This window comes from Malania oleifera, chromosome 6, assembly GCF_029873635.1.
Source record: "Malania oleifera isolate guangnan ecotype guangnan chromosome 6, ASM2987363v1, whole genome shotgun sequence".
NCBI lineage: Eukaryota > Viridiplantae > Streptophyta > Magnoliopsida > Santalales > Ximeniaceae > Malania > Malania oleifera.
In genome coordinates, this window is record NC_080422.1 from 42000813 (window position 1) to 42144991 (window position 144179).

The window sequence follows — 144179 nt, forward strand, 5'->3', positions numbered from 1 at the left end:
GAACCTCATTAAAAATTTGGTGTTTGCTCTCTCTCTCTCTCTCTCTCTCTCTCTCTCTCTACATTTCCGCACTTATATTTATATTTGATTTGTTGTACATTTTTTAAATATATTTGCACTATATCTGTGAAGTTTGTAATTGCATAGAAAGGTCCTAGGTTGTATTATACTGATTGTGGATTTTGAAGATAGGACATACATGACCTAGGAAGAATTTTTTTAAATACCCAATTCTGTAGAGACCCAAAGAATTATAGTAGAAATGAGAGAAAAGTAATTTTAAAAAGGGATTTCAATAGGGTCTCGTTGATGAGTGTGTAGAAGTGCTTGTCGACAAGTGTAGAGCATAGAAGTGCTCATCGACGAGTAAGGCTCTTGGACTCGTCGACGGGGACGTGTGTCTCGTCAACGAGAAGTTACTAAAAGGGTCATTTTCAGGGCTTGAATCTTGTCGACGAGAAGTAGGCATTCGTTGACGAGACTATTGCTTGGACTTGTCGACGAGGAGACGTGGCTCGTCGACGAGGCCACGTGGATAACACTTTATATATAGCCCAAAATAGATTTCAGCAGAGGAATTTCATTTTTATCAATTTCTCTCTCTCTCTCTCTCTACATGGTTCCTCTCACTTCTCTCTAGGTTTTTGACTCCATATCTCCCCGGTTCGATGATCAGAAGCTACCACGGTGATATTGTAAAAATTCTCTACAACATTGCTGGAGTAAAATGTTGATTTGAGAAGTTTGGGAACCATCCCAAAACCAGGGTAAGTAGATTATTTGGGTATTGTTAGTATTACCAAGTTTATTTGACATTAGATTTTGTATTATATAAGAACATTTTGGTGTTTTGTGGAATAAAATTAGGGTGTAATGTTTTTAGGGTTAGGGTGTTTTTGGGACCCCGCAAGCATGGGGTGAGGACCCTAGAGAATATTTCTAGGATACCATGATTTCATAACCATAACATCCAGATACTCATATATTCAGACAGATATTTAGATATACAGATATTAAATATTCAGTCAGTTATTCAGATTATTCACATCAGTTTTACAGTGTTATGGTTATTTCAAAATCATGGTAAAACACTAATATAGAAATATCAATTACATATATATAGTATTAGGCCCTGATGGACCAGATCAGTTTCAGAACATGATATCGTAGCTGTTTTTAGTTTAGAGTGCAACCACATAACTTAGATAGTATGTGGATTTTCAGCAATTGATCGTGCCTATGTTGTGGACAGGCTCCCCATCAGTTAGGGTTGAGGAGGACGATCTAACTTTTGGAGTTTAGTTGAATTATCTTGATCGGCCAGCCAGTGATAGGTCCTGCCTACGAGCCGCACAACCCTGTCATAAGGGATTAAATCATGACTTTCAGTTATCCATCCAAGAAATTTTCTCAGTTATTATATATATATATATATATATATATATATATCCAAATTTACATAAACCGTAGACATACCTATGAATATTAGAAGTATTATGAATAGAATATTCAGAAAAATAGTTATGTTAAGCGACCTAGGTATGAGCTATACTGTGTATTATTTATACATATTTCATCAGACTCAGTTATTTGCAGTACTTTTAAACCAAATTTTACAATTATGTAAACTCATCTGCCACCCACTAGCAATAGCATATTTCGTTTTACTAATCACTGTTTCATCCCAGTGATTTAACATTTTTTAGGTGATCCAGTTAGGCGAGCAAATTAGGCTCGCAGATAGAGGGGACTACAGTATTGCCCTATCTGTAGGGTGAATATTTTTGGGAAGTCACTTTTTGAGTAGTCCTTAGGTCCAGGTGAGGGCATTTTAGGAATGGCAATGTATGCATATTCTAGAAAATTCTGACACTCTGGTATTGTATATATTGATGTGGTTGTATGTATACTACTTTCTGCTGCATAGGTAGTTTATTGAGTTCAAGATTCCACGGTCCCCACCTGGTCCGTAATGATGGTTTGGTTTATACTAGAAGGTATCAGAGCAGAGAAATTTTATGGTTTCTATATGTGAAAAAAATGGCATGTAAAATCAGGTCATTACAAATTCACCCCCTCCTTCTTGGGAATACACCATAACTCTCATTCTCTTTTTAGAAAATCATCCATTTTCCATGTAGCTCATTTTCAAATCTCAATTCCTTAATTTGATTTAGTTGAGTTTGTTCAATAAGCTTGGATTAGACTTATTTAATGAGGTTGAATTAGGTTCAATAAACTATAATAGGTATATTTAGCCAAAAAAATGGGGTTATCTAGGCATCGGCTTGTTTAGCCCAAATTCCATAACCTAAATTAGTGCCATTCAAGGATATTGACTTGGTCAAGTCGAAGAAACCCTAAGACAATATCAGTAAGAATCCCTTTCCATATTTTATTCAACAAATCCCAAAAAATTTCTCATATCTCATAGTAAAAGATTCCTAAGAACCAAATTGTTTATGATTAGTTCAACAATTTGGCTAAAAAATAAATCATTTTGTTTGTTTGTTTTTTTGCATAAATAAATAAGTTTGAGCAAGTATATTCATATTCTATTTGATTTTGGCTCAAGATTGAATTAAACTATTCCTACAAAACTAAAGGAAAAATTTTGGTAGTACTCAAAGTGACAAAAATCAAAATTTCAATTTTACCTTTCATAAGATATTCATGTAAAATTTAAATTACTCATGTGCCCCAAAATTGAATTTCCAATGAGCCCTTCTTTATGAAAATATCCTAGGATAGGAGTTATTATTTCATGCATGTCCCTACATCTTTTAATCAAATGAAACACTTCAGATCCCCCTTAATTCCATTTGTTATGTTTGGTAGTGCATGTTCATCTTCATACATTTAATTTACCAATTTCAAAACCATCTTCATCATCAGAGGAGTGGAAGCATCACCAACTATTAATCTTCAAAAGTTATATATGAATAAAGTTTATGCTTTTAGGTCTTTATATCATTGCAGCCCTTGTCTATAATTTCCCTTGATCTCAATCCATTCTACAGGTCTTGCCTCTCTTTCTACCCCCTAAAATTTTCTCCAAATGTATTTCCATGCCCCTCAATTGCTTCTAATACTTTGTCAGGTATGCTAAACTATTCGTTAAGGAGTCATTGTGCCTCTTCACCGCCTTCTGCTCTTCTCATGACCATCCCTCATGCATTTTGTCAAAATTGTTGTTCTTGTGCTTCTTTTACTTAGTTATTGTAGACACCCTAATTTTTACCAAGGGCTCCCAAGAAGGCCCGACGTAATAAAAATTGACCTTAAGTACCGAATAAAGACCTTTTTCAAAATTAAGCCGCTTGAGTCCTAAATTTTTAAAGTTGAGTCCTAATATGGTTATCTTGGTATGGTCCTTTAATTTCAAAATTGAATTTTTTTATAATAAGTCCAAGAATAAGTCCTATTTTCAAAGATTTAGATTTTAATTTCAAAACTCAAAATTTTCTAACTTTTTAATTAAGCTCCTTAATTTTGTCCTTTAATTTTGATCAGTTTAAAATTGAGTGTTTCAGCAACTGGAATCTGTGAATTTTTAAATTGAGTCTTTAAAATGTTTGAACTAAGTTTTTAGATCTTAAATTGAGTCCCTCAAATTTTGATTTAAGTCTTTCAATTTGAAGGTTAGGTTTCTTAATTTTAAATCAAGTACTTGGTCATATTTTACTAACGAGTTGCTTCCTGGGCAAGCCTGGTCAGTGTTGACATGGGAATTTTAGTCAAAATTTTTAAAAAATAATAATAACACATGATGTCACATATTTTTATTAAAAAGGGGGGATACAAATGTCCAAAGTACAAGCAGAGGGATGCAGTGTACATTGCCCAACGTACAGTGAGGAACATGGGAAATAATACATGCAGAAAGTAACAAAATACAGGAAAATCCAGTACAAACAATCGTTGCAGAACAAGCAACTAGGGGGGTACATACGCACAAAGAAAATATTGCAAAAACAAAAAATAATAAATACTAGGGAAATACCAAGCCCTCCACTCCTGGGTTGCCATTTGGCTAAATTGGAGGTATTCCCCAATTCACCTGCATGCAAAGAGAAACAACACGTCAGTACCAAAGGAAATTCCAAAAAATAAAAAGTAAAAAGAATTCACATGTGCGTGTAAAGGAGAATGAAGTTCATTAGGAAATATTCCCTGTTAGCGAAGGGAATAAAGGTGGGGAAATCTATTAAGAGAGAAGAAAATTGGCGCCAATCAGCCCCCCAAACCTCCCTATAAATAGGGAGGCTCGCATTGTAGATGGCACACAATCAGAGAGCCTAAGGGGGAGTACTCTGCGAAAATAGAGAAAAAGAAGAAGGGGGAGTCTCTGCTAAAATTGAGAGCCTCAGAGGGAAATTACAGAGAGCAAGGAGTAAGGAGAAGAGAGCATAAAGAGTCTGTACCAATGATCCTAAAAGTGTGCAACTATAGAAGGAGAGAAGGAAGTTTCACTCAGCTCCAAATAGTGGGAGTTGCTCACTTAGGACCTCAAGGCAATTTAGAAACGGACACAACCACCGAAAAAGAAGGATGGCGGAGAAAAGAAGGGAAGGTTAAATCCTAAGCCATTCCTTAGACTTCATTCCTTCTACATGATAATTGTGTAAGCTTGAATGCAGGTATTTACTCTCAGGTGTTCATCCCTCAAGCTTCAGGTTCAAAGTTGAACTTGAGCTCACCTCTGATCCGAACCTAAGCCACAACCCTCAGACTAGAACCTTTTTAAAATAACTGGGCCTTGTTTTCAATATCAAAAATCTCAGCACATTTCGTTTTCGCCCCAGACCCATCAATTCTCTTAAAAAGGGGAAGAGGTCCATTTAGAAAATCGGGCCTAGGTCTCATTTTAAGTTCTAAGCCCAATCTCTAGTTAAAGAGACTTGGGTCTATTTTCTTTTTTAAAACCACATGCCAATTTTGAAAACTTAAACTTAGGCCCGCTTTGAAAATTTAAACTCACTCCTACTTTTGAAAAATTTTAATCAGCCCACACGTTTTTTAAAACTCAAGCCCAAACCACTTGTTTTGGAAAAATCAATCCTAGGCCCCTTTGAAAACCAACCAAGCCCATTTTTAAAACTTTACCTAGGTCCATTGTGTTTAAAACTAACCAAGCCCATTCTTAAAATTCAAACCCAAAGCTTGTTTTAAAACTTCATTCGAGGCCAACTTTGCAAAACACCCCAAGATCCAATGAAAATTTAAACTTACCTGGGCCTAGTTCTTTTTAAAATTCTCCAAGGCCCAAAGGCAAAAAGCCCAAAACCCCATGTGCCAAGCCACACACATAACCTAGCTCACTTGGGTCCACCTGAGTTCACACAAACCACTGAGTTGACTCGCACGAGTCAACCCAGCACCAACCCACTGGGTTGAGACGAGTCGCCCTGTTTTCAACCCTAAACCAAACCAAAAACCCCAACCCCCAAAGCTGTAACCGATTCAAAAAACAAAGATTAAAATAATACAACCAATATTTGATTCACATAGCTCATATCACAAATCAGATTTCAAAAAAAAAATAATAATAATAACAATCGACAAAAGAGAAGAAAATACTTATCTAAATACCCCTTTTTTAGATCAAGCACCCAATGTCACGACCCGAACCCGCGAATAGGCCCTAGGTGTGAATTTAAAAACCTAACCGGACTCTATATCAACTAAAAAATACATGATACTACACTGAATGAGGATCCTACCCCGTGAGGTACACGTATACCCTATACACTTTCACATATACATCACATACGTAGCGGAATTGTTCTTTCTATACATACATCATACCATACAAGAGTCTATCCATAACTAGAGTCTACGCTACCAAAATACAGTAAGTACCTTGGGTGTCTACAAAACCCAACCATGACAACCCAGTTACAAAATCTGTACTTAGAAAAGTACTATACATAGCTAACCGACAACCACGCTCCTGTTACGCCAGGACGCTAGTGACAGCTACTTGAAGGACTTGAAAAATATTTGTATAATCAGGGTGAGACACCTCTCAGTAAGGAAGAAAACATGTTATATCAGTGTGTGATATACAAGTGTTATTTCGACATAAAACATAACACGATACAGTTCTAGTATTTTTCACAATCTAGTTCCAATACATATGATACCAAACATACGATCAGTGTCATCATACTCAAGCACCCAATATCCTGCAATAACCGAAGCCCCACAACGATATCTTTGCTAATACAGTGTCCACTCACACCCATCGGTGACCAATCGAAACAAACAGGCGATATTTCACACCCTCGGATATAAAGTCGGACACTCTCGCTCATATTATTTAGCCGAGACATGGCGTTTGCCCATAGTAATTAGCCGAGACGTGGCAAATTTCACAAAACTTGGAACAATTTTGGAACTCATTTTCCTATACCCACAGCTTACAGTAATTAGCCGTCACAGCTGTTTTACAAAACCTTGAACATTTTACATACAATAGTTCATTCCACACTTATTTAAGTATACAACAATCGTATCATTTTCAATTTGAGAATACAGTTAGATACAAATACAGGTACGGTCATCTCATTACTACAATTTTATATAACATACGATTTTCCAATAAAAATAGAAATGATACACGAAACTCCTAATTTTTCCCAAAACTATAACTTGAAAATCCTGTATTTTCACTTGACAGATTTTCCCAAATAAGTGGCAAAATCATACACACAATCGTAAACTACATGTTTACCGATTTAGATTTCAAAAATAACTAATATAATCAGATGCCCCTTACCTTAACCCAAAAACCAAAACACGAACTCTACTGCTTCAAAACAACGAACCGAGGTACCAAAACCTAAACAATGAAGAACAATATTTCCTTACAATACTAGTTTCTACAGATCTACTGAAATGAAAAAGAAATCGGACCCTTACCTTGATTTTTGGTCAAAACCTGAAAATCCTTGAAACTAAATTTCAATCTACTATAAACATAAAGATTCTCCTCCTGATCCATGTGGCAGCGTCAGATCGTTGATTTCGGCAACAAGTGGCTCAAAATCCTAAAGAGAGAGAGAGAGCATTTAAGTTCTAGAGAGAGAGAGAGAGAGAGAGAGGATTTTGATTTCTTAACCATTAAGCAAAGTCAAAAACATTTATAAACTAGTTAACCCGGCCAGACTCGTCGACGAGACAACGTCCTCATCGACAGGCTGCAGAAGGAAGTTCGTCGACGCCAAGGTGGACTCGTCGATGAGCCTAAGATTTTAGGATTTCCAAAAATCCCTCGGTATCTTCTCATCGACGGGCTGCTTAATCTCATCGCCGAGCTGCACAAAAGACCTTATCGACGAGAAAAGAAGCCTCATCGACGAGCCCTACATATTTTTACCTTTCTAATTTTCCTTCTCTTTTCTTATTTATTTATTACACCTATCTTAGGTCGGCATCTTACCACCTCCCCTCCTTACAAAATTTCGCCCTTGAAATTTGTAATCTCTCATTTGCCAATTCAACAACATACCTAAACACATACCCGACTCTAGAAAGAGCTGGTGACCACCCACATAGCAGCCCCATCCCAAATACATACATATCCTCACTTATGGCGGAGGAATACCATGGTTACATACATACAATCTTAGGAGCTCACAATATTACAAAACTCTCCCAGAGACTAACCACACACCATTACTATGATAACAGAATATTACATACATACCCATACCAATCTTGCTACCAAGGCTACTACTCAAAACAACTGTGGATATTTCTGGCTTATTTTCATCTCCAATTCCCAAGAAGCTTCCTCAACCACATGATTCCGCCACAGTACCTTCACTAACGGTATCTCCTTGGTACGTAGCTTCTGAACTTTACGGTCCAGAATCTGAACAGGTATCTTTTCATATGCCAAAACTTCCCCAATCTCTAAAGATTCATTACTAATCACATGCGATGGATCTGACACATACCTTCTCAACATGGATACGCGGAACACATCGTGGATCCGAAAGAGCGCTGGAGGTAGTGCAATCCTGTAAGCTACGGGACCCACTCATTCCAGTACCTCGAATGGTCCGATATACCTTGGGTTCAGCTTGTCCTTCTTCCCAAATCTCATTGCCCCTTTCATCGGAGCGATTCTTAGGAATATCTTACCCCCAACCTTGAATTCCAACTCATGACGACGAACATCCGTGTAACTTTTCTGCCGACTCTGAGCCGATTTAATCCTATTCTTGATTAATTTGACCTTATCAGAAGCTTGCTGTACTAGTTTGAGACCCAATATCTACCATTCACCGACCTTGTCCTAATACATAGGAGATCGAAAACTCCGACCATACATTGCCTTGAACGGTGCCATCCCGATACTAGCTTGGAAACTATTGTTATAGGCAAATTCTACTAATGGTAGAAACTAAATACAACTACCACCGAAATTTAATACACAAGCCCGTAACATATCCTCTAAGATCTATATCGTCCTTTCTGATTATCCATCAGTCTGGGGGTGGAACTCTATACTGAAAATAAGCTTCATCCCTGGTGCTTCCTACAAGCTCTTTCAAAATCCAGAAGTGAATCTCGAGTCTCGATCTGAAATAATGGATACCGGTACCCCACGCATTCTAACTATCTTTTGTACGTATGGATCCACTAGCCTACTCAAGGATTAGCTAACCTTCATCAATACAAAGTGAGCAGATTTTTTCAACCTGTCCACGATCACCCACATTGCATTCTACGCGTGAAATGCTGGTGGCAATCCGGTGACAAAGTCAATGGAAATGTGCTCCCATTTCCACTCCGGAATACTCAATGGCTGCAATGGCCCTGCCGACCTCTGATGTTCAGCTTTCACCTGCTGACACGTCAGACAGTACTCCACAAATCGAGCAATCTCCCTTTTCATGCCACTCCACTAGAAAGATTTGCGCAAATCTCGATACATCTTCGTACTACCCGAATGTACCATATACAAAGAACAATGCTCCTCCTCCAGGATCGTCCTCTTTATACCCTTGTCGTTTGGAATGCACAACCTAGTCCCAAATCTTAGGCATACCTCCCTCAGAGATGTTAAAATTTGCAGCCAACCCTTGCTACACTTTCTCCACGGTCTCAACTAACTCCACAACACTATCCTGCGTGGCCCTCTCAAACAACGTCGCTAGATCACCAAGCTAGCAATGAAAGCCTAGTGATTACCATCCACCAATTCCATGCCAAGACTTTCCAGATCCTGTCTGATATGATGTTGATCTACTACTGTAGATACTGACGTATGCTTTGACTCTTAACTTAACGCATCAGCTACCATATTAACTTTCCTGGGATGATAGCTAATAGTATAATCGTTGTCCTTGATCAGTTCAAGTCACCTTTTCTGCCTCATGTTCAACTCCTTCTATGTGAAAAAGTATTTGAGGATCTTGTGGTCCGTGAAGATCTCACACTGTTCACCGTATAAGTAGTGTCTCCATATCTTCAACGCATATACTACTGCTACCAACTCCAGATCATGCGTAGGGTAATTCTTCTCGTACTCCTTGAGTTGTCGAGAAGCATAAGAAACTGCTTTCTCCTATTGCATCAGAACACATCCCAAACCCTTCAATGATGCATCGCTGTAAATCACAAAACCACCTTCCCTAGATGGGATGGTTAAAACCGGAGCAATGACCAGTAGGTGTTTCAACACCTAGAAACTTTGCTTGCACTCATCAGTCCATTCAAATCTCACACCCTTCCTTTTCAACTATGTTAGAGGGCTAGATAACTTAGAGAATCCCTCCACGAACCACCGATAATACCTACCCAGTCCTAGGAAACTCTGAACATCCTGCACGCTTTTCAGTTTCACCTAATCGACCACTACTTCAATCTTACAAGGATCAATTGAGATACCACCCTTTGACACGACATGGCCAAGAAAAGCAACCTGATTTAGCCAGAACTCACATTTCTTCAGTTTAGCATACAACTTCTTTTCCCGTAGTATCTGAAGTACTAACCTCAGATGATTTTCATGCTCTTTCGAACTTCTAGAATATACCAGAATATCGTCAATAAACACCACTACAAACTGATCCAGATATTCATGGAAAACTTTGTTCATTAGATCCATAAATACTGCCAGGGCGTTAGTCGACCCAAATTGCATAACCGGAAACTTGTAGTGAACGTATCTGGTTTGGAAAGCAGTCTTCGCAACATCCTCAGTCCTAACTCTCACCTGATGATACCCTGACCATAGATCAATCTTCGAAAAGACATGTGTTCCCTGCAGTTGGTCAAACAGATCATCTATACGAGGCAACATGTATCGATTCTTCACTATTACCTTGTTGATCGCGTGGTAATCAATGCACATTTGCATTGACCCATCCTTCTTCTTCATTAACAACACTGGAGCTCCCCAAGGTGAAACACTAGGTCAGATAAAGCCCTTATCTAGTAGTTCCTGTAACTTTTCCTTCAACTCTCTAAGTTCAGTTGGAGCCATCTAGTATGGAGCTTTAGAAATCGGTGCCTTACCTGGCAGCAATTCAATAGCAAACTCCACCTTCCGATTAGGAGGAAAACTAGGTAAGTCTTCCGAGAATATATCTGGAAATTTGTTAACCACTCAGATATCCTCAAGTTTCATATCATCCTGTGGCGGTTCCTTCACACAAGCTAGGTACCCTTGACAACCGTCCAAAAGTAACCTTCTTGCCTATATAGTTGATAGAATCTGTGGCGTCGAACACACATATGATCCCTCGAACTCATACTTCCGCTCCCCAGGAGGTTTGAACACTACTACCTTCCTACAACAATTAATCACCGCATATCTAGAGAATAGCCAATCCATCCCCAATATGATGTCAAATCCGCATATGTTGTACACTACTAGGTTCCCTGGTAGCAGCCTTCCCTGAATAACCATTGGGTAGTTTCCCAACATCTTACTACAGATCGTTACACTCCCAGTCAGTGTAGCCACATACAACCACTCATCCATCACTTGGGTTTCAACCCCACACAGTTTCACAAAACTTGCAGATATAAAAGAGTGGGTTGCTCCCGAATCAAATAAAACAATAGCTTTATTCGAAAACAATAACATGGTACCTATCACCACGTTTATAGCATGTTCCACATCTACTAGAGTAAAAGAGTAAACCCTCGTCGGAGCCATGTTTGCCTTCTAGTTTCCCCGAGGCATCTGATTACTCCCACGGTTCTGGCTCTGTGCAGGCATATCGCTCCTCTATGCCTAACAATTTCGGGATATGTGGCTCGGTTTGCCATAGTTGTATCAATTAACCCAAAAGGGATGGCATTCACCATCATGCCATTTACGACACTTGATGCATTGCCCGGAAGATGGATCCCCCTGAGGACACTGCCGTTTGGTATTTTGGCGATAACCCAAACCATATTTTTTCTTCTTCCACTGTCCCTGTCGAGGACCAGACTCAGAACTAGAAGATATTGGCCTCTTCTTCTATTCTTGTACCACCTCATCCCCCTAGAGGTCAATCCCAACTATGGTGGATTTATCCACCAGAACAGAGAACTCTCGAATTTGCAGCATACCCATAAGCGTTTGGATGTCCTTCCTCAGATCCTTCTCAAACCTTCAAGTCTTCTCATACTCATTCGAGACCAAACACGGTGCGAAATAAGATAGCTCAATATATCTAGAGACATATCCTTGTACCGTTAGGGTTCCCTAAGTCATACTCAAGAACTCATCCGCCTTCGCATCACGAGTGGAAGCTAAGAAGTATCTCTCGAAAAACACCTCCTTGAATCGGCTCCAAGTCACAGCAGATGGGTCAACTCTCTGCTTCTCAAGAAGTCTCATAGCCGCCCAGCATCTTTTAGCTTCCCCTGCTAGCTGAAAAGTAGAATAAAGAACCTTCTGCTGGTTAGTGTAGTGCAGAACTTCCAATATCTTTTCGATCTTCTGCAGCCAGTTTTCTCCTACTATCGGATCAAGTCCTCCCGTAAACATCGAAGGGTGCATGCAGGTGAACCTCTCTATGGTACACCCCGTAGTAGTAGAAGAATGCTCACGTCTCCTAACACTTCACCCGATCTCCTGCATGACCTGTCTCGTCAAACTTTGAGGCGCAAAAGGAGACTCGTCACTCGTAGTCCCCTCAGAACCACTATCCAAGTTGTTATCCTTAGGCTCCATTCTGAAAGTAAAATAGGATTCGGTTAAAATTCCTATATCATACACAGTTAACACAATCATTGAAAGCTAATTATTTTAACTAAAACTCTCATGGGTCCACGTTTGTCCTACCACACCGACACAAAACCATCAAGGGTTTACCATGGTTTTATTGAAATCGTCATTCCAGGAAAAACACAGAACACCGCCAATGAGTCCCCATCTAGCAACAAAACAACCCTCGACCTACTCTACCCATTTCCTACATCCTATACTCTGGTATGTACACATATTCACGCCTAACCAAGTCTACAAGACCTGACAACCTGGTTAACTCTGATACCAAGCAGTCACGCCCAGGACCTGCGGATGGGCCCCAGGTGTGAATTTAAAAACCTAACTTGACTTTGTATCAACTAAGACATACATGATACTACACTGAATGAGGGTCCGACCCCGTGGGGAAAACATATATCCTATACACTTTCACATACACATACATATACATCACATACGCAGTGAAATTGTTCTTTCTATACATACATCATACCATACCAAAGTCTATCCATAACTAGAGTCTATGCTACCAAAATACAGTACGTACCCTGGGTGTCAAAAAAATCCAACCATGACAACCCGGTTACAAAATATGTACTTACAAAAGTACTATACGCAACTAACCGAAAACCACACTCTCGTTAAGCTAGGATGCTAGTGACGGCTACTCGAAGGACCTAAAAAACATTTGTATAATCGAGGTGAGACACTACTCAATAAGGAAGAAAATAGGTTCTATCAATGTGTGGCATACAAGTGTTATTTTGACATAAAACAAAACACAATACAATTCCAGTATTTTTCAAAATCCAATTCCAGTACATACGATACCAAATATATGGTCAGTGTCATCACACTCAAGCACCCAATATCTTGCAATAATCGAAGCCCCACAGCGATATCGTTGCTAATACGGTATCCACTCACACCCATCGATGACCAACCAGAACAAACAGGCGATATTTCACAACCTCGGATATAAAGTCGGACACACTCACCCATAGTATTTAGTCGAGACATGGCGTTTGCCCATAGTAATTAGCCGAGATGTGGAAAATTTCACAAAACTTGGAACAATTTTGGAACTCATTTTCCTATACCCATCAGCTTATAGTAATTAGTCGTCACAGCTGTTTTACAAAACCTTGAAAATTTTACATACAATATTTCATTCCACACTTATTTGAGTATACAACAATCATATCGTTTTCAATTCGAGAATACAGTTTAATACAAATACAGGTACGGTAATCTCATTACTACAGTTTTATACAACATACGATTTTTCAATAAAAATATATATGATACCCGAAACTCCCAATTTTCCCCAAAGCTGTAACCCAAAAATCTCGTATTTTCACCCGACATATTGTCCCAAATAAGTAGCAAAATCATACATACAATCGTAAACTACATGTTTACTGATTCAATTTAAAAAATAACTGATATAAATAGAATCCCCTTACCTTAACCGGAAAACCAAAACACAAACTTTACGGCTCCAGAACAGCGAACCGAGGTACCAAAACCTAAACAACGAAGGACAATATTTCCTCACAATAGTATTCTCTATAGATCTACTGAAACGAAAACGAAATTGGGCCCTTACCTCGATTTTTGGTCAAAACCAAAAAATCCTTGAAATGAAATTTCGATCTGCTATAAATGTAGAGATTCTCCTCTTGATCCACGTGGCAACGTCGAATCGTTGATTCCGGCAACAGGCGGCCCGAAATCCTAGAGAGAGAGAGCATTCGAGTTCTAGAGAGAGGGGGAGAGAAAGAGAGAGAGAGAGAGAGAGAGAGAGAGAGAGAGAGAGAGAGAGAGAGAGAGAGAGAATTTTGATTTTTTAACCATTAATCAAAGTCAAAGATATTTATAAACAAGTTGACCCGGCTAGACTCGTCGACAAGACGGCGTCCTCGTCGACAGGTTACAAAAGGAAGTTCCTCGACCCCAAGGTGGACTCGTCGATGAGCCTGAGATTTCAGGATTTCCCAAAATCCCTTGGTATCTCCTCGTCAATGAGCTACTTAATCTCGTCGTCTAGCAGCACAAGAGACCCCGTCGATGAGAAAAGAAGCCTCGTCGACAAGCCCTGCAGATTTTTACCTTTTAAATTTTTATTTTTTTTTCTTATTTATTTAATACACCTATATCGGGTCGGGTTCTTACACCCAAGCCCTACCATTAGTGTCCCCATCAGATTTTTGCTAACCACCATGGCAAAGACAAATGAAACTGAGGCCTCAGTTCAACGCACTAAGAGAAAAGCTTTGAAGTTGGAACTAGAACCTCAGATTTTGAGAATGGGAAGCTGTAGGCCTCTGGCATTTTGATGTTCGGAAGGAGGTTTATAAGAGATGGGTTTGAAGCCGAGGGTTCAATACCGTTTAAGAGGAGCAGAGGGATGAAGCTAGAAATTTTCGAGAGGATCTAACTTCAATTTGGTTCCAAGAAAGAAAGATATGTGAAAGGAGTGAATCTCAGAGGAAGGGGAGGTATGGCTTCAGAAGGGAAGTTGATTTAGGTTTGCAGTTGTAGAGGAGCGAAGAGAAGAGAGGGAGTGGAGCGGAGAGAGAAGGAAGAGAGAACTCCTAGAGAGGAAGGGACAAAAATGAATTAAACAAATTTTTCTTAGTTTTTATATCCTTCCCTTTGAGCAACCAGCGCCCGACACATGGCTTGGCCCCTTTCAGACATTCAAAGGGCGACATGGTCAGATTGTAGTCGTCTGTGATGTGTTTCTTTGGAATAGTAAAGATCTCGCTACATCATCAATCCTTGCCTGATCTCTAAGGGCCGTTAGATCTTGCTTTTCCAATTGACGGTTAGGATGACACCATCTCCACCATCCTCACCCCCTTCATCCATCCACTCACAGGGTGCCACGTGCATGGTCCTTTCCAAGCCTTAAACCGGTTTCCCCCAAACCAGTCAACGTTTGACCGATTCGTCCTCCCAAACCGATTTTCACTGGTTTTCTCTATTTTATTTAATTATTATTATGTAAATGCTTAACCAATTCATTAAAAAAAAAAAAAAAAAAAAACCACATAAAAATATAGAAAATGCAAAAAAAAAAAAAATCCACAAAAATATATTTTTTTCGTTTTGGACTTGAAAAATCTCAAAAAAAAAATACAATAAAAATTCAAAAAATTTACAAACAAAAATTCTCAAGAAATATTTTGAAACCAAATTTTTTTTTTTTTTTTTTTTTTGCACTTTAGAAAATTTAGAAAAATTGCAAAAAATTCTAGGAAAATATTTTTAACCTTCACTACTTTCTTTAATTATCTTTGTGTTATTTAAAAATTCGGGAAAAATAGGAAAAAATCATAGAAAAATAACAAAAATACATTTGAAGTCCAGAATGTCTTTTTTGCAATCTCTTCATCTCAAATGAGTACGAAAACCTCCCGGAATATTATTTTCATATTTATAAAAACCCTACGAAATTTCCAAATGTCAGGAGCTTATTTTGTAAATATTTTCTCGATTTTCCATCCCATTGATTTTAAAGGGAGGCATGAGCTCTTCAAAGTACAATATGCCTCGGTTCTGAGAGAATACTTATATAGTATTTATTTTGTGCATTTCTTCACAATTTTTGAAAGGGGGTAATTTCGAAGGCTTATTGAATTTGATTTGTGGGATAATTTTCAATTAATTAGGTACCATCCGTAGGATGGGCGTGTAGGGGGTGCTAATACCTTCCCCTTGTGTAACCGAACTCCCAATCTCTACTTTGGTAACGCAAACCGATTCTACTTTTAATTGGCTAGTAATCAAGTGTTCTAACCACACTCCAAAAGGTTAGTGATGGCTCCATTACACCATGTGTTCCATGAAAATATTTTTAAAACCACCTCGTCCCAATTCGCGTCGAGAACTTCACGACTGCTTGGCGACTCTGCTGGGGAGTTTGAGAGTCGAGCCAGTAATTAGTTGAAAATTATCCTAAAATTAAAATTTAATTAGCCTTTCTATTACTCCATATCCTTTTGTGAATATTGTTGTTTGAATACTTTTTTGTTTGTTAAATAAGCATGTAATCAACTATAAATACTGTGGTTAATTGTGAACATTGTGTGAATAAGCATGTGCATGAATGTGCAGCTCTATACCCAGGTTTTCCCTACTAGGATTAGATAGGAGTGTAATAGTGTCAGTCCCTTCGTGGTAGAACTTCATGGGACCTGCGAACCACTCCACTCAGTGCGAGCTTTGTTTGGACCCCTATGGAGAAGGATGGAGCTCATATTGGGGACCTATTGTCAATAGGGATTAGAGTCTAACCACACATGATTAACCAAGATCCCTGGTGTTGGAATTGGTGTATTCCCAAGAAGTGGGGATGAATTGGAATTTTAAACTTCTTCCTAGTTTAACCAGATATTAGCAATATTTCACAACCTAAGGTCTTTCTAAGTATATACCAATTGCGCAGATAAAAGTAATATGCAGAAATTAAATCATGCGCAACATTCACAATTTATCGAATGTAACAAACATTTGCAGAAATATAAAGTGTTGGAAATTAACAAAGACACACGATATGTTATTGGGGTTCGGCCAATACTGCCTACATCTCTGCCTCAAGCTCACAAGAAAAAGGATTCGACTAGTTGCTTACTTCACGAGTGGAGCGACACCGTTTACACCTTACCGGGATGGTGCACCTTGTTCTCTTAACCGTGTTAGAACCAGTCGGGGACTTTTCACAGGGCAAGTCTCCCTCTTCCGACCATACGTCAGGAATACAACAGATAATCAAATAAAATATTTTGCACAACAAAATATGCTTCTAATACATGTAGATGTGTACAACACTACAACTCAAAATACACTCACGTATGATATGAAAATAATCTCAGTGTAAGAATGGTGATTTTTCTCAAAATAACTTTTCGAAATCTTTGAGTAAAATGTATCCAGTGAATATGTCAAAGATTCAACCCCAATGATCTCTTTCCAAAATATTTTCAAAAACTTGTTCAAAGGAAGCTAGGGTTTTTTTCTTTCAAATGATCTTTCAAAATTATGTAAATCAATGTGAGCACAAATACAAGAAGACTTTCCCAACACAAAATATATGTGCTTAAGTCTTTCAAAGTGATAAATATAAATTTTCTTTCAATAATATTTATCAATGAAAATATATGGAGAAAACTTAGGATTTACTCTCAAGATAATAATTTTTTTAAAAGAATAAAATATGAGAGTATAAGCAATATGATTTGTAAAAAATAAAATGCCCAAGATAAAGAATACTCTCTTGAAAATGATTTTTCGAATAAATAGGAAGGTGAAAATATGATATGAAAATTTGAGAGGATTTTCTAACTAATCATCTTACTAATTTTGAGTTATGAGGAGGTATATATAAACTTTAGAAAATTTAAGATCGTTGGGGACACACTGGGTATTTTTGAAAATGATTAAACAAGTTTAACAAAAATTAACCTAGTTTAACTGCGTTAAAAATTTCACCAACTTGAGGTTTTTGGCCGACCAAATTCAAGGTTCGGTTGACTAGATTACTAAGTTCGGTTAACTAGGGCATTTTTGAACTGAGGTGTTGGTCGACCAGACTTGAGGCAATTTTTGAACCTCTAAGGTTCGGTCGACCAGGTCAAGTTCAATTGACCAGATTCATACATTTGGTTGACCAGGTTCTTTTATAACTAGGAGTCCAGGGCGTTAGGAAATCCTCACGTGCCAGTTGGGTTAACCAGACAGCTGGAGTTCATTTTTAAATTGGCCTACCAAATGGTCAACAGTTGACAATGGAGAGGTTCGGTCGACCGAAGGTCTATGTATGTTCAGGTTCGGTCGACCGAACATACTAAACTTGTGCATTCAAGTCCAGATTTCCATTTAAAGTCACCCCTTCTCACATAATTCTTATTTCTAAGTTATAAGGGACTTTTCATGTGATAATTTGGGACCTAAAGCTAGTCTATGCTCTTTGAGCTAATCCCTAAAAATCCGGTGTCAGTCGACCGATACCTAAGGTCCTGTGGTTCCCTATGGTCCGTCTACAATCATCACTAAGCTTTTATCCATATCATGCATGCAATGTATTATTACATACCAAATTTAAAACATAAATGCATTTACAATAAAAATTTTCTTCTTCTTTCTTTCGATCTTTATATTCCCACGGAATATGTCAGGAGTATGTGCTTGTTCAAGGTCTTTTGGCTTCCACTATTCTTTCCCTTATGTGTCCGCTAACATATTAAGCATGCTCAAACACTAGATACATACATAAGAAACTTGCTGTTTGTCATTATCAAAACTAGGGATCGGACTCAAAAAGTGAACACCTGGCCTAGGGTAGAACCTTGAAGAACCCTGTGAAATAAATGGATCCACCTGGGGTTGGGACAGATGCCACACCCTTCTCCACATGCTTATCCGTTTATTGTACATATGTTTGGAAAATGATGTGTGTTGTGTTGTACATTCCGCATCCACTTAGGCATCCATATCACTTGGCCAAAGTTTTGAAAAAGCCCAACTCATTTATGGAAAAAGTCAAATTTTACTTTCCAAAGTACCCTACCAAAGAGAAAACGTTTAACCTAGAGAATTAAATAGGGTCTCGTCAATGAACACAAGGAATTCGTCGACGAGAACATATAGGGGCCTCGTTGATGAGGACATGACTTGTCGATGAGAAGATACCAAGAGGGGATTTTTGACAGTCTAAAATTCATTGACAAAGGGTTCAGGCTCAGCGACGAACTTCTTCAGGGACTCGTCGACGAGATGATGTGTCTCTTCGATGAATCTGGATCTATAAATAGTTGAAAGATTTTCTACAGAATTTGGCACAAGAAACTCTCTCTCTCTCTCTCTCTCTCTCTCTCTCTCTAAAACGTCCCTCTCCCCTTCTCTCTTCGATTTCGGCCCCATTCGTGTCAGATCGACGATCTGAAACCACCACGACACTCCTGAGAAAGTTCTCTACAATTCTAACAAAGTGGATTGTTGGTGGGAGTAACTTGAACTCCATCCTAATTTCAGGGTAAGACATTTTATTTAGTATTTGTCTTTCCCACAGTTATAAGAAATGTAGTATACAAAGAAATAATGATATTTTGTTCTAGGAGATGTGGTTTTCAGAGTGTTGAGTGGAGAACCTTGTGGGTGTAGAGTTAGAGTACAATAAGGGCTTTTCAGAAACTAGGTAAGGGAAATATGCTATACTGGGAGTTTTAACAAAGTCTTTAAAAAGTCTATGCATATTTATATATATGTATATACTAGTTTATTATCTAGTTATACAGAATGTGAGTTTTAATGTTTGTGTGGCCTGAGTAGATATTTTCATGATATAAAGACTAGATAGCTTTTTCCAGCATATCATGATTTATAGTATGTATAGATATACATAGATATTTATACAAACAGATATAAATAGATTTTATTCACTTTATTATAATACAGCATTTATAGAATGTCATGTTTCCTAATACCATAACACTCAGATTATACAAACAGATTATACAGATAGATTATACAAATAAATTATATAGTCAGATATACAGTTATAGCATCAAGATGCTACAGTTATGATATTAAGATATTATAGTACTTACAGTACATATTTATAGTGTTATGGTTATTTTGGAAACATGATTAAAACAGTAAAAAGATTATAGTATTATATATATGATATTAGATCCCTGTGAACATATTACAGACAAATACAAATTACAGAGCACGGTACCGTTGCTAATATAGATAGAGTGCAACTACATATCCCAGATAGTGTATGGGTACTGTCAAATCGTGCTCGGAGTAGATGCAGCTCCCCAGTTCGCTGGGTTGAGGGGACCGGTTTGACGAGGTAGCAGTCCAGTTTCACGTCTAGGAGTGGATGTAGTTTGGCTGGGTTAAGGTAGTGTAGAGTATAATGACTTACCTAGAGGGCCGACCAGTGTTAAGTCCCGCCTACGGACCCACAACCCTGTCATGAGGGGTCAAATCATGACATTCAGAGTTCTAGGGAAAAAGCACAATTAGATATATATGTATACAGTTTTACAGCATTTGATAATTATAGTTTATTGTTACCAGTATGAAAAGTAGAAAATTAGATGACAAAGTTATATTTTAAGCTATGCTTAAATACATTATGTACCTTGTACGGATTTACCATTTATACAGTTTTAAATGTTATTAAAATAGTATGCCACTTAGTCGCCACACACTAGTAATAGCATATTTCCACTTAAGTATTAATTTAACATTTTTCAGGTGAACTAGTTAGGCAAGCAAATCAAGCTCACAGATAGAGTGATTATTTGTTTGCCCTGTATATAGGGTAAGTTTGTACAGAGAATTGTATTTTGAGGTAGATGGTACTAGAGAGAGATATAAAATATAACTATGGTCTGGAAATAATGAATTCTGGTATTGTATGTATGTATATGGATGTTTGATTTATGTTTTACGCTGCATAGGTATGTTTATAGTATTCAGGAATACCCCAGTGCCCTCAGAGGCCTGAGATTGCATAGCAAGGTATCAGAGTAATTCATGTGTTTATAAAAAAAAAAATGATCTAATTTTTGAGGTCGTTACAAAATGGATCATTCTCAAGATCATTAACGGGTAGGGTTTTTCTTAGAACTCTGGCCAAATGATTATTTAGGTTGCAATATTACATGCATCCATGCATAAATTCACACATAATCCATGCATGAGATTTCATTTCCGATGGGCCAAGTAATCACCTCCCAATTTCTTGTAAAACTAGGCAGAATCAAAATTTGGAATTCCAACATTGAGCCCACCTCTACCCACCCTTACAACACCAGAAGAAAGGCAAAGATTATCGCCGAATAACTGGAAAGTAGAGTCTTGGGCATAGAATAGGGACATGAAGAATTAAGCGATAAGATGAATAGAATATTAAAGCTGCTACTAAATAAAGGAAATGTTGTGCAAAAACAAGACAAAGAGGTAGACTCAGATCCTACCCACGCTCTAAGATTCACCCAAATTCATAGGCAAACATCCGCACAACCTTTGGTTGCCACAAAAAACCTATTACTGAACATCTCTCCATTCGTACAAATTGCGTCAGTATCGGGATTCCCAACGATTGGAATGCCTCCGATGGTAATGATAGAGGTGAGAGAAAACAAATCTAAAACCGAGCATCATTGTGATGTACTCTAAGAGGGCCTGAGAGCTGCATTTGGTTATGTTGATCTCGCGGACTTCTGCCTAGTGCCAAAGATTAATCTACGACCAAAATTTAAGATCTCGGAATTTAAGAAATTCGATGGAACTTGGTGCCCTTGAACCTATTTATGGTTGTACTGTCAGGCGATGGCAGTGTACTCAGACAACAAAAAACTGATGATGCATGATTTTCAGAACAGTTTGACCGGGTTGGCCATCCGTTGGTACATACAACAAGACAGAACTCGGTTCTACTCTTGGAAAGACTTAGCCAACGCTTTTATGACCTATTATCACCACGTGATAGAGATGGTGCCTAACTGCATGACCCTACAGAGAATGGAAATGAAACCCATCGAAATGTTTAGAGAATATGCATACAGGTGGAGAGACATGGCCATCTAGGTGATCCCTCCACTGGACGACAAGGAAGCAATTTCCTTATTTGTAAACACATTGAAAGATCCCTACTTTGAGCATCTTCTAGTGGGGACCTCCCATGACTTCATTGATGTTGTGTCCATCGGAGAGAGAATTGAAACAACCATCAAGACAAGAAAAGACAAAGGTGTGGATTCATACTGAAGCTCAAACAGGAAATGGACTGGTAAGAAGAAGGACAAAGAAGACCACATGATTCAAGGACATTATCCTCAGGGAGGCAAAAACCACTGGCCTAGGAAAAATATTGTTTTTGGACCCACCATAAATCAGGTGGCACGTGCAAGCATGAGGCCTCAAATGGTTCCTCCTAGGCCTATGCTCGCCCAGCCGATTAACCAATCATAAGAAAGGGGCATCTAGAGGAATATCAGAAAAATAGACCCCATTCCAATGACATATTCAGACTTATTCTCTCACTTGACGTATGGTTTCAACCATTCTAGGGAGTCTCGTCATACCCCTTTTCTTGTATTGGTACGGCCTAGATGCTTGGTGCGCGTATCATGCCAATTCCCTGAGACATACCATCGAGTGCTACTAGGCATTTAAACATAAAGTACAAACACTAAGGGATGCAGGTTGGTTGGCCTTCAATGACAAACAGTCAGGAATTCAGAATGATCCTCTACCCAATCACAGGGAAGGAAATGATTAGCATGTCAGAAGGAGCCAAAGCCAGGCAGAAAGAGTATATCAGCCATGGATCCAGGAAGTTCCACAAATAGCTTGAATGGAGGGGTTTCCCTTTTTACAGCAAGAGCGGAAACACAAAATTGACAAACTATTGACTATTCAATCCACTTCATAAGGTGCTTTTTTCTTCTTTATTTCTCTATTTTCATTTTCTCTTTGTAATCTTGTTACATTTCTATCTCATAGAATTTTGTTCCCATCAATGAAATGAAGTTATGCATTTTCATATATCATTTGCATCAAGAGTTCAAGTGCAAAATTTTGTTTGCTCATGTTTCATGCGGAAATAAGGAAAATAATAATACCAGTATTCATGAACCTGAAATAGAAGTTAATGTAAGCCTAGAAATGGAAGTTAAAGAATATGAAACAATTTTTCACGCATCAAGGAAGCATTTTGCCTAGAAACCATGAAATGGTGCTAATTGTTCCATAAGTTCATGTTGCTCGTCGCTTTTGTTTTGATCAAATGACAGATGACCATCCATGGCCGACTAGTTTTCCCACAAAAAGAACCAAGCACTGATTTATCACTTGTTGCACCATTTTGAGCCAAAATTTCAAACCTTTTTTCTTCAAAAAAGTCATTTTTCAAAAGTTAGTTGGGTTTGGGATTACAGGCGTCTGACAAGTTATATAAGGCAACAATTGGCTATCTAAAAGGAAAGCAGACCATTTTTCTACTACATGGAAAGAAGATCAAGAAATAAAAAAAAAAAACCCCTTGCTATCCCCATTGAGCTCGAAATACTCAATTCTTGGTTTAACCTGTCATAGGATCACCCCCCACACTGGGACAATTTTAAAAGGATTTGGTCCCAAAAAGAGTTCAAACTAAAATAGAGCTAAGATTCCTCCATGAAAAAATAAAAAGGGTGCAGTAAAAAAGAAGATGGGAAAAAGAGAGAAAAGAAAGAAAGAAAAAGAAAGAAAAATATGGGATATACATTAAATGTGATCCTTAACCAATGATTACCATTGATAACATCAAAAAAACTTGAGCCTTATTATATCTCTTTTCTTCTGTGACCTGTTCCCCCAGCCTACATTATGGTGGTATGCATTATTGTTTCAAATGATTTGTCAAACTCAATGTTGAGTCTGAACTACGTAATAACCTGATCCTGAAAAGGTACGTAGACAGCTTGTTCAAATAACAAGTTCAGTCAATACTTTGCAAATATTTCACCACAAACTGGGGTAGAAGATATCATTTGCGGAAGGGAATTTTGAGCCTTAGTTTCCTTATTTTTCTAAGAACCTGCATCCTTAGGCCTACATTTCGTTTTGAGTCCCAAAGTCCATATTGAGATCAAAATAGGGGTAGAGCTTCACTAAACTATGGATAACAGCCAAAACAAGAAAGCGACATTGGTTTCCTAGAAAAAAACAGAAGAGGAAATGTTTCCTTTGACAAAACTGAGGCAATCGACAAAGGGGGAGAGTCAGTCATTCAGCCTGATAGACTAACATCAATGTCACATGACTTTTGAATACTAGTATAAAATTTTCCTTTCAAAATAGCATGAACATGGTAAAACATCTATTTTGTGCATATGACCTTTTGATTTTGCAAACTGATATCCAAAATGCATGATCATTCATCCTTAAAACCCCTATCATCCTTTAAAAGCTCCAAAATACAATTGGATAGTCAAAGAAGTATCCCGCAAGGCTCGCCGATTTACTTTTCTTCCGAGATCTATTTATTCAAGTAGAATTCGAAAAAATGGCCAAGAGCAGCTATAGATGCATTTAACTGGGGCAAATTACGTGATGTGCTTCATTGTAGCCAGCTCCAGTGCCTTCCCATCAGAGTAGAATTTGAAAACATGGTTAGGAGTAATTACAGGTGCATTTAATTGGGGCAAATTCCGTGATGAGCTTCATTGTAGCTAGTCCAGGTGCCTTCACATTAGAGTAAAATTCGAAAACATGGCTAGAGCAGTTACAATTGCATTTAACTGGGGCAAATACCGTGTTGAACAATTTCGATGTCTGCACATCAGAGTAGAAATTGAAAGCTTGGACAAGATCAATGACAAATAGATGTAACTGGGCAAATGAAAGGTTGAACTTTTAACGAACCAATTTGGGGACCCTCATATTGGATTGGAATTTGAAAAATAGCTAAGGTCAAAGTTAGGATTGTCGATTATGGGCACGGTGGAAGAAGAAAGTTCATGCATCGACATGCATTTCATGCATTGCATAGAAAAGAGAATACAAATTGCATGCACATGATCTTATGCAACATGCATATAACCTTACATTCTAGCATCACAATTAGCAACATGCATACATATAGCAACAGAGCACCATTTATTCATACTTGCCTTTGTATTAGCTTTTGCACACCTTTTTTCTAAGCAATCTTTGGTTGTTAACATCTGAAACTGGGGTAACTAACCCAGGTCAGAGTAAGTCACACAGATACTATGGTACTCAGATCTACGTACCCAACACGAGTCATGCACAAATATTATGGTACTCGAGTTTACAAACCCAGTTCGAGTCATGCACATACCTAGTTGGAACTAGGGCACGAGTCTTTACATCACAAAAATATGTCTCCAACAAGATGATCTATCCTAAGTCATTCTGGAGTTTTTCCCCATTTACTATAGTACTTGGAACCCCATGCTCGGTACAAGTTATCCCCATTTGCTATGGTACTCGGGTCCCCATGGTTGGTACGAGTAATCCTCATTTGCTATGGTACTCAGGTTCCTATGTCCAGTATGAGTTATCCTCATTTTCTATGGTACTCAAGTCCCTATGCCTGGTACGAGTTACCTATATTTGCTATGGTACTCAGGTCCTATGCTCGGTACGAGTTATTCATATTTGCTATGGTACTCGGGTTCCCATGCCCAATACGAGTTACTCTCATTTGCTATGGTACTCGGGTCCCCATTCCCGTTATGAATTACCCTAATTTTCTATGGTACTCGGGTTCCCATGCTCGGTATGAGTTATCCATAGTTACAATGGTACTCAAGTCCCCATACCCGATATGAGTTATCCTCATTTGCTATGGTACTCGGGTTCCCATGCCCGGTACGAGTTACTCACATTTGCTATGGTACTCGGGCTCCCATACCCAGTACGAGTTATCCACAGTTACTATGGTACTCGGGTCCCCATGCCCGATACGAGTTATCCCTATTTGCTATGGTACTCGGGTCCCTATGCCTGATATAAGTAACCCAAATTTACTATGGTACTTGGGTCCCCTTGCCCGATATGAGTTATCCCCATTTACTACAGTACTTGGGTCCCAAAACCCAGTATAAGTTATTCCTATTTACTATGGTATTCGAGGTTCCCATACCCTATACGAGTTATTCCCATTTGCTATGGTACTCGGGTCCCCATGCTCGGTACCAGTTACCCTCATTTGCTATGGTATTCAAGTTCCCATGCCCAGTACGAGTTATCCTCATTTACTATGGTACTCGGGTCCCTAACCCATTACGAGTTATCCTTATTTGCTATGGTACTCAGGTCCCCATGCTCGGTACGAGTTATCCCCATTTACTATGGTATTCGGGTTCCTATTCTTGGTATGAGCCATCCCCAATTGCTATAGTACTCGGATTCTTAAATCCAGTACAAGTCCAATACACCATAGAATTCGAGATCCCATGCTCGATTAATCATTCCCAGCAAAATAGCCTTATTCTAAAAAAATTGTTTCACCCTGATGCCCAATTAATCATTCCCAACAAAATAGCCATGTTCTAGAAAAATTGTTTCACCCTAATTATTTGAAAACATGTGTTCTAACCTGGTAAAAATTGGCATCTTTTATCTTTATAGCCATGTTACTTTAAAATAACAGAGGAGCAACCTCCACTGTTATTTTTTAGCAACAGTGCCTATAAAGAGGGGCAACTGTAGACACCCTAATTTTTGCCAGGGGCTCCCAAGAAGGCCCGAGGTAATAGAAATTGAACTTAAGTCTCGAATAAAGACCTTTTTCAAAATTAAACCCCTTGAGTTCTGAGTTTTTAAAGTTGAGTCCTAATACAGTTATCTTAGTATGGTCTTTTAATTTCAAAATTGATTTTTTTATAATAAGTCCAAGAATAAGTCCTATTTTCAAAGATTTTAATTTTAATTTCAAAACCAAAATTTTCTAACCTTTTAGTTAAGCTCCTTAATTTAGTCCTCAATTTAGTCCTTTTAGTCAGAATTTTTTTAAAAAAATAATAATAACACATGATGTCACATATTTTTATTAAAAAGGGGGGATACAAATGTCCAAAGTACAAGCAGAGGGATGCAGTGTACATTGCTCAATATACAGTGAGGAACATGGAAAATAATACACGCAGAAAGTAACAAAATACAAGAAAATCCAGTACAAACAATGGTTGCAGAACAGGCAACTCGGGGGTACATATGCACAAAGAAAATTTTGCAAAAACAAAAAAATAATAAATAATAGGAAAATCCTAAGCCCTCCGCTCCTGGGTTCCCATCTGGCTAAATTGGAGGTATTCCCCATTTCACCCATGCACAAAGAGAAACCACACGTCAGTACCAAAGGAAATTCCAAAAAATAAAAAGTAAAATGAATTCACATGTGCGTGTAAAGGAGAATGAAGTTCGTTAGGAAATATTCCCTGCCAGTGTAGGGAATAAAGGTGGGGAAATCTATTAATAGAGAAGGACATTGGCGCCGATCAGCCACTCGAGCCTCCCTATAAATAGGGAGGCTCATACTGTAGATGGCATAGAATCAGAGAGCCCGAGGGAGAGTACTCTGCGAAAATAGTGAAAAATAAGAGAGGGGAGGCTATGCTAAAATTGAGAACCTTTTAGAGAAATTAAAGAGACCAGAGAGTAAGGAGGAGAGAGCATAGAGAGTCTGTACTAGTGATCGGAAAAGTGTGCAACTACAAAATGAGAGAAGGAAGTTTCACCCAACTCTAGAGAGTGGGAGCTGCTCACTCAGGACCTCAAGGAAATTCAGAAACAGACACACCCATCGGAAAAGAAGACTGGAGGAGAAAAGAAGGGAAGGTAAAATCCTAAGTCATTCCTTTGATCTCATTCCTTCTACATGATAATTGTGCAAGCTTGAATGCAAGTATTTACTCTCAGGTGTTCATCCCTCAAGCTTCAGGTTTGTAGTTGAACCAAAGCTTACCTCTGGTCCGAACCTAAGCCAGAACCCTTTCTAAAATAACTGGGCCTTGTTTTCAAAATAAAAAATCTTAGCCCATTTTGTTTTCGCCCTAAGCCCATTAATTGTCTTAAAATGGGGGAGAGGTCTGTTTAATAAACTGGGCTCGAGTCTCATTTTAAGTTCTAAGCCCAACCTCTAATTAAAGAGACCTAGGCCTATTTTCCTTTTTAAAACCACAAGCCAGTTTTGAAAACTTAAACTCAGGCCCGCTTTGAAAATTTGAACTCAAGCTTGCTTTTGAAAAATTTTAACTAGCCCACTCATTTTTTAAAACTCAAGCCCAGACCACCTATTTTGGAAAAAATCAACCCTAGGCCCCTTTGAAAACCAACCAAGCCCGTTTTTAAAAATTTACTTTAAAAATTTACCCAGGTCCATTGTTTTTAAAACTAACCAAGCCTGTCCTTAAAATTGAAACCCAAAGTTTGTTTTAAAACTTCACCTAAGGCCCACTTTGCAAAACTCCCCAAGATCCAGTGAAAATTTTAAACTTCCTGGGCCCAGTTCTTTTTAAAATTCTCTAAGGCCCAAAGGCAAAAAGGCCAAACCCCCACGTGCCAAGCCACACACATGACCTAGCTCACTTGGGTCCACCTGAGTTCACACAAACCACTGGGTTGACTCGCACGAGTTAACCCAGCACCAACCCACTGGGTTAAGATGAGTCACCTCGTCTTCAACCCTAAACCAAACTAAAAACCCCAACCCCCAAAGCTACAACCGATTCACAACACAGAGATTTGAACAATACAACCAGTATTTGATTCATTGAGCTCACATCACACATCGGATTTCAAACTAATAATAATAATAATAATAATAATAATAATAATAATAATAATAATAATAATAATAACAATCGACAAAAGAGAAGAAAATACTTATCTGAATACCCCTTTTTCAGATGTAGCACCCAAGCCCTACCAATAGGGTTCCCATCAGATTTTTGCTAACCACCATGGCAAAGACAAATGAAACCGAGGCCTCGGTTCAACACACCAAGAGAAAATCTTTGAAGCTGGAACTAGAACCTCGAACTTTGAGAGCAAGAAGTTGTAGGCCTTAGGTCTTTTGATGTTCGGACAAGAGGTTCATAAGAGATGGGTTTGAACCCAAGGGTTCGAGACTGTTTGAGAGGAGCAGAGGGATGAAGCTAGAACTTTCCGAGAGGATCAGGTTTCAATTTGGTTCCAAGAAAGAAAGACGAGTGAAAGGAGTGAATCTCAAAGGAAGGGGAGGTATGGTTTCAGAAGGGAAGTTGATTTAGGTTTTCGATTGCAGAGAAGCAAAGAGAAAAGAGGGAGTGGAGCAGAGAGAGAAGGAAGAGAGAGCTTCTAGAAAGGAAGGGACAAAAATGAAGTAAACAACTTTTTTTCGGTTTTTATATCCTTCCCTTTGAGCAACCAACGCTCAACACATGGCTTGCCCCCTTTCACATGTTCAGAGGGTGATGTGGTCGGATTGTAGTTGTCCGTGATGTGTTTCTTTGGAATGGTAAAGATCTCGCCACGTCATCGATCCTTGCCTGATCTTTTGAGGGCTGTTAGATCTTGCTTTTCCATCTGACGGTTAGTGATCACACCATCTCCACCCTCCTCATCCCCTTCGTCCATCCACTCACAGGGTGCCACATGCATGGCCTTGACTAGGCCTTAAACCGGCTTCCCCCAAACTGGTCAACGTTTGACCAGTTCATCCTCCTGAACCAATTTTCACCAGTTTTCTCTATTTTATTTAATTATTATTATTTAAATGCTTAAGCAATTCATGAAAAAATCAACAAAAATCAATAAAAATATAGAAAATGCAAAAAAAATCCACAATTTTTTTTTTTGCACTTGAAAAATCTCAGCAAATACAATAAAAATTCAAAAAAATTACAAACAAAAATTCTCAAGAAATATTTTGAAATTAAAATTTAAAAAAAAAAATGCAAAAAATATTGTGAAGTAAAAATCTTGTTTTGCACTTTAGAAACTTCAGAAAAATTACAAAAAATTCTAGGGAAATATTTTTAACTTTCACTATTTTCTTTAATTATCTTTGTGTTATTTAAAAATTCAAGAAAAATAGGGGAAAACATAGAAAGTTACAAAAATACTTTTGAAGTCCAAAAAGTCTTTTTTGCAATCTCTTTATCCCGCATGAGTACGAAAACCTCCCGGAATATTATTTTCATACTTATAAAAACCCTACGAAATTTCCAAATGTCAAGATCTTATTTTGTAAAATATTTTCTCGATTTTCCATCCCATTGATTTTAAAAGGAAGCATGAGCTCTTCGAAGTATGGTATGCCTCGGTTCTAAGGAAATACTTATATAGTATTTATTTTGGGCATTTCATCACAATTTTTAAAAGGGGGTAATTTCGAAGGATTATTAAATTTGATTTGTGAGATAATTTTCGATTAATAAGGTACCGACTGTAGGACAGGCGTGTAGGGGGTGTTATTACCTTCCCCTCGCATAACCGAACTTCCGATCCCTACTTTGGTAACATAGACCGATTCTACTTTTAATTGGCTAGTAATCAAGTGTTCTAACCACACTCTAAAAGGTTAGTGACGACTCCATTACACCATGTTTTCCATGAAAATATTTTTAAAACCACCTCTTCCCAGTTCGCGCCGGGAACTTCGCGACAATTATAATCACACAACGAATTGGAGAAATTTTTCTGCTTGCTAGCCCACCATTTTTGGAGATCTTGCACATGTATATCATTGATTAATTACTTTTGTGTCTTGACACTATAACATTCAATAAATGCACTGATAGTGCTTCCTTTTCATGAAAATATTTTTGGCTTCTTTTGATCATACTTGAAGCTTAGCCCATTCATGTTTTTTGTTTTGAACAGAGCCATTTTCACAATCATTTAATTTGTTGATGCGTTACTTTAACTGAATTCCTCTTATAACTTTTTTTTGGGCCTTCATAACTTTTCCATCTAAAAAGTATGGAATCCATTTACAGATCATGGTTGGTGTTGTGTCATTTTGTTTTGATGATTATTAGGTAGATTGGTCTCTTAGTGATAAAGGAAAACATGTGTGATAGGATTTGGTCATGTTTAAGATAGGACAACCACATATCCATTTTTGGATAGGGATTCGAAGAAACTGGATTTGATTATAATGCCTATTTTGTTGCAATCATGTAAGAGGTAAACTTGAAACATAGTGAAAGTGAAGGTGTAATCCCAAAGGGGGGGGGTGAATTGGGTGTTTTAAAATTTTTGTGCGAAAATTTAATTTATTTTAAAACTTATTTACCACATGCTCTAACTATTTCAATCACCATAAAAATCTATTCAATGAACAACTATACCAATCAACAATCATAAATATGAGATAACCTAAAACTTGTATATTGATATGTGATCAACTATACCCTATCAACAATATTTGCATCAAATCAATAATAACAATAGTTTGCTTGGCTACCAAATAACTTATATAATAACTTAACTAATTTATGAAAAATTACAATATTGTTTCCAGTGGTTAAATCACAATATATATTAGTGGCTACAGCAGATTTTGATTAACAAGATTATTTAAATCATCTAAGGCATCCACAAATCAAATTATTTCATCCACAGCACTCCCAAATAAAACTAAATAATTCACATCAAATAAAATCAATATATATGTGCTTGAAAGTAAAGAGATAAGTGGAAAGAATGACATCGACATTTTTTACAAGGTTCAACAATGTGCCTATGTCCTTGCTCAAGCAACCTGTTGTGAGGATTTTATTAACTCTATCCATTCAATAGGTGGAGTACCTCCCTCCTTTCAATAGGTGGAACACCTCTCAAGCAAGAACAACCTCTTACTTGTCTTCGATTCACACTAGAATCGTTCCTTTACAAATAACAACAGTAGATTTTTGTACAATGATGAAACTCTCACAAAAAGCAAATTTGTACAAGTTAAAATCACAAGGATACTCTTAAAAAAAATTTCTATGAAGCTCAAGAGGTTTGCTAGGTTTTCTAGATCGAAAATAATGAACTTGAAGTACAACAACTAGAAAAGATTTTGTAGAAAAAGAGAACGGCGCACAATAGCGTTTAAAAGATGAAATCAATATATTTTCATGCTATTGGGTTGCCCTAACACAATTAGGGTTAGCCTTAAATAGCTGGGTTTGAATTTTGATCGTTTGCCCAAGTTTTGGAAACAATATATTTCGAAAACAAAAAGAAATCGCATTGTTCGCAAATTTTATCGCTTACTTTGGTCAACTGAACTAGCATTTCAGTCGCCCAAACTAATTAAAATCTTGAATTTTGAAATAGGCAGTAGCCTTTCGGTCGCCTAAACTTTAAGTTCGGTTTCCTGAACTTGTTCAATCGACTAAACTTTCAGTTCAATCACCTAAACCAACACCGTCGGCTAAACCCTAAGGTCGGTCGCCCAAACTCACTAATGCCATATCAGGTTGTTCAGATTTATGCATTCGGTCGACTGAGCATGAGCCTTGGTCGCCTAAACATTCTGAAATCCTTTTTTTATTTTTATTTTTGATTCTAGAAATCATATGTATTCATTTGAAAACATATTTGGACTTTGAACAAATATTTTCAAGTTGTTAAAATAGCTCTCTAAGTCTAATTGTTTATCCGATGAGCTTCATAAACAAATTTAAATTTGAGAAGTACTTACATGGGACTTCTATTACATTAAACATGAAATAAATTCTAAGTCTTCATGTCTGGAGGCTTGATCTTCATCCAAGCTCTAGCCATTCTTCATTTTTCTTGTTTTCTTCATGACTTTTAAACTTAAATGTGATCCACGGTGCTTGTAAGATATAATACTTGAAAATTCACTTGAAAGCACAATTAGATTCCTTACTTTGTCATTATCAAAATCAAGATTAAGCCTTGTGAAGCCAACATTCTCCCCTTTTTTTTTATGACAAATAAGGAGCAAAATAAGGTAGCCTTGATAAGGCTCACCCTCACAATAAGTATAATCACAATGTAAATATTTTTCAGTATTCTCGCCCTTTGGAAAATATAAATACAAGCCATTCTCCTATTTTGAGAAATACTTGGAAAATAAAAGTACAAGCATATTTTCAGTACAATCATATTGTTCAATTTTCAATACAAGCATATTTTCATATTATTATTTTCATTATTTTCATTTTGCTTGTTCTCCTAGTTCTGTTCTCCCAGTTCACAGTACATATTTTACTTGTTCTCTCCCTTTTGACATCAGCAAAAAGATGCTCAATAAACATAGGTAGCAAACATAAGATCACCAATAGCCAGCATGCAGTTCACAACTATAAGACCATCAGCAAAAGGTCACAAACAACATTTAGCAAGGCAACATGCACACTAAGTTATCATATGCAGGATATAATTCATAAGAGTTGACAATAGAACATATATATATATATATATATATATATATATATTTCAACATCATCAAACATAAAAACATATTTAGAATACAAAACAAGAAATAACAGAAAGTTGTTTTCATTCATAAGGGTTGACAATAGAACATATATATATATATATATATATATATATTTCAGCATCATCAAACATAAAAACATATTTAGAATACAAAACAAGAAATAAAAGAAAGTTGTTTTCCAAATAACAATACAAAACAACTACCAACAAGGTACAACCAGATTCAAAAAATCTTTCTCTCATCATCTAACAAAAAAATGCTGATCTAATTCTCATCTATATCATCACCACATGAAGAACTCTCATCTCCATCATCCTCATTGTCCTCTTCTTCGCTCAAGCTTTCCTCCATGGGTACTTTCCCTCTGGATGTGGTAGCAATACCAGTGTGACTCTTAATCATGGCAAGGGGCTGATTGATTGAGCGAAAATTTGAATGGAAATCTAATTATATACCATCAAGTAGATATTCCATATGCTGGCAAAAATCTTGAAGAGTATCTAAAATGGTGGCACTATCAGGAACAACATTTGCACCAGGTGAAGCAGATGGCGGCGTAGGGTGAAGATCATTTCGATGTTCATGTTCATGTCCCTCCTCCATTCATATATTTAGATTATCTCTTGGAGGATGTCGGTATTTGGGGATCCAACCAAATGCACCAACATGCTCATATCCCATTAGCTTTATGGTGGTGGATGAGAATTTTTTAGAGTTTTTCCGTTTGATAAACAGTGTTGAGGAATGAGCTAGACCAAGATACTCAAAGATGAGATTCTGAGTCCCTCCATAATGGAGAATGACTCACAGAGTCTCTTCCTTAGTGATAATGTAATGACCCGAAGAAAAATAGTATTTAAATAATAAAGAGGGAGGGAAATGGAAATAGAAAACAGAAGGAGGCAACAAACTTCATCGACGAATGCTTTGCGTTCGTCGATGACGTTGCACTTTGGATGTAATAACTCGAGAAATTAGAAGGGTTCTCGTCAACGAACACAGGGGATTCATCGACGAGGATATAAGAGGAGCTCGTCAACGAGGTCAAGTTTCGTCGATGAGAAAATATAGAGAGAGGTTTTTGGGGCAGTCTGAAATTCATCAACAAGGGAGGAAGTTTGTCAACGAAATTCCTTAAGGACTTGTCGACGAGGTGACGTGTCTCATCGATGAATCTGGCACTACAAATTGCTAAAACTCGGATTTTTGACAAAATTTCAGCACAAATCACCTCTCACTCTGTTTAAAACACACCCCTCTCCTTCTCTCTTCAATCTCGGCCCTGTCTCTTGCCAAATTGACGATTTGGAACCACCAGGACGCTCTTGACAAAGTTCTCTACAAGTCTACCGGAGCGGATCATCGGTGGAAGTGGTTTGAAATTCATCCCAAATTCAGGGTAAGGTGTTTTATTCAGAATATGCTTTCCCTACAATTATAAGAAATGTTGTATGCAGGAAAATATTGATGTTTTGTTTTGGGGGGATGTCGTTTTCAGGGTGTTAAGTGGAAAACTCTGTGGGTGTAGGGCTAGAGTTCAATGAGGGTTTTTCAAAAACTAGGTAAGGGAAAAATGTTATGCTAGGAGATTTAATTATATAACAGGAATTTTACATATGTGCATGTATACCAGTTATTATGTTGCTTTTACAGAATACGAGATTCTAAAGTATGTGTGGCCTGAGTAGATATTATTTAATGTAGAATTTTATACAGTTTTCCCAGTATATGATATTATACAGACAGATATAAGTACATATATACTCTTTATTCAGATAGCTTCATAGATATATATATATATATATATATATGTATATATATATATATATATATATATATCTGCGTGTGTGTGTACACAGATATTTATTCAGATTAGTATACATAGTATTTACAGAATGTTATGTTTTCCTAAATGCCATAACACTCAAAGTATACAGACAGATTACACAGATAGAAAGTACGGACGGATTATACAATTATAGCATCAAGATGCTACAAATATTACAATATTTACAGTTCAGATTAATTATGTTATGGTTATTTTGGAAATATAATGAAAACAGTCAAAAGAGTATAGTATATACGTATATAGTATCAGATCCCTGTGTAAAGATTATAGACAGATACAGTTACAGAGCACGGTAGCGTTGCTATAGACAGAATAGAGTGCAACCACATATCTCAGATAGTGTGTGGGTACCGTCAAACTGTGCTCGAAGAGGATGAAGCTCCCTAGTTCACTGGGTTAAGGGGCCCAGTTTGATAAGGTAGCAGTCAGTCCTACGCCTAGGAGAGTATGCAGTTTGGCCGGGCTGAGGTAGTGTAGAGTATAGTGACTTATCTGGAGGGCCAACTAGATTAAGTCCTGCTTACGGGCCACACAACCCTGTCTTGAGGGGTCAAATCATAACATACAGAGTCACAAGGAAAGAGCATAGTTATGTGTATGTATATGTGTACAGTTTTACAGCTTTTTTCATATAGAGGGGAGAATGTTGACCTTGTAGGTCGCACCCGGCTTTGATAATGACAAATCTTAATATTTGATGTTTGTCAAGTGTTTGTGCAGGCTCAAATCAATCTTCTAAGGAAGGACACTTGAAGAAACAAGAAGACCGTGAAGCTTTGTAATTTTACATTGTAATATATTAGTCATATTTGTAGTAAGGTCTGTAATAGTAATCTAGGGTATGGCTTGTATGCTTATCACCTCCACATCATGCACACAAGATATAGTATGAGCTCAACCTGACCATAGTAAGATCCTAGGCTCTCACACACACACATTGTATAAAATATGAGTGTGAAATAACTGTTCTTAAAATTGAATATATCTAAGCAAACCAAGGGGAGTCGGGCATCCGAACCCTAGCAGTTTAAACTGCCTCGGGCGACCCAACCTTGGAGGTCAACATGTTGACCTGTATTCGGGCGACCGAACTGAAAGTGTACAGATAGTCCTCAGCCGCCCGGAACCCTCGAAAGGGACAACTTACAACTTGGGCGGCCAAGCTTTTCAGTTCAAAAACAAACCCAGGTGGCCGAACACAAGAGTTCGGGCACCTGAACCATGTACCAGGCACCTGAAGTCACGTAACTTTACTACTGACTTTGATTCGGGCCACCGAACTAAGACACAGGTGACCGAATCATGTAGAAAACCTTTTTCTGCTGTGTCTTCTTAGACGACCAAACCTCAGTTCAGCCACCCAAACTCCAGCCGTTTGAAATTAAATTAACCGCGGTAAAATAGGGTTAAAACGGCTTAATTGGGTTTTAACTATTTCAATCTTTCTTAATAATACCCATCATATCCCAAAAGGTGACAATTTTTCACCTAGCTATAAATATACCTTCATTTGTAAAATTAGCTACGGATTAGCAAAATAATTAGCAAAGAAATTCTCTCTATCTTGAAAATCCTCTCTTTGCCCAAATACTCTCAAACTTGCCTCCTTTGATAATATCTGAGATTGTGAGAGTCCTTCGTGCATTTTTGTGATTGCTATAGTGTGCTAAAATCTCCCATTTGTATGGTTATTTTATATATTTCTCACAGGGAGTTTTAGCTTAGGTTTAACCCACATATTTCTTCATTATAAATCTAGCGTGGGATTAAACCAAGGAAGCTTAGGATATTTGCATCTCATTGCAAGTGTCCGATAGCTTGATTTTCGGTGTGTAAAGATTTTTCAAACTAACAAGTATTTCTTCAAACTAGTACTGTGCATCTTTTATTGAGGAAAATCTATTTGAAGCTAGTTTGATTATCAGCTTAGTTTACTTGGAATATTGATGTGCTATTGAGATATCCTATTTAGAATTCCAAGTTGTTGCTTGTGTTGAAATACTCTTAGGCATCATACTGATTATTTTGTGTTGAGCATTGACTGAGCAAACCATACATCACTGAGCTTACACTATATTCACACCATTGATGTGTTTGTGATTGAGTGCACTACTTGGGTACAAATTTGCTTTACATGAAAGCACTTTTTTCAATTGTACCATTTTCTTGTAATATCTAAGTGCTTCCAAGCGTGGCCTAAGGGGGCCGTAATCCAGCCCGATAAGGATTGTTGTAAAGGTTGAGGTCAACCCTGTGCTAATTGGCCTAGTTTGTATAGGTGCCGCTCCATCTAGTTAAGTGAGCAAGTGATAGTGGTAATCCTTGTGTTTGTTAGCCAAGGCGGGGACGTAAGCAATTGACGAAACCTCGATAACATTTTTGTGTGTCACTCTTACTTTATTATTTTTTTGGTGCATGTGTTGTTAATTAAATTGCTTCATTTAATTTCTGAAATATTTATATTACTCGCACTAGATTGACCATAGGGTTGTGAACATACTACTGTTAAGAGGAATACTTAGGGGTTAAATTTTAAAAATACCAATTCACCCCCTCCCCCTCTTGGGATCACGGTAAAGCTAACAATTAGTATCAGAGCCACGTAGCATAGACTAGTTGTTATTTTGCAAAAAGATCACATATGGCTAATAGCTCTGTGACCCCTTTCCCTGAGGGACCATCTTCCACATGACCTCCTATTTTTAGTGGTGTTAATTACACCTTCTGGAAATAGAGGATGCGCATCTACCTTCAGAATACTGATTGGAAGGTGTGGAGGATTGTCTCTAAGGGAAACTATGTCCCTATAAAAACTGAGGATGCAGCTAGGGTTCCTAAGACTGAGGATGAATATGATGATGATGATATGAAAGCTTTTAGTCTTAATGCCACTGCCATGAATATTTTATATTGTAGTCTTGATGTAAATGAATTCAATAGGATTATGGCATGCTCTACTGCAAAATAAATATGGGATAAGCTAGAGGTCACATATGAGGGTACTAGAGATGTGAAAGATAGTAGGATAAATATGTTGACTAGTGAGTATGAGACCTTTAGGATGAATGTAGGTGAGTCCATTCAGAGCATGTAAACTAGATTCACACACATAATAAACTCATTGCATACATTAGGAAAGACCTATCACACATATGAGATGATCAGGAAGATCCTTAGAGGCTTACTTCCTGTTTGGGAAGCCAAGGCTATGGCCATTGCTGAGGGTAGAGACCTTAAGGCCATGACCTTGGATGAATTGATAGGTTCCTTGATGACGTATGAATTGTCCATAAATGAAAGAATTAATGAGCATAATAGGGCTAAGAAAGTGACTGCACTGAAAGCATCTAATAACACATCTAGTGAGTGAAGTGAGTCTGACTCTGATGATGAAATGGTCACGCTAACTAAAAAGTTTAGTAGATTTTTCAGGAAGAGTAGGAAGCCATTTAAAAAATATAGAGACTCTACTAATGAGAAGGGAGAGTCCAGCAAAAGAAAAGGAAAATCAAATACCCCTACGTGCTATAACTACAACAAGGTGGGGTACATCAAACCTGACTGCCCACTGCTGAAAAAGGAGGCTAAGAAAAAGAAGAAAGCCATGAAGGCTGGGACTTCATGGGACCAATACAGCAGCTGTGACTCAAATTCAGATCATAGCGACACGGAGGTCACTAATCTATGCTTGATGGCACACAAGGATAAGGTATTGTCCTCTAGTTCATCATCTTCTTATTATTATTCATCTGATGATTGTGATTCTAACACCATGCCTACATTTAGAGAACTACAGTTTGTATATATTCGTGTTTCAAAATTGTTAGGTAAAATGACCAAAGAGAATAATGATTTGAAAAAGAAGTGTGAAAATTGATCAAAACTATTTAATATGGCAAAAACCTCCCATGCCTCTATTTTAAAAGAAAAGGATGCTACTATTGTTGAGTTTGAGAGGAAATTGGAGGATAGCTCCAAAATCAATTTTAAATTTACTAAGGGCAAAGAAAATTTTCAAAAATTACTTGGTGCCCAAAGAAACTCCTTAAGCAAAGAGGGTCTTGGTTTTAATGGTATTGAAAATGTTAGACGACCTAATCTTTACTTAGGACACTTTACACGTGAGTCAAAATCTCATATTCCTCGTAAAGAACCTAAGTGTAGATTAAGATGTTTTAAATGTAAACAAATTGGTCACATTCAATTTGATTGTCCACTTAGGAATAAGCATACTAAAATTAGGAAGGTATGGGTAGTTAAGGGAGATCCTACTACTAACCCCCGTGGCCCCAACAAAATTTGGGGACCAGCATCAGTCACTTAGCTTATTTTTCAAGTATGCCTAAGATCGTCATCCTCCAAGGACAAATGGTACTTGGATAGTGGGTTCTCACGGCACATGACCAGAGACAAGGGCAAATTCACATCAATTGCTCCCAAGGATGGAGGCGGCTATGTAACATTTGAGGACAATGCCAAAGGGCGTATTATCAGGGGAGGTAAGGTTGGTAAGGATTCTTCTCTTACTATTGATAATGTTTTTTTTGGTTGATGGACTAAAACATAATCTACTTAGCATAAGTCAGTTGTGTGACATAGGATATAAAGTATCTTTCGAAAATGACAAATGCCTAGTAGAAAATAAAACAAATCACAAAGTACTTTTTACTGCTGATAAACATGAAAATGTTTATACTACCTCTTTTGATAATCTAGCTTCACAACAAGTAACATGTTTTTCTGCTATAAATGAAGCTAGTTGGTTATGGCATAGGCGTTTAGGACATGCTAGCATGGATTTACTGTCTAAACTTGTTAAAAAAGAATTGGTTAAAGGCTTGCCTAAGATGTCTTTTTCAAAGGATAAAATATGTGACGCATGTCAAATGGGTAAGCAAACAAAATCTAGTTTTAAGAAGAAGAAATTCATATCTACTACTAGACCTTTGGAGATGCTTCACCTAGATCTATTTGGACCTAATTCTGTACAAAGTCTTGGTGGTAAATCTTATGCTTTTTGTAATTGCGGATGACTTTTCTAAATTCACATGGGTGTTGTTTCTTGCACATAAAAATGAATCATGCGAACAATTCACCAAACTTTGTAGGAGAATTCAGAATGAAAAATGATATAAAATCAGTCACATAAGAAGTGATAGAGGCACGAAATTCAAAAATGAAAGCATAGAAAAATATTGTGACTTAGAGAGCATATCACATAACTTCTCTACACCTAGGACACCTCAACAAAATGGTGTAGTAGAAAGAAAGAATAGGTCACTGCAAGACATGGGTAGAACCATGTTGAATGAGCATAACTTACCTAAATACTTTTGGGCGGAGGCCATTAATACTGCATGTTATGTTATGAATAGAGTATTAATTAGACCATCAATTAATAAAACCCCTTATGAATTGTGGAACAACCATAAGTCTAATATATCCTATTTTCATGTGTTTGGTTGTAAATGCTTTGTGCTTTGAGATAATGAACATATAGGAAAGTTTGATTCAAAATCCGAAGAACGTATTTTCCTAGGATATGCATTAAATAGCAAAGAATATAGGGTTTTCAATAAAAGAACTTTAACTGTCATTGAATCTATTCATATTGTGTTTGATGAGCCTATTCCATTTTCTAATAAAGATGATGAAGATGATATTGATATTAGAAAATGCTTTGAGAAAATGTCTATTGAAAACAATGCAAGTGAAAATCAAGAAGCAAATGAAAAATCACCTAAAGATAATGAAAATGGAAATCATGAGTTGCCTAGAGATTGGAAATTCATTAGAAGTCATCCTATAGATCAAATCATAGGCGAACCATCCCGTGGAGTAGCCACAAGATCCTCCTTAGGAAATATAGTGAATCATTCCGCTTTCTTATCCCAAGAAGAACCTAAAAATATTAAAGAAGCAATAGAATATGAGTCTTGGGTAATGTCCATGCAAGAAGAACATAACCAATTTGAAAGAAGCAAAGTGTGGACTCTAGTTCCTAGGCATAATGAGCACACCATCATTAGAACTAAATGGGTATATAAAAATAAGAAATATGAGAATGGGGCAGTAACTAGGAATAAAGCTAGACTAGTTGCCCAAGGGTATAACCAACATAAAGGGATTGACTTTGATGAAACATATGCTCCTGTTGCTAGGTTAGAAGCCATTCGTATGCTTCTTGCCTTTGCCACTTTTAAAAATTTTAAATTGTTCAAATGGATGTTAAAAGCGCTTTTCAAAATGGTTACATTAATGAAGAGGTATACGTAGAACAACTGCCCGGTTTTGAAAAACATAAATATCCTGATCATGTTTACCGGTTATCTAAAGCCTTATATGGATTAAAGCAAGCTCCTAGAGCTTGGTATGAGAGGCTTAGTTGTTTTCTACTAGAAAATGGGTTTACTCGTAGCAAGATTGACACTACACTCTTTAACAAATCCAAAAATGATGATATGCTCATTGTTCAAATTTATGTGAACGATATCATTTTTGGAGCAACTAATGATGAGTTGTGTAATGAGTTTGCCAAATGCATGCAAAGTGAATTTGAAATGAGCATGATCGGTGAACTTAGTTTCTTCTTAGGGCTACAATTAAGCAAGCCAATCATGGAACTTTCATATGCCAATCTAAATATATCAGGGATTTGCTAAAAAAAATTTAATATGGAAGAGTGCAAAATTCTTGGTACACCTATGAACCCTTCCATTAAGCTTGATAAAGATGAGTAAGGAATCCCTATTGACGTAAAATTGCATCGTGGCATGATTGGGAGTCTCCTATATCTCACTGCTAATAGGCCTGATATTATGTTTAGTGTATCTATGTGTGCTAGGTTTCAAGCTGCTCCTAAGGAATCTCACTTAAAAGTTGTCAAACGAATCCTTAGGTATCTAGTTGGGACTATAGAATTAGGCTTTTGGCACCCTAAGCATACTACCTTTGAGATTGTTAGTTAAACTAATGCTGACTTTGCCGGTAGTAAGGTTGATAGAAAAAGCACTAGTGCTAAGACGTGGAAAGTTCCCATTATTGAGCTCCCCCTAAATTTATGCAAGTTATGAAATATATAAGTCTAAGAAGCTTCTCTACTATACATTAAGCCTAACTCATGTCTAATTTGTATAAACCTATCCTCGGGTAGTGGTTTAGTTAATATATTCGCCCATTGTTCATTAGTGCATACAAACTTAAGAGCCACATCTCCTTTTTGCACATGATCACGAAGAAAGTGGTGCCTAATCTCGATATGCTTAGTTCGTGAATGTGAGATAGGATTTTTAGAGATGTTGATTGCACCAGTATTATCACATTTAATCGGTATTGTTTCATAATGCAATCCAAAATCCACAAGTTGTTGTTTCATATAAAGAGGTTGGGAACAACAACTTCCAGCCACAATATATTCTGCTTTGGCTATGGATAAGGCAACGGAGTTCTGTTTCTTGGAGAACCAAGAAACAAGAGATTGTCCTAACTCTTTATATGAAACAACAGCTTGTGGATTTTGGATTGCATTATGAAACAATACCGATTAAATGTGATAATACTAGTGCAATCAACATCTCTAAAAATCCTATCTCACATTCACGAACTAAGCATATCGAGATTAGACACCACTTTCTTCGTGATCATGTGCAAAAAGGAGATGTGGCTCTTGAGTTTGTATGCACTAATGAACAATGGGCGGATATATTGACTAAACTACTACCCGAGGATAGGTTCATACAAATTAGATGTGAGTTAGGCTTAATGCATAGTAGAGAAGCTTCTTAGGCTTATATATTTCACAACTTGCATAAATTTAGGGGGAGCTCAATAATGGGAACTTTCCAAGTCTTAGCAACTAATACTATTTTTGACTTATCTTCTTGCTTTAGACTTTGTTAAAGTTGATTATTGATTGTGTGCACAGGTCAAATATTTATCTATTGCATAATCGTATTGAATGAAATGACTAATGATTATCATTTGTGATGCACAACTTGTCCATTTCATGATCGTATTGAGATTTTATTTGCTTGATTGGACATTACTAGACTGTTTGAGTAGTTGTGGATAAATTTCTAGGATATATTTAACTCAAACAAGTTACATCTTATACATGATTTATTTTGGAAAGTTTGATTTATAAATGGCACTCTGCCGAATTTTTTTAAAAAAAAAATTTATTTCCAAAATTCATCGTGTGTAAATGTAATACTTATCCATTGCCTAGGTTATTAACTCATATGGCCCCTTTTGCTGTTGCCAAAAAGGGGAGATGGAAAGGGGCAAAAATAATGGTAAAATACTTTGGTTAGAATGCATATTGAAATGGGGAGCCTTCTTAAGTTTAACCCATATTTTTGTTAATTGTATTTGTCATCATCAAAAAGGGGGAGAATGTTGACCTTATAGGTGGCACTCGGTTTTGATAATGACAAATCTTGATATTTGATGTTTGTCAAGTGTTTGTGCAGGCTCAAATTAATCTTCCAAGGAAGGACACTTGAAGAAACAAGAAGACCGTGAAGCTTTGTAATTTTACATTGTAATATATTAGTCATATTTGTAATAAGGTCTGTAATAGTAATCTAGGGTATGGCTTGTATGCTTATCACCTGCACATCATGCACACAAGATATAGTGTGAGCTCAACCTGACCATAGTAAGACCCTACGCTCACACACACACACATTGCATAAAATATGAGTGTGAAATAATTGTTCCTAAAATTGAATATATCTAAGGAAACCAAGGGGAGTCGGGTGCCCGAACCCTAGCAGTTTAAACTACCTCGGGCGACCGAATCTTGGAGGTCAACATGTTGACCCGTATTCGGGTGACCGAACTGAAAGTGTACACATAGTCCTCAGCCGCTCGAAAGCCTCGAAAAGGATAACTTACCAACTCGGGCGACCGAGCTTTTCGATTCAAAAATAGACCCAGGCGACCAAACACAAGAGTTCGAGTACCTGAACCATGTACCAAGCACCTGAAGTCACGTAGCTTTGCTACTGACTTTGATTCGGGCTGCCGAACTAAGACACGAGCGACCAAATCATGTAGAAGACCTTTTTCTGCTGTGTCTTCTCAGGCGACCGAACCTCAGTTCGGCCACCCGAACTCCAACCTGTTAAAATTAAATTAACCACAGTAAAATAGGGTTAAAACGGGCTAATTCGGTTTTAATTGTTTCGAACTTTCTTAATAATACCCATCATATCTTGAATGGTTATAATTTTTCACCTAGCTATAAATATACCTTCATTTGTAAAATTAGCTACGGATTAGAAAAATAATTAGCAAAGAAATTCTCTCTATCTTGAAAATCCTCTCTTTACCCAAAAACTCTCAAACTTGCCTCCTTTGATAATATCTGAGATTGTGAGAGTCCTTCGTGCATTTTTGTGATTGCTATATTGTGCTAAAATCTCCCATTTGTATGGTTGTTTTATATATTTCTCTCGGGGAGTTTTAGCTTAGGTTTAACCCACAGATTTCTTCATTATAAAACTAGTGTGGGATTAAACCAAGGAAGCTTAGGATATTTGCATCTTATTGCAAGTATCTAATAATTTGATTTTCGGTGTGTAAAGATTTTTCAAACTAACAAGTATTTCTTCAAACAAGTATTGTGCATCTTTCGTTGAGGACAATCTATTTGAAGCTAGTTTGATTATCTGCTTAGTTTACTTGGAATATTGATGTGCTATTGAGATATCCTATTTAGAATTTCAAGTTGTTGCTTGTGTTAAAATACTCTTAAGCATCATACTGATTATTTTGTGTTGAGCATTGATTGAGAAAACCATACATCACTGAGCTTACACTATATTCACACCATTGATTTGTTTGTGATTGAGCGCACTACTTGGATACAAATTTGCTATACATGAAAGCACTATTTCAATTGTACCATTTGCTTGTAATATCTAAGTGTTTCCAGGCGTGGCCTGAGGGGGCAGTAATCTAGCTCGGTAAGGATTGTTGTAAAGGTTGAGGTCAGCCCTGTGCTAATTGGCCTAGTTTGTATAGGTGTCGCTCCACCCGGTTAAGTGAGCAAGTGATAGTGGTAATCCTTGTGCTTGTTAGCCAAGGCGGGGATGTAGGCAATTGGCCAAACCTTGATAACATTTATGTGTGTCACTCTTACTTTGTTGTTTTTTTGGTGCATGTGTTGTTAATTAAATTGCTTCATTTAATTTCTAATATATTTATATTACTCGCAGTAGATTGACCATATGGTTGTGAACATACTGCTGTTAGGAGGAATATCTAGGGGTTAAATTTTAAAAATACCAATTCACCCCCCCCCCTCTTGGGATCACGGTAAAGCTAACATAGTTATACTACTCGGTCGCCACACACTAGTAATAGCATATTTCTACTTATTGAGCGTCGTCTCACCCCATTACTTTACCATTTTTCAGGTGAGCCAGCTAGGCGAGCAGATCGGGCTCGCAGATAGAAAGGTTACTTGGTTGCCCTAATTGTAGGGTGAGTTTGTGACAGAATTTTGTATTTTTGGGGTAGATGATACTGGAGGGAGTTGTTTAATATGACTACGATTTAAATATTTTGAGTTTTGGTATTTTACAGTATGAATGGTTGTATGACTTATGTATTCACTGCATAGATATGGTTATATATATAAAAAAAATGTAAATGAATAAATGGTAAGAATTTTAAGGACGTTACATTTTGGTATCAGAGCCTAGGTTGCTAGGTCCTGCAGACTCTAACTTACAGTGGGAAAACAATACTATAAAATAGGAAAGAATTTAGGGTTTGATTTGTGGTCTGAATACAAGATTTCCGTGGTGGTTTCTGTGTTTTTCCTGGGGTGATGATTTCTGGAAAGCCATAGTAAACTATCGATGAGTCATGTGTTTAGATTGTAGGATTTGATTAGGGTCAGGAATATGAGGGATTGATAATAGGGAATCTAGAGTTTTAGTTGAGTAGAATAAGTTAGGTTTGTACGGGAAATAGGATTCTAAAATGGTGTTCTGTATATTGTAGGATGGACCCAGGAAGCAGTAGCGCTCACGCTAATGGTGATGATGGAGCAGGTCCTTCTAACGTAAGAGGTGCTGATTCAGATGCTATGCTGCGCAATGTGGCTCAGCAAGTTATGGCTGAGATAGCACGGAGCTCTAGAGAGCAAGGAGGTCCATCTCCAGCTCAGGGATGTACCATAGAAAAATTTATGAAGATGAACCCGCCAACGTTCTCTGGAGCAGCTGACCCTGCAGTTGCTGAGAACTAGGTGTAGAAGGTAGAAAAGATCCTGACAGTACTTCACTGCACCAATGAGTAGAGAGTCTTATATGCTACATATAGGCTGGCGGGGGAGGCCGAGTGATGGTGGACAGCTACTAGACTATTGGAGGAGCATACGGCTATACCAATGTCGATGACCTGGACTCGATTTAGGGAGATGTTCTTCGATAGGTACTATCCTGCCTCAGTTAGAGAGGCTTGGGTATAGGAGTTTCTATGTTTGTCCCAGGTGTCATTGACAGTCCAGCAATACACGGTGAGATTTATCGAGCTCTCGCATTTCTGCCCATATATTGTCCCCGATGAAGTGAAGAAGGCTAGAATGTTCGAGAGAAACTTGAGGCGAGATATTTATAGGCAAGTGGCAGTATTGAGGATCCAGGATTTTGTAGAGTTGGTTGACAGTACTATTATAGTCGAGGAGAGTCTACCTAAGGAGACTGAGGCATAAAGTCAGAAGAAGAGGACTGCGCCCTTGAGTTTTCAGGCGGGTTCCAGTTGAGGCCCTTGGAGAGGAGGTAGATTTGGCGGAGGTCAGACAGACGGTAGAGCACAGGGGATTTTAGAGTGGACATTTTCCTGCCATATGTCCTAGATGTGGATGGAGACACCCTAGTGAGTGCCGGTTGGGGGAGAATGTCTGTTATCGCTGTGGGAGGCCCGGTCATATGGCTCGATCCTGTCAAATGCCACCAGGTTATGTACTGGCTCCTAGGCCATTTCGGGGAGGATATCAGGCACCCCGCAGAGGTCAGCAGAGAAATACCGCGTTGGAGAGGGTTTATGCATTGACGCTAGGAGACGTTGAGATGGCTGGAGACGTGGTCACAGGTACCCTTACTGCTTTACCATATAAAATTGTTGTTTTGTTTAATACAGGTGCCACCCACTCTTTTATATCAACAGGTATGTCAGAATAATTGAGGTAGAGACATAGCTATTAGAAGTAGAATTATTTGTGGGTACGTCGATAGGATCCGTGGTAAAATGCAAGAAAGTGCTTTGGAATTTTCCAACAAGTATTTAGGAGAGAGTGTTGTTAGTTGTTCTTGTGGTCCTAGATCTGCAGAGGTTTGATGTGATACTGGGCATGGACTGACTAGCTACTCATTACACTAGCATAGATTGCCACTAGAAAGAAGTGATTTTCAGACCCCCCGGATGAGCAAGAATACAGATTTGTGGGTTCACGTGTACGTGCCTCACCACAGCTAGTGTCGGCTAGTGAGGAGACTGCTACGGGATGGTTACCAGGGGTATGTCGTATACATAAAAGAATTTCCAAAAGAAGAATTGAGACAAGCTGACATATAAGTAGTGAGGGAATTTCCATATGTCTTTTCAGAAGAATTGTTTGGTTTGCCACCTGACCATGAGATTGAGTTTACTATAGATCTGTTGCTGGGATTTGCACCAATATCCAAAGCACCATACTATACGGCCCCAGTAAAGTTAAAAGAATTGAAAGAACAATTATAGGAATTGCTGGATAAAGGTTTCATCAGGCCCAGTGTGTCGCCTTGGGGTGCGCCAATTTTGTTTGCGAAAAGGAAGGATGAGACCATGAGGTTGTGTATCGATTATAAAGAGATAAATAAACTAACAGTTAAGAATAAATATTCTCTCCCTAGGATTGATGATTTATTTGATCAACTTCAGGGGACCCAGGTTTACTCTAAAATTGACCTGCGGTTGGATTACCATCAAGTGAAAGTTAGAGCATAGGATATTTCAAAAACTGCATTTCGAACTCGATATAGGCATTACAAGTTCTTGGTGACGCCATTTGGGTTGACGAACGCATCGGCAGTATTCATGGATTTAATGAATCGAGTGTTTCATCAATATTTGGATCAGTTTGTGGTTGTTTTTATTAATGATATACTAGTCTACTCGAGGAGTTTTAAAGAGCATGAATATCATTTAAGGCTAGTGTTGCAGATATTGAGAGAAAGGAAATTGTATGCAAAATTCAAGAAATGTGAGTTCTGACTAAGGCAAGTTACCTTTCTCGGCCATGTGATCTCTAAAGCGGGAGTATAAGTTGATCCGAGTAAGATAGAGGCTGTGGTGAGTTGGAAAAGGCCGGGAAGTATTCAAGAAGTCAAAAGTTTTTTAGGATTGGAAGGCTATTACTGACACTTCATGGATGGCTTCTCTAGGTTGTCTGGTCCGTTAACACAACTTACGAGAAAAAATGTGAAGTTTGGTTAGACTGACGACTGTGAGCAGAGTTTTTAGGAATTAAAGTGGCGATTAGTTTTAGCTCTAGTACTAGCTATTCCCTTAGGGGAGGATGGGTTTGTAAAATATAGTGATGCGTCCCTGAAGGGACTTGGATTCGTGTTGATGTAACACAATAGAGTTATTGCATATGCGTCTAAACAGCTTAAAGAATATGAGAAAAATTATCCTGTCCATGATTTAGAACTAGTTGTAGTGGTGTATGCTCTCAAGATCTGGAGGCATTACCTATATGGTGGAAAGTGCAAGATTTTTATAGATCACAAGAGCCTGAAATATGTTTTCACTCAGAAAGAGCTTAATATGAGGCACAGAAGGTGGTTAGAGCATTAAAGACTATGATTGCACGATTAGTTACCATCCAGGGATGGCAAATGTAGTGGCATATGCTCTGAGTAGGAAGTTAAAGGGACCCAAACTGGTAGCTATGGAGTTTTAGCACTCAATTTTGATGGATTTAGAGATGCTCAGCATAGTTGATAGAGAAGAGTCGTCAGGCAGTCATTACCAGTCTAGTGGTTCAGCCTATGCTATACGAAAGGATTAAAGTAGCCCAGGGTGATGATGCAGAGTTGGCAAAGGTAATGGCTATGGTTCGAGATGGCCAGGGTGAGGAATTTAGCATATCAGATGATGGAGCCCTACGGTTCCGTACTAGGCTTTGTGTTCCTACAGATATCGAGATCTGGAAAACTATATTAGAGGAGGCTCACAGATCCTTATACACCATACATCCAGGTAGCACTAAAATGTATCAGGATCTGAGGGAGTACTTCTAGTGGAGTGGAATGAAGAGAGAGATAGCTGAATTTGTACAGCAGTGCTTGACGTGCCAGCAGGTTAAAGCTGAGCACTAGAGACTAGCAGGGCGGTTGCAGCCTTTGTTTATTCCTGAGTGGAAATGGGATCACGTTTCGATGGATTTTGTTATGGGATTACCACCAGCGCGATAGAGGTTGAATGCCATTTGGGTGGCTGTTGATCATTTGACGAAAACTGCTCATTTTATTCCGATTAAATCTGTTATTCCATGGATAGATTGGTAGAAATATATATTCAGGAGATAGTTCACGTTCATGGTGTGTCGGTATCCATAGTCTCCGACCGAGATCCTCAATTTACTTCATAATTTTGGATGAGTATTTAGGAGGCTATGGGTACACAATTAGCATTCAGCACTGCTTTCCATCCCCAGATAGATGAACAGACTGAGAGGACGATCCAAACATTAGAAGATATGCTTCATGCTTGCATACTAGATTTGGGGGGTAGCTGGATTCAGTTTCTACCACTAGTTGAATTTGCTTATAATAATAGTTATCAGGCTAGTATCAGCATGACACCCTACAAGGCATTGTATGATAGGAGATGTCGTTCTCCTCTTTTTTGGGATGAGGTAGGCGAGAGGAGAGTTTTGGGTCCAGAGATTGTACAGAAGACGTGTGATAAGGTCCAACTAATTAAAGAAAGAATTAGTACCGTGCAGAGTTGATAAAAAAGCTACACAAACACTCATCACTGAGAACAAGAGTTTGATGTGGGAGATTGAGTATTTTTGAAGATAGCTCCTCTGAAAGGATTATGAGGTTTGGAAAGAATGACAAGTTGAGCCTTAGGTATATTGGCCCTTTTGAGATACTAGAGAGAATAGGGTCAATTGCCTATAGGCAAGCGTTGCCGCCATCTTTGGCTCGAATTCATAACGTGTTTCATGTTGTTATGTTAAAGAAATACATCCCAGACCCGTCCCACATAATCAGCTATGCAAAGATAGAACTCAAGGATTCACTAGCTTATGAAGAGATGCCAATACAGATTTTAGATAGAAAAACACAAGAACTGTATACTAAAGAAATTCAGCTAGTGAAGATTTTATGGAGAAACCATGCTATGGAAGAAGCCTCATGGGAACTCGAGGATGAAATTAAAAAGAAATACCCACATTTATTCCAAGAGTAACCAGGTAATGTAAATAGTTAGGTAATGTTTCTTTTGTAGGTACATGTACTATTTAGTTAGTAAGTAGTTTTTAATTTTATTTGTGTAATCTCCCAGAACATAGAATGTAACCATGGTATTCCTCCGCCATATGTGAGGGCAGGTAATAAAATAAGTAGACCATTTTGCCTTTAGAGAATGATGAGTTATATGAATAGTAAATTTCGAGAACAAAATTTTATAAGGAGGGGAGAATGTAATGACCCGAAGAATAATAGTATTTAAATAATAAAGAGGGAGGGAAATGGAACCATGGTATTCCTTCGTCAATGACATTGCACTTTGGATGTAATAACCTGAGAAATTAGAAGGGCTCTCATTGACGAACACAGGGGATTTGTCGATGAGGATATAAGAGGAGCTCATCGACGAGGTCAAGTTTCGTCGATGAGAAAATACTGAGAGAGGTTTTTGGGGCAGTCTGAAATTCTTCGACTAGGGAGGAAGTTCGTCGACAAAATTCCTTAAGGACTCGTCGACGAGGTGACGTGTCTCGTCGACAAATTCGGCTCTATAAATTGCTAAAACTCGGATTTTTTACAGAATTTCAGCACAAATCACCTCTCACTCTCTCTAAAATGCACCCCTCTCCTTCTCTCTTTTATCTCGACCCCATCTCTCACTAGATCGACAATCTGGAACCACCACGACGCTTCTGGCGAAATTCTCTATAAGTCTACTGGAGCGGATCATCGGTGGGAGTGGTTTGAAATTCATCCCAAATTCAGGGTAAGGTGTTTTATTCAAAATATGCTTTCCCTGTAATTATAAGAAATGTTGTATGCCGAAAAATATTGATGTTCTGTTCTGAGGGATGTCGTTTTCAGGGTGTTCAGTGGAAAACTCTGTGTGTGTAGGGCCAGAGTTCAGTGAGGGCTTTTTAGAAACTAGGTAAGGGAAATATGCTATGCTAGGAGATTTGATTATATTAACAGGAATTTTACATATGTGCATGTATACTAGTTACTATGTAGCTTTTACAGAATACGACATTCTAAAGTATGTGTGGCCTGAGTAGATATTATTTAATGTAGAATTTTATACATTTTTCCCAGTATATGATGTTATACAGACAGATATAAGTACATATATAGTCTTCATTCAGATAGCTTCACAGGATATATATATATATATATATATATATATATGTGTGTGTGTGTGTGTGTGTGTGTGTGTGTGTGTACACAGATATTTATTCAGATCAGTATACATAGTATTTACAGAATGTTATGTTTTCCTAAATGCCATAATACTTATAGTATACAGACAGATTACACAGATAGATAGTATGGACATATTATACAGTTATAGCATCAAGATGCTACAGATATTACAATATTTACAGTTCAGATTAATTGTGTTATGGTTATTTTGGAAATATAATGAAATCAATGAAAAGAGTATGGTATATACGTATATAGTATCAGATCCCTATGGAAAGATTATAGACAGATACAATTACAGAGTACGGTACCATTGTTATATACAAAATAGAGTGCAACCACATATCTCAGATAGTGTGTAGGTACCATCAAACTATGCTCGGAGAGGATGCAGCTCCCCAGTTCACTGGTTTGAGGGGGCCAGTTTGTCGAGGTAGCAACTAGTCCCGCGCCTAGGAGAGTGTGCAGTTTGGCCGGGCTGAGGTAGTGTAAAGTATAGTGACTTATCTGGAGGGCTGACCAGATTAAGTTCCGCCTACAAGCCGCACAACCCTATCATGAGGGGTCAAATCATGCCATATAGAGTCCTAGGGAAAGAGTACAGTTATGTATATGTATATGGGTACAGTTTTACAGCTTTTGTCGTATATAGTATTATAGAGCAGTATGAATGATAGAAAGTTCAGATGATACAAATGTTTTAAACACTATACATGTGTTTTACAGATTTGCTAGATTATGCAATTTTAAATTATAGTTATACTAATCAGTCGCCACACACTAGTAATAGCATATTTCCACTTACTGAGCGTCATCTCACCCTATTAATTTACCATTTTTCAGGTGAGCTAGGTAGGCGAGCATATTAGGCTCACGAATAGAAAGGTTACTTGATTACCCTGATTGTAGGGTGAGTTTGTGACAGAGTTTTGTATTTTTGGGGTAGGTGATACTGGAAGGAGTTGTTTAATATGACTATGGTTTGAATATTTTGAGTTCTGGTATTGTACAGTATAAATGGTTGTATAACTTATGTATCCGCTACGTAGATATGGTTATATATATATATATATATATATATATATATATATTTAAATAAATAAATGGTGAGAACTTTAAGAATGTTACAGATAATCCATTTTAGTATAAAATTTGAAAGATCAAGACGCTTGCCTGCATATATGCACCATATAACAAAACTGTCTAAATAGGAAATATGGTCTTTTAACCCACTCCTAGTTATAATGTTATATATTATAAGGAAGTGAATGATCTTTGCCTCAAGGGTTAACTACCTACACAAAGGCGGATGACCAAACACAATTGGTGGTTCTGTCAAGATAAGAGGCAAAAAGTCTTGGGGTGTAAATCCTTGTTCCTTTAACCAAGTTTGTCCTAAGTTTGGACGTTCAAAATCCCCATATTGAATTCAAAATCTCTCAGCTATTGTTTGTGGGGTGAGTGCAGTAGATTTGTTCATGATTTGGATTGTGTATATGGTTTCTTCCCTTCTTAAGTTGGCATAAAATAGGCGTACTAGGTTTGGTTACACGCCTTTGGGTTGATAAGAGATAAATCGATCCCAACCTAAGGCAACAAACATCCAAATAATATTGGAAAAATTTTCTTCCATAAAATGCATGTCTAAAATCTTACCAAGAATGAGTTCTACGGAGCGAAGATGCTCATTGTAGAGTTTCGTTGCTCCCATAGTCAAGAGCCAGTGGTGAATTTGCTATGTGTTTTCGTGGCTTGATGTTTATGAGCGACATTCTTAGATCTTGGCATGATTTCATAGGTAAAGTTTAGAGAAAAATGTGAAATTCGAGCTTGACAAGCAATATCTAGGCTTAGATATGAGTATTTGAAGCAAAGACGAGGTGTAGAAGGCTTGAATAGGGTAGGATGAAGTATTGAGTGAGAGCGAAATAGAGTTCGGGTGGCTGAAATGCATAAAAGTTAGGGTTTATTGCGACTTTCAGATTTTATATCTGTGAGGTTCGGTCACTTGAACTGCACATTCGGTCGCCCGGACTTCCTAGATGTTAAAAACTCCTAACACAATAAGCATTTGGTCACCTGAACAGGGAGTTCAGTTGCCCAAAGTCTTTGGTTGACTCTATATTAAGCTTTCAGTCATCTGAACCTCTGAACACTCTCAGCGACCAATCTAATGAGCTTTTGATCAACTGAATTATACCCTTCGGCCACCCGAAGTTATGAAATTTTGTAAATGACTTAGAATTTCACTTGGAACACTCAATTTAATGAACAATTTCTCCTTAAACTATTTCCCAAGCATGTAATAAGCCTAATTCATGTCTTATTGATATGAAACTGTCCTCTTGAAGAGGTTTCGTGAATATATCAGCCCATTTTTCATTCGTGCTCACAAATTCAAGACTAATGTCTTTCTTTTGCACATGATTTCTAAGGAAGTGATGTCTTATATCGATGTGCTTTGTTCTTGAGTGAGATATCGAATTTTTGGATAATTTAATGGCACTAGTATTATCACATTTTATAGGCACAACTCATATTCCAAATTATAGTCTTTAAGTTGTTGCTTCATATACAACGCTTGAGCACAACAACTACCAGCGGCAACGTATTCAGCTTCAGTGGTTGATAATGCCATGAAATTATGTTTCTTGGAAAACCAAGATACTAGAGAATTTCCTAAGAAGTGACATGTACCACTTGTACTCTTGCGATCAATTTTGCACCCGACATAGTCCGCATAAGAGTAGTTGATCATTTCAAAGTATGTGTATTTAGGATACCATAATCCTAAGTCTATAGTACCTATCAAGTATCTTAAAATTCTTTTAACAGAAATTTGATGTGATTCCTTAGGTGATGCTTGAAATCTAGCTCACATATAAAAGCTGAACATTATGTATGGTCTACTAGCTGTTAAGTGGAGCAAACTACCAATCATACCTCGGTAGTATTTGACATCTACCGGTTTCCCTTACTCATCTTTATCAAGACTAATGGAAGTGCTCATTGGTGTTCCCAATGCCTTGCCACCTTCTATGTCAAACTTCTTAAGCAAGTCTGTGATGCCCTGATTTTTCATATCATTTTTTTATATATAATTACCAATTAATTGTCATCACATATCGGCCACGTCAACACCACTGATACCATATACACATCACCCAACCCAAAGTGGGTACAGGGAACAAACATTCTCATAAACATAAACCTAGCAACAGAAGTCATCATAAATATACAACAGCGAATACACATACCAGAGTACTAGCATTGATAAATACAAGACTGATGCAACACCTCTAGGGGAAACAACCTCCCTAACTCAAAATACTTACCCTGTCTACTCAGGGTATCTGCTCCCTTCTACCTCAAAACTTTATCACCAAGTCTATCTTGGTTTCCTGAAATATTTAAATAATTGGGTGAGACACATTTCAGTAAGATAGAATGAATTATATGTAGTGTGTGGCAGTATGCGATTCATTATATCATAACTAATATTCAATTCAGTAATAATATCTTCTGAGAAAATACACCATTTCCATAATCATAATCATATAGATATACAACACAAGCTTTCATAAGATTTTACTTTCATTTCCAAAATCATTCATTCGTAACCCAAATTTATTGGCAAAGTTCCTGTGAATAGGGAAGCTTACCCGCCCATACAAGTAGCTTCCCTCTATCCTGATATTGTTTGCAGCCTCACCTGATTAACTCGGGTTCAGCAACAACTGATACTTATCAGAGCACTCACCTTACTCAGTAAGCCCTCAAGCAATGTGTTTTACTTCGCTTTATTTATTTATTAACTCACACTATTTCATTTCTCATTTTCATTCTCGTTTCCATTCTTATTTCATTTCCATTTTCATTTCATTTTCATTTTTCTTTCATATCCCATTTCTAGTTCATGAGTGTCACCATAACTGATACATCAGTGTCTGTACTCATGGCTACCTTGAGGATATCGCTGCACGTCATGCTTCCCCACATGAATGGGGTTGTGCAGCCCGAAGGTTGGACCTAACTGCGGTTGGTCGACTCGATTAGGTCAAATATCATCATATATCCCGTATTTTGTTGTACAACTAACTAGCCAATAGCCCTGATTCGTACTCAGGGGGCACAACAACTCTACTATACAGCTCAGTTGACTGTCACGCCAGACGCTCCACAAGTCCGTGTGGTTGCACTAACACCACTAGCAACGGTATTGTACTCCATATCACAACCTATCATTAGGGTTTCCATATCCATCCATTCGGGTTATCACTGCCACATACCAGCAATCGTTATGTGGTATTGGTATTTCATCAATCACATGTCTATATTCATATTTCAGAATTTCACATTTCATTTCCCATCATTCAGTATTCATATTGTAGAATTTTGCGTTGCAATATTTAAATTTCACAAATTCATATTTCTTGTAATCATATTTCTTATATTCACATTTATTTTTTTCATATTGCAGAATTAACATTGCAATATTTACATTTCACACATTCACATTTCTCAAAATCACATTTCTTTTATCCACATTTCTCATTTTCATTTTGCAGAATTAATGGTACAATAATCACATTTCTCATATTCATATTTCAATATCAGTATTCTCAACACATTTCATCATTACAATGATATTTCCTCAAATCATAATACATTTCATCTCATACTATCATATACATATCTCATTTCACAATTATTCAATATTTCTCAACATACATTTTCATACTTCACATTTCTTCATTTCTCAAAAGATACATTTCCTGCGCATTTCACTTTCATTAATTTTCCACATTTCAATTCTCATATCAAAACACGTTTCAGTATCCCGTATTTCACAGGGTAAATTAATTAACTCAGTTTAAACTTATCTCAATATAAATTATATGCCACACATATTTCATCTGATATTTATATCATAATAAATTTCAAGTAAAATACATAATACCATTTTCACATATTTCTCAATCCATAATTTTCATAAATAAACTACTATAATTTATTCTCCTTACCTGGATTACTCATAGGTCCACCAACACCCAAAACTTGCCGCTCCTCGGTGTTCCTAACTCAAAAGCCTAAAAATCACATTTTTACCAAAACAGTCAACTAATTTCCCACAACAATTTCAGTATAATACTTCCCAGATTTCAAATACTACAAACAAACCATAATACCCCAAAATCTCTTACTTACCTTGATTTTGGAATGATGCCCTAGAACTCCAAACTGAAAATTTACTCCACCTATGTTGCAGAGAATCTTCCCATGAACCTCATGGTGGTTCCCAATCGTCAATCCAGGCTTTAACGAAGTCGGAAACAAAGAGAGAAGGAGAGGGGACTATGGTTCTAGAGAGAGAAAAATGGTGCGCTGAAATGAGGGTTTCCAACCTTTATAACCCAACATTCGTCGACGAATTCAAGTGGTTCGTTGACAAATCCATAAAGACACTTCGTCAACCAGGGGTCTATTTCGTCAACGAACCTGAAATTCCTGAAATTTCCCAAACTCTCGGTAATCTCTCGTCAACGAGACACATGTACCTCGTCACCAAAATCTATGGGACATTCATCAACGAAGACCTTGGGTTTCGTCGACAAAGCCCTGTTTTCTCCTTTTTAAAATTCCCTTTTTCCTTCTCTTCCATTTCTTTAATTATTCTATTTTCCCGGGTCTCTATAGGTCTTTTATGTACTTATATTGGTTTATGAAAGTTCCATTTTTAGCTTTTTTGATTTGAAGACCAAGAAAATATGTCAGTTCACCCATCATGCTCATTTTGCATGCATGTAGCAAACTATTTACATAGATTCTCATTTGTAGCACCAAATATGATATCATCCACATAAATTTGAATGATAAGCATATCATTGACCCGGGTTTTGATGAAGAGAGTACTATCCGTATTTCCTCTCGAGAATCCACTTCCTAGAAGAAAGCCACTTAATATACCAAACTCTAGGAGCTAGTTTTAACCCATATAAGGCTTTTGTCAATCTAAACACATGATTTGGAAAGTGAAAATCTTCAAAACCTAGGGGTTGTTCTGCATATACTTCTTCATTTGTGAAATCATTTAAGAATGCACTTTTCACATCCATTTGATATAGTTTGAAGTTTTTATGGGATGCATAGGCAAGTAACAAACGAATGGCTTCCATTCTAGCTACAGGAGCATAGGTTTCCTCAAAATCAATACCTTCTTCTTGATTGTAACCTTGCGTTACGAGTCTAGCCTTGTTACAGAAAACAATGTCATTTTTGTCCTTTTTATTCTTGTAAACCCATTTAGTGCCTATTATTGAATGATCATCGGGTCTAAGAACTAACTTCCAAACTTTATTTCTCTTAAATTGGTTTAGCTCCTCTTGCATGGCTAATACCCATGAATCATCTTTGATTGCATCATTAATGTTCTTAGGTTCCTCTTGTGACAAGAATGTACAATGATTACATAGGTTCTTAAGTGAAGAACGAGTTGACACCCCTAGTGATGGTTCACCAATGATTTGGCCCATAGGGTGATTCTTCACAAATTTCCATTCTTTTGGCAATTTAGCTTGTTTTAGAGAGTCATCATTTGATGGTTCTTTAGTTTCAATGCTCTCCTTTTTGCTATCATGAATTGCTAAGTCTTCTAAGCTCTAGATCATCATTATCAATAGTTTTAGAAGAGAATGGGTTGGCTTCATCAAATGCAACATGAATGGATTCTACAACAAACAATGTTCTTTTGTTGTAAACTATAAATGCTTTACTATTCAGAGCATATCCTAGAAAAATCCCTTCATTTGATTTTGCATCGAATTTTCCTAGGCCTCCTTTATCATTTAAAATAAAACATTTACATCCAAATACATGGAAGTATAAAATGTTTGGTTTTTTCCTTTCCAAAGCTCGTAAGGGGTTTTATTTAGGTTAGCCCTAATGGAGACTATGTTCATAACATAATAGGAGGTATTTACTGTTAGCTTTGGTGTATTCCCGAGAGGGGGGTAAATTGGAATTTTAAAATTTATTCCTAGGTTTAGCTTATCTAACAGCAGTATATTTGCAACCTAGGGTCTGTCTATACAGTTCCAAATGCGCATATAAATAAAACGTGGTGAAATTAAATTATGCACAACATTCACAATATAATATACACATGCGATAAATAAATTACAAAAAAAATAAAATGCACACACGATATGTTATCGGGGTTCGGCCAATACTGCTTACGTCCCTGCCTCTAACTCGCAATTCCAAGGATTCCACTCATGCTCACTTAACAGGTGGAGCGACATCGATTACAACCAGGTCAATTCATGGGGCTGACCTCAACCTACACCTTACCAAAATGGTGCACCTAACTTTTCTAACCGGGTCTAAGCCAATCCAGGACTATTCGACAAGGCTAGTCTCCCTCTTCAGGCCCGTGCCTAGAATACAACAAATGTGTATAAAATTTTGCGTACATGGAAATGCTTCTTACACAAGCAGATATGTACCACTACACACAAGTACTAATCAATGCACATCAATAATATAGGAACTATAAGCTTAGAGCTCTATGTGTACAATCAACACTTAGAATAATGACTTTATCTAATCAAGCATAAGAGTGTATTCTAGAACTATCTTTGAAACTATGTATCACTATATCTCAATCACAAGCTTAGGGTTTCAAAGATTACTACCAAGGGTATTCTAAATATTTTTAAACAATACTTTCTCAATATTCAAGCACAAATAAATATTTAAAAAATAAGCTAGTAAAAAGATTTTTGCACACACAAAATACAAGCCCAAATGAGTCTTACAATAATAATGCAAAGACCCACTTAGCTATAGGATTTTTCCCACACAAGATTTATCAAATTAAATCGATGGAAAAATCCTTGCCTAACTCTCAATATGACAATCAGATATCTCAAACAAGATTTTCAAAAGATCAAGCACAAGAGATATTTTTGAAAAATAAGCTTGTCAAAAATATTTATCTTCACAACACAAGACAAGCTTTTGAGTCTTGCAATGAGAATGCAAAGATTCACAAGTTTAAGAAGGTTTCCCCAAAAAATGAATTTATGAACTAAATCACTGGGGAAATCCTTTGGGCTTAACTCTCAAGAAAATCAACAAAGCAATCACAAGTGTGAGACTATAAGCTAGTGTAGGATCTCTCAAGATACTCTTACTCAAAAGGATTTGGCAATAGAATGATCATATGGATGAGTATATGGGTTGTGTATGAATAAAGGGCACTCAAAAATTCAGAGAGAATTTTCTTAATCTAACTCCCTAATCTTATCTTAATTTTAGCAAATGATCTCATATATATAGACATGGGAAGAGTTATGACTGTTAGAGACATATTAGTAATTTTTAAAAAAGTTTAAGTGAAATTAATAAAAACAACAGCGTTTTTAACCTTGGCAAAATTTGCCAACCCAGGAGCACCGGTCGACCGTATATAAGGTTCGGTTGATCGAGTGTCTAGGTTTGGTCGACCGAGAATATTTTGAACTAGAAAGATGGTCGACCGGACTTGACAGGTTCAAGGGCAATTTTCCAAATCCGCGCAATTTGATTGACCGGGTCAATTTAAACTAGGAGGTTCGGTCGACCAGATAGTTGGCATTTCCCACGTGGGGGTTCGGTCGACCAGGGCGTTGCCCATATAAACTTGGTTGGTCAACTGAGCGGTCAACTTGTTGATGGGGGGATGTTCGGTCGACCAGGTTATGCCTATATACTTCTGGTTGGTTGATCGAGAGGTCAACCTGTTGACCCAGTGGGAGTTCGATCGACCGAGAAACTTAATGTAACTAAGTTTGGTCGACCAAACATTCCAATTTTGGCACTTTCGATCCTTTTCTTTTTAAAATGTTTTTCTTATTCTTAAGATGATTAACTTTAAGGCAATAGGGAACATTTTCATGCATAATAGTGTCCTATGGCCAGTCTAAGGTCTTTTTTTAGTACACCGAAAAAATTACAACAAATAAATATTAACTAGGGTCTTCATTTTCCTCCGAGTCTCCGAGTGCCATCATGTGATATTGCCAAGATACACCTACACATCAACTCGGCTAACATTAAATACCTGAGTATTTGTCATAATCAAAACATGTTATGACCCATAGGGTCAACATTTACTGCTTCAGCCCAAAAATATTTGGGTAGGTTATGCTTATTTAGCATAATCCTAGCCATTTCTTGTAAGGATCTATTCTTTCTCTCAACAACTCCATTTTGTTGAGGTGTTCGTGGTGTTGAAAGGTTGTTTGAATTTCCATTTTCATCACAAAAATTTTCAATGTCTTTATTTTTGAACTCTCCAGCTCTATTGCTTCTTATGTGTAAAATACCATAACCCTTTTCATTTTGGAGTTTCTTACATAGGTTGGTGAGAATTTTACACACTTCATCCTTAGAGGCTAATAATAATACCCAGGTAAACCTGGAGTAGTCATCTACTATGATGAATGCATATTGCTTTCCTCCTACACTTTGTATTTTAGTATGGTCAAACAGATCTAGATGAATTAACTCTAATGGTCTTCTTTGTCTAGTGACATCTTTTGAGACCCAACTAGTTTGTAAAAATTTTCTTTTCCTTTTGTGAAGTTATAGATTATCTTATACTGTTCTCCTATCTTAATTTCTAGACTAGTATCTTTAAATCTTTCGAATTTTCACAAGTGACTTGTAATTTCAACTCCTTTAGTTCTTTTCAAAGTTTTTCATTCTTTTTCTCAAGTGCAGCAATGTGTAAGTATTTTTCCTTTTCAACAGTGAGACTTGACTCTAATTTTTTCATTAATGTTTTATTCTCATTTTTTAGTGTGGTGTTTCTTTTGGACACAAACACCCTAACAAACCTTTTATGCAATTTAAATAACTCGATTTGCAATTCAGTGTATGATGGCATGATTTCACAAGATTCATTGTAGGATTCATTTCTAGAATCAATGAGTGAGTTAGAATAAGAGTTTACCTTATCGTTTGCCACCTCCTGATCACTTGAGTCGCTTTCTGAGCTGCTTGAGTTGGAGTCATCACAAGTTATGGTCTTCATTGCCTTCTTCTTTTTTCCTTCTTAGACTCCTTTTTTAGTTGTGGATAATCAAGTTTAATATGACCTACCTTTTTGCAGTTATAGCATGTTGGAGGTTCTACTTTTGTTTCTTTTCAGCTTGTTTCTCCTTTGTCCATTTTAGATCCTCAAAATCTCCTGGTAAATTTTTTATTCTTTTTGAAGAATCTGCCTAGTCGTCTAGTGATTAAAGCTAGGTCTTCATCATCCATCTCTTCATCTTCCTCGTCACTTGAGCTTTCTTTGGAAGCTTTAAGTGCAGTGGATTTCTTAGTTTTTCCAACTTCAGTTGTTCTTTAATTAATGACCACCTCGTATGTGAAAAGTGACCCAATGAGTTCGTCTAAGGTCATGGCTTTTAGGTTTCTACCTTCAGTTATGGATGTGGCCTTGGGTTCTCAAACAGATGGAAGTACTTTAAGGATTTTCGTAAACATTTCGTATGTTGGGTAATTTTTTCCAAGTGCGTTTAGGGAATTTATTATATGGGTGAACTTAGTATACATACTCAATATAGATTCTTCTAGGTTCATCGTAAAAGCTTCATACTGACTTTAGAACCTTTTTTCTTTTACATAAAATATTATTACTCTAATAATACTCTAATACCATAATAAATAGTCAAAATCAACCCGGACCCATAAGTACCGGGGATTTACCTGTTTATACATACATATTACCTAAGCAGCAGAACCAAAATACACTTTAGATACAATACTGGAGTTTCACTGTTTCTACATATACACATATATATACCCCAAAAATCCATCATGAGTCTGACTCGACTACTTACCCTGCAACTAGGTAATACTTACGAACTCCTCTATCACGGAGCTCGCTCCACCAGTCTGTCAGGATTCCCTGAAATATTTGTAATGCTGGGGTGAGACACCTCTTAGTAAGGGAAATAGACTAATATCAATGTGTGGTAATGTGAGTATTATCATACTATAAACATATACTGCAAATAATGTAACTGTAATATATATATATATATATATATATCTTAAGTTGTAACTGATATCATATGAAAATCTCTACTCTTAAACATAGTAGATCATAATAAAATTTTCATATCTTAAAAAATCATCTGTTAAATTTGTATTATACTGAAATTATACCCTGAATGTAAATTGGTGTATCATGACTCCACCCCTCATGATCCGAGTTGAGCGGCCCGTAGGCTGGACTTAATGCTGGCTAGCCTACCAGATTAAGTCAAACATAACATAACTATGCACGATTGCTTACTCAACCTGGCCTGCCCAACCTACTACACCGATAACCTCTAGGGGTCAGTAATACAATGGGTATCCTAATACACCGCCTACACTTCTGGGCTAATCGGCCACCGACTCACACTTCCTGAACAGTGTGGTTGCACTGTCGGCTGTACCCAATCTAGTCCGCCTAACCTACTCACTGACAACCTCTGGGGGTTGGCACTCAGTGGGTATCCTACTACACCAATCTAATTAACTTATTACGGCATCGTGCTCTTAACATACGTAACCATCCGTATTCTGTTACTATATAATACATTTCACATAATATATATATATATATATATATTTCTGTAGGTAAATAATATTTTCACATTTTTGAAATAAGATCTGGCTTTTACATATTTTTGAATAAGACTGTTATTTCTTCATTTCTGAATAAATCATCATAATAAAACTAATCACAACATTTGCGCCGGCTATCATATCTCAACATCTGTGCCGGCTATCATATCTCAACATCTGTGCCGGCTATCATATCTCAACATCTGCATCAGCTATCATATCTCGGCATCTGCGCCAACTATCATATCATATATACTAGAAATATCTTTAGCTTCTGTACTATCTATGATCTTCTAAAAATTACTGAAAAACCATACATATTCTTTGAAATAATAACTTTTCTAACATACTGATATTACATTAAATTTATACTCATGTCACACGAGTGAGTTATATTCTGTATAATACTATAACATGCTATAAAATCTATTTTCTCTGTTCAACATTAGTATTCCCAAAAATACATTAATCATCAGTATTCCCAAAAATACATTAATTCATAAATAAATTTTTGAAAATACTCGACTTAATCTATTCCCTTACCAGATTCCTGTGAAGCCTGTTAAAAGCCCTAAATCACGCCTATGACGTTCCAAACTCCAAACCTTGAAATCACATTCACCCCAGTTAACTCAACTCAAACCCCAATATATTAACATCTAACACATTTTTTGGGTTCCAAAATTCCAAATAAGCACACAAACCCAAAATTACTTACTTACCCTAATTTTGGGATGGTGCCCAAGATAATCAAATCAACATTTTGCTCCAGTTAAGTTTTAGAGAATCTCCCCGGGATCATCATGGCAACTTTTGATCATCAAAACGGGGAAGAACAAAGCCGAATCTAAAGAGAGAAGGAGGGAGCACGAAAATTTTAGAGAGAGAAACAGTAAAATCTTGAAACCCTCATTGAAAATGTGATTTTTGCTTATTTATAAACGGATGGCCACGTGACTTCGTCGACGAGACACGTGGACTCGTTGACAAACCGAAGAAAAGAGTTCGTTGACGAACCCATGAATCTCATGGCCGAACCTGAAAGTTCTGAAACCCTGTTCTCGATATTTCTTCGTCGATGAGACACGTGCCTCATCGACCGATCAGAAAAGGTAGTTCATCGACGAGCTCAAGGCACTCGTCAACGAAGCCCTGTAGTTTTCCCTTAAAAATTTATTTTCCTTTATTAATTTCATAATTTAAATTTTTCGAGTCTCTACATATACCAATCAACAAATCCTAAATATGAGATAACCTAAAACTTGTATATTGATATGTGATCAACTATACCTTATCAACAATACTTGCATCAAATCAAATAATAACAATAGTTTGCTTGGCTAATAAATAATTTATATAATAACTTAACTAATTTATGAACAATTACAATATTGTTTCTAGTGGCTAAATTACAATATATATTAGTAGCTAAAGCATATTTTGATTAACAAGATTATTTAAATCATCCAAGGCATCCACAAATCAAATTAATTCATTCACTGCACTCCTAAATCAAACTAAATCATTCACAAAAAATAAAATCAATATATATGTGCTTGAAAGTAAAGAGATAAGGGGAAAGAATGACACCGAGATTTTTTACAAGGTTTGGCAATGTGCCTATGTCCTTGCCTCAAGCAACCCGCACTCTCTCTGTTCAATAGGTGGAGTACCTCTCTCCTTTCAGTAGGTGGAACACCTCTCTCCTTTCAATAGGTGGAGAACCTCTCAAGCAAGAACACCCTCTTGCTTGTCTCTAATTCACACCTGAATTGTTCGTTTACAAATAACAACAGCAAATTTTTGTACAATGATGGAACTCTCATGAATAGCAGATTTATACAAGTTAAATTCACTAGGATACTCTCAAAAATAATTTTATATGAAGCTCAAGAGGTTTGTTAGGTTTTTTGGATTGAAAACAATGAACTTGAAGTACAAAAACTAGAAAATATTTTGCAGAAAAAGAGAACGGTGCACAACAAGATTGAAAGATGAAATCAATATATTTTCGTGCTATTGGATTGTCTAACATGATTAGGGTTAGCCTTAAATAGCTGGGTTTGAATTCTTTCCCCAAGTTTTGGAAACAATATATTTCAAAAACGAAAAGAAATCGCATTATTCGCAAAATTTATCGCGCACTTCGGTAGACTAAACTGGTACTTCGGTCGCCTAAACTAATTAAAATTTTGAATTTCGAAATAGGCAGTAGCCTTTCGGTTGACTAAACTTTAAGTTCAGTCGCTTGAACCTATTCGGTCGACTAAACTTTCAGTTCGGTCGCCCGAACCAACACTGTCTGGGCTTTAACAATAACAACTCATTCGGTCAATTGAACCATAAGGTTGGTCGCTTGAACTCACTGATGCCATATCAGGTTGTTCAAATTCAAGCATTTGGTCGACCGAGCATCAGCCTCGGTCGCCCGAACATTCTGAAATTCATTTTTTCTTTTTTCTTTTTGATTCTAGAAATCATATGTATTCATTTGAAAATATATTTGAACTTTGAACAAATATTTTCAAGTTATTAAAATAGCTCTCTAGGTCCAATTATTTATCCTATGAGCTTCATAAACAAACTTAAATTTGAGAATTACTTACATGAGACTTCTATTACATTAAACATGAAATAAACTCTAGCCATTCTTCATGTCTGGAAGCTTGATCGTCATCCAAGCTCTAGCCATTCTTCATTTTACTTGTTTTCTTCATGACTTTTAAACTTAAATGTGATCCATTGTGCTTATAAGATATAATACCTATAAATTCACTTGAAAGTACAATTAGATTCCTTAGTTTGTCATTATCAAAACCGAGATTAAGCTTTATTAGACTAACACACAGTATGTAGTTTCTATAAAAAATTTTCTTTTTATATAAATAAATAAGTTTGAGCAAGTGTATTCATGCTTAATTTGAATTTGGCTCAAGATCGAATTAAACTATTCCTAAAAGGCAATGACAAAAGAGAAAAAAATAATAGATTGAGACGTATTGTATGTGTGGTTCATGTTTTGTCATTAATGCCAATTCTTACAAATAAAATGTTTCTTTAAAAAAAATGGGGAAAAAATAGTAATGCTTGACTGGGAAATCATTGGAATTGATTGAACACAAACCATCTTATTAGTCATGGGAGTGGGCCATCTGCCTGAAAGACCGTGGTTGTAGAGCCGATAAACCGGCCAAACCCAAGCTCCAAGGCAAGCCCACCTTCCCACCTACCGTGCACTTGGCTGCCTTCGACCCCAGCCCGGTCCAGAGTCGGCCCCCTCCTTGGCCCATTACCACGGCCGGTCCAGCTTCTGCGACCCCTCCCTGGGCTCAGGCATTACTGCGCTCGGAAACACAACACCCACTCCCCAAGATCATCACGATCGCTCGTGTTTCACTCCCCTTCAACCTCTCTTTCCTGCAAAAGTCAATCTTCCTAAATTACTCGTCTCTCTCCTAATCTGTCCTCCCCATTTTCGCGAGGAACAACAACAAGAAAAAAATCATTTTCAAATTCTCACCACTGCAAAGAAAGCGAAAGAAAATCAGTGCTCACTCCTCCAACTACTTTACCCTTTAACGTCTCTCTTCGTATGTATCGTTCTCCTCGGATAAATCTTCCCCCCTCGATCGTTAACACCCCGCATTCGAAAATTTTCATGATTGGCTTCGTCAATCTTTTCGGGGTTCCATTAAACCCTAAAATTATTCCTTTTTAAATTCATAATATTTCTCCCTTTTCCTCTTTTTCCTGCAATTGCGGATCTTGGCTTTTTTTCGCTGCGATTCTGTTCGAGTTTTTGAAGTTTGAGTTGATTTTAAATGTGAATTGTAATTTTTTATTTGAGTGTTCTGTTGTTCTCTAATTCTCCGTTCAAAGCGTCTGTTTGGCTGCTGAGAAAGCACTTGGAAAATTTAGAAATTTGAATATCTTATATTTTACCTTGGTTTTCGTTCTAAGGCAAAAATTCGCATTGGGCTCTGCTTAGTAAGTATTCTGGTATTTTGCTCGGTCTGTAGCAGCGAAAAAATACTGGCCCCGTGTGTCGGTGAGATACTGGCAGTTTATAATTCAAACATTGATGGGTATATGGTGAAAGTCGCTCGACGCCATAAGCTGATTCCGCGCCTTGAATCATTTGACATTCATACATAAACATAAGGAATGATGGATGACATCCATGGTAGTGATGCTCGACTTCGTGTGACGGATGCTCGTGAGCAGCATCCGATTCACCATGTGCATTATATGCCAACGCATGATCATGGTTTGCACAATATAAGCAATGGCAGTGGGATGGATGATGATCATGATGATGGAGGTGGGGGAGGTGAAGGTATGGAAGGGGACATGCCCACGGATCCTGGAAATTTATCTGATAATCATGGCGCACTTGTGGCTCGCGGCGAAGACAGTGGGAACCAGCTTACGCTATCATTCCAGGGTCAGGTTTATGTGTTTGATTCTGTGACGCCCGAGAAGGTGATTTCTTTCACTTATACTCAATTTTACTTTGTTTTGCTTTTTACTTGAATTTTTTATTTTTTGAAGTTTTAAATTTCAGAGTGCATGTATTAAGATTTTTGGTTTATGAATTTGATTTGAACATGAATATAGAAAAACACATGCGTTGAGCATGTATATATTATAATTGACAAGCCTAACAATAACAACACCCCTCAAGTCCCACTAGGTGGGGTCGGCTACATGGGTCCTGTCAATTCACCCAGTTGAGAGCATTTTCTTCTACCTATATTTAGCTTATGGTGAAAATTTTAATAAAGGTGGACAGATACATATCTGATGATTTTTTCTTTTTTGTTATAAATGTAAGGGTTTATATGCCGAATTCCAGAAAATGAATGGTAGAGCATTGGGCTTTTAACCTATTGGTAGCAGGTTCAATTCCTGCTATACCCTAGTTCCAGAGTATGGGTAATATATTCTCAGGCATTTCCCATTTTTATAGGAACTTCTGTACCAGAAACGATGGTATCTCCAATTATAGCCCCTCTGGGAAGTAAAATATATCTCTTCTCGCCATCCAACAAAATGCTCTATAGAAGGGCGGGTGGTGCAAGAAGCACTAAGTTTCAGTAGTAGTTCCGCTATTCCTTTGATGGACAGTGGAAGTGTCAGGCAAACATGCAACAAGTGCAAATTAGAAGTATCTATAGTGCACAAATTGGAAATGTTGTGTATGCAAACTTAATTGATTTATATATTATGAATGTTTTGAACCCAACTTTGGCTATATTTCTGTAAACGAAATATTACACATTTTTTGTAAAATGAATGTATGTGTTTATATGTTGTACTCCAGAAAATTAGTAACATATAACCATGTGAATATGCAGGTTAAAATATGCACATCGGAAGTATCGTTAGTGCCCAAGTTAGGAATGTTGTATATGTGAACTGCATGGATTTATATATTCTGAATGTTGTGAATCCAACTTTGTCCATATTTCTGTAAATTACAGGAGATAGCATTATGAATTTTTTTTTAATCTCATTACAAACATTTAGGAATATTAAATAAATGCATCGCTTTTTTAGACATGTCTCATCTCTTCCATGAATAGTTTTTGATCATGTCAATTATTTTGATTAGAAAGTATTATTTAATTATTCATGGTGCATGCTTCTAATTGGCAGTTGATCAAAAGGAATTTCTTTATTTTTTCCTGGATAATGTGCTGCAGGTTCAAGCCGTACTTTTATTACTGGGAGGACGTGAAGTACCTCCTAGCATGCCTACCATGCCAGTAACCCCAAACCATAGCAATAGGGTATTACTTCCTCAATTTGAGTGACTTGTCGATTTAATGTCTTTTGTCTTATAGCTTATTGCTAATGAAAGCATTCAACCAGGGAGTATCTTCTACTCCTCAACGGTTCAGTGTCCCTCAGAGATTGGCATCATTGATTAGATTCCGTGAAAAGAGAAAAGAACGTAATTTTGACAAAAAAATCCGCTATAGTGTCCGCAAAGAGGTAGCACTTAGGTATGTTATTCGATTCTATTGCCTTACTAGCTTTTTTTCTCCCCCTTTTGATTGAAAATGAATTGATTTTATTGAGAAGAAGAAGTACAACAGGGAGCAAAAGAAATCTTCCTTAAAAGATACAAGAACAAAAAACAAAAAAGATCAAAACAGCACAGCCAGCCAATATTGTCTAATCATCTTTTGACAACTTCTTGTCCATATATGTCAAATTACCCATTAAAATTTAAAGAAGAGATATTTTAATTTTATAGTTCATGAATTAAATGAGCAGGTGAGAACAAGGCTGTCATTTAATTAGAAATTTAGAAGATCATTAGTTGATTTGGTTTATTTCTGATGCTTTGTCTAATCAATTCAAGCAAAAAGTTGTAGCACTCAACTTATGCTGACCTTGGATCATCATCTTTTTAATGGAATGTTAGACTTTGATTAATGCTAGATTTTTGATGTGCTATTTTGGGTTATTTGAATCTGAAGAGTCAATCCATTAATTTTCCCCCAAATTGACACTAAGAAAATTGCTGTTGATGAAAGGATTTGTTCATTAAGCAGAGCTCTGGAAGTAAAAGGACAATAAATTTATTTTTTGTTTTATAAACTTAATCATATGGTAGCTTACTATGGGCATGTTACTGGATTCTCACCCTAACACTCCGTCTTTGGACTTCTTGGGCAGTATTATCTTATGCGTAATCGAAGTTTTATCTCATGCTTGCGTTGGGGCTATCTTGCATTTAAATTGCTTTTTGACGCCATTTGGAACCACTTAAAAAAATACTTATAGTACCTATCATTTAAGTACAGTACTTGTGCAAAAAAGCATTGTTTTTAGCTTGCACAAAAACAAGTATTTGTTGCAAAAAATACTTTTTCAGAATCACTTCTTTTGGGGTAAAAGTAAGCACTTTTCAAGAAGCAATGAGGGCTCTCCCCCCCCCCCTCCCCTCTCTTCTCTCCCTCTCTCCCTCACTGTCACTGTGACACATTAGTGTGAATTTGGGTAAGGTAGTCAATGATGCAAACAAACTCAGTTGTTGACGTTGTGGATTATTTTGATCCCATTTTGGGCCTGATTTCGAGAAGGTTCTAAAGCTTTAAAATTTGTACATCACCTATGGTATTAAAGTTGAAAAGTTGCTCTTTTAGTAGCCTAGACAATATGTCACGTGCATGGCCTGTGATTTTATGTGAATAATGTTGTGTAAAATATTCTTATAATTTTTAATAAATTTTAGATATATATTTAAAACAAATTAATAATGTTTTACTCTAATTTAATTTACAAATTTAAAGTGTGAGTTCAGAGTTATTTATAAAAATTAATATTTTAAAATTTTTAATTAAATTTTAGATATATATTTAAAGCAAATTAATAATATTTAATTATAATTTAATTTACAAGTATTAAAGTGTGAATGTTCAAATTTATTTATAAAAATTAATATTTTGTTTAAAAATTATAAAATATAAGATACTATCATGACACTATGTAATATAAGGACATGGAAGCACCGTAAAGATCAATTCATGGGGTTTGAAAAATATTACAAAATATAAGATACAATATGAAACGAATACTCTAATTAAAATGATGAAAAATATTGAATTTTAAAATTTATAGAACATTATTAATAAAAGAAATAATAAGTAGATTTTTCATTACTTTTTATTTTATGAAAATCTCAATGTATGACTTCTTCCAATGAAAATATTAATATTATTAAAATTTCTAAATTGTGATTTGCTACCAAAAATCTTAATTATTGTTATTTTTATTTACTTAGCGATCAATTAATAAGTTTTTTAAATTTTAAATAAATTTTAAATTTATTTTATCGAGGGTACTTCTAGGTTTACAATTTCACTTTTTAAAATTATGTTAATATTTTATTATGTAAATGATGTTAGATACTTCATATTAATTTTATAAGACATCAGATGATGGAGAACCACCAATGGAGAACTTTAGATGTTTATTTGGTAGCTAGGACTTCTATTTTAGATTGGGATATTTCTGGTTAGTTTAGAAGTTTGGCTAATTTAGGTTTATTTTGTGTATTAAGGTGCTTCAGGGTTATTTTGTAATTTCTTGTTTTATTAGGGTTTCAATGTAAATATGTGTTAGTTGTAGTAGTGGTATTAGTGCAGGACGTGGGACAGTTATCATTTTGAATCAGAATTTCTGTGTATTCTCTCTCTCTCTCTCTCTCTCTCTCTCTCTCTCTCTCTCTCTCTCTCATGCAGGTTCCTGCTGTTCTTCTTCCTTCTTCTTCCTCTCCCATCTCTGTTCTGTTCTGTTCTTCCTCTTTCTGTCCTTCTCTCTCTGCTTATTCTTCAGTTCTGGCCCTGTTCTGCTGCTTCTCCATCTTCCCTCTTCTTTCCTTCTCTTCTTCTAATTCTCTGCCCTAATTCCCTCGATTATCTCTCTATTGCTGAGTTCCATTACTTGTCCTACATCATCATAGGAATTTACCTATTTTATTTTGGGTGATATGCATTTTACTTAACATTATAATTCGGTAAAATTTATTTTATTTTTAGAATGAAGTAGATTTTTTTTGTTCAAATCTTGACCTATTCAAAATAAAATTTTTAAATGTAGATTTATCTAGTGCTGTTGATTTAATTTACTTTATTTGTATATTTATTGACGTATTATAGTATGGATATAGATATAGATATCTATATATAATGTTAGTTTATTTTATTTATTAACTAAATGAAAGTTTATTCTAAGTTCAAACATTAACTTTTAATAGTATAAATCCAATTTTATCTAATTTTGGTTGAATTTACTTTCTACATATGTATAAAATAATAATAAAAAAATAAAAATTTACCAATTTTTAAGAATATTTGATTTTACATTCAAAAGATAAGAATATTTTTGTCAATAAGATGATTTACTCTATATAATATACTTCTATACATAGCATAGTAATTTACTTCTTTTAGGAATGTTGGTCTTATAGAAATTTATTTTTAAAAATAAGGATACTTTTGTCCACAAATTGATTTACAGTCATAGTCTTAAATTTCCACGAAATTGTCGAAATTTCCGATTTCCGTCACCCTCGAAATCGAAATGGCATTCGATTTCTGTCTTGCATAATTTCCGTCGAAGTCTCAATGAATCATCCGAAATTTATCGAAATCTCGAAATTTTAGCGAAACTTGCTGAAATTTTAACTATACAATAAAATTTCCTTGAAATTCAAATGAAAAATTTAGGAGTGAAGTGAAATTCTATCTTTATTTATTTTATTTATTTTTTCGGAACAAAAGATTATTACAAGTGCTTTTGAAATTATATGAAAAAATAAACTTACAGTAACATTTTATTTAACCATTCATGTCTAAATTATCATTATTTGTATAATAAATAATATTTAAATGATTTATGAATTTCATTTGTATTAATTGAATATGTTTAATGTATATTATCTTAAATATATTTGATAGACATACTATTTTACAACTTTTACACCTCATACAAAACATAGATGTATTTAATTTGTAATATATTAGTCCTAAAACTTATATTATTATGTTTGTTAACCATTTCTAAAGCTTCACAAAGAATTTCATGCTTTATTTCGGAATTCTGTTACTTTTTCAAATCGAAATCGAAATTGACATCGAAATCGAAATTTCCGTTGAAATTTCCATACTTTTGGAGCTTTGAAATTTGAGTCGAAATCGAAATTTAGGACCTTGTTTACAGTTACATTTTTTAGGAGTTTTAGTCTTTCTTTCAAAAGATAAGGAGACTTTTGTCCACAAATTGATTTACATTATTCGTACTTTTATTTATAGTATAGATTAAATTACACATTAATTGGAGTTAATTGTTAGCAGTTATGGTCATTTGAATTTTATTGTGCACTCTTCCAATTTAAGATTTCTATGTATCTATTTGTATTCCTTATGTAAGAAAATGAGTTAATATTTTCTTTGGAGGGCCATTCCAAGTCTATAAAAGTATCCATAGGCATGTATTAGCACATGTAGAGTGTTTTTGAATGAAAATGGGAGACTTTGACCTGTGCTTCCTTTTTTTTCCCTTCTCCAATTTTGTAACTCCTTTATGAGTGGTGAATATTATTCTTTAAACTTTGTATCTCCAAAGTGGTGAACTATCTGTATTTTTAGAGTATGATTTTCCTTGTTTCTATGTCTCTTGGTCGCAAGCAAAGCTATTTGTTGTGTGTTTGTGTGTGTATGTGTGTGATTTGCTACTTCCTCATTTCTAGCAATACAGTATCAATTGCTATTAGAGCTTTAGAACTCATGGCTATTCATGGTCATTTTGTGCAAAATAGCATGAGAGAGATACTATTGATTTCGAAATGGATGAGATGAGAAGGCAAATCCAAAAGCTCGAGCATTGTGTTGAACGTCACAAGAATCATGTTGGTTTTGCAAATAATTCTAAAAATGGTTCCAACAATGGTGGCGGTGATGTTAATCCTTTCCATCATGTTCTAAATCAATGATTCAAGGGAGGCCAAAGAATCACCACAGACCAAAGAATCAAAAGTTCCTAGTGATTACGATGTGAAATTGGATATTCTATAATTTGATGGAAGAATGCAACTTGTTGATTTCATTTGATTGGCTTCAAACTATTGAGATGGTCTTTGATTTCAAGGAGAACTTGGAAGAACGCAAAGTGAAGTTAGTGGTTGTACTCATAAGTATAATTCTTTATGATGGGAAGATCTCAAGGAGCAAAAATATCGGGAAAGGAGAAGCAAGATCAAGTCATGGGTAAAAATGAAAGGGGAGCTAATAGGGAGATTCTTGCCAAAACACTATTAGCAAGAAACTTATCTAGAAATTCATAATATAAAGCAAAGGTATTTATCTGAGGAGTACACAATGGAATTTGAGTAGCTAATATTGAAGCGTGACATTGTCGAACCTTAAAAATAAACAATAGCTTGCTATTTTGTTGGGTTGAAAGAGGAGATAAGTGAAATAGTTAGTTTACATAAGTGAAACTTGTGCGGAGGTAGGAAAACAACAAACTAGAGTTTCAAGAAGTGGTTTCAAGTCTGAAATCATGGAGCACTCGTCGAATTGAGGGAATGCATCCACGTTGAAGCCTAGTATAAGTGTATAACAATCGAATCTTCTTTTTCTAAGGCACCAGAAAGGGGTAACATTGGGATTCTTCCTTAGTCAGCTAGTTCATTGAATGCTAGCTCAAAAAAGTGTTTTGAGGGTCAAGATATGGGCAGGTTGCTTCTGATTTTCCAAATCACAAAATTTTCTTTATTATAGAGGAAGAGATAAAAGATGGAGATAGCTCGCCGATTTGCTCAAATAAGGAAGAAGAAGCAACTTATACTGACCAAGGAGATTTGCTTGTCACTCATGTAGTTTGAGTGCTGACCATGAAAAAGATGAATATTAGGTTTGCTGCAATGCTTTTCACACCAGATGTAGTTCTAATGGGAAGGTCTGTGATGTTATTATTGATAGTGGGGCTTGTGCTAATGTTTGGTTCACAGAAATGGTAGACAAGTTGCAGCTTGAAAAGGAGGCACATCCTAATCCTTGAAAATTAAGATGGCTGGATAAAGAGTGTGAACTGAAGGTAAACCGAAGTTGTCTTGTTTCATTTTCAATTGGTAAGAAGTACAATAATCGAATTTGGTGTGATGTTATATGGATGCATGTCATTTGTTGCTTGGCCATCGATGGCAGTATGATAGGATAGTTTATCATGATGGCTTTAAAGTTACTTATTCTTTTGTAGAAGATGGTGTGAAGATTGTCTTGCATTCTTCTAAATCTGAAATCATTTCCAAAACTTTTGAAGGGGCGGAAATTAATTTGATTCCTTGTTCTAAATTAGAAAAGTTTTTGTGTAATTTAGAAATTGCATACACTCTTTCTCTTTTCTGAATAAAATGCATAATTGAGTTGCCACCTGAAGTGCAACTTTTCTGTGATGAGTTTAATGATATTGTTTCCAAAGATATGCTTCATGGTCTACCTCCCATGGGAGACATTCAACATTGCATTGATTATGCTTCCTAACAAGACGGCCTATAGAATGCCTATAGATGAATTGTATGGGCAATTAGATGTGCTTATGGCAAAGGGTTTGGTTGGAGAAAGTGAGAGGAAATGTGCTTTACCAGCTCTTCTTGTGCCTAAAAAATATCAATCAATAGCAGAGTAGTGAACAAGATTTCTATTGGTTTTCGCTTTCTTATTCCTCGCCTTGATGATTTATTAGATAAACTATATGGTGCTCTCACTTGTTTAAAGATTGATCTCAAAAGTGGTTATTATCAAATTAGAATGAAACTAGAGATGAATGGAAGACAACTTTTTAAACAAGGATATTCTTTATGAATGGATGGTTATGCACCTCTCTAATGCTCCTAGTTCTTTCATGTAATTGATGAATTACATATTTAAACCATTTATTGGCAGATTTGTAGTTGTTGTTGTTTATTTTGATGACATTCTTGTGTAACAACTAAGGCAAAATGGAGTGTCTTGATAATTTGTGAGTAGACCTACCTTAAGAGATTAGAAGTTATATGCCAACGTGAGAAGTGTCAATTCTTCACTAATAGCCTAGTTTTCTTAGGCTATGTCATTTATTGTAAAGGTGTGAAGATGGATCCTGGCAAGATTAAAGCAATTAAGAGTTGGCCTATTCCATAATCATTCCATGACATTTGGAGTTTTCATGGCCTTGCATCTTTTTATGTTTATCGAGTATTTCAATTCCACTGTTGGTCCAATCATTGAATGTTTGAAAGGAGGCAATTTTAAGTGGACAAATGAAGCTGAGAAAAGTTTTAAACTCATTTAAGTAGAAGGTGACAAATGCACTGGTTCTTTCTCCACCTGATTTTAAGCAAGTGTTTGAGATTGAATGTGATGTTTCCAACATGTGAATTGGTGCAGTCCTTAGCCAAGGAGGTACGCTTATTGCTTTTGACAGTGAAAAGATTAGTGATTGTTGGATAAAATATTCTGTTTATGAAAAAGAAATTTATGCCATTGTTCGTGCTTTAGACAATTGGAGTCCGTATTTGTGTCCTAAGCCTTTCGTGCTCTATTTTGATCATGGATTCAAGTATCTTCATAGCCAGCAGAAAATTAGTAGGCATCATGCTCTATGGGCTAAATTTCTTTGAATATTCAGCTTTTCTATTAAGCATAAATCTGGACTTTAGAATACTGTTGATGATGCTCTGAGCCATAGGCATTCTTTGCTAGCTACTATACAACTGAAAGTTGTAGGTTTTGAAGTGTTGAAAGATCTATACGACCTAGATGGTGATTGCAGGAAGGTATGGACAAAATGTGCAAATGGCTTTCAAAGTATTTTCTAGTGCTGAATGGCTCTCTTTTCAAAGCGAACTACATTACACAGGGTGCTTGTAAGCAGGGTCTTAAATTTCGATTTCGACTCAAATTTTGAAACTCCAAAAGTACGGAAATTTTGATTTCGATTTGAAAAAATAACGAAAATTAGTATTAACTAGTAAAGCATGGAATTCTTTGTGAAACTTTAGGAATGGTTAACAAACATAATAATACAAGTTTTAGGACTAATATATTACAAATTAAATACATCTATGTTTTGTGTGAGGTGGAGAAGTTGTAAAATAGTATGTGTATTAAACATATATGTAAGATAATGTACAATAAACATTTAGTTAATACAAATGAAATTCATAAATCATTTAAATATTATTTATTATACAAATAATGATAATTTAGACATGAATGGTTAAATAAAATGTTACTGTAAGTTTATTTTTTCAAATAATTTCAAAAGAACTTGTAATAATCTTTAGTTTCGATAAAATAAATTAAGATAAAAATTTCACTTCACTCCTAAATTTCTCATTTGAATTTTTACAAAACTTCATCATAAAAAATTTCGAAATTTCGATAAATTTCAGATGATTTGTTGAGACTTCAATGGAAATTATGCAAGATGGAAATCAACTCTCATTTTGATTTCGAGGGTGATGGAAATCAAAAATTTCGACTGAAATTTCGACAATTTCATGGAAATTAAAGACCATGCTTGTAGGTAGGCTATTATCTTTGAATTTCATAGTGGAGGTTATGCTAGACAGTGTAGCAAAGATAAGACACTTGCTTTTGTTCAATAAAATTACTATTGGCAGAAGATGGAAAGAGATGTCGCTAGGTTTATTCAGTGTTGCAGAACTTGTTAAATATCCAGGACTCACAGGCAAAACATAATAGGAATATATACTCCACTGCTAGTAGTTAAAGCTCCATAGCAAGATGTTAGTATGGATTTTTTCCTTGGATTGCCTAGGAGCTTGCGGGAAAAAAGTCCAGTCATTGTGATGGTTGATCTTTTTTCTAGAATGGTACATTTTGTTCCATGTAGCAGGACTCTAGATGCTATTGGTTGCTGATATCTACTTTAGAGAGACAGTCAAGCTTCATGGTATTCCCAAAACTATCACTTTAGATTGGGATTCCAAGTTTTTGAGTCATTTTTGGTGCACACTTTGGAGAAAGGTTGAAGCTCATCTTCAATTTAGCACCACTTGCCATTCCCATGGTTGAACATTGGTTGTAAAATAGGAGTTTGGAAGTCTTTTGAAAAGTTTGGTTAAGAAGAATATTAAGGATTGGAATCCTGTTTTCTCACAAGCTGAATTTGCTCAAAATCATTCAATTAGTCAAAGTGTGTTTTCAAGTTGTTTATGGCCAAAATCCATGGAGTCCATTGGATTTGGTTCCTCTTCCAACTACTAATAATTTTAGTGGAGAACTGGAAGAAAGAGCTAAACAAATATAGAAATCTCATGAACATATTTGTGAGAAGATTGCGAAGCAAAATGAGTAGTACCATTGAAAACTTTTCAGAATTCCAAGAAGGCAATCTCGTTGGATTCGCCTTGGAAAGGGGAGATTCCCTGGATGCCAATTTGGAAAGCTCAAGCCAAGGGCTCATGGTCCATTCAAAATTCTATAGCAGATGGGTGAAAATGCATAGAAAAACTTCCAGCTTATGATGTTTCAAACACTTCCAATATTGATGTTTTATCTTCTTATTATGGATAGCACATATGACTTGAGGACGAGTCTTCTTTGATCAGGGGAGCATGACATAGGAGTTTGCTCAAGGAGTTCTAGTGAAGTTGGTCTATTGGAAGGTGACTTAAAATGCAAACAAATTTAGTTCTTGAAGTTGGGGACAAGGTTTTGGCCCCAATTTTGAGCCCAATTTCAAAAACATGCATGTCACCTATGGATTTAAGGTTGAAAAATGCTCGTTTTAGTAGATTAAGTTTCACATTAATTGGATTTGTGAAGTTATGGTCATTTGTATTTTTTGTGTGTGGTATGCTAGTTTAAGCTTTCTATGCGTATGTTTGTATTCCTTATGTATGAAAATGTATTAAGCTATTGTTTTGAGTTTTGTTTGGTCAAAGTCAATTTTTTCAGCTCGAAAACGTGAAGTAGCATTTTCCTGTGCTTCGAGGGCTGTTCCAAGTCTTTAAAAGAAGTAGGCATCCTCTAGCAGATGTAGAGTGTTTTTGAATGAAAGTTGGAGGCTTTGGCCTTTGCCTTGTTTATCTTCAGTTTTGTATCGCCTTGTGAGTGGTGGACTTTATCCTTTGAACTCATCTATAATGTGGTGAATTATTTGTATCTCTGGAGTAGTAGTCTCCTTGCTTCTGTGTTGCTTTGGTGGATTCCATTGAGTAGCAATCCATGTCACATCGGCCTCCTCCTCCTTGCACCGCTGCCAGAATCCTTTATCTCTCTCTCTCTCTCTCTCTCTCTCTCTCTAGCTTGTGTAAGTCCTCCTCCTACTTGCCCCCCTTGCACCACTGCACGACACTGTTGTCGAATTGGAAATCCCTTCTTGCCTATCTCTCTCTCTGTCTCTCTCTCACGCGTCGCCACATACCACTAAGCGCTCTCCTCCTCTCCCTCCTCCTCCTCCTCCTCGTCCTCCTCTTCCTTTTCTCCTCTCCTTAATTAATTAATTAATTAGAAATTAATGATAAATTTAAAATTATGAAACTAATAATATTATAAACATAAATTTATAATATTATTAATTAGAAAGTAATAATCATATTATTCTATTTAATAAAAAATATTAAAAATTGTAATGAAAATTTTCAATTAACATAATGTGTTTAATAATGTTATTGTTAACGTAATTTATTAATCATATATTATTTTGTTAAATATGAGGATATGTTAATTATATGTTGAAATTTAATAATACTATTCATATTCATATTCATATGATTATAATAAAGATTAATACAACATTTATTATAAATTTTAATATTTACATACCACTTATTTGATGAGCACTTATAATCAATATTTACTTTTAGAGACAACCATACACAACTTATGACTTCGAGGGCTTTTTCAGTTCATCAATCAGGTCTTGCTAAATTCAGTAATTTTTCAGAGAAGTACTTCTCCGTAATTGGTTTTTTGTGTCCATCATCATAAAATTTGGGTGCTGTTATTGGATACTATTAGTTTGAAATTCCAAATTCTGTGTCTTGTTCACCATTTATATACATCCTTTAATACCTTAAGCCATGCTTTAACTAATTTGTGGTTGTAAATATTGAATTTTGTTGCTTCAAATAGTGCAAGCGTACTTATACAATTCACACACTTTATCATTAACTACAATTTCTTGGCCCATCTCAATCTCTTGCTCTTGTAGGATGCAACGAAATAAGGGCCAGTTTACATCTTCAAAGTCCTGTAATGATGATTCTGCATCACCTGTAACTGGTTGGGACTCAAGCCAGAGCTGGGTTTTGGATGGTAATGGATCTCAACATCAAGAGATTGTGTAAGTTGTTCAATTTATTTATAAACTTGTCTTAAATGTAGTTATTTTTTATGGAGAAGAATGGAATGTCTATAGAAAAATTTAATGTGGTCAAGGGTACATAGAAACAAGGCAAGCCTCAATCTTTACTTAAAAGGAAAAAGGTATAAATGGTACCAATCTTCAAAATTGATGATGCTGCTCCAGGATCTTGAGAATCTTAGGTAGCATTCCAGTATTATCAACTCTCTATTCTCAAGGGTGTTATTCCTTTGAAAAAGTACTAAATTGAAAAAAAGTACAAATAATTCTTTTTTTTTTCCTTCTCTTGAAGTACTAAAGGAGAATAGTATTGTTTGGATTGTGTTAGAAACATGGGTTTAAATAGCATAGCAGGTAGAGTATTTAAAGGTAATGGGTTTAGCAGGAAATAAGAGTAACAGACTCAAACGGTTGTTTATATACATGTTTTAAGCTCTTAACCCCTCTTCCTCGGCCACAAGGCTCCCTGCTTTGCGAGGGTAGGGAAGGGTCACCACAATGGATGCGACCTTACCCCTGCTTTTTTGTAGAGAGACTGTTTCCTTGGCCTTAAACCCATGACCAACCAGTCACAAAGGAGCAACCTTACCGTTGATCCATGGCCTGCTCTCCTCTTAAAAAGACATTTAGTGGGTGTTTGTTTGCACGTAATAACCTCTAAATAGAGGCTTGGCTCTTAATTATCTAAAAGTGAACCGATATTGTTTGTTTGGGCTCTGAATGGGGACTTCTAGATGCTGAATGTGCTCTGACAAACCAGCATCTTTCTCCTTGCTAGTTTGGTCAGCAGCAAACTTATGTCCTCTTTATTACCCTTTAAAAAAAGTCCAAATTACATACAAAAAACCCCAAATCAATGCCTTTCTTCTCCTCAATCAAGGGCTAGTGGGCAACGCAGCTTACGCTGCAAATCCCCACATCCCTGTGCTGCAACATACAGCAGCTCTAATCTTGGTGGAGCTGTCCCTCCCCCCTAGTTGCTAACGCCCTTGTGCCATCAACACCCGCACCCTATGGGACGCGATCAATGCTCCCTCTTTCATCGACTGGAAGTCCCCAGCATCCCACATCATCTCCCTATATGCCCCTAGCATCACAGAGGATGGTATAAAGATTGAGATGGAGGAGAACGATGTGCTGATCATGAGGATCACCAGAGAGAGGAAGTTAGAGGGGGAGAAAGAGGACGAGAAACGGCACATATCTGGTGTTTGCTGTGGTCTGACCATGTCCGTCCCATTTTTGGATTAAACCCAACATTTTTGTTCAATTTGGCTAATTTCAAATGTGTTATTGCATTTTTATAAATTATAATTTTTTTTAAAAAAAAAATTACATATTCAAATATTTAGCAAACAAGTTATTCTTCTTAGTGTTAAAGGGTTCAATGAACCTCTAAATCGGTTCATACAATTCAAAGGCTAATTGACTATTCAGTGCTTAGTGATTAATTTTGTCAAATGCCCCCTTACTGTATGTTTGGAACGATCTTGTATTTGGGTTTGTATCGGATTTGGATAACATGTAGTATAAAATTATATTGAAATTTATCCAAATCCAAATCCAAGGTCTGAAATCCATGCTCCCAAATGCAGGGTTAGTGTTTTGGATGCTCTAGTTTAACTCGCTAATATTGTTTATTAAGGGTAATAAATTTTGCAGTGGTTTAAATCACTGTCAACTGAGAGATTACACACACACACACACACACACTTTACATTGATCTCATGTGTGATAATTAATGCAACAAAATAAATTATGCATCTTTAAGGTATGGCCATAGTAGTAAAGAAATTTTACATCTTGGACTCTGCCCGCTGCCCTCCGTTTTCTTCCCTCTCTTTCCATTGTTTTGGTGTTCTTCTAGGTAGTTTCTTTTACAAGGTTCTTTGTCATCTTGCAGAGCTTTTTTTTTCTCTTCTTTGTCATCCAACTTGTCTAATTTGAAATCTTGAGTTACACACACACCCCAACTTCCTGAATTTTATTTTCTTAAAGTGAAGAAATAAAATCCTCAAATTTTTTTTGTTTTTTTGCACTTATGTATTTTCGTCTCTCTTGAAACGCCAAATTTTAGAGTTATTTCAAAGGATTTGAGTCAATAGAATTTTGACTAGAAATATGCAAGATTGCACCTTTTATCCCAAGATCGGGTCGAAAAAGAACATCCAGCTTTGATCAGGGTTATGTGTGAGAGGGCGTGAGTCCAATGAGAGGTTATGTCGGCACCATATATTACTCCACTCCATCGCCAATCTTGAATGTGAATCTTGAATTTAGGTTAAAGATTTCTTGCAATTCCTCATTGCTTCAATATTCTTTGGTTGATTTTTTGTTAGTAGCATCAAATTTTTGGCACCAAAGGTACTTTTTGTAGTATTTTCAATCGGTTGTCATTACCTCTTAGTTTGCCACTGGTGAGATCTTCTCCTCACTTGTTATTTCTTTTATGATTATTTATTATTATTTATTATTTATTATTATTATTATTATTATTATTATTATTATTATTATTATTATTTTTCCATTAGTTGGTTAGTAGTGGAGATTTTGTATTTATGATTTGGAGGCTTAATATATGCATTTTTGTGTTTTCCATTTGCAAATCTTGAGTAAACAAAAATTTTTAAAAAGTTCTATTGCACTTTTTTATTTTTTATTTTTTATTTTTAGTGTAGCTTGGATTACACCCAAAATTATATGCTTTAGATTTTTTTTTTTTAAATGCGTTGTGTTGTTTGTGGTTTCTATTGGTTGTAAGGTGTGATTTAGAAAATTGTCTATGTGAAATAAGTTTGCGTAAAAAAAAAAAAAAACTCGATGTGTACTTTGCTTGTGTAACAAAAATTATCTTTGTATACACAGCCGGTCCCAAGCTTGGATAAAGGAGTAGGGTTGTTTTAGGTAGCTGACAACTAACATAAAACTTTGTCAGATCTTATTATCATGAATTCTTATCAAATTCACTTAGGTCAAGGGAATAGACTAGGTTAGTGTTGAAGGGAGAGGGCTACTAAGTTAGCACAAGAAACTAAGATTAGATTAGCAACTTGGAATATAGGGACTCTTACGGGCAAAAGTACGAAAATAATGGAAATAATGTTTAAAAGGAAAATTAACTTAATTTGCCTTCAAGAGATGTAATCGGTAGGAGAGAAAGCTCGAGAAATTGAAAAGTTAGGATTTAAAATTTGGTACACCGGAAAAGAGAAACATAAAAACGGGGTGGAAATCATTGTAGAAAAGGATCTAAAAGATAATGTCGTAGATGTTAAAATAATAAGGGATAGGATCCTTAAAATCAAGATAGCTCTAGGCCTGGAAATAATGAACGTCATTAGTGCGTATGCTCCCCAAATAGGCTTTGCTAAAAATCTTGAAAAATAATTTTGGGAAGATATGGATTGTATTTTACAAGGGATACCAACGTCTGAAAAGATATTCATAGGAGCTGGTCTGAATGGACACATTGGAGGGATAATATAGGCTATGAGAGGATACATGGAGGCCATAGATATGGAGATAAAAATAAGGTTGGTGATAAAATTTTAGATTTTGCCATGTCTTATGATTTGGTTATATTGAATATTTTCTTTATAGAAAGAGAAGAACACTTAATAACTTTCAAAAGTGGACATAATAAAGCCAAATAGATTTCTTCTTCACTAGGAACGGGAATTGTCTATCTCGTAAGGATTGTGAAGTTATACCAGGCGAAAGTTTGGCTACACAACACAGAGTCTTAATATTAGATATACATATTAAAAGATGGAAAAAAAAAAAACAAAGTAACATAAATCAACACAAATGGTTTTGATGTTGGAGCTTGGAAGGAGATAATATAGTAAAATTCAAAGATAAAATGATTAAATAGTGTGTTTGGACTATGGGGGATAAGGTAGATGCCATGGTTTTAAATCACGGTAGCGGGTGGCGTAACGTAATGGTAGTGGTTGTAACGAGAAGCGGGAGTAGCAAATGTTACATTACAGGAAGTGGGTGAAGCTGCTGTGAATTTTTTTCAAGCACGCGCAACCTTGTGCATATTAGCATACTTGCATGTTTTAAGTTTTTTAACTCTTCTTAGAAAGAGCTTTAGTGTATTTTGGATCCTTTAGTTCAACTAAGTTATTTAGTAAAGGCAAGAAGTTTAAATTTGTTTTAAACCACCATTGATAGAAAAATTACATGTGTGTGTGTGTATTTATACTTCTCATTTTTCTCATGTGTGCTAAATTAATTAATAAAACAAAATAAATTATACACGTCATTAGTCTATTAGACACATAAGACATACAAATAATACAAATATAAAATAACTAGAAAAGAAAGAAGGTTGAAGTTGAAAAATATAGAACATAAATATCAAATTGCTAATATAATCAAAATAAAATATTTCCCTAACAAGTTAGTATTTTCCAATTTTTAATTAATGCATCTCTTGTGAGTATTTAAAAAAATAGTAAATTTTGTATTATTGTCATCCTTATTATATTATTTTCCCCTTCTTGCCACATAGTATATTGAGAATGATTTATGAAAAAAAAAAAAAAAGGGGGGGGGGGGGAGTGAGAAGAAAAAGTAAAAAATAAAATAATTTTTTTGGTGTAACAGTCCTGTAGCGGTTATGTAACGGCCGTAGCAGCCTTTACATAATGGTCACAGTTCGTAATGGCTGCTACAACCGTGATTTTTCTTCCTACTGATTTTGTGGTGTGTAACGGTATCGGTAACCAAAAAAACCATTATGTAACGGTTGCGGCCGTTATTTTAAACCATGGTAGATACAAATACTATTTGGAATAAAATGGCTACTCCTATCATAAAGATAGTAAAAGAGGTTTTAGGTGAGTTCAAAGGAAGATACTTGGGTAGTAAAGAGAGTTGGTGGTGGGATCAAGAAGTCCAAAAATCGTTGAGACAAAAAGAATTTGGTATAACATATGGCAAAATTGTAGAAATATAAAAAATCTTGAAAAATATAAAGAGGTGAGAAAAAGTGCAAAAAAAAAAAAACTATTAGTGATGCTAAACATAGAGCTTATGTTACTTTATATACTAGACTAGATACCAAAAAAGGAGAAAAAGACATTTATAAACTTGCTAGAGTTAGAGAAAGAAAATGCAAAGATTTAGGTGATGTAAAATGTATAAAGGACCACCAACCAACACCAAAACCAAGCCTTAGTCCCACTAAGTGGGGTCGGCTAGATGAATCCTTTTTCGCCAATTTATGCGATCATGGACCACTTCTTTTGATAGATTCAAGGATATTAAATCCTTACTCACTATCTCCTCCCAAGTTATTTTTAGGTCTACCCTACCCCTTCTACTGCCCCCCACAGTAACTAAGTCACTCTTCCTCACATGTGCACTATAAGGCCTACGTTGCAAGTGTCCATACCATCTGAGTCATCCCTCCCTTATCTTATCTTTTATAGGAGCTACACCTAACTTACCACTCGTCCATCTAAGCATTCTCATCTTGACAACTTTTACTTTTTGAATATTATGTTTCTTTGTCGCCCAACATTCCGATCCATATAACATAGCTAGTCTTATAGCTGTCCTATAAAACTTCCCCTTCAACTTTAAGGGTATTCTATGATCACATAGCACACTTGAAGCACTTCTCCATTTCACCCAACCTGCTTTAACTCTATGCATTACATCATCTTCAATTTCTCCTTCAGCTTGCATAATAGATTCCAAGGTATCGAAATCTACAAGTGCTATTTATTTCTTCATCATCAAGTTTAACTTTGTCTCCAATATTCCTCCTATCATTACTAAAATTACATTTCATATATTCTATTTTATTTCTATTTATCCTAAAGCCTCTAGATTCCAAAGCTTCTCTCAATAATTCTAACTTAGCCTCTACTCCGTCCCTAGTTTCGTCAATTAATACAATATCATCTGCAAACAACATACACCATGGAGCCTCCTTTTGAATACTCTTAGCCAATTGATTCATCACTAAAACAAAAAGATAAGGACTCAAAGCAGATCCTTGATGTACACCTATGGTAATTGGAAATTCTCTAGTTTCTCTATCTATAGTCCTTAGACTAGTCATTACTCTATCGTACATATCCTTAATGACATCGGTATACCTACAACATACACCCTTTTTTTTTAAAACCCACCATAGAACTTCCCTAGGTATCCTATCATATGCTTTCTCAAGGTCAATAAATATCATATGCAAGTCCCTCGTCTTTTCTCTAAACTTTTCCATTAATCTTCTTAAAAGATAAAGAGCTTCTGTGGTAGATCTCCCAGGCATAAAACCAAATTGATTTTCTGAGATCTTCGTTTCTAACCTTAATCTTTGTTCAACTACCATTTCCCATAGTTTCATCGTATGACTCATAAGTTCAATTCCACGATAATTATTACAATTTTGAAGGACGAGAATGATAATGTCTTAGCTAGAGAAGAAGGCATAAAAGAGAGGTGGCGGAGATACTTTGATAAGTTGTTTAATGAAAACTAAAATGAAAGATTGACTTTGGAAGTGACAAATGAGGAGAAGACTAAAAATAAGAGATTTTTTCCGCAAAATTAGAGTTCTTGAAGTTAAAATGACATTAAAAAAGATGAAATCGGAAAATCTATAAGACCAAATAAAATACAAATTGAAGTTTGAAAATGTTTAGGGGATAAAGGAAATATTTGGTTAGCTAATTTATTCAACATTATTATAAAAATGGAGGAAAAGTATGTTAGTACCATGGTTTTAAATCGTGGCAGCGGGTAGTGTAATGTAACGGTAATGGGTGTAACAAGAAGTGGGACTAGTGGATGTTGCATAATAGGAAGCAGGCGTAACAACTGTGAATTTTTTTCAAGCACACACAACCTTGTGCATATGAGCATACTTGCATGTTTTAAGCTTTTAACCCTTAGAAAGAGTTTTAGTATATTTTGGATCCTTTAGTTTGACTAAGTTATTTGGTAAGAGTAACAAGTTTACATTTATTTTAAACCACCATTGATAGAAAAATTACATGTGTGTGCATATTTATACTTATTGTTCTTATTTGTGATAAATTTTTATGTGTGCTAAATTAATTAATAGAACAAAATACATTATACATTCCATTAATCTATTAAACACATAAGACATATGAATAATACAAGTATAAAAAAACTAGAAAAGAAGAAGGTTGAAGTGGAAAAATATAAAACATAAATATCAAATTACTAATATCATCAAAATAAAATATTTTCCTAGCAAGTTAGTAATTTCAAATTGTTAATTAATGCATCTCTTGTGAGTATTTAAAGGAATAGTAAATTTTGTATCATTGTCATCCTCATTATAATATTTTCCCCCTCTTGCCACATAGTATATTGAGAATGATTTGTGAAAAAGAGGGAAAAAGTGAGAAGAAAAAGTAAAAAATAAAATAATTTTTTTGGCGTAACAGTCTAGTAGCGGTTACATAACGGCCGTGCCGGCCTTTATGTAATGGTCGCGATCCATAACGGCCGCTACAACAGTGATTTTTCTTCCCACCAATTTCGTAGTGTAACGGTATTGGTAACACAAAAAACCTTTACGTAACGCCGTTATGTAACGATCACGACTGTTATTTAAAACCATGGTTAGTACCTTTATACAAAAGCAAATGTGATATTCAAAACTATAATAACTATCGTGGAATTAATATTATGAGCCATATGATGAAATTATGGGAAAGGGTAATTGAACGTAGAATAAGACTAGACATGAGGATTTCTGAAAATCAATTTGGTTTTATGCCTAGAAGATCAACAACAGAAGCTATTTATCTTTTAAGAAGCTTAATGAAAAAGTGTAGGGAAAAGAAAAGGGACTTGCATATGGTTTTTATTGACCGAGAGAAATCTTATGATAGAGTACCCAAGGCCTTAAATTTCAATTTCGATTCAGATTTCGAAGCTCCAAAAGTATGGAACTTTCGACGAAATTTTTTATTTCAATTTCTATTTAAAAAAATTAATGGAAATCGGTAGTAAAGCATGAAATTCTTTGTGAAACTTTAGAAATGGTTAATAGACATAATAATGTAAGTCTTAGGACTAATATATTACAAGTTAAATACATCTATGTTGTGTATGAGGTGGAAAAGTTGTAATATAGTGTGTGTATAAGACATATTTGTAATATAGTGTGCATTAAACATATTCAGTTAATACAAATGAATCCATAAATCATTTAAATATTATTTATTATACAAATAATGATAATTTCGAAATGAATGGTTAAATAAAATGTTGTTATAAGTTTATTTTTTCATATAATTTTACAAGCATTTGTAATAATCTTTTGTTTTGATAAAAATTAATAAAATAAATTAAGAGAGAAACTTCACCTCACTCCTAAATCTCTCATTTGAATTTCGAGGAAATTTCATTGCATAGTCAAAATTTTGATTAGTTTTGCAAAAATTTCAAGATTTTGATTAATTTCAGATGATTTGTTGAGATTTTGATGGAAAATATGCAAAATGGAAATCGACTGGCATTTTGATTTCGAGGGTGATGGAAATTAGAAATTTCAATGAAAATTTTGACAATTTCGTGGAAGTTTAAGACTATGAGAGTATATAGAGAATTTCTTTCGTGGGTCTTAGAAAAGAAGGGAGTTTGCAGTAGATATATTAAGGTTATTAAGGATATGTATGATAGAGTAGTGACTAGCGTTAAGATTGTAGGAAACCCTTGATGATTTAGGAGATAATATGGTGATTCCTATGGGCATGAGGTTACGTTTAAACAAGAGAGCATTGGAGAGAGGAAAAGGGCAACAAATTGAGTAGAGAATTGGTTAGGTTAGCTTTCTCAGTTAATTATGAAAAAGAGAGTAGGATTTCGGGGCCTTTGGTGAGGTTAAATGAAGCTTCTTTCTTAGAATGTTAGAGGTTTTGGCCTCTAGTTGAAAAGAAAGGAATTGTTAAAGATTTGGTCAATAGAGTTAGTCCATAAAATGAATGGTTTCATCCCCTTAGTCAAGAGCCCTAGCTATGTTGTTTCTCTCTCGTGTGAAACACCTTCCTCTCTCTCTCTCTCTCTATGGCTTTGAATGTACCAGGTGAAGTCAAAGTTCACGATTCATTTTGAAGAGAAGACCTTTGATTTGAGTTTGGACAAGGGGAGAGATATTCAATTTCTTTTCATGCTTGGGGAAAATCCCGCTCAAAATAGATGGATTAAACTTCCAAAAGAGGCAGTTCTCTAGTTTTCCAATGGTTTTCTAGATTTTGTTTAGCCTGAGGGGTTTTTAGAAGGTGTGAATGGCGAATATGCTGTTTTGGATGTTGATTAAGAGGACTAGGGTGGGGGAATTTTGGAGTTAGGGATTTGTTGAAATGGTAAGATGTTCTCTTGTTTATCCTTGGTGGAGCAAAAGGGGTTGGTTGGTGCAACTTCACGAGCAAGTTCTGCGAATAAGCCAAAGAGTTTGGATTTCAATCGCGAGGTGTAGGTGTGGGTAGGCCTTTAGAGCCCAGATAGTGGAGTCAGGTGGTGATAAAAGGGAAAGTAGGTGAAGGAGAAGGCTGTGAAAGCAAGTTCCAACAAGGAAAGCAAGATGCTGCGAATAGGATAGATGATATGAGCATTCGATGTGGGGTCGAGCTCAAATTGAAGATTGCAAAGGAGCTGACACTAGACGATATCTGGCCAAAGGCACATGTTTGTATTTCTTAGGCAATCAGGCATGCTGATGGCAGCTAGGGTTTTGGATGATGGTGCAGCTCCAGTTGAGGCGGCTAGGGTTAGGGTAGGGGAAGAGGAAGATAAAGAGTCTGGGCTAGGATAATTGCTTATTGTATTGGACCTAGGCAGGTTAATGGAAAAAGGAGGGGCCTCATTTTCATATAAAATGGGCTTATTAATCAAATAGGCCACCCATCTGTAAATGAAGGCCAAAGTCTCTCTTCATCTCCCCAAGATTCAAATGGAATAGATTATATTGTTGAGCGATTACAGGGAAGCGGCAACTCGATTTTAGAAAAGTTTCGTGATGACAATAAAGAAATAACTAAAAGTGCTGAAGTGGTTGAAGATTCTTGTTTTGCAGAGAGACAAGAGGATGCTGCAGCCAAAGTTTATAAAGGTGATGGTGTTTTGGGTAGGTCATCTGATGCCTTAGACGTTAAGGCAAAGGAATATAAGAGTCCAAAGATTTATACTCGTTGGAAGTTTGCTCACATGGGTGTGGGAATGGAAAAAATTGTTCAAAGAGAAGAGAAAGCACTTTGGTGAGGTTGTGTCGAAGATTTTAAAGGGGAATTTAGAAGGAGAGTTAGGTATTGTGGAAGACATAAATGCAAAGAAAAAGACAAGAAATTCTCGTGAGGGGTTAGCAAAGGAAAGGAGGTAATGACATGGGGGGATTTATCAGATAATGAAAGCAATGGGCTAAGTGAGTTTGATTATGATGGGGGTTTATTGTTGGATGAAGTTAGGGAACAACGCGGATATTTGATCCCAGTGACGTTTTAGGGGACTTATCAGATGTGCATCTATCCCCTTTGGAAGGATTGGAAGGGGTCCCTGTATTTGAAAATGATGATTTGGTTAATGAGATGCAGTGCAAGGGCATTGTTTTACTAGCACCAGTGGAGGAGATTTCAAGGAAGGATTTAGAAGTTCAAGATCTCATGGACAAATTGGATTTAAAGTTGTGATCCTAGGGGAAATGAAGTGTGTTTTGATAGGTGTAAGAATAGAGCTAAAAAGGATCTAAGGGAATTAGCTTACTTGAAGTATTTGGTAAATTATGTAGGAAAAAGGATTGAAGAGGGGGTTCTTGTTCAATTATTAATTATTAATTTATAATTTTTTAATTTTATTTTATTTTTATGGGGTGGACTTCTTGTCCTCTTCCGTTGTAACTTCTTTTTCTCTATCTAATATACCTTCTTTTATTATAAAAAAATAATAATAATAATTAGAGTTAGTTCAAATATTTTTCTTTAAAGGAGACCAAGCTAGGGGAGATAGATACCCTTTTTTTAGGAGTATTTGGAATTCTGGATTTAAAGAGTGGGTGTCTTTTCCTTCATTAGGAGCCTTTGGGGCCATATGGTGTCTTGGGATACCAAAATTGTCTTCTTTAAAGACGGTCTCTTGAGGTCTTTTTCTTTTGTCGTCTTTGTTAGAGATTAGGGGTGTTGGGAACTTGGGAGTGGTGGTTTACTTTCATTTATAGTCCTACACAGCATTCTCAGTGCAATAGTTTTTTTGAAGAGTCAGCTAGCTTGTTTGGTCTTTGTAGTTCATGTTGGATGGTGGGGGTTATTTCAATGTTACTAAAAACTCGAGGGAGAAGTTAGGGGGCTCAAGGGCGACTAGTAGCTGAGGAAGTTTGACTTTTTCATTCGGCATTGTGGCTGCAATGTGCCTTTGAATAATAGACATGTTACTTGGGTGGCTTCCAAGTTCCAGGGATAGACAGGCTTCATCTTGCAGTCATAAATTTCTTTTCACCAATGCTTGGGAAGACTTGTTTCCAAATATTGTGGAAGAGGTGTTGGTCAGCCCCATTTCAGATTGTTGTTCAATACTTTTGGATTCTAATCCTATTTGGTGGGGCCCTATTTCTTTTAGGTTTGAGAACAAGTGGTTATCCCACCCTTCTTTTTGCAATAGAGATTGGTGGAAGGAGTGCTATGTTATGGGGTCAGAAGGCTTTAAAGTGATGAGAAAATTAAAGTTTGTAAAGCAAGCTAAAGGATTGGAATAAAGAGATGTTCAGGAATATCAAGGAGAAGAAAAGATAAAATATTTATCTGAACTCGCTAGTTTGGATAGGCTGGAGGAGTGAGGCTTGTTGGAGGAGACACGTAGATCTAGAAAGGTTCATATTTACGACTAGTTCAATGTGATTCGATTGAGGGAAGAGAGGAGTTGACATCCAAAGTCAAGGATTAGCTAGGTTAAAGAAGAGGATTGTAATTCTAGGTTGTTTCATGGGGTTGCTAGTGAGGGGCCAAAAAGTCTTATTAAGGAGTTGGAGTTAGATTCAGAGAGGGTGGTCAGGGATCATACACAGATTGGGGTTGAGATCACAAATTTCTGTAAAATGTTGTAGACCGATGATTGTAAGGATAGCTTAACAGTGGAGGGGATTGGTGACCATAGAGAGGAGGTCGAGGCTGCAATTTGGTCGGAGAGGCTTTTTGAATTATAGAAAGTTAGGTGGGTGTGTTTGACATGGATAGGGATAAAGCACTGAGTTTGAATGGTTTTACAATGGTTCGTTTTTTCTAGGAATCGTAGTGTGGTGGTGTACAAAAGTACTATTTCTGTATTTGCTTCCTTTGTTTAAAAAAAATGAAAGGTCCAGGAGGGTGAAAGTTTCTAGGCCAATTAGTAAGTGACCGGCTTTTACATGGTTTTAACTGAAGTTCTGTCGAGAAGACTCAAGGAGTTGGGGATATAATGTTGTTGGCCAGTGGCTTAATCTGCTTTTGTTATAAATAGACAAACTTTGTGTGCAATTTTGGCAGCTAATGAGGTGGTTTAGGATGAGAGGAGGAGGAAGAAGGGTGCGTTTTTAAATTGGATTTTGAAAAGGCACATAGCATGGTTAATTGGGGCTTTCTTGATAAAGCGTTGAGGGTCTTGGAAATATATAGTGTTATTATATTAGAGGATGTTTTAGGTTTAGATTTCTTGGGGGTTAAGAGAAGGGGATCCATTATCATGTTTCTTGTTCAGTTTGGTGGGGAGTAGGTTCTTCCTGCTCAGGATTCTGGGTGATTAAAGGTCTTTCAGTTCGGAGGGAGGAGGGGGCGTTCTCTCATCTTCAATTCACAGATGATACTATTTTTTTTTTCCTGAGCGTCAAAGAAGTTCTGCAAGGTCTTTTGTTAAGAATTTTTTTAGAAGATTCTGATGCTCAATTTAAATCTTTCCAGAACTGGTTTCGCAGATATCAATGAGTAATAGGGAGTTAGAGAGCTTCATGTCTTTAGCTGGCTGCAACTCCTTAGTTTGGCCTGTATCGTAACTTGGTCATCCTTTAGGAGGCAATCCTTTGTCAAATGCTTTTTAGGATCCTGTGTCTGATAGAATAGGGAGGAGATTAGAAGGTTGGAAGAAGGCTTTCCTTTCTTTAGTCGCCACCATCACTCTTATTAGTGCTTCCCTTTTGAACAATATTCCTATTTATTTTTTATCCCTTTTTAGAATTCCTACTAAAGTGGTTGAGACCATGGACAGAATTATGAGAGATTTCTCGTAGTTTGATTTTGGGAGGGTATATCATCTTGTTAATTGGGATGATGTAAGGAGATAAAAATCTAAGTGGAGACTGAGGTTTGGCAATGTGGTTTCTAGGAACATATCTTTAGTTGGAAAATGTTTCTGGAGGTTCCCTTTAGAGTCTAATCCCTTATGGCTTTATGTTATTAAAAGCAAGTATGTAATGCATCAGAATGGGTGGGATACTAAGGATGTGGCAACATTAACCATGCAAGCCTCTGGAAGTTTGTTTCCTAGATAGCTTCTCTTTTCTTTCCCTTTGGTCACTTTAAAGTGGGTATAGTAATAGAATTCAGTTCTGTAAGGATACTTGGGATGGGTGAGAGTGAGACATTATTGGAGCTGTTGATTCTGTGTTTGTTCAGACTTTCTTTTGTTCATAACACATCAATTCAGCTTTCTATCTTTTTGAGGGGGGATCTTTTCTTGGGATATCGATTTCTTTAGGAGTCTCAATGAGAGATTGATGAGCTTACCTTTTTATTGGGTGTGTTGGATTCTCTTTTTTCTACTTTAGGATGTAAGTTTGAGGGCTGGGGATTCTTCAGGGTTTTACTTAAATCATTTTATACAGTCTTCCTAGATCTTGGACAAAGTCAATTGGGAAGTACAAATTCCTTTCAAGATCCTGGATGCTTGTTCTTAATAGGATTAATACAAATGACTTGCTACAGAATAAGATACTTCATAAAGTTCTTAGTCCAGACGTTTGTATGCAGTGCCATGGGCAAACGAGACTAATGTTTGTCTTTTTTTTCATTGTCTGGTGGCGAGGTACTTGTGGAACTGTTTGTTCTCTTGTTCTGGTTGGTATTGGGTAGCTCAGTAAAATGTGTTTGATTTTTTGTTGTTGAATTTTTTGGTTTTGGGAGGAGTAAAACAAGGAGGATTTATTTGGAGCTGTGTAGTGTTTGCTATTTTGTTGTTCTTTGGCTTAAAAGAATGCAAGAATTTTCAAAGACTAGAGAACTTCTCTGCTTTTTCTTGGGGAAAAAGCCTTTTTTTTTTTTACTTCTTTTTGGGGCACATTCTTTTGGGGTTTTGGGGAGATTGTTGCGGTCTGATATTCAAATGATTGGAAGGCAACACTACCTTTAATGGAGGATATCTTATCTACCTCTTCTTGTTCTTATTTATATTTTAAATGAATTTATTTTTTTATTTAAAAAATTAGTTGAAAAAAATATATTTAGGAAGCATGTCAGACTTTCAGGAGTTATGATAGCAGTTTTTTGAATTTTGAATTGTATTTAAAATACACAGAACAAGTTTCTAGTAATCATCATATGTTCTATTTTGTTAAATATGTCTTGGTATGTGCAGTTGTTTGTTTATATAAAAAAAATATTTAGCCGTTAAATTTATTTCAGTTGTCGGCACTGTGGCATCAATGAGAAATCTACCCCAATGATGCGTCGTGGACCTGATGGACCAAGGACCCTTTGCAATGCATGCGGACTTATGTGGGCAAACAAGGTGAATGTTGAAGCTTTTATATCCAAAATATGCGGCTTTAGTTTCTTGGATCATTCTCTTAATTGTTTTGTGATTGTAAATATTAGAGTGTGTTTTGCAATGAGTGGAAGTTATTTTCAGCTGCACGTGGCAGTTCTAATCAGAGAGATGCTTCCCCTCATTTTTTAGCATTATAGTGAACAAAGAATCTTGCTTATTGCTAATATGTTTATGATAATTGTGTTGACACACATCCACATTTCTAATTATGTTCAAAGAATAATTTTGAATTAGCACTATTATATTAAGAGGGGGAAGGCATGAAATAAAAAATGGGGATATATCATCCTCCACTAATAAAAAAGAAAAAAAGCCAAAGCAACTGGAGCTTTAACATGATTGATCCTTGCAGTTTAGGCTGTTTAAATTTATTCCTTACATTTTTAGTTGCATATATATCATCTTTACATTTAGTATAAGTCAATAGTTGGTTTTTCCATCCAAATTTGTAGTTAATTTCTAACTATGATAGTAAAAATTTAAGGAAAAATGAAATATTAAGGGAAAATATCTCCTAACAAGCGACTATAACTCTTGAAAAATGAAGATATGATGTGGCAAGGACATGATTCTTGTCCTATGATATTGACCGCCCTAGTGCTATTTGAAAAGGTAAACGCACCTATCCCCTGCATTCTATCTCTAATTTTGTTTGTTATGATTCCTTGTCACCCTTATGCTACAGCATTCTATCTCTAACTTTGTTATGATTTCTTGTCACCCTTATTCTATTGTTTTGTTATCACTTTATTGCTTGTTTCCCTTCCCAAATTTGTATCTAAAGCCTTATCCAAATCTGTGTGGAGGGTTGCAATCATTGAAGAGATGTGTGCCTTTCAAGACTGTGATACTTGAAAATTGGTACGTATTCTGTTGATGAGTCTGTGGTTGAACGTCACTAGGTGTACACTGAAGGTCAATCTTGATGGCTCTATGCTTGCCTAAAGGCCCATCTTATTACCAAAGAATATACTCCACAAGGGTTTATTGCTTAGGGGGGAGTCAGCAGCAGTCTGTTGGCTCAAAAATCTTGTATGTGGTCTAAAGCATTCTCCTAGAGCATGGTTTGGTGCCATGGTACTTGAGTTTGGCCTTCAATTTTATGCAGTATATCACTTTGTATTCTATCGTCGTACTCAGAGGTAGGGGCATTATTTCTCATTCAAGGCCCTAAAAGTTTGTTTCCCAGGTTGCATATATGTTCTTTCCCTCTTACTTGTTTCAGAGTGGGTAATGGCAATAGGGTTAGGTTTCAGAAGGACGTTTGAGTGGGTGAAAACTCTTTGGAGTTGTCGGTGCCTCATTTGTTTAAGCTTTTTCCTCTTCACAACATACCTATCAGTTTTTTTCTGTTTTCCTGAGGGTGAGGCTTTCATTTTTTTAGGAAAGTCAGTGAAGAGAGATCGACGAGCTTCCCACCTTGTGTACTGTGTTGGTTTGTTTTACTCCTTTCAATAGGGATGATAAAATGGTTTGGGAGGGTGACATGTCTCTTTTCTTCAAAATCTTTTTTTTTACACCTCTTAAAATCCCCTTCTCCCAGTTTCATGCCTTGGAGCCACATCATTTGAAAGGCAAAGGAGGTTTCTTCAAGATTCAGACCTTCATATGAACTGTGAGACTCAAGAAAATTATTACGCATGATTTATTACAGATGAGAAGACCCTACCTTCTCACAGTCCTGATATGTGCCTAATGCTGCAGGTTCAATGAAATGAGTGCCCTCTTTTTCCTCCATTGTCAAGTGGCAACCCACCTTCGGACTGCTCTCCTCTTGTTTCGGTGAAGTCTGGGTGGCACCTTGAAATCTGGGAGATCTCTTGCTCATGAAACATTGGAGTTTTGGCTTAAATAGGAAGAGCTGCATTATATGGCGTTTTGCATCCTTTGCCATCTTGTTGACCCTTTGGATGTAGATGCATGGAGAACCGTGAAGGGTCACACAACCCCTCCTTATCTGTTATGGGATAGAGCTGTGTTTTTGGCTTCCTTTACAAGGTTGTTGAAATCAGGATCCTACATAAGATCGTTGGGAGGGTCCATAGGATCAGATCATGGATTGTTAGATTCTACTTATGGTGTCCTAAAAAAATCTGAATAGTCTGAACTGCAAAGGGCATACTGTTGTTAGCTTATTTATTTAATAATTTTAATTAAAAAGAAAAGCAAACAGAATGAAGTGAAAAAGGAAGATGAGATTGCTAATCTCAATTCAGTGAATTGATGTAAATTTCTCAGTTTTTGTGGTTTTGTCATCATACCATAAGATGCAGGAGGAGGAGGAAGATGAGGAGGAGAAGGAGGAGGAGGAGGAGGAGAAATTCTTTTTTTTTTTTTTTAAAGAGAGAGGAAAAAAGAAGAAAAAAAAAAGCTTTTTGTTGAAGGAAGAACTTTTTGTTAGTTGCAAAGAATAAAAAAGAAAAAGGAAAGCTATATGCTCTCTGCTCTGGGAAAAAAGATACATCTTTGGCTTGCCGATAATAAGAGAAAAAGAAGAGGAAGAAAGAAAAAAAAATCACAAAGGTAATGCATCAATGCTACAAGCCTTCTACTTTAAGCTCTCAGCCTGACTGTGCAACTCCCTATTTGTTGAAGCTCTCTGCTGATCTCAAAGCTCTCCGCTGGCCTCTACTCTTCCTAGAGGAGGAATAGTCCGAACCTACGGATAGACAATCTAATATCTGCCTATCAAGAACTCTAAGCTCTTAGCGAGCTTTCAATTTAGAAGGAAGACAGCTTTGAAGATTCTGCTGGGATCCTACTTGATTATGATTCTGCTTAAAATCGGGATCAATTAGGCAAGTCTGGTTGTAAAATCACACGATCCAGATCGGGATTTTGATAACCATGATCCTTTAGGGCCCATTATTTTGGTTTTGGATTGTTTGGGGTTTGTTGCTGTCTGACTTTCAAAGGGATTGTAAGGGAGCTGGCTTTAATTTCTATGGTTGTTGCTCATTGCTTTTTGAAGAACATCTTGTCCTCCTTTTGTTGTACCTTGTTTTGTCCTTTAATAAATTTTTTTATTATCCAAAAAGAGAAACATCCACCAGTAGGATTATGCTGGTTGCATAATGGGCTCATTGAATTGAGAACCAAAATACATGATTTAGGACAAGAAGTCCTTCCCCAGAAAACTAGAAAAGCATGGAAAACTATATTACAGAAAAGAAAAACAGAGAAAACTATGCAAATAACCATCACGAAGGCACTGCCCTCAAGTCTCTTATGAGGTTGGACAGCAATAGTCCTCAAAAGAAATCTAATGAGTGCACCCGAAAGGAGCCAAGGAAGTTGGCTCTATCCCATAAAATCTGTGACCAGGTTGAACAACCTTTAAAAATCCTAGCATTCCTCTCAATCCAAGAGATCTAAAGATGGTGATAGCAGCCACACGCCTAGCATTTCTATCATATAGGGACCATTTTGTCACAGAGGAATTATGCGTTAGACCTTTAGATGACACTGCCTGTTGGAATCCTAAGTTGATACACCCATAGATACTAATAGAAAATTACTGCCAGGGGTGGGTGATTTGTTTGTTAACCCTGGACGACGATACAGAAGATTCGCTGGAAAGTTAAACTATCTCACACTCAACCGAATATATCTTTCAAACAAGTGTTATGAGCTAGTTTCTTGGTTCTCCTCGAACAAGTGACTAGGATGCAGTCATTCGTATTGTAAGATATTTTAAAGGTGCACCTAGGAGAGGTCTATATATACTTGGGTTGGGGTCACACTCGTGTTCTCAAGGATATATGTATGCAGATTGTCTAGGTCACATTTCAAACAAGATCCACAACTGGGTGCTATGTTTTTGTTGCTGGTAATTTGGTGTCATACTATTCTTGCGGAGTAAGAGACAAACTTTGGTGGCCTGGTCGAGTGCTGAGTCAGATTTTCTTGCGATGGCTGGCATTAAAGTTGAGCTGGTTTGGCTAAAGAACATGTTGAAAGAACTTGGTTTTCCATATTGCCAACCTTTTGAGTTGATGTGCGATGATCAAGATCCTATTCATATTTCATGTTGCTTCCAACCCAGCCTTCCATGGGCACAGATGAATTGGATTAATGTTGATTCACTTTGTTCATGAGAAACTTGCGCAGAAGCTCATGACAAACACTCCTGTGACATCAGAATTCCAACTTTCTGATTTATTCACTAAAACCCTCAGGTGGTAGTCGGTTTAGATCCATTTGTAACTTGCTATAATCATATGATATCTATGCTCCAGCTTGAGGGGAGTCTTTGTACAGTTATTTAGTATTACTGCTGTGTGTTTGTAACAAGAGTTGATGAGGGGATATCATGGTAATTGAGATGTACATGACGCACATTATAAACAAATAGGGAGGCCTATCAATGTGATTAAGTTTCCAATTTACACAACACTGGTAACAAGGGCAGTAAGCAAGAACTATTGCTGTCCGATATAGATATGGCCACTATTGAAACATTTGTGTTTTTCATAGTTGTGACACTGAAACTTTGATCAAGTTTAATTAGAGAAAAAATCAAAAACTTGAAATGTGGACTTTGTTCTACTGTGGATTATGCAGGACAGCATCAATGATCTGCAGCCATGAGAGATAGAAAGGAGGTAAAGGGAAGTAAGAAGAGGGAAGAGAGGAGATACTAGGGGACAACACATTCATTTTCTCAATTCAAATTCAACAACTACCCCTACATGGCTTTTTGTCACGAGCTAAGCTTGTTTAGGGCATTATGCTTGCCTGTGACCGCTTGTCTCGTGTGCTTGGGATGGGTTTCCATCATGCAAATACTAGTGTAGGGTTATTTTCTGCCAGTAGTTTCTTTGTATGCCAAATAAGGCAGTATGGCTCCTTTGTCACTTTGATGTTTCCTAGTGCCAGGATGATATTTACATAAAAACCTCTTTAGGGGAGGATGAGTGTTCATCTGTCTTGTAAAACTCACTAGCTATTGTTAACGTGTTTAGCCTACTTGTCTCCCTCGCTAAACACACAATGTCAATGAAGGTGTTGTCAATGAATTGCGTTGCTTCAATGTTTACTGCTTGCTTGCCACTACTTTCATGATTACTTACTGTTTCCGCTGCCATTTGATTGAATGCTAATGAAAGTGTTTCGTGGATGAATGTTGGTAAACGATAGGCTGGCTAGTTAAGCAAGAGTGCTTTAGCTAGCGCTGCACGACCCTTTCACAAAGGTGTGAAAATAGTCGAACCATGACACCTGGTTTTAGAGCTTCGTATTGGGAATTCAATTACCTTTGTTGTGGGATTTGGAAAGCTTTGGTAAGTGACCATGGCACCAAACAATGCTTAAGAGAATTAGCGTGCTGGAAGCACAGGATGAGGCAACAGCCAACACTGTGGCCGCGGAGGTAGCCTAGATGAGCGAGAACTTGTTGATGAAGTGATGGGATCACAAAAGCATCAAGCAAGTTTGTTAGGTGACATCTCAGAGGACTTTCTCCATACAGTGGAAACTCTGCAATCGCGGATGGTTGATCTGGATGCAAAGATGAATTTGATGGTTCTTGCTATGGGGAACTCCAACACTTTGAGAGTTAGCAAGACCAAGGTACCAGAACCCATGACACATGGGGGTGCCTGTGATGCCAAGGAGTTAGAGAACTTCTTGTTTGATGTGGAGCAGTACTTTCGTGCTCTGAGGATGGCCTCAGAACAAGCAAAAGTGGATAGTATGACCATGTACTTGGTTGGTGACGCCAAACTGTGGTGATGTACCAAGTACAAAGAAATTGAAACTAGACGTTGTGTAGTGGATAGTTGGGCACTCTTGAAGAGAGAGCTCAAGGCCCAATTCTTTCCTAAGAATGTTGAGTATAATGTAAGGAAAAAGCTGAGAGACCTCAAGCATACTAGGTCAATAAGGGATTATGTGAAACAATTTTCTGCTTTAATGTTAGATATCCAGGACATGTCGGAGAATGACAAGCTGTTCTATTTTCTAGAGGGGATGAAACCATGGGCAAGAACTGAACTTCATAGCCAAAGAGTTCAAGACTTGTTTACTGCACAAGTTGCTGCAGAACGCTTGACTGACTACGCTGGTGATAATACCGCTTTGTCCAAAGGGTTTGGCGGAGAGGGAAACAGTGGAAAGTCTTTCAAGAAAGGCCCCAAGAGTGGGGGAGCCGACTACAAAGCATCAACCTCAAAGGAAGCTTCGTCGTCTTGAGGGTTTCACACCAATGGAAAGGGTAAAATTTCATGTCTCTTGTGTTGAGGACCTCACAAAGTGAGTGAGTGTCTGCACAAGGGATTACTCAATGCCTTATAAGCTTCCACTTTGGGACAAGTGGTGGAAAGTGATGGGGAAGAGGATGATACCCTGAGGATGGGTGCAATTCGGCAGGTGAACGCATTGGAAAAGCAGACAAAAGCACCAAAAGTTACACGAGCAAAAGGGCTAATGTGTGTGGACTTGAGGATCAATGGGAAGAGTACCCGCGCTAAGGTAGATACCGGGGCTACTCATAATTTTGTTTCGCAACTGGAAGCATGGAGACTCAACTTATCCTTAGAGAAGAGTATAGGACACATGAAACCAGTTAATTCTGTAGCCTAGCCTACTCTAGGAGTAGCCAAGCAAGTGACTGTGAAGCTTGGATAGTGGGAAGCTCATTCGAATTTCACAATGGTGCCATTGGATGACTTTCCAGTCATTTTGGGAATGGAGTTCCTAAGGGGGACAAAGGCAGTGCTAATGCCTTCGACTGGTTTCCTGTGTTTGATGGGAGATCACTCGTGCATGGTGCAAGTCATTGCAATGAAAGGAGACGATGGGAAGTCCCTTTCAACCATGCAACTCAATGAGGGATTGAGAAGGGGTGAGCAGATGCATCTAGCCACGATGGTGGTAGATGAACAAGTAGCCAAGAGCTAGTGTCTACGACCATCCAAGCAGTGTTGGATGAGTAGCAGGAGGTGATGCCGAATAAGCTACCTCACAACTTTCCTTCACGATGGAAATTGGAGCATGGGATCGAGGTGTTGCTAGGAATGAAACCAGCTGCAAAAGGGCCATATCGGATGGCGCCCCCTCCAGAGTCAGCAAAGTTGGGGAAACAACTTGATGAGTTGGAAGCGGGATGTGTTCGCCCTTCCAAAGCGCCATTAGGAGCGTCGGTATTGTTTCATAGGAAACATAAAGAGCATCTACGGAAGGTGTTTGATAGCCTGAAGGGAAATAGTTTGTATGTGAAGAAAGAGAAGTGTTCTTTCACTCAGTGGAGCAACAAATTCCTTGGTCATGTGATTGAACAAGGTCGTATTTGGAGAGGTATGAAGAAGGTAAGGGCAATTCAAGAATGGAAGATCTCCACGATAGTGAAGGAGTTGCGTTCCTTTCTTGGCCTTGCCAACTATTACAGGAAGTTTGTTGATGGTTATTCGTGGAGAATGACTCCAATGACAGGACTATTGGAGTAGAGGTATTATTGGCCGCACATGCGTGATGATGTGGTTGATTATACCCGGACTTGTCTCACTTGCCAACAGACAAGGAGGAGCAGAGGAAGATTGTAGGGTTGCGGAAGTCCTTGCTAGTACCGTCCAAACTGTGGGAAAGTTCACCAACCTGCCCAGAGTGGGAGATACAAGGTCTATGATTGTGGTTATAGACAGGTTTTCGAAGTATGGTACGTTTATAACTGCACCAAAGTATTGTTCGGCAGAGGAGACAACACAATTGTTCCTTGTGAATGTTGTGAAATATTGGGGTGTTCCCCAAGACACTGTTTGTGACCGAGACTTATTATTCACTAACAACTTCTTGATAGAATTTTTCAAGTTCCTCGGTTCACATCTTGACATCTCTTCGAGTTCTCACCGACAAACAGACGAAAAGACAGAGAGATTTAGAGAGCTACTGGAAGAGTACTTGTGCCATTTCATCAATGACAACCAGAAGAATTGGGTGCAACTACTTGATGTGGCTCTATTATGTTTCAATGCCCAAAGGAGCTCAACAACCAACAAGAGCCCTTTTGAGCTTGTTACAGGCTAGCAACCGCTATTACCTCACACAGTGAGCGAGCCATACAGAGGAAAGATTCCTAGGGTGTACATCTTCACCAGAGAATGGAGACAGAATGCAGAGATTTGCGAGCCTATCTGAAGAAAGCTTCTAAGCAGATGAAGAAGTGGGCAGATCAGGAGAGAAAACCGCGGCACTTCAACCTAGTGCCTCATGTGTTTCATGTCAGCTGCCTCAAGCCGTTCAACGCTGACATAGACGATCTGAGCAAAAGTCAGTTAAACAGAGCAGAGTTGAAGACAGTGCAATCTGACAGACGTGATGTTGAAGATATCCTTGCAAACAGAGAGTTCATATCCTCAAGGAAGAAGGGGCAAGAGTTCCTAATGAAGTGGAAATGCCATGGTGATGAAGAAATCAGCTGGATTTCTATGGAAGATATGCAACCGTTCGTGGACAAAGTTGAAGTGTACCTAGTGCCAAAGTCTATGAGGACGTCGACTGCATAAGTGGGGGAGTGTCACTAGCTAAGCTTGTTCAGGGCATTATGCTTGCCTGTGACTGCTTGTCTCGTGTGCTTGAGATGAGTTTTCATCATGTAAATACTAATGTAAGGTTATTTTCTGCTAGTAGTTTCTTTGTATGCCAAATAAGGCAGCATGACTCCTTGGTCACTTTGACGTTTCCTAGTGTCAAGATGATATTTACATAAAAACCTCTTTAGGAGAGGGTGAGTGTTCATTACTCTTGTAAAACTCACTAGCTATTGTTAACATGTTTAGCTTACTTGCCTCCCTCTCTAAACACGCAATGTCAATGGAGGTGTTGTCGATGAATTGTGTTGCTTCAATGTTTACTGCTTGCTTGCCACTGCTTTCATGATTGCTTACTGTTTCCACTGCCATTTGATTGAATGTTAATGAAAGTGTTTCGTGGATGAATGTTGGTAAACGATTGGCTGGCTAGTTAAGCAAGAGTGCTTTAGTTAGCGCCGTACGGCTCTTTCACAAAGGTGTGAAAATAGTTGGACCGTGAGACTTTTGCTTGCTATTTATAAGAATACCTTTAACATGCACATATACCCATAAGATTAGATGAAATTACAAATATATCCCTACAATACACAAATATTACTAACAAGTCCCCAAATACACATAATCCTATATAATTAAACTAATCACACTTAATTATTAACTAAGCCCAAAAATCCCTTGACCCAATTCTTCTAAGTTATTCTCCAGTAAGGATCTTCCCAAGGTCTTGCTTCTTGTCCTACATCAGTCGGTCTTGACCAAGCTGAAACAAGATGGCCTTTGGTCTCTCTTTCTTATGTATTGAAGGTCAATATTACCATTTATCAGCTGTTTTTTCTCCTTTAGTTTATCATTAGTGCTAGGAGTTGGCTGCAAATTTTGGATGGAAGGACCAACTAGATACTTATAGGAAATGAAATGATGAAATTGATTCTATTAAAAAATATAAGGAATAAATTGAGACAAATCCTGAGGTTTAAGAACCAATCGTGTTTATATGTATCACTTAAGGAATCGTCTTTCTAAAGTGAAATTAACGTTATGTTCTAATAATTGCTGTGGAGCAAATGAAACGTTGTTTTGGATGGGATTTTAATTGATGCTATTCTATCTGTTATATTAGGTATAAAAGATTTGAATTTTTTTCCCAGCACTAGTAAACAATCTCATTGATGAAGGCTGAGGAGGGAAGGCTTTGGTTGTATTGGAATTTTACCATCCATTGAAGTGTATTTTGGTAATTAAAATATTGATATAGTTCGATGCTAAGCTTTGTAGTCATTTGTCTACTTAGGAAATGTCTTTTACTGGTTTGGTTGAATGTTATTTTGCAATAAGAAAGTTTATTATTTTTTTTTATTATTTTAAGAAATATTTAATAGTTAAGTTTCTCTTAAAAAATAGAAAAATAAAAAGTAAAAGAATCAAGAAAATGGTCATAGTGAGCACCACCTTTTGGGGGTGGTGCAGGTTGTGGCCAACCCATATGCAAGACCAAAATCATCTACCAGCGGAGAAATTTCCTATCACTAAAAGATTTTTTTTATTTCGTTTTTATTTTCTTTTATAAAATCAGAAATTAATTAAGAGCTAAGTGAGTTACAGGGAGGATAAGACGAAAGAAAGAACCAATTAAAAGCTAAGGGAAAAGACATCATTGGCTCAAGAAAGCTAGCATGTTCCATTGAAAGTCAGGAAAGCACACTGCCATGAAATATCTTGAAGCATATGTTTGTAAGAAGCAAGAGAAGTAATTCTTCAGCAAAGCTATTGTGAAGGCATAAATAGGCCCCCTAAAATTCCAAGCATTCCTCCCGAATGAAATAACCAAAACTTGAGAAAAACTGAACTACTCATCCATTGCTTAGCTTCCTCATTCCACTGGAACTCCTTAAAGAGGTAAGTAAAGAAGGCATCCAAAGAGTCTAGGCAAACCCAATTCTCCTTAAAACAGATCAATGTTTTCCGCCTACACCATGCAACTTACTCCCCTAAAGTCTCTTATATTACTCTCCTTCCACATCATCCCAAAAAATTTTGAGAAGGATTCACAAGATGATGTTTTTCTTTTTAGCACATTATATACTCTTTTAGGCTCATAACTCTTCTCTTGCCAATCGCAAAGAAATCCACATGATTCATACAATAGAGTAGTCTAGGTTCCACAGCCAAGGAGTGCAAATGCAATGCAACAAAAGATGCTGCACAGATTCAGCTGCAGTTTCACAAATGAAATCTGTTCACCGCCCCCCCCCCCCCCCCCCTCCCCCCCTCCCCCCCCAAAAATATTTTTAACTCCTGCCTCAAAATAGAGGAGGTCCTCTAGGGGTCGGGACCAACATAGTAGGGGCACAATTGCCCCCACCCTCAACAACTGTATTATTTAGATTTTTTAGCGAAATTATTATGCTTTCTTGGAAACAATCATTTATTCTAGGAAAGCAATTTTATGCCTTTTGGTGCATCATGATTGAAATTTGGTACTTGAAAGGGAGCATCTGTATAGGAAGCACATTGGAAGTTTGAAACGATGAGTTAGATTGGAACAGGTGCATGCTATGGAAGCTGAGAATGGTCTAGATTGGAATGGGTGGAATGCCGAGGACCTAGGGATCTGTAAGGAAGACTTAGGTGGACTTTTGGCAGAATTTGGAGTTTGTGTTGGGAAATGGGGGGTCCATGCTTTTCTGTCTTGAAATGTTGTGCAGGGAATAGTAATTAAAACTTCAATTCAACCATTTTGGTATGCCTTGGTAAAATGGCAAGTTTAGAGATTACTGAAGGTACAATGAAAGTCAGACAGTAGCTTACTGCAGAGAGACCAAGCATCCTGAAGGTGGATCACTCTACTTCATGGACTTGCCCCTGCCTAATTGGTCAAGCTATTGTTGATGGTTGTTCCAAAGGCAATTCTGGGGCTCCTAGAGCTGGTTGCCTTGTTAGGGATTCTTTTGGAATCTGGGCGGCTGGATTTGTTTTTAATCTTGGGTGATGCTCCAATTGACGGGCTGAAATGTGGGCAATTTGACATGGTTAAGGCTAGCTTGGGACCTGGGTCTCAGAAATGTGATTGTGCCATCGTGGAGAGTGATTCAGTTGCTTTGATTGGGTTAATCGGTGGGAACATCCTCTCCCCAGAATTTTTCTCTTATCTAAAAACGTAGACGACTGATGGGCTGATTTGGCAATGCAATCTGCAGCAGAGTCTGCCACAATTTAAGTTCGTTCTAGATTCACCCCATGGGGATTCAGCATGAGTGTACAAGTATTGCTTACCATCACTTAGGTTTGCTTGTCTTCTATTTTCTGTGACCCCCTTCTATAAACTCCTTCGTGAGGATTTTGACACTAAATAATTTCAAGTTGATGCTTCTTTTTAACAAGTGTTGCTTTTGGAAAAAATTGATGCTGCATTTGCTTCACATAATGGAAAAGAATGGGAACAAAATAGCTATTGCATGGGGATATATTAGTTTACAAAAAGTAGATAGTATCATTCTTAAGCAAATGCCTATTGAAAAGTTGGTATTTTCCAAACCAAGATGGAATATGGACATTCCCATGGTAATAAGTGGGAATAATCATTCATTCTCTATTTTATATTAATTGGAATTTACAAACTTTTGCATGTCATTTGCTTCAAAATGGCACTACTTTTTCTATTGCAAACTATTACATGTCTATGTAATGACTATTCAGTTCTACTAACCAAACATAACCTAAGACAACTAACCATTTTCTTCTCTATCGTAGGTTGTTTAGGGAGTTGTGGCACGTTGGACGTTGGTTATCCCAATTTAACCACTTTGGAACTTGGGTTTCTCTTAGGCAATTGTAGAGACTTTGGAGTTATTGGTTTAGGGTTTAGATGGGCATAAGGGTTTATGGATCAGCAAAAGTAGGCATTTAAACTTTTACTGATTTTTGGATTTCGTGGGAGGAAAACATAGGTGTGTTTGAGGCAGTAGTGTTGCTTGAAAAAGTAGGTGGTTAAAGTGTTTAAAATTTTAGGGATTCCCAATTCTAAAATTATTCTTTGCTCGGTTTTTCAAATTCCTAAAATAACCTTGTAACTACTTCTTCTCTACATAAAACTAATAGAGGGTACAATAGTAAAAATACAACAACAACAAAAAACCAAGATTTAAGTCCCATTAGGTGGGATTGGCTATATGAATCCTTTTCGGCCAATTTACGCGATGATGGACAATTTATTCCGAAAAAATCAGGGCTATTAAATTCTTACTCACTATTTCATTTTAAGTTATTTTAGGTCTACCCTTACCCCTTGTACTGCCCCTCACAATAACTAGCTCACTTCTCTTTACTGGCGCACTATTTGGCTTATGTTGTAGATTCCCAAACCATTTAAGTCATCCCTCCCTTGTCTTATCTTCTACAGGTGTTACGCCTAACTTACCACAAATATGTTCATTCCTTAGTTTATCTTTTAGCGTTATACCACTCATCCACCTTAGCATTCTCATCTTGACAACTTATACTTTTTGGATATGTAGTTTCTTAATCACCCAACATTTTGATCCATACAGCATAGCTGGTGTTACAGTCGTCTCATAGAACTTCCTTTTTTAATTTTAAAGGTATCTACAATCACACATCACACTGAAAACGCTTCTCCATTTTACCCAACCTACTTTAAGTCTATGCATTACATCTTCTTCGATTTCTCCTTGAGCTTGCATAATAGATGCAAGGTATTAAAGTCTACTAGTGTCATTGATTTCTTGACCATCAAGCTTAACCTTTTCTCCAATATTCATGCTACTATGATTTAAATTACATTTCATATATTCTATCTTATTTATACTTATCCTAAAACCTTTAGATTCTAAAACTTACCTCCACAATTCTAACTTAGATTCTACTCCACCCCTAGTTTCATCAATCAAAGCAATATCATCTGCAAACAACATACACCATAGAAGATCATTTTGGATACTGATAGTAAGTTCATCCATCACAAAGGAAAAAAGATAAGGGCTCAAAGCAGCTCCTTGATGTACACCTATTGTGATTGGGAATTCCCTAGCCTTTCTACCCGTACTCTTAACGTTAGCCATTACTCCATCGTGCATATCCTTAATGATGTCAATATACCTACTACATATGCCCTTTTTTTTTATGACACCCAATATATAACTTCGCTAAATACTGTTTCATGTGCTTTCTCTAAGTCAATGAAAACCATATGCAAGCTCCTTTTCATTTTCCTAAACTTTTCCATTAATCTTCTTAAAAGATATATAGCTTCTATAGTATATCTCCCAAGTATAAAACCAAATTGATTTTTTGAGACTAACCTTAATCTTTGTTCGACTACCCTTTCTCATAATTTCATTATATGAAAGTTTTTGATTCCACGATAGTTATTAGAATTTTGAATATCTCTTTTATATATATATATATATATATATATATATGGGTATTAAAGTTTTTTTCCTCCATTTGTTTGGTAGTTTCTTAGTTTTTATAATTGTGTTAAATAAATTTGTTAACCATATAATTCTATTATCACCTAGGCATTTCCAAACTTTAATTGGGATGTTATTCGATCCTATAGCTTTTTCATTTTTTATCTTTTTTTAATGCAAATTTAACTTCATCAACTTCTATTTTTGCAAATAAATCTCATATTTTTAGCCTTTATCTCATTTGTCAATGCTAGATTTAAGCCTTCTACTTGGTTTTCAATAAATAGTAAGGTAACTTCGTCACCTTTCTTTTATGTTTTCTTCTTTAACCAGGACAATATCATTCTGAGTTTATACATTTTACATTACCTAAGTCCTTGCTTTTTTTTCCTTTAGCTCTAGCAAGTTTAAATGTCTCTTTCTCCTTCTTTTGTATTTAATCTAGCATATAAATTATTAAATAATCTATGTTTAGCTTCAGATGCGCTACAACGGATATTGCTATATTTAATGAAACAACTGTAGTGAAAGAAACGTAAACAGTGATTGGATTGGTGATAAAATAGAATCGTAATGGCCTTTTTTGCTCTTTCCTCACCTTTGTATGCTTTTCAAAGTTTTCCATGTTTCTTCATTTTTTCCATGTTTTATACTAAATTCTTTTCGTCTTTGTAGTTTTTTGGACATCTTGAACCCCTCGCCGACTTTCTTTGCTATTCAAGAATCTTACTCTTGATTCACCTAAAATCTCTTTTGCTACTTTTTAATAGAGCTAGCTATTTTACTCCAAAGAGTGTTTGTGTCTATACCATCCTCTATTGTCCAATTACCATCTTTGAACATTTATCTTTAAATTGTATTTTATTTTCTCCCTTTAGGTTCGATCTCCTAGTTTTCATGCATTGATTTATATTATCCTTTCTCTTTCATTTTTTAATACATATGACACTAAAACTCTATGTTATGTAGTTACGCTTTCACTTGGGATAACTTTATAATCCTTACATGATAAACAATCTACCTTCCTAATTAAGAATAAATCTATTTGACTTCTACTTTGTCCACTCTTGAAGGTTATTAAGTGTTCTTCTCTTGTTAGAGCAATTATTCAATGTAATAAAATCATATAACGTGGCAAAATCTAAGATTATATCCCCAGACTCATTTTTATCTCCATATCCATGTCCTGTATCCTTTCATAACGTTTATTATCCTTTCTAATGTGTCCATTCAAATCAACTCCTATAAATATTTTTTCACTTCCTAATATCGCTTGTATAATACAATTCGTATCTTCCCAAAATTGTCTCTTAAGGTTTTTCTACTAAGTCTATATGAGGAGTGCAAGTACTAATGACATTTATTATCTCTTGACCTAAGACCATCTTGATTTTTATGATTCTATCCCCTACTCTTTTGACATCTACAACATTTTTTTTTAAGTCTTTGTCTATAATGATTCTTACCACTTGCTTATCTTTTTCTTTTCCAATGTACCAAAGTTTGAATCCTGATTTTCAATTTCCTGAGCTTTCTCACATACCCACTTAGTTTCTTGAAGGAATATTGCATTAATTTTTCTTCTAATCATTGTATCCACTATCTTCATGTTTTTACTCATAGTGCCTCTATATTCCAAGTTGCTAATCTAATCCTAGTCTCCTGAACTTGTCAACGGAACAGCAAACAGCAAAGCAAAAGATTTCTTTCCTTACTTCAGCCCACATTTATTTCCTTATATTTCAATTCATTATTTTGTACAGTTAGCATATATTTAGTTTACATGTATAGGGTTTGACAAATTTTAGTTTACTTGTATAGGGCTAGAATCATGCTAGACCTTATTTACTTTCCATATATAGTATTCTTGTAAAGTCTAAATATAATATACAGAACTCAAGGCCAATTCATTCGGCCATTCACAAAATATTTGACATGGTATCAGAGCCAGCCGACTGCTAGGTTTTTTTTCCCCCTTGATTTTTTGTCTTCTCGGTTTCGTGGCTGTTGGGGTTTTGTTTTCTCTTCTGGAATATTTTCTCTGTTCTTTCAGTACTATGGCTGCGTGGCTATCGGCACAACAGGTTTCTGGGTTGCCATTTATTCCTCCAGTTTATGTCCTTGTGATTCTCAGCAAGCAGGCAACAGTTTTCTGTTGCTGTTTGTGACTTTCAACAAGCAGGCACAGCAGGTTTCTGGTTTGCCACTTATTTCTCCAGTTTCTGTTGCTGTTTGTGACTCTTGGCAAGCAGGCTTGTGACTTTCAGCAAGCAGGCACAGCAGGTTTTTGGTTCAAGATTTAATTTTTAGTGCAGTTTTTTGGTTCCAGATTTAATTTTTTAGTGCAGGGAGGTTGTTCTTGGTTTTTCTTTGTACCTGCGTTGTTTATTTTGGGCTTCTAGATTTTCTGGTGGTCTGTTTCTTTCGGCATAGTTTGTTTTTTTTTTTGGGGGGCTTCTTGATTTTCTCCATTATTTAGCATGGACTCCGCACCTGTGTGTGCCAAGTTTACGGGCAGTAATTATTCTACGTGGACTTTTCAGTTTGAACTTTTCCTAAAGTGCAAAGATCTTTGGGGTCATATTGATGGCACGGATTTTGCACCCAATCTTGATAAATCCAAGGAGTTCGCAGCTTGTTCTTCATGGGCTGTGCTTGATGCTCGGATTATGTCTTGGCTTCTTGGCTCAGTTGAGCCACATATTGTCCCCAACTTGCAACCTTCTCGCACCGCTCAATTCTTGTGGACTTATTTAAAAACAGTATATCATCAAGATAACGGTGCCCGTCGTTTTTAGTTAGAGCACACGATTGCCATGTTTCAACATGACAATCGTTCCATCCAAGACTATTATTCGGGGTTTTTGACTCTTTGGAATGAATATTCCGATCTGGTTATTGCAGATGTTCCTGTGGGCTTCTCTTCCCATTATTCAACATCTTCACGAGACTAGTCGTTGTGATCAGTTTCTTATGAAACTCCACCCCGAGTATGAATCTGTTCGCTCGTCTCTGCTAAATCGCTCTTTTGTTCCTTCTCTGGATGTTTGTTTTGGTGAGTTACTTCGTGAAGAACAACTTCTTACTAAAGTTACTCTGGCACAAGCTCATGGTAGTTCAAGATTTGTCCCTATGGCTTATACTGCTCAACAACGAGGACCGCCTACGCATTTTAGCACTTTGCAGTGTTTTTTCTACAAAGAATTTGGACATATCGCTGTTAATTGTTCACAGAAATTTTGCTCTTATTGCAAGAAGAAGGGTCACATTATCAAAGAATGTCGTATCCGCCCGCAGAATCGTCAGGCCCAGGCATTCCAGACTTCTGTTAGTGTACCCACCATAGTAACGTTTGCGGCTTCTGGCTTGTCTTCAGGTGACTTCTCTGTTCCTGCACCTCCTCCGGCGAATTACTGCTTGTCCGAAATGGTGCAACAGATTCTAATTTCGGCATTATTAGCAATGGGGCTCCAAGGTAACAATTCTAATAATCTCTGGTATGTCGACTTGGGTGCCTCAAATCACATGACGAATAATCCCACTACCTTGTGTTGTTCGGCTCTACATTGGTCAATCTGCTATTCAGACTGTTAATGGTAGTTCTTTGCCAATAGCTGCTGTCGGAGATGCCTCTTCTAAGTTCACTAATATGTTTCTTGCTCCTCAGCTTTTCCCAAATCTTATTTCTGTTGGTCAATTAGTTGATAACAATTGTGCTGTTAATTTTCTGGTAATGATTGTGTTGTGCATGATCAAGTAACAAGGGAGCCGATCGCGAAGGGACCTAAAGTGGGGCGCTTGTTTCCACTACTTTTGCCTATTCCAGCACATTCTCCAATTTCTTCCATTAAGTCTTTTGCTTGTAATAATGTTTCAGATCTTAGTATGGTGTGGCATTGTCATTTAGGCTATTGCAATGCTCAGAACTTATCTCATGTATTGAACTCTGGTTTACTTGGTAATAAAGAATGTTCTTCTTTATCTCTTGAGTGTGCCTCTTGCAGACTTGGTAAAACCAAAACTCTTCCCTTCCCTTTGCATGCTAGTAGAGCTTCTCAATGTTTTGAGCTTATCCATAGTGATGTTTGGGTACCTTCCCCAGTTAGTTCACATGAAAAATTTAAGTACTATATGACTTTCATTGATGATCATAGCAGACTTACTTGGGTCTACTTCACTTTAAATCTGAGGTTTTTCGTACTTTCACTAAGTTTTTAGCGTATGTTGACCATCAATTTTCTACTTCTATGAAGACATTATGCACAGGTTCTTGTGGTGAATATGTGTCTATTGAGTTTGGCTTCTAAAGGCATTATTCATGAACGTTCATGTCCTGGTACTCCCCAACAAAATAGAGTAGCCGAACGGAAAATTCGTCGTCTCCTAGATGTGGTCTGTACTCTCTTGCTAGAATCCTCTGTTCCATCCTTGTTCTGGGTTGAGGCTCTGAAAACTGCTGCTACCTGATTAATCGTTTACCTTTTCAAGTCCTACTCATGGAATCTCCTTATTTCCATTTATTTGCTAAGCAACCTAGTTACGATTAGCTCCGCACCTTTGGTTGTGTATGTTTTGTTCATTTACCTCCTCATGAGCAACATAAATTATCTACTCAATCTGTTCGATGTGCATTCTTGGGATACAATGTGTGTCAAAAGGGATTTGTTTGCTATGATCCTACATTACATCGTACACGCATTTCTAAGAATATTATTTTCTTTGAAAATCAACATTTCTTTCCTATGTCCTCTATACCCTCCTGTCTTACTGTGATTCTCCCCTCCTTTGAGGAGCAGTTATCGGATCCTCATCCAGTTAGTTCTCGTTTTAAATAGTTTAATAATTATACGCGGAGCCCTTGCCCACAGTCTCTTCCGATTGCTCATCCGATATCTTATCCTACCACACTCTAGATTCAGTCAGTTGGAGCACCTCCAGAGCCTTTGGTACGTCACTTTTCTCGAGTGTCTGTACCCCTGGACAGTTATGGGTTTCCCTCTTTAAGTTTTGGTAACTCTGTTTCAACTCTTACGGCTGCATTGTTCAATTTAGATATTCCCACTTCCTACTCACACGCTACCAAGCATGATTGTTGGCTACAAGCTATGCAAGAATAAATTGCCACTCTAGAAGCCAATCACACTTGGGACATTGAGCCTTTTCATCCCACCATTGTTCCTTTAGGTTGTAAATGGGTTTGCTCAGTCAAGGTCCAATCTGATGGAAGTTTGGATTGTTACAAAGCTCGCCTTGTTGCACTTGGGAATAATCAGGAATATGGTGTCAATTATGAAGAGACCTTTGCTCCTGTGGCTAAGATGACTACTGTTTGTACGATTCTACTTCCAGTGAGTGGCCACTACATCATATGGATGTCAAGAATGCCTTTTTTCACGAGGATCTTAAAGAGTGTATTTATATGAAGCCATTCCGAGCTTGTTTCCCTCTCCGACTTCACATGTGTGTAAGCTTCGTCGTTCTCTTTATGGTCTCAAACAAGCTTCGGAGGCCTAGTTTGATAAATTCCACACCACTTTATTACAATTTTCATTAAAGCAAAGCAAGTATGACACTTCATTGTTTCTTCGGAAATCAGACATGGGTATTGTTGTTCTTTTGGATTATGTTGATGATATTGTGATTACTAATTCAGATTCTGCTTTACTTGATGTTGATGATATTGTGATTACTAGTTCAGATTCTGCTTTACTTGCTCAACTCAAGATTCATCTCTCAGAATCCTTTCATATGAAAGATTTTGGGTCTCTCATATATTTTGTTGGTCTTGAGGTGAATCGTAGTCCCTTAGGTATTTCACTCAATCAACATAGGTATGCTAGTGACTTGGTGGCCACAACTGACCTTTAGAAGGGTACTTCTGTTGATACTCCCATGGAATTAAATGTCAAGCTTTGCAAAGAGGAGGGTGATTTACTTGCTAGTCCTAGTTTATACTGGAAGTGGTTGGTAGTCTTGTCTATCTCACCATTACTAGATCAGACATTTCTTTTGTTGTACAGAAAGTCAATCAGTTTCTTCAAACTCCTCATCATCTTTATTTGGCTGTTGTCCGTAGGATCATAATGCTATGTTCAGGGCACTTCTGCCTGTCTCCTTGCTGCTTATAGCGATGTTGATTGGGCTGGTTGTGTGGATACAGGTCTCTCCATCACTAATTGGTGTGTTCTTAGGTGATGCATTGATCTCTTGGAAGAGTAAGAAGCAAAACAGAGTTTCTAAGTCATCGACGGAATCTGAATACCGGGCGATGTCTCTTGGTTGTTCTGAAATTATTTGGCTTTGAGGCTTGCTTGTTGAGCTAGATTTTTCTGAGACCGATCCTACACCTCTACATGCTGATAATACGAGTGCTATCTAGATCACTCCTAATCCTGTCTATCATGAGCGCACGAAGCATATTGAAGTCGATTGTCACTCTATATATGAAGCATTTAATCACTCTTCCACACATTTCCACTGAATTAAAAATTGCGGATATCTTCACCAAGGCTCTCACTTGTCATCGACATTGCTTTTTAAGTAGCAAATTGATGCTTGTTGATCAATCTGCATCAATTTGAGGGGGGCTGTCAACGGAACAGCAAACAGCAAAGCAAAAGATTTCTTTCCTTACTTCAGCCCACATTTATTTCCTTATATTTCAATTCATTATTTTGTACAGTTAGCATATATTTAGTTTACATGTATAGGGCTTGACAAATTATAGTTTACTTGTATAGAGCTAGAATCATGCTAGACCTTATTTACTTTCCATGTATAGTATTTTTGTAAAGTCTATATATAATATACAAAACTCAAGGCCAATTCATTCGGCCATTCACAAAATATTTGAGAGAATTAACCTCTTTACCCACTCACATCCAGAATGATGCTAGAACTCTCACATATTTAACACTATACCCAGGTGCTAACACGGCTCGTTGCTTTGAGGCAGTGATCTATCCCACCCTCACCCACTTTTCGTTACACACAAGTGGTATAAGTTTAACACATCCCTCATAGGGGATGCCTCAACGAATAATGGGTAAAAATTCATATTATAGTGATGTAACAAGTTTTACGCTAGTTGTCATCTACCTAACGCAACCCTCCTTTACTCAAGCTTGGGACCAATTGTGTGAAAAGATTAGAACATTAAGTGCAATAAAAAAATGTTAATTTTTTAAAACTATGCTTTTATAGAAAATGGAAATAAGTGAACAAGATTACAATAGTACAAACAAAAATACAATTATTATTTTTTTTTTCAAATGAAAAATAGTGAACTAGGGTGTTGTGGATCACATGCATGGTGCATGCCCACAGATAGTACTTTGTAATTAGAAATGAGTGGGCACCTAGAATGGCTAGAGAGAGTTACAAAGTGAGTGTTTCAAGATTTTTTGCTAAAGGGTGGGAAGCCTTTTTTAGTTCCATGTTATTTGGGACAAGGTGTCAGCTGTCTACTATCATTTCACATGATAATAGGATTGTCCTCTTTTACCTAATTACCAAATTTATTTCCTCTGGCTGTTCATAAAGAAGCATTGGTGGGGGAGTGCTTTCAATTTTTATTTTTATTTTTGAAAATAAAATATCTTGCATTGGTGGCACTGGGGTTGTGCACCAAGCATATTATCTTCATTAGTAGTATGCATTATGATAGAGAGGAGTTTTGTGCTTTTTGTAAAAACTTTATGGTGTTCGTGCAAGTTAAGGGGAAAATGATTGAGATGGAATTTACCCACCTGTGGATGCCTCTCAATTAAATTGTTTTTCAAGGAGATGTTCAAGAGGGAGATTCAATATGTAGCATGGGATTTTACTTGAAAGGCTGTGTAATCCTAAAGTTTCATTAAATTGCCAGGATTACTCGGGTATGCTTTCTTGGCTATTGGTAATTTGAGTTAATATTTTTTATGTATTTTAAAAAAAAAAAAATTATGTTTTGTTTGTATTATTTATTTTCTGAAAATGGGGTGGGGGTGGGGGGTGTTAATAATAGTCTTTGGCAGTTGATGTATTGACTTTTGGAAATAGAGTCCTGCAACTAAGTGATGTGGAAGCAACTTCTTGCTTGGCAGTGTCGCTTTGGAAAGAAAGCTAAGGAAAAAGCTTGGAATTTCATCCCCATTTTTTTTTGGTTTGTTGCCCTTCTTTAGCATTAGGTTTTCCTTTGCTGATGTACAAAATTTGTTTATGCTTTATGCAATGTGGATGCGGTATTATTGGAAAACAATGTCATTGGAATGGAAGGAAGGCAATGTTGTGATTCACATGTGATGGTGGTGTGGTGCTGTATTTTTTTTTTTTTTTTTGGCTGCATACAAAACAATTTATGTAGAGAGCTCTGGCTTGCATTTGAGCGCTTAAGTATAAGAGTAACAGTGAAAACATACTTTTGATCCTCCCAAAGAATTGTGTATATTACATTTCTGATCTTAGCTATCTGATTCACTTGGAATTTTAGTTTCTTCTATGCAGTATATCTGGTAAAAGATGTATGTGTGTGTGTGTGTGTGTGTCTATATATATATATATATACTCTGGTGAATAGAATTGATTATTTTTCATGAATAAAATAAAGTTCATTTCAAAATATATCATTAGCGTGTTGTGTCAGAGAGGTGCTGGACATTTAAAATATATTTTATAAGACTTATAGACATGTCTTAGGAGCATCAGATATATGTGTCCATGGGTATGTGAAGTTTTGGTGTTCAGCATGAACATGACATGGATACAGCCCCTTTGCAAAGCGACCATGCCACATAGGTGTCTTTCCATCATTTCATTTCTTTTTTATCATGCTTTTGTTGCTCTCTCTTTTGCAATTTCTTTTTTATTTCTTTAGATTTTTCTTGAAAAGAAAAACGTTTTGTGAGTAAGGAAAAGATGATGGTGAAAACTAAGCAGTACTGAACTATTGATGGTAAGGGTGGTGGCACTTGTTTTAGTAGTCTATTTGCTACTGACTGTTCTCTTGACCTACATAACCTGTAGGGAACTCTAAGAGACCTCTCTAAGGCATCACAGCAATCTGGACAGAATCCTTCCTTGAACCAGAATGAGGAGGTGAGCAGCCTATTAATGGGTTCTTTTGGTTATAAAGATATCTTGCAGTCAGGAAATAATTTGTACGTTTAGTTTGTTCTTTCTTTGTATTCATCTCAACATTTTTTTTGTGTCTATTGTGTCCAGAATGGAAATCTTGATGCTGATCAAATGGTTCTCAGAATTGCTGGAAATATTAGCGATTCCTCATAATGGCCCTTTTTGCGATTTTAGGATAGTAAACCAACAGAATTTGAGTGCTAGAGGACTGTTTATCTTAGCTCCCCTCTCGCATAAACCTTAAAAATTAGCAATACTTATCCCCCTCATTGTCAAAACTTTTATGTTGACAAGAGATCTGTGTAACTGAATTTATTTTATGTTATAGGTTGTCTTTTCACCCAAAAATAGTTGGTATCTGTGATCTTTGATGTACCTTGAATGGAATATTTTGTTTCTGTACTCGAAAGAAAATAAAAAATCGTCAGATGTCGGTCTGTGCATTGACACTGTTGAGCACTTAAGTCTTGGAGCTTGTATACATACATCAGTGGCAGCAATTAGGGTTCATATTTCAATTGCATGGAGAGCAGTGGTCAAAGGTGAGTCATACATTTCTTGCATTTTTCATCTGTTAATGAGTCACATGGTTATTCAGAATAATAAGGTCGTGGTTGTGGACTCGTGGTACATTCTCATTGGTTGGGAATGAACTATGATGCCCCTCTTTCAGATGCATGAATAGTAGTAAGAGCGAAACATGCATGAAGGCTGTGTTCTCAGACTTCTACCCCCTACTTCACTGAGGGTCCAATGGAGATTGGACTGATGTGGAGACCATGATGCTGGTCGTCGGTCACGTCCTCCGATCATGTAGGCTGGGGGAGAAATGCCTGCCTGGCCCTTACTAAGAATTTGTTTATCCATTTTGCGTTCGACCTGTCTAATTCTAACCATATGATTTTAATATAAATTATATGTCTGCAAATGAATTTGTTCGAAGAAATTGACAAATATCCACCTACTCAATTACTAGTTTACACCAAAAAGTAATCAATTACTGAAGTCGTATTATAATTGTGAATGGCCATATAGAATTTTGACTGTCGTTTTATCATAAATTCTTAGAATGTTAGAATTAGCCACTAGTTAATTGTTTCCAACTGACTTCCAGTTTCTGACCATCATAGCCTCAAGGCTTAACCCCGTCTCGTATTGTAATCGGCAGTTCTCTCTTCTAATGTGCTTGCTTTAGCATGAATGCTTAATCATAAAATCACCAAATTACCATAAAATTTTATAATTATTATACTTTTACTTACTAGTCCTAAAAATAAAATAAATCTCAGAATCTGACCCGGCCACTTTATTTAATCTATCATCCTCTATCCTTGTCTAAGGAAGGAAATATAATGATGAAGAAATATCCATGATGACCCTAGGACCAGTTCAAGCATACTCAACCTCGAACCCTCTTGGAACAAAGGCGCCGCGCGTAGAGGTGTAGGTAGCCTTGACTGAGGACAAACATGGACAAGCTCATTTAGATTGCTCACCTTGATTAATATTCTATAAGAGAGCCATGTTTCTGATGATCATTATACCTCGATTGTCATTGCACAAAACTTGTTGCAAGCGTGATTACGACCTTCAACCATAATCAAAGAAAAATGTTTATGAGAATGGGACAACTAATATTTTTGGAATTGTTCTTGCTCAATCTATTAGAACCACTGCAATCATTATTGCATTTATGAGAATGGGACAACTAATATTTTTGGAATTGTTCTTGCTCAATCTATTAGAACCACTGCAATCATTTTGCATCTCTTAAGAAAAACTAGAACCACTAATCTTAATTTTGCTCACTACCAATTCTCAACTTCCCTAAATTGTCTGGTATCTGGTATGTGGGAAAATAAGTCACCAAGCCTACCTAATGAGTATTCAAGGGAATCATTCACACAATCTCATTATTAATTAGGTTAAGATTTTAGGAAGATCCCTATGTAGGAAAATCCCTGCAACAATCCTATGGGTGGCCAAGAAAGACTTTCAAAATTAAGTAATTACTCAAGCAAAAGGAATCATGAAAAATGAGCAACATCCAATATCCAATAAATTAAGCATGAGAGCAGTGGAAATAGATATATGAACATAATAACAAATAAGTCCTTTATTTAAGACCATCCAACATCAATTTTTTTAATGTTTTACCTTTTTGAATGTTCTAGAATTATTTAAATTATAAGTTAGTTCCTATATTATTAAGCAAAAATATATTAGTCTATATGCTTTTAATTAGTACAATTAAAGGCTTGTATTTATTATATTTATCCAATAAAAGTGCACTTCAATATTATAGCTTCTTCTTATTTTTCTTCTTCTTCTTTTTCCAATTTCTTTATAGATTCCATTGGGGACTTGGAAAATATTGGAAAAAGAAAAGTAAAATACAAAGGAGTTCACTTTTTTCATGTTTGGCTATTAACAATAGTGGGAAAGAAAATTTTATATATATATATATATATATACACACCAAATCAATAAATACAAATTTGATTTCACATATCATTAATATTCAATTTTTCTAAATGTTTAATCATATTAGAACTAATTTTCATTTATAATAATATTTGATATAAACAGAAAATATGATTGAAAATGAATTTCTTTCTTATTGTCCTTTCATTTTCTTTCTTTTTTCCAAAACAAAATTATTGATCCAAACGGACCTTCAAGGATAGGCCCATAGCAACTAATAAGAAAACAATTAAGTGTATAATTCTTTGGTCAACTCTTTTGTACTACTCAAAAATTAGTAAGTATAAATCCTCATTTGTACCAATTTAAAGTAAAGTACTAAAAATAATTATCACTTAATTGTATTGGGATTAACTTATGATTTTACTCTTTTTGAAATTTTTTGACTTTTCTACAATTTTTATGTTTTGTAATTTTTTGAATTATCTGAATGATTAGTATTTCATAATTTTACCTTATTTTATCATCATAAAATTTTCCTAATATTTTTTTCTTTTGGAATTCTTATCTCATTTTTGTTTTTATTTAATTTCCCAACATTTTCAATCCTTTTCCATTTTTTCAAATTTTCAAAAAAAAAAATCTTCTTTTATACTTGTTATTTTTTTTATTTCTCTTTTTTATTCATTTCCTTTTTTATTTTTATTTTTTGCATTTTTATTTCTCTATATATTTTCTATTTATTTTTTCTATTTTAATTCTCATATACACAACAATACCAACAACAAAATTGGAATTTTTTCTATTTTTTAATAAAAGTAGTGTCACTAGTCATTTTTTACCAACAAAATAACAAGACCCGCCTGAATATATGTAAAAATAAGTTAAAAATCAAAGAAAATATATTGCAGCATAGTGCAATCAACCGACCACTAGTTAATGGTTGATCGGCTCTTTTCCCCTTTTTTAGTTTTGCACCACTAGATTTTGGTTGGCCGACCTTTGTAGGCAGTCGAGTGGACTAGTGAAATTCAAATTTTTGAGTTATTTTCATTTGATTGTCCAAAAGATCTAAAGATGTCAAGTGTCCTAAAAGTTGTCATTTGTCGGCAATGACTACAGCAGTTGGTAGTTGCTAGTTAGTGTTTGTTAATTTGAATTAGATGTGCAAAATTCAAATGAAAATGTTGCTTTCCTCCATCTCTTGAGGGACCTATAAATAGATTCTTTGGATGAGTTTTTGCGTAAGTCCAAGTGGGTGTAATGGAGAGGAAATACAAAAAGTTCATGCATTGTGATTGTTGAATCTAATTTGGATGACAATTGTAATTTTATAAAAGTAGTGAGTATAAATCCTCAATTGCACTAATTTAAAGTATAAGTACTAAAAATTATTATCGCTTAATTATATAAGGATTAATTTATGATTTTACTCTTTTTGAGATTTTTTTACTTTTCTACAAAATCTATGTTTTGTAATTTTGCCTTATTTTATCATCATAAAATTTTCCGAATATTTTTTTTTCTTTTGGAATTCTTATCTCATTTTTGCTTTTATTTAATTTCCCAACATCTTCAATCCTTCTGCATTTTTCAAATTTCCAAAAAAAAAAAAACTTCTTTTATACTCATTATTTTATATTTTTTTTGTATTTCTCTCTTATTATCGGTTTCTTTTTTATTTTTTGCATTTTTATTTCTCTATATATTTTCTCTTTTTTTTTTTTTTTTAATTCTCATATAAACAACAATAACAACAACAAAATCAGAATTTTTTTATTTTTTTAATAAAAATAATGTCGACAGTCATTTTTTATCGACAAAATAACAAGAGTTGCCTAAATATATGTAAAATTAAGTTAAAAATCAAAGAAAAGAGATTGCAGCATAGTGCAATCAACCGACCACTATTTAACGGTTGATCAACCCTTTTCCTCTTTTTTAGTTTTGCACCACTAGATTTTGGTCGGCCGACCTTTGTAGGCAATCGAATGGATCTAAACATGTCAAGTGTCCTAAAAGTTGCCACTCATCGAAAACGACTAGAGCAGTTCGTAGTTGCTAGTTGGTGTTTGTTAATTTGAATTAAAATTTTTGAAATTCAAATGAAAATGTTGCTTTCCTCCATCTCTTTAGAGGCCTATAAATAGATTCTTTGGATGAGTTTTTGCATACATACAAGTGGGTGTAATGGTGAGGAAATACAGAAAGTTCATGCATTCTTAGGGTTAGAGAAAGAAAGTTGTAATTGAAAGTTTGTCAAGAGAATTACATCTCTTCTTCTTCTTATATGAGAGTTCTTTGGGGTGTGAGCATTGTTGAGAGTATCCCCACTTGATTTATATTGATTACAGTAACACAAGGTTAGTCCAATTGCCTTTCTTATGTGTTTTCAAGGCCTACTTTGGAATTTACATTATTTTCCCATGTTGCAATATAGGTTGTGTGCCTATGTTTTTACATGATAAAGTTGTGTTTTGTTATATAAATTGTCATATAGCTTTAGTTTGAAGTGAAATTGTAGACTAACTTGCAAAGAAATTGCATAAATCTCATTAAATTTACATTTTTTTAAGTACAAGACATGCAAATAGTCAATTGGCTTATAGGCATGGTCAATCACTTCTTGAGACTTCAAAAAAGTAGTCGTTCGGCTACAATAGGCGGTTGACCGGCCTCCCTAGAAGATCAACCGGCCTATCCAAAGGCCATGTTTTTGGCCATTTTCTTTAGACTTCCCTTGATTTGTCATGTTATTTAAGGTTCTAAACATTCTCTAGAGTATATAGTTGAGTTTGATTGCTAATATCTCATTATTGTTCATGGTTTTTCCATAAAACCAAGGTTTCATCTTAAAGAGGACTTTTTGAAAAGTTTAAAGTGTTTTCAAGTTTTTCAAACAAAAAAAGTAGTGAATGTGAAGAATGATGTAATCCCAAGAGGGATGTGAATTGGAATTTTAAAAACTTTTGCAAATTATTTTGCCGATTCACCAACAATATTCCAATCAAATTTAAAGACGTGTATGAAAAACAATCACAACAATAAATAAGCAATCACAACAAAATAAATATAAACATATACGTACAAAAATTTAAATGAGAGAGAGAGAGAGAGAGAGAGAGAGAGAGAGAGAGAGAGAGAACGACACCGAGATTTTTACGAGGTTCAGCTATCCCCACCAACATCCTCGCCTTAAGCAAACCACCCAAGGATTTCAACTATACCAATCATTTAACCGGACGGAGCCACCACATTACACACTCCTTATAGGCGCAACCACCTCTTCGAGCAATATACCCTCACACGATCCACTCCTTATAAGCGGAGCCACCTCTCCAAACGATATCCCCTCGCTTGGCCACTCCTTATAGAGAGTGTCACCTCTCTAAGTGATATCCCCTCACTTGGTACAGTTCACAACTCGAACCTCAAAAATACAAATGATAGAAAATAGTTTTTGCGTACAAGAAAATGCTGCTTCTTCACAAGCTGATTTGTACAATGAAAAATATCCTAATATGCACTCTCACATGATTTGTAAATTGAAGCTCGGTAGAGTATAGGGATTTCTCTCAAAAAATATTTTTCAAGTAAGAGTAAGAGTATGGAAATGATTTTTCTCAAATGACCTTTTAAATATAAAATGTAAGAAGGCTTCCAAGCAAAATATATGAGTGTGAATATTTGCTCTAACCTTTATCAAGAAGCTTTTCAAACAAGTATATATAAATGAATATATGCTCAAAGCTTTCTTGTTTAACCCAAAAGATTTTCTCCTAAAAATATATTTTTAAAAATGAAAGTAGGAGAAATATAAATTTCATCTTTGAAATATCAAGAGTAAAAAGTTTTTCAAGCAATATATATGAGTGAATATATGCTCAAGAATTTCAAGAAAAACTCAAAATGTTTTCTATAAAAATGTTTTTCAAAGAGAAAAGTAGGAGAAATTTGGCTTTGATCTTCAAAAGAGAGTTTGGAATATGAATAAGAATGAAAGAATTTTCAACAAAGCTTCCCAAGTGTTTCTCTTACATTTCCCAAGTGTTTAGGCTTAGTATATATAAGCAAATATCAAATATAGCCATTAAGGCTTTAAAATAATAGTTTATTTTGAAAATTAGCTATTTTTCTGCCATTGGGACGCTTCTGCGCAGACACCCTTCATATTTTTGGACATAACTTTTTTTATACAACTACTAATTGGAAGTTCTTAGTATCAACAAAAATCTAAGAGAAAATTTCACACCTTTTACGTTGAAAACGTTTTAAGATGAGAAGTGATTGATTAATAAAATCGCTCATCAATGAGACAAAAGAAACATGAAGAGAATTTTCTATTACGGATACCTTTCAGTATTTTGGGCATTAATTTTTCTAGAAAACTCAAAATGGGACGTTCTTGGTATTAAAAGAAAGCTAATAGAAAGTTTCACAATTTTCCTGTTGAATATATTTTAAGATAAGAACTGATTGATCAACAAAATTGCTTATTAATGAGATGGCAGAAACTTGAAGGGGATTTTAAAAATCTTGTTTTAGAGTTTTTCATTCCACAAATGATTTTTACACTTGAAATAATTTCTGCACATTTGTAAAATGATTTTCCATGAGATATAGTACCTAGGGTCCAACTAAGGTCATGGTTGAGAGAGAGCTTCAATTCATATCAAATGATATGCATGCACAATTTAAACATATAAACAATATAACTAAAAAATATAAAGTCTTCAATCTTTGCTCTTCAAAAATCCATGGAATACGCCAAATGATGTGAGCATGTAAGTGTTTCATGGCTTCCATTTTGCATCGGTCATCTGTGCTTATAGAAACGTAAATCTGTTCATTCACTTAACGCACAAATGAGATGTTGTACTTTGTCATAATCAAAACAGGATAGGACTCAAAAAGTTAATAGTGAATGTTCGTAATGTGGCTTTTTGGCATTCTCCAAAGTTTTCAAGTTTTCTAAAAACAAGTTTCCAATGCGTGTTTATGTTTCTTTCGCAAAAAATCCATACTTTTTTTTTTCAAGTTAAAGCAAGTATTACTCTTGAAAGTAATCACCTATGAATTTGCTTGATGGTAGAAAAATATTGTGTTTTTAAAGTTAAAATTGGTTTTAAATCCCCATTTTGTAGAGGATTCATTGAAAAATCAAAGTTTTTAAATAAAAATGAAGGTTTTTCAATCAAATTTCAAGTGTTTCCTAGTGATTTCAAGGACTTCATCAAAATGTTTTCTAAAAATTATTTTTTTGAAAATGTTTTGATGAAATATAGATGACTTGATGCTTCTTTAGAGGATATAAAAGCAATCTACACTTGTAAACTCAGCCATTACAACCAAAAAACTAAAATTTCTTTCCTTTTTTTTTTCTCTTAATTTTTCTTTCCTTTGTGCATGAATATGTGTTTATTTTGAAAGGGCATAAAGTAGTATACTTTTCACGAGATTAAGACCTCTACATAGACCTTACAAAAGACTTTTTAAAAAAAGTTAAAAGTCTAAAAAAAATTTCGCAAAACAAATAAAGAAAAGAAGAGTTGCAACAAGCGGTTGACTGGCCTCTGCAAGTGGTTGACTTGTCAATGTTACAATTTGATTTTTCTTATTTTTTGATCTTTTCTTTTAAAAAAATGAACTTTAAAATGGGAGAAACACAGACACACAAGGTAAGTACGGTTACCATTCTTCAAATGTGAGTTTTAGGGTGCTAAACTTTTAAAGTTTGTTTAAAGAAAGCTTAAGGGTCTACCTTCCCTATTCACAATGGTGCTCTAAAACCTAAATCTCTTTTCAAAGGCTTTTCCTTTATTTTACCTTTCCAAAATAAACATAAATTGATGACTTCATTTTCTAAAACAAAGATTGGAATTTTGAGAACCAATGACTTAGTTTTCTTTACTAGTTTTCATTTAGTCACCAAACATGTTGGCAACCAAAACGGAAACCTGAGCCTAGTGTCAACAGCTTTGGCAACTCCACTGGGGACTTTTTAGAGTCGAGCTGCCTCTCGTGTGATTGTATGTGTTTGTGTTGTGATTGGTGTATTCCCAAGAGGGGGGTGAATTGGAATTTTAAAAACTTCTTCCTAGGTTTAACTAGATATTAGTAATATACAACCTAGGGTCTTTCTAATCATATACCAATTGCGCAAATAATGATATGCGGAAATTAAATCATACGCAGCATTCACAATATATTAAATATAGCATACATGTGCCGAAATATAAAGTGCTGGAAATTAAAGTAGACACACAATATGTTATCGGGGTTCGGCCAATACTGCCTACGTCCTCGCCTCTAACTCGCAAGCCCAAGAATTCCACTACAGTCACTTAATGGGTGGAGCAGCACCTAATACAACACCGTACAGGTTGGTGCACCTAATTCTCTTAGCCGAGTCTGAACCAGTCCGGGACATTCATAGGGCTAGTCTCCCTCTTCTGACCATACGTCGAGAATACAACGGATAATCAAATATTATGTACAAAGAAATTATTCTAATACAAGCAGATGTGTACAACAATTAGAGCCCAAAATACACTTACGTATGATATAAAAATAAGCTCAATGTGAGAATGGTGATTTTTCTCAAAATAACTTTTCAGAGTCTTTGAGTAAAATGTATGCAGTGAATATTTCAAAGATTTTACCCCAAAAGATTTTCAAAAACTTGATCAAAGGAAGTTAGGGTTTTTGTTTTCTAATGATCTTACAAAATAATGTACATCAATGTGAGTATAAATGCAAGAAGACTTTCCCAGCGCAAAATATATTATGGTATATGTGTGCTCAAGTCTTTCGAAGATTTAACAAATAAAAGTTTTCCCAAAAATATTTGCCAAGAAAAATTAAGGGGGAAAAACTTGAAGGCAACTCTCAAAATGATTTTCAAACTAAAAATCTTAGGAGAGAGTAAAAATACTTTACAAAGAATCAATGCCCAAAAATAAGACTCTTTCAACAATCCCTTTAAGACAATCAATTTGCAAGCAAGGGAGTGGAAGAGCAAATCAAGGCTCTCATGAAAATGATTTTGAAATTTATGAGAGTAAGAGAGTATGAAAAATAAGCTTTGAAGATGAAAAATATTGTAATAATATTTGAGAGAGTTTTTCAGTTAATCATCCTCCTAATTATAAGTAATGAGGGGGTATATATAGATATTGGGAAAAATATGACCGTTGAAGACATAACGGGAATTTTGGGAATTGTTTAATTATGTTCAATAAAAATTAACCTCATTTAACCCTTAATAACTCGGGGTAAAAATAGGCCAACCCGAGAGTTTCGGTCGCTCGAACCATAAGGTCGATTGCCCAAAAACTCACAAAAAAAAAAAAAAAAGTGCATTTTATGCATTCGGGTACCCGGTGAAGAGTTCGGGTGGCTAAACCAAGGTAATTTTCAAAGTGTTTGAGGTTCGGTCGCCGGATTCTAAGTTCGGTCTGCCGAACTTGCCATTTTGGTCGCCCGAGGTAAAAATGAACGTGAAGTTTGGGCGCTCGGGGAAGGTGAAAAAGTCAGCATTAAACGTGTTGACTTTTTTGTCAGATCCCTGTTTTGATTATGACAAACCACAATATCTCACTTGTGTGCTTTGAGTATTTGAGCAGGTTTATGTTTCAATTAGCACAGATGATGATGCAATTTGGAAGCCGTAAAGAGCACATAAACGAGCATACCCTGGCGTATTCCATGGAACTGCAAAGGAGCACCGCATGAAGAATGATTTTTGTTTTAAATTGTATTTTTATATTTATCTTTCGGGTCTGCAATAATAATGCAAGGTCTGTAATAATTAATGTATTTGTATGCATGGTAGGACTGTAAGCTTAGCAATACCATAGATAGACCAAAGGATAACCAAAAGACCCTAGACAAGACTTCAGTCGACCTTTGGTCGACCGACGCTAGGGTTTTAGGCTTAATTAAAAAGCCTAAACCGTAGATAGACCCTAGGTTCTTGCACAAGTACTTAAGAAAGTCCCCATTATCATACATGCTACCAAAGGAAACCAATTTTCAAGAAAACAGGACTTAGGTGTTAAAATATTAAGGATTCGGGCAACCAAACCTTGGCGTTGAAAATGCTTTGGTCGACAAACGTAGGCAAAGTCAAAGTGTTGACCTGACTTCGGGTGACCGAACTGGAATGAACTAAGTGTTCTCGGTTGACCGAGCTTATAATCCTAACTTTTCCAACAACCCGGGCACCCAAACTTCACTGTCATTTTGACCTCGGGCGACCGAAAGTTGAAGTTCGACAGACCGAACTTAGGCCCAGATGACCAAACCTCGAGCAAGTTGGAAAATCACCTAGTTTAGCCAAACGAACATGTTTTCAAGCACCCGAACATGAAATATTCACTTTTTCTCATGTGTCTGTTCGGGTAGCCTAACTTATGGCTCAGTTAACCAAAACACTCGGGTTGGCCAAATTTTATCGCAGGTAATTAAAGGTAAATCAAGGTTATTTTTTATTAAACATGTTTTAAACAATTTTAAATATTACCATTGTGTCCCAACGGTCAAAATTTTATGAGTGGCTATATATATGGGTTCATTTGCAAATATTAAGTCAAGATTAGGGAGTTTGATTAAGAAAATTTTCTCTGAAGTTTTTGAGGCCCTTTTTTCATACACAACCCACATACTCATCCTATGATCATTCTTTTGCAAAAACTATTTGAGTGAGAGTATTTTAAATCATCGTACACTGCTTAAACTCTCATTGTTGTGTTAATTGTTGATTTTCTAAAAAAAGAGTTAAGACAAAAAATTTCCCTATAGATTTAGTTCATAAATTTATTGTGTGGGGAAAATCTTGCTAACTTGTGAGTCTTTGCATTTTGATTGCAAGACTCTTAATCTTGTTTTGTGTTTTGAAGCAAATATTTTTTACAAGCTTGGTTTATAAAATATCTCTTGTGCTTAAAGTTTTTGAAAATCATTTTGAGATATTTGAACTTTCTCTTGAAAATCTCTGAAACTTTATTTGTGATTGATATATTGATATATATTGTTTCAAAGATATTGTTGTAGCGTACTCTCATACTTTGATTGCATATTAACAATATCTTGAGAGTAGGTTCACATATCTTCACTGAGCTTATAGATCTATCATTTGGAAGTGCATAAGTTATTGGTTGTGCGTATTGGTACATAATCTACTTGTACTAGAAGCAAATTTATTTGTACACAAAAATTGAGCTGATTGATTGTATTCTAGGCGTGGGCCTGAAAAGGGTATACTCTGCCCTATTAAGGAGTGGATTGTAAAGGTTGGGGTCAGCCCTGTGAATTTGACCTAAGGTCTTTTCCGCCCTGTAAGGATAACTTGTTAAGGTTGAGGTTAGCCCTGTTAATTTGACCTAGTTATAAACGGTGCCACTCCACCCGTTAAGTGAGCCAATAGTGGTAATCCTCAGGCTTGCGAGCTTAGGCGGGGACGTAGGTAGTGTTGGCCGAACCCCGATAACATGTCGTGTGTCTACTTTATAATTTCTCAATTTATTTACTGCACATGTATGTTTAGACTATGAATGTCGCGCATGATTTAGTTTTTGTATATTATATTTATCTGCACATTTGGAATTGCATAAACAGACCCTAGGTTGTGTTATACTGCTACTCGACATTGAACTTAAAAAAAAATTTTAATATCCAATTCACTCCCCCCTCCCCTCTTGGGAAGACACCAATTCCAACAAAACGTTTGGTTGACTAAGAACGTTTAGTTCATTTTGGTTCAATCGCCCGAGCCCAGTCAACAATTTTGACTTTTCATACATTCGGTCGACCGAGGCGTTTTGAATGCACAAGTTCGGTCGCCCGAATCCCTTTCAATTTTAAAGCTTAAGTCATATTTTTACCCCTGATTGCATCATTATGATTTGTAAGATTGAGGGGATTCATCAAAGTGGATGTGCAGGGACCTAGGGTCGATCTATGGTCTAGGCTTTTTAATTTAGCCTAAAAAACCTATCGTCCTTCAGTCGACCGAAGTCTGTCTAAGGTAATTTGTTTCCCTATGGTCAATCTACGGTCATGTTAAGCTTATATTCCTACCATGCATGTCATGCATTAATTATTACAGGCCGATCTAAATTATTACAGACCCAAATATAATAAATGCATTTACAATTTAAATAGTCTTCTTCTTCTTCTTTGCTCGTTCATGGAATGCGCTAGATACATATGATCTTGGTTTTTCTTCTGGATTCTAAATCCCTTGATCTTATGTGTTCTAAAATTTAGAACTGTTCACATATTTAAACACACATAAGATAGTGGTGCTTTGTCAGCATCAAAACAGAGATCAGACTCAAAATGTCAGCAGTTTGTTTGTGTGGTCATGCATGTTTATATGGGTTTCATCTTAAAGAGGACTTTTTGAAAAGTTTAAAGTGTTTTCAAGTTTTTCAAACAAAAAAAGTAGTGAGTGTGAAGAATGGTGCAATCGGGAGGTGTATTCGAATTTTAAAAACTTTTGCAAATTATTTTGCCGATTCACCGACAATATTCCAATCAAATTTAAAGACGTGTATGAAAAAGAATCACAACAATAAATAAGCAATCACAACAAAATAAATATAAACATATACGTACAGAAATTTAAATGAGATAAGAGAGAGAGAGAGAGAGAGAGAGAGAGAGAGAGAGAGAGAGAGAGAGAGAGAGAGAGGGAGAACGACACCGAGATTTTTACGAGGTTCGGCTATCCCCACCTACATCCTTGCCTTAAGCAAACCACCCAAGGATTTCAACTATACCAATCATTTAACTGGACGGAGCCACCACGTTACACACTCCTTATAGGCACAACCACCTCTTCGAGCAATATACCCTCACACGATCCACTCCTTATAAGCGGAGCCACCTCTCCAAACGATATCCTCTCGCTTGGTCACTGCTTATAGGCAGAGTCACCTCTCCAAGTATATCCCCTCACTTGGTACAGTTAACAACCCGAACCGCAAAAATACACATGATAGAAAATAGTTTGCATACAAGAAAATGTTGCTTCTTCACAAGCTGATTTGTACAATGAAAAATATTCTAATATGCACTCTCAAATGATTTGTAAATTGAAGCTCGGTAGAGTATAGGGATTTCTCTCAAAAATATTTTTCAAGTAAGAGTACGTATAAGTATGAAAATGATTTTTCTCAAATGATCTTTTAAATATAAAAATCTTAGGAGAGAGAAAAAATACTTTACAAAGAACGAATGCCCAAAAGTAAGACTCTTTCAACAATCCCTTTAAGACAATTGATTTGCAAGCAAGGGAGTGAAAAAGCATATCAAGACTCTCATGAAAATGATTTTAAAATTTATGAGAGTAAGAGAGTATGAAAAATAAGCTTTGAAGATGAAAAATATTGTAATAATATTTGAGAGAGTTTTTCAGTTAATCATCCTCCTAATTATGAGTAATGAGAGGGTATATATAGATATTGGAAAAAATATGACCGTTGGGGACATAACGGGAATTTTGGAAATTGTTTAATTATGTTTAATAAAAATTAACCAGGTTTAACCTTTAATAATCTGTGGTAAAAATAGGCCAACCCGAGAGTTTCGGTCGCTCAAACCATAGGGTCGATCGCCCAAATACTCACAGAAAGAAAAGGGCATTTTATGCATTTCGGTGCCCGGTGAAAAGTTCGGGTGGCTGAACCAAGGCAATTTTCAAAGTGTTCGAGGTTTGGTCGCCCGATTCTAAGTTCGGTTTGCCGAACTTGCCATTTTGATCACCTGAGGTAAAAATGAACTTGAAGTTTGGGCACCCGGGGAAGGTGAAAAAGTCAGCATTAAACGTGTTGACTTTTTTGTCAAATCCTTGTTTTGATTATGACAAACCACGATATCTCATTTGTGTGCTTTGAGTATTTGAGCAGGTTTATGTTTCGGTTAACACAGATGATGATGCAATTTGGAAGCTATAAAGAGCACCTAAACGAGCATACCCCGACGTATTCCATGGAACTGCAAAGAAGCACCGCATGAAAAATGATTTTTGTTTAAAGTTGTATTTTTATATTATTCTTTTGGGTCTGCAATAATAATGCAAGGTCTGTAATAATTAATGCATCTGCATGCATGGTAGGACTGTAAGCTCAGCAATACTGTAGACGGACCATAGAATAACCAAAAGACCCTAGACAAGACTTCAATTGACCTTCGGTCGACCAACGCCAGGCTTTTAGGCTTAATGAAAAAGCCTAGACCTTAGATAGATCCTAGGTCCTTGCACAAGTACTTAGGAAAGTCCCCATTATCATATATGCTACTAGGGGAAATCAATCAAAAAAAAAAAACAGGACTCAGGTGTTAAAATATTAAGGATTCGGGCGACCGAACCTTGGCACTGAAAACGCCTCAGTCGACCAAACGTAGGGAAAGTCAAAGTATTGACCTAACTTTAGGCGACCAAACCAGAATGAGCTAAGTGTTCTCGGTCGACCGAACTTATAATATTGACTTTTTCAACAACCCAGGCGCCCAAACTTCACAGTCATTTTGACCTCAGGCGACCAAAAGTTGAAGTTCGGCAAACTGAACTTAGGCCCAAGCGACCGAACCTCGAGCAGGTTGGAAAATCGCCTAGTTAAGCTGACCGAACATGTTTTCAGGTACACGAACATGAAATATTCACTTTTTCTTATGTGTCTGTTCAGGCGAACGAACCTATGGCTTGATCGACCGAAACTCTCGGGTTGGCCAAATTTTACCGCAAATAATTAAGGGTAAATCAATGTTATTTTTTATTAAACATGTTTTAAATAATTTTAAATATTACCCTTGTGTCCCAACGGTCAAAATTTTATAAGTGGCTATATATATATGAGTTCATTTGCAAATATTAAGCCAAAATTGGGGAGTTTGATTAAGAAATTTTCTCTGAATTTTTTGAGAGCCCTTTCTTCATACACAACCCACATACTCATCCTTTGATCATATTTTTGCAAAACCTATTTGAGTGAGACTATTTAAATCATCCTACATGCTTAAATTCTCATTGTTGTGTTAATTGTTGATTTTCTAAAAGAGAGTTAAGCCAAAAATTTTCCCCATAGATTTAGTTCATAAATTTATTGTGTGGGGAAAATCTTACTAACTTGTGAGTCTTTGCATTTTGATTGCAAGACTCTTAATCTTGTCTTGTGTAGTGAAGCAAATATTTTTGACAAGTTGGTTTATAAAATATCTCTTTTGCTAAAACTTTTTGAAAATCATTTTGAGATATTTGATCTTTCTTTTAAAAATCTCTGAAACTTTATTTGTGATTGATATATTGATATATATTGTTTCAAAGATATTGTTGTAGCATACTCTCACACTTTGATTCCACATTAATAATATCTTGAGAATAGGTTCACATATCTTCACTGAGCTTATAGATCATTTGGAAGTGCATTAGTTATTGGTTGTGCGTATTGGTACATAATCTATTTATATAAGAAGCAACTTTATTTGTACACAAAAATTGAGCTGATTAATTGTATTCCAGATGTGGGCCTGAAGAGGGTATACTCTGCCCTATTAAGGAGTGGATTATAAAGGTTGGGGTTAGCCCTATGAATTTGACCTAAGGTCTTCTTCGCCCTGTAAGGAGAACTTGTAAAGGTTGAGGTCAGCCCTGCTAATTTGATTTGGTTGTAAACGATGTCGCTCCACCCGTTAAGTGAGTAATAGTGATAATCCTCAGGCTTGTGAGCTAAGATAGGGACGTAGGCAGTATTTGCCGAACCCCGATAACATATCGTGTGTCTACTTTATAATTCTACAATTTACTACACATATATGTTATTTTCATTAGACTGTGAATGTTGCGCATGATTTAATTTTTGTATATTCTATTTATCTACGCATTTAGGATTACATAAATAGACCCTAGGTTGTGTTATACTGTTGCTGGACATCCAACCTAAGGCAAAATTTTTAATACCCAATTCACCCCCCCCCCCTTTCTTGGGAATACACCAATTCCAACAAAACGTTTGGTCGATTGAGAACATTTAGTTCATTTTGGTTCCGTCGCCCGAGCCCAGTCAATAATTTTGACTTTTCATACATTCGGTTGACCGAGGCATTTTGAACACACAAGTTTGGTCGCTCGAATCCCTTTCAATTTTAAAGTTTAAGTCATATTTTTACCCCTGATTGCATCATTATGATTTGTAAGATTAAAGGGATTTATCAAAGTGGATGTGCAGGGAGCTAGGTTCAATCTAAGGTCTAGGCTTTTTAATTTAGCCTAAAAAACCTGTCGTCCTTCAGTCGACCAAAGTCTGTCTATGGTCATTTGTTTCCCTATGGTCAATCTACGGTCATGTTAAGCTTATATTCCTACCATGCATGTCATGCATTAATTATTACAGACCGATATAAATTATTATAGACCCAAATATAATAAATGCATTTACAATTTAAATAGCCTTCTTCTTCTTCTTTGCTCGTTCATAGAATGCGCTAGATACATATGATCGTGGTTTTTTCTTCTGAATTCTAAATCCCTTGATCTTATGTGTGCTGAAATTTAGAACTGTTCGCATATTTAAACACACATAAGATACTGATGCTTTGTTAGCATCAAAACAAATATCGAACTCAAAAAGTCAACAGTTTGTTTGTGTGGTTATGTATGTTTATATGGGTTTTCCTTATGTTTATGTTGTGTATGTTGTTAAAGAGAGATGATATTCCATATTTTGTATGCTTTGTCATGCTCAAGCATATTTTGCATTTCATAATTGCTCTAATTCACACACCTACACTATATTGCATGAGTCTTATACTCGAACTCCTATCCCTTTAGGTTGTAGGAGAAGGAAGAAGTAGACATGATCCCTAGGGGTGTGATAACATTTTATAAAATGCATTTATCCTTACTTGTGTTAGAAATGAATTGCATAGGTATACAACATGCCAAAGAGACTAGTTAGAGTTATAAAGAAGCCATACCATTTAAAGAGGCAACATGCATTTGAGAGGGATGCTATTCCATTAGATTTTCAAAAAACTATACCAGATAGAATGAAACTTTGGGTGAAGAAGCAAAACAAAACTAGAATTGGAATTTCTTGCTTGAGGATGACCAAAGGAAGTTCACATTAACTTATGGTTATACTATGGATGTGCTTTGGGTTAAAGTTGAATAAAAGGTCCTTGATTCCTTAATATAGCATTGGGATCTTCTATATAGATGCTTCACCTTTAGACTAACTAACATGGTTCCACTTTTCGAGGAGTACGAGGAGTTGTTGTAGATGCCAAAGTTAGCTCATGATCAAGTTTTTACTTTTGATCCAAACACTAATCCAATTTAAGCTTTGATCAAGTCTATAGGAGAAAAGCTAAGGAGCTAGATAGGAAGGTTTAGAAAAAATGAGAGGCTAAGGGGTGGCATTAGAGTGGGTTGGAGAAGCTCTTTAGAGGACACCTTGATGATCCAAATCCCAAGTTCAGACTTCAGCTTTTGGCATTAGCAACCTATGGTTTTGTATTACTTCCATCAGTGACACATATTATTGATTATAAAGCTGCAAAGGTGTTTTCTAAGATGGAACAGAAAGGGCAAGCACCAATTTTTACTATCATTACTAAGACACTTTTCTCTCTTAACTTCTTATAGGAGAAAGGAAAGGATCACTACTTTGTTGCACTTGTTGTTACATGTTTGGTTCCTTGGGTATATGACACATCATTTATTTAGGAGTGCCTTCATAAAAGTAAGGAACCCTTTGCTGGGCTATGCCATGGGGCATCCGAAGATTGATGTAGCTACTATTTTTTATATTTGAGAGGGTAAGACATTCAAATGGTTAACCAAATGGATGCCTATTTGATCCATGTTATTGTGATGTGGAGACTTTCCTTGGGTTTCACTCTTTGGAGCTAGGGGGTGTATCAGCTACGCAACTATCATAGCTATAGTAACCCGAATCTGTGTGGGTTCCTATAAATAATTTTACAACGAAAGCAAATATAACCTCAAATACATTTAATACCAGAGTACTAATTACTTTATTACAACAATATCTTCAATATCAAAATTAACATCTTAAAAATTCTAAAATGCAAAAACATATCATATTTATTCTAAATAGCTCTTTCTATCCCACCTACGTTTTTGCTACGCCACTCTAATATGCTCCTTAAGGTATCTGTAATGTATGATAATAATTGGGGTGAAACGACGCTCAGTAAGTAAAGACTAGATTATTATCAGTATGTCCCCAAGATGAGTTTTACAGTGTAAAAATTCATTTAATAATTTCACTGTTAAAAATCACGTTTGAACAACTATAATTCATTCATAACTTATTTTCATTTAAATAACTGTATGCACATATATATATATATATATATATATATATACTTCCCTCACTTTTTCTTCAAATCATCATTTTGGCCTATAAATAGTCCTAATCACATAAATATATAAATACATATAAAAAAAACTCCTTTTGGCCTATAGTTTTGTGTCAGTAAGTTATGTTTACCCCTATGACTGGGTTGTGCAGTTTGAAGACTAGACTTAGTTAGTTAGCCGACCAAATTAAATCAAATATCATCATTAATAAGTGTGATTTTTTCTATCAAGTCCTAGCCCAAAACCAGGTGTGCACTGAAGAGAAATCCACTGTCATTTCCCACCATTCTATAAATAGTGTGGTTGCACTCATGATCATCAGTAAGTTACAGTACTAAGCATCGTAATTGTTGAGCGTTCAGTCATCAGGATTCTTAAAACATACCATTATAAATTTATACAATAAAAAAGTATCATAAAAAGCTCATCATTTCTCATTATAAAACTCGTAATAAAATCTCTCAATTATTCACACTAAAACATTTAATAAATATAACATCGTAAAAATCTCATACTTGCTCATTTATGCAATAAGATAAGCTCATGTCACACGATTTGCGTGCTAATCATTATTATAATTTTATAAATACCTGAGAAAATTTATAATATTTTTGTAACAAAAATATACTCAGGTATATTTAAATAAAAAACAGATATGATCAAATCCGCGTAGTTTAATTTAACTCAGGTATATATTTAAATAAAACTAATATAATTAAATCCACGTGCTTAATTTAACTCAAGTATATTTATGAAAAATCTAACATAATCAAACCCACTTACATTGATCTATTCTTCTAACGAGATAAAATAATAAATTCCTAAAATGAGTTTGGAAAAAATAGACAAGTGAGAATTTTAAGTGTATAAAAATTTTCTATTTACTACTAAATTTTTTTCCTCACTTTTTTCTTTAATTCCTCTTTAAAATTTCTTATGAAGATGAATTTAGAAACTGATCCTATTTATAGGGAATTGGGGAAGGGCATTCTAGAAATATTTGCAGGTAATGATCAATTGCATGCAAAAATAGGAAGATGCATGCAGGTGGGATAAGATTACATTTAAAATTATGTTGGGAAGAGGTTACATGTATAGGGGAAAGGAAGGATTTAATTGCACGCAAACTACGAAGTGCAAGGAATGACTTGTTTTAATGCAAGCTCATAAAGGGTATGCATGGATTAAATAATACATTAAGAAATGTGGTTGCTTGTCCTCGGTGGGGAGAATAAAAAAATAAAAAAAAACAAAAACATTGATGGGGGTGTTGTTTCTTCAATTGAAAATTGAGATTTAATTAGTTTCCATATCATCTTCTTACTCATTTATATATATATATATATATATATATATATATATATTATATTATTATATTATATTATATTAATATATTATATATTATATATTATTTTTATTATATTAACTAATTTTATTTACTTTTTATTTAATTAATTAAAATTTTAATTTTGATTTTAATTAAAAAAAATTTTACACATATATGTATATTACTTTTAGGATCGTTAGATTCTCTCCTCCTTATAAAAATTTCATCCTCAAAATTTCATTAAATATAACTCTAATTAAAATATATTGTTTAAAGCATAATAAAATAATAGATTTAAAAATATCCTAACCTACCCATTCCTACCCTCATTATGATTTATGCCTACACTCTAATAAAAATTATTTTTAAAGTTTACAAAACTTATATCCTGGGTTTTGATACCAAATATAGTAACCCAAACCCGTGTGGGTTCCTATAAAAAATTTTATAGCGGAAGAAAATATAACCTCAAATATATTTAATACCAGAGTACTAATTAATTTATTACAACAATATCTCCAATATCAAATTTAACATCTTAAAAATTTTAAAATATAAAAACCTATCTTACTTATTCTAAATAGTTCTTTCTATTCTGCCCACGCTTTCGCTGTGCCACTCTGATATGCTCCTTAAAGTATTTGTAATGTATGATAATAATTAGGGTAAGATGATGTTCAGTAAGTAAAAACTAAATTATTATCAGTGTGTGGTTAAGATGAGTTTTACAGTGTAAAAATTCATTTAATAATTTAACTGTTAAAAACGACATTTGAACAACTATAATTCATTCATAACTTATTTTCATTTAAATAACTGTATGCATATATATATATATATATATATATATATATATATTTATACTTCCCTCACTTTTCCTTCAAATTATCATTTAAGCCTATTATATGATTTTGATCACATAAATATATAAATATGTATTTAAAAAAAAAAAAACTCATTTGGACCTATAATTTTATGTCAGTAAGTCATATTTATCCCCATGACTAGGTTGTTCGGTCAAAAGACTGGACTAGACTGATTGACTGACCAAATTTAATCAAACATCATCATTAATAAGTGTGATTTTTCCTATCAAATATTGGTCTGAAACCAGGTGTGCACTTAGAAGAAATTCACTGTCATTTCCTACCACTCTATAAATAGTGTGGTTGCATTCATAATCATCAATAAGTTACGGTACCGAACATTGTAATTGTTGAGCATTGAACCATCAGGGTTCTTAAAACATATCATTATAAATTTATGCAATAAAAAGTATCATAAAAATCTTATCATTTCTCAATTTAAAACTTGTAATAAAATCTTATCATTATTCATAATAAAATATTTAATAAATATAACATCATAAAAATCTCATATTTGCTCATTTATGCAATAAGATAAGTTCATGTCACACAATTTGTATGCTAATCATTGTTATAATTTTATAAATTATCTGAGAAAATTTATAATATTTTCTAACAAAAATATACTCCGGTATATTTAAATAAAAAACGGGTATGATCAAATCCATGTATTTTAATTTAACTCAAATATATTTAAATAAAAAGCGGATATGATCAAATCTACGTAGTTTAATTTAACTCAGGTATATATTTAAATAAAATTAATATAATTAAATTCATGTATTTCATTTAACTCGAGTATATTTATGAAAAATCTGACATAATCAATCCCACTTACATTAATCTATTCCTCTAACATGATAAAATAATGAATTCCTAAAATGAGTTTGGAAAAGGTGGAAGAGTGAGAATTTTAAGTGTATAAAATTTTCTGTCTACTACTAAATCTTTTTCCTTACTTTTTTTCTTTAATTCCTTTTTGAAATTTCTTGTAAAAATAAATTTAGGAACTGATCATATTTATAGGGAATTAGGGAAGGGCATTTTAAAAATATTTGCAGGATATGATCAATTGCATGTAGAAGTAGGGAGATGCATGCATGAAGGATAAGATTGCATTTAAAATTACATTGGGGAGGGGTTGCATGCATGGGGAAATGAGGGATTTTAATGCAAGAGAGACAAGATAAGTTGATGCAAATGCAATGAATGACTTGCTTTAATGCAAGTAGGAAGAGGGTATGTATGGATTAAATAATACATTGCAAAGAATAAAAAAACAAAAGCATTAATGGGGGTTTGTTTTTTCAATTGAAGATTGAGATTTAATTAGTTTCCATCTCATATTTTTATCATTTCATATATATATATATATATATATATATATATATTATTAATTAATTAATTAATTAATAACAATTTAATTTTTATTTTATAATTTAAATAATTAATAATTTAAAAGGTCTTTGATTCCTTAATATAGCATTGGGGCCTTCTATATAGATGCTTCATCTTTAGACTAACTAAAATGGTTCCACTTGTTGAGGAGTACGAGGAGTTGTTGTAGATGTCAAAGTTAGCTCATGATCAAGTTTTTACTTTGATCCAAACACTAATCCAATTTAAGCTTTGATCAAAGTTATAGGAAAAAAGCTAAGGAGCTAGATAGGAAGGTTTAGAAAAAAGGATAGACTAAGGGGTGGCATTAGAGTGGGTTGGAAAAGCTCCTTAGAGGACACCTTGATGATCCAAATCCCAAGTTCACACTTCAGCTTTTGGCATTAGCAGCCTATGTTTTTGTATTACTTCCATCAGTTACACATATTATTGATTATAAAGTTGCTAAGGTGCTTTTTAAGAGGGAGCAGAAAGGGAAAGCACCAGTTTTTACTATCATTACTTAGACACTTTCTGTAGAGACTCAAACAAATATAATAATAATAATAATAATAATAATAATAATAATAATAATAATAATAATTGAAAAAGGGAGGAAATTCGATTTGGTGAGGGGCGCAGAAAACCATAGACAATTTTCTTTTTACTGCAGGCCGGAAACAGGTAAAACAGTAAAAAGGGGTGGGTTAAAGCCCAAACGGTCAACGATTTTGTGAGAGGTACAGAAAATCATCGACGGTTTTCTCTGCAGTGTGAATTCAAAAGGGAATCCATGAGCTTCATTCTTTTATTAAACCAAAAATCTCTCTCTCTCTCTCTCTCTCTCTTTCCTAAACCCTACGGCTCTCTCTCCCTTCTCTCTACGATTTCGCTCTGACCGTAGCTCTGTTTGATGATCCGGAATCACCATGAGGTTCATGGGAGAATTCTCTAGAGTTTTAATGTTAATTTGGAGTATTCAAAACCTAGGAAGTGTTAAATGGAAATTTTCTAGGAGTTTAGTTAAATGATCTGGGGTTAATGCAATTTTACGCTTTTGAGCTACGAACGCCGAGGAGCGTAGGAATTTGAGTATTTTAGCAAGATCTCAGTAAGTCAGGTAGCAGGAATAACTTATAGTAGTCTTTTCTAAAAAATTACTGGTTGGGAAATATGAGAAATTGGAATATGATATTTTACTTGTTATTATTATGATATGAATATCATATGAAAATTGTGTGACATATGATTTATACTGAAATGTATTTGAAATTGGGTTAAATGATTTACATTGAGAATAATGAGGTTATGAAATGTATACTGAAATATGAGATTTGAAATGTGGACAATGATGAAAAGTGATAAGTCAGTGAGTACTTTCTGAGAAATGATGAAAAACTGAGCATAGATCCATATGCTGGAAAATGGAAGAAATATGAAATGATGATAATGCTTTACTGAGAAATATTGAATAACATGAAATGAGATATATATATATATATATATATATATATGTTATTATGAGATGAAATGCATATTGAAATGATGAAAATATCATTGATAAGATGAGATATGAATACTGAAAAGGTGAATATGGGAACATGAATGTGGAAATGTGAAAACTGGAATGGAAATGTGAAAATGTGAATATTGCAATGTGTATGCTGCAATATGAATACTGAATTGTGAAATCTGAAATGAGAATACTGAAATATGAACATTGCAATGTGAATAATGCAATGTGAATGATGAATTATGAATGTGAATAATGCATTATGAATAATGAATTGTGAATACTGATACGTGAAAGTGAAAAGGTGGAAATGAAAACTCTGATGGATAGATTGCGATAATGAGCACGATACTGTTGCTAGTGGTGATTACGTGCAACCACACGAGCTCGTGGAGCGTGTGGCATGATAGTCCAATGAGATAGTGTGGAGAGTAGTTTTGCCCCCTAGAGTTCGGACTAGGGTTAGGCAGGCCATTCACACTATAGGCGAGTATATGGTATGTTTATTTTGATCTAACCGGGTAGGCCAACCATAGTTAGATCCCGCCTTCAACCCGCACAACCTCGACCATGGGGGGAAGCATGGTGTGGAGAATATTTTCAGAGTAGCACAACCTCGACCATGGGATGAAGCATGGCATGGAAAATAACCTTAGGGAAGTCATGAGTTACAGACGTGCTTGTATTGGTTATTGAGGACACTCATGGGTTGGATTGCAAAATATGAAAATAAGAAAGAAAAGCTTATGAATGTTATTGAAATATGAAAATGAGAAAGAAAAGCTTTACAAAGCTATTGTAATATGAATATGAGGAAATAAAAGAGTGCGAGTTTAATAATATAAATAAATAGGGAGAAGCAAAACTCTCCCCCTGAGGGCTTACTTAGTAAGGTGAGTGCTCTGATAAATATCAGTTGTAGTCGTACCCGAGTTAATCGGGCAGGGTTACAAAAGATATCATAGTAGAGGGAAGCTACATATATGGGCATGTAATCTCCCCTATCCTCAGGAACTTTCACTGATAAATATGAGATACATGTGAATGGGTTGAAAAATGGAAGTAAGATTATAAAAGCTTGTGTTTTAAATCTATATGATTATGAGTATAATTGGTGTATTTTCTCAAATGGTATTATCCCTTAAATGAACATATATTATGATATAATGAAACTCATACTGCCACACACTGTAAGTAATTTATTCTGTTTTACTAAGATGTGTCTCACCTAAATATCTAAATATTTCAAGGAACCTTAACATGCCAGGAGATAGAGTTCCGAGATAGAGGGGAGTTGATACCTTGAATAGATAAGGTGAGTGTTTTGAGCTAGGGTTGGATGATTCCCCTAAAGCTTTGGATTGATTTTTAGGAATATATTAGATATTTGTATGTGTATGGATGTTTAGTACTCTGGTTACTTGTATTATGGATGGTATGTATATATGGACTTCCGCTGTTAGGTTTGTAATTATATGATAGACCGATTACCCGGAATCCCATTTTGGATCGGGTTATGTTTAAATGGTATCAGGGTTTTGACGTGACCGATATTGATGAATATTTATTATTTATTTTTTAAAAAATGGTATGAAAATTGGGGCATCACAGTTTGGTATCAGAGCCTAGCTTGCTAGGTTCTGCAGACTGTAGTGTACAACGGAATACAATACTAGAGTATAGGAATGATTTTGGATGAGATATGAGTCAGTTGTTGTTAGAGGATGAGATGGGAATTTAGGGTTCTATCTTATGACCTGGAGGCAGGAGTTCCGTGGTTGTTTCTGTGATTTTGCTGGGGTGACGACTTCTGGAAAACCATGGATACTATCGCTGGTTCTCGTTTCTAAGTGGTAGGATTGAATCTTAAATGAGGATTGAGAAAGTTAAGAGAAATGATTATAGTAGAATATCTTGCTGGGTTTTAGTTCTAAGACTGTTTTATATAATTTTCAGGATGGATCTAAGGAGTAGTAGTGCACAAGCTGGAGGTGATGATGCAAGGCCTTCCAGTATAAGTGGCAGAGACCCTGATGCAGTACTACGTAGTGCAACCCAGCAAGTGATGGTAGAGATGGCTAAAGGTTCAGGGGAGTGGAGCTGCATAATTGATCAATTCACGCGTATGAGACCCTCGTC

The 144179-nt window shown here is 36.0% G+C and overlaps 1 protein-coding gene across 1 annotated transcript; it reads left to right on the top strand.

Moving 5' to 3' along the window:
- The first annotated feature begins 66567 nt into the window (after positions 1-66567).
- Positions 66568-118619, top strand: LOC131157507 (GATA transcription factor 28-like). The gene is made up of 7 exons (XM_058111715.1): positions 66568-67883; positions 69107-69193; positions 69276-69409; positions 80142-80273; positions 94928-95033; positions 118033-118104; positions 118231-118619. The coding sequence occupies exons 1-7, from the start codon at positions 67566-67568 to the stop codon at positions 118294-118296; spliced, it is 915 nt and encodes a 304-aa protein (XP_057967698.1). The 5' UTR covers positions 66568-67565; the 3' UTR covers positions 118297-118619.
- The last annotated feature ends 25560 nt before the right edge of the window (positions 118620-144179 follow it).

Excerpts from the sequence above, each read along its gene's own strand:
- LOC131157507 (XM_058111715.1), top strand. The coding sequence starts at position 67,566 with ATGATGGATGACATCCATGGTAGTGATGCTCGACTTCGTGTGACGGAT. Across the intron at positions 80,274-94,927 it reads TCTCAACATCAAGAGATTGT|TTGTCGGCACTGTGGCATCA; the intron begins GTAAGTTGTTCA and ends AATTTATTTCAG. Across the intron at positions 95,034-118,032 it reads GACTTATGTGGGCAAACAAG|GGAACTCTAAGAGACCTCTC; the intron begins GTGAATGTTGAA and ends CATAACCTGTAG.